The sequence below is a fragment of the Nelumbo nucifera genome, chromosome 3 (genome assembly GCF_055504915.1).
Source record: "Nelumbo nucifera cultivar China Antique chromosome 3, China Antique-T2T, whole genome shotgun sequence".
Taxonomy (NCBI): Eukaryota; Viridiplantae; Streptophyta; class Magnoliopsida; order Proteales; family Nelumbonaceae; genus Nelumbo; species Nelumbo nucifera.
In genome coordinates, this window is record NC_142651.1 from 10,086,671 (window position 1) to 10,214,829 (window position 128,159).

General features: G+C 36.4%; 4 protein-coding genes and 1 long non-coding RNA gene across 11 annotated transcripts; 3 read left to right on the plus strand and 2 right to left on the minus strand.

Moving 5' to 3' along the window:
- Positions 1–19,767: 19,767 nt before the first annotated feature.
- Positions 19,768–27,049, plus strand: LOC104593236 (spermidine synthase 1). The gene is made up of 9 exons (XM_010253003.2): positions 19,768–20,284; positions 23,836–23,912; positions 24,024–24,146; positions 25,475–25,579; positions 25,869–25,941; positions 26,037–26,108; positions 26,201–26,396; positions 26,552–26,681; positions 26,767–27,049. The coding sequence occupies exons 1-9, from the start codon at positions 20,098–20,100 to the stop codon at positions 26,827–26,829; spliced, it is 1,026 nt and encodes a 341-aa protein (XP_010251305.1). The 5' UTR covers positions 19,768–20,097; the 3' UTR covers positions 26,830–27,049.
- Positions 27,050–28,871: 1,822 nt separating this feature from the next.
- On the minus strand, positions 28,872–30,295 carry LOC104593237 (uncharacterized). The gene is made up of 2 exons (XR_016084424.1): positions 29,543–30,295; positions 28,872–29,430 (listed from the first exon to the last, which is right to left on the minus strand). It is a non-coding gene; the product is annotated as an uncharacterized LOC104593237 (long non-coding RNA).
- A 2,594-nt stretch (positions 30,296–32,889) lies between these two features.
- Positions 32,890–55,534, minus strand: LOC104593238 (serine/arginine-rich splicing factor RSZ22A-like). The gene is made up of 6 exons (XM_010253006.3): positions 55,395–55,534; positions 55,122–55,233; positions 45,297–45,385; positions 35,087–35,318; positions 33,572–33,691; positions 32,890–33,069 (listed from the first exon to the last, which is right to left on the minus strand). The coding sequence occupies exons 2-6, from the start codon at positions 55,208–55,210 to the stop codon at positions 33,045–33,047; spliced, it is 555 nt and encodes a 184-aa protein (XP_010251308.1). The 5' UTR covers positions 55,211–55,233; positions 55,395–55,534; the 3' UTR covers positions 32,890–33,044.
- Positions 55,535–72,314: 16,780 nt separating this feature from the next.
- LOC104593240 (putative potassium transporter 12) lies at positions 72,315–98,938 on the plus strand. 4 transcript variants are annotated; one of them, XM_010253008.3, is made up of 10 exons: positions 72,326–72,716; positions 72,791–73,043; positions 81,303–81,531; positions 81,673–81,921; positions 94,871–94,921; positions 95,367–95,627; positions 96,845–96,897; positions 97,021–97,135; positions 97,276–97,530; positions 97,668–98,938. In XM_010253008.3, exons 2-10 carry the CDS (start codon positions 72,816–72,818, stop codon positions 98,714–98,716), a joined length of 2,490 nt encoding a protein of 829 aa, XP_010251310.1. In that variant the 5' UTR covers positions 72,326–72,716; positions 72,791–72,815; the 3' UTR covers positions 98,717–98,938. The 4 variants fall into 4 exon arrangements, with proteins under 4 accessions (XP_010251309.1, XP_010251311.1, XP_010251310.1 ...); XM_010253007.3 differs by having other exon boundaries at positions 72,315–73,043; XM_010253009.3 differs by having other exon boundaries at positions 72,315–73,043; positions 97,306–97,530.
- A 13,610-nt stretch (positions 98,939–112,548) lies between these two features.
- LOC104593241 (potassium transporter 6-like) lies at positions 112,549–126,112 on the plus strand. Of its 4 annotated transcripts, XM_010253012.3 has the most exons (11): positions 112,549–112,838; positions 113,152–113,337; positions 113,501–113,628; positions 116,586–117,117; positions 117,220–117,706; positions 117,789–117,842; positions 121,864–122,124; positions 122,211–122,263; positions 124,091–124,214; positions 124,299–124,553; positions 124,926–126,112. In XM_010253012.3, exons 4-11 carry the CDS (start codon positions 117,079–117,081, stop codon positions 125,978–125,980), a joined length of 2,328 nt encoding a protein of 775 aa, XP_010251314.1. In that variant the 5' UTR covers positions 112,549–112,838; positions 113,152–113,337; positions 113,501–113,628; positions 116,586–117,078; the 3' UTR covers positions 125,981–126,112. The 4 variants fall into 4 exon arrangements, with proteins under 4 accessions (XP_010251314.1, XP_019052551.1, XP_019052553.1 ...); XM_019197006.2 differs by having other exon boundaries at positions 112,549–113,337; XM_019197008.2 differs by lacking the exons at positions 112,549–112,838; positions 113,152–113,337; positions 113,501–113,628 and adding an exon at positions 116,344–116,497.
- Positions 126,113–128,159: the final 2,047 nt, after the last annotated feature.

The following is a 128,159-nucleotide window of genomic DNA, read 5'->3' on the forward strand; positions in this document are numbered from 1 at the left end:
CATCTACATTCAAATTTAAGAAATTAAATGCGATCCTACACCCAGTTTGAACGTTGCATTTACATTCAAATCTAAGAAATTAAGGTTCAGTTTGGAAGGAATATAAATGCAAATATATAAAATGTAAAACCTTATATTTTGTATGTATTTACACCGTACATATTTGCATTTCTGTCAATCCAAGAGCCAATGGTGTAGAAGATGGAAAACTCATGGGTTCTGAAAGACTCAAGCACCAAGCAATTTCAGCCTAAGCCTTGCATATGACTACAACGAATCAAAAGGTGTGCCAAATATGTTTCATGATATTTCCACCTCGGATAAATATCCATCTGCCAAAGAATTGAATTGAAATCTCGCTGCCACTAAAAATAGAGAAGTGCCTAAATGTCTGTAAATTGAAAAATATTTGGTCTGAAATTCATGCATGATCCAAGCCAAAATAGTTTGAACTGAATGACAAAAAAAATAATAAAGAATGCATTTTAGTATCTTGTGTATTATGACCGAACAGACATCTTGTATCAGTATGGATATTGTGTTTCCATAACAGCTCAACCATTGACAGTATATTACGTGCACAACGCCATAAAATAGCTTGATTGATAGAGATAAAAGCTTTTATGACCAAGGTGATTCTATTGCAAATCATGTAAGATAATAAAGCTGCATTTGGAAAGGATGCAAATGAAGTGTAAATCTCGGTTTAGGGTAAATTTGTATTGTGGTTCACTTTTGTCTACATTTGGTAACATTGTATTTATGCATTGACAAATGACAGAAAATATATTTTTCAATGCATATTCACGTCGATAATGAGATGTAAAAAGTACATCAATAAAAAAAGAAGTAAATTTGCATTCAAGTGAACTTTTGATAAAAAAAAAGCCATATGCTTTATTGGAATTCGTGTTTGCATCCATTATAACTAAAAGACTATTTGGTAAGAAGATAAATTTATCGGTGCAAAACTAACCCAATTTTGCAATTTATGTGGACCGTTTTATACTCTACATATTTGCATTCACACTTATTTGCATCACTCCCAAATGAAGCCTAAAGGATGTGGAGGAACTAGGCAGGATTGCTTCAATTATCTTCAATGCAAATGAAACTGTAAAGTTGCCATGAAGTGTTTTGCACCGAGCCAATGTATTTATTGTATCAATGGTAGGGGAGCATATTGAATTAATGACACAATCTCCTAATGTTGCCACATTTCTAAACTTAGCTGCTTATAAGAGTGATTGAAAAACTCTACTACTCTTGGAGTTTCTGTCGATGCCAACTTTTGGTATATATACTAGTGCGACAGGATATAAAAAATAAAAGGAGAAAATTACAATAGTACCTCTGTGGTACTATACTTAGAGGATTAATAGTCTTTTAACACTCCCCCTCAAGTTGGGACATAAATGTCAGTCATGCCAATTTGTCACATAAATCATTATGTCGCGAGTGGTGTAACCCTTTTATAAAGATGTTTGCAAGTTGATCTTTAGAACTAACATAAGGAGTACAAACTTCCCCTATGACAATATTTTCTCTAATAAAGTGTTTGTCGACTTTGATGTGTTTAGTTCTATCATACAACACTGAATTAGCAGCAATGTTTATGGCCACTTTGTTATCACAAAATAAAGTCATAAGGCTGACAACTAGAAAACCCAACTCACTCAACAAATTTTTTAGCCACATAATTTCAGCCACTCCATGAGACATTGCCCGATATTCAGCTTTAGCACTAGATCTAGCTACCACATCTTGCTTTTTGCTTGTCCAAGTAATTAGATTACCTCTTATAAAGGTACAGTAGCCACTAGTTGACTTTTTGTCACTCAAGGATCCTGCCTAATCTACATCAGTATACACTTCAATGTTCAGATGCCCATGCTTTTAAAACAACAAGCCTGCACCTAGGAACTTCTTAAGATATATGAGAACTCTTTCTGTTGCTTCTTTTTTTTTTTGTAAACTTTCTGCTGCTTCAAGATGGATAGTTTTAGGGGCATGCATGAACTGACTAAGAACACCCACTGCATAAGCTATGTTTGGTCGAGTCATAGAAAGATATAACAATTTTCCCTACAAGTCTCTAGAACTATTTCACATCCTTGATGAGTTCACATTGACAGTCGCTTAGTTTGTGGTTATGATCAATAGGGGAATCAACTAGCTTCACTCCCAATTTTCCTATATCTTGGAGTAGATTTAGGACATACTTTCTTTGGGAAATGAAGATACCCTTTTGTAAGTGGGTCACTTCAATCCTAATAAAGTATCTTAGAGGACCTAGATCATTCACTTCAATCTCATTTGCTGTTTTAGCCCACATAAAATTCCTTCTTATTTAAGGTTGCATAGACACTAAAAGTAGAGACATGACCATGCTGTTTTCCTAATTCCATTTGTCATATTTAACACTCCCAGAATTGGGTTCTTTGATTCTCTCATTTACGTAACCTATCTTTCCCCTTCCAGTGATGTACATCTTGATCCCTCTTAACCACTCTAAATAATTTAAGCCATCAAGAGGAATAACAACCATGGGAAAGGATAGGTCCACACCCCCACTCATTCCATTTTGCATTGTGGAAACACTGGATGTAACAAAATCTTCACCACTCATTATTACAGATTAAAAAACTCTTAAAGTGGGCACAAAACCTTAAAAAAAAGTTTAACACCAAGGGAGAAAGGGAACCCCTTTTTTTCTTCGGAAACACAACCCTTTTCTGTAAAACACAGGTGTTGTTATAGCACTAACAGGTCATCCCTTGACCTACAGAATCAAACATAGGTGTTGTCACAGTGCGTACAGGTCATCTCTTGACCTACGCATCAACAGAAATGTTGTTACAACAAGTATAGGTTACTTTCTAACCTTCAGTGCACCATAAAAGTTGTTGCAACACACAAAAGGTCTTCACGACCTACAATTTATACAGGGGTTAGTCGACCACACAAAAAAGGAAAGAAAGAGGTGTTGATCACCTCACATCCAACCAGCAAACCTAGTACAGGTTATACCCTGGCACACGACCATAAAAGAAAAAGGGGAGAAGGAGAGAAGTTACTTCAATGCGTGAGAAAACCTTGATCTTCAATCAGTCGAATAGTAGATGTGGGTAGTGGATCTGGAAATCTTGTGCGAAGGAAACTATTCACTCGACCTCTCCTTTCAGATCTAATAATCCCGCTTTGATACCATGTTATGTAGGAGAGAAGAAGAGAGAAGAAGAGAGAAGAGAGATCTGAGAGCCAAATGTATTATTGGCAGCGCTAGATTTTGGTATATATATTAGGGCGACAGGATATAAAAAATAAAAGGAGAAAATTACAATAGTACCCCTATGGTACTATACATAGAGAATTAACAGCCTTTTAACATTCCAATGCATATTCACATCGATGATGAGATGTAAAAGTACATCAATAAAAAAGAAATAAATTTGCATTCAAGTGAAATTTTGATAAAAAAAAACATATGCTTTATTGGAATTCGTATTTGCATCCATTAAAGCTAAAAGTCTATTTGGTAAGAAGATAAATTCATCGATGCAAAACTAACCCAATTTTACAATTTATATGAACAGTTTTACACTCTACATATTTACATTCACATTTATTTGCATCATTCCCAAATAAAACCTAAAGGATGTGGAGGAGCTAGGCATGATTGCTTCAATTATCGTCAATGCAAATGAAACTATAAAGTTGCCATGAAGTGTTTTGCACCAAGCCAATGTATAGTCTATTGTATCAATGGTAGGGGAACATATTGAATTAATGACACAATCTCCTGATGTTGCCACCTCTCTAAACTCAGTTGCTTATAAGAGTGATTGAAAAACTCTGCTACTCTTGGAGTTTCTGGAATCAGGTTTGCATATTCATGAAGAAAAGTATTAGACCCACACCACAGATCATGAAAGAAATCAATTGACCATCCATCCCCAATTACCCATAGCGTAGCTTGTTTAAGTATATCCTTCATAGAGTTCAGACTTTGCCATGTGTGAGAAACTCGTGTAGATGCATTAACTTGATATAAGTTTTTACCATGTAAAAACTTTGCTTTCAAGATCTAGACTCGCAAACAAAACTGTCGAATCAAAAAACGCCAGCCCATTTTAGCTAGCAAAGCTCTATTCTGATATTCCGCTACCACTAAGCACGACGTGTATTCTTTTTTATCTTCCAAATCACCCCACCAGAAGTTTCTAGTTTCTACATAGAACATCAAGTTTATGGCAAAATTTTGTAGGCATGAGCTAAGAATGCATTTGATATAAAGGGACAACCTCCAAAATGGATTGATTAAAACAATCCTTCTCGCTTGAGATAATAAAGGGATCTTCCAATTTAAAAGGGGCATCTCTAAATACGTACCACCTTGACACATGTGTCATACATTCAGGGGGTGTTCTATTTTTAGATTTTGAAAGGAAGAAAGTTAGTCAATGGAAAGAATCCCATGTTCATTTTTCAGATTAATGTGGGGATCAAGGAAAGTTTATTTCCTGGATAAATGATTCCATCTCCTAGGTGGGTAAATAACTTTCCCACCTAGGAGGAAAGTTGCTAACACTTGAATGGGACAAAAATGCCCTTTTTAATAACGGATTGATCGATAAATCATGCAATTTATCACTTTTAGGATGTCAGTTGATTGGCTACAAGTTTTACCAGTATGATAGTTGAACCCAATGCTTTACATAGAAGAGCATCCATTATACATCATTAGGACATCCAACGTTTAAAACAAAATTAGATTAGCCAAAGGCAATGGTTATTCAATAGGTTGTAGGATCAATGATATCATCCAATGTCAAATGTGGCCGGGAAGAAAAGTTAAATGGTTGTGGGTCTCATATATTTTATTAAGGGGGTTTTATTGTTCAATCTTCCCATAAACTTTAGTATAATTGGAATAGTAACAGGTGGGGGGAATGAATCAAAATTCAAAGGGGTAGTGAATGATAGATGGAGTTGCTGGTAAATAAAACTCAAAAACCTAATAAAAATCCCTGAATTGGACTAAAGTCTAAATTTCCCTGACATGGAGCACTATCACTAGTCTCATAGCCCTTGGAACAACTATTGCATTCAACTAATCCTTTTCTTAGTAAAAATACCCCTCTCTTGGGGGAACAACTATTTGAAACTTCATCCAACACCTTTATGGCTCTATGCACATGATTTTATGCAAGTGGTTGTATAAACTAGTGTTTTTGAACTGTCATTGACCTGGACGGTCGGACCATTCGACATGGGAATCGTGTAGGCAGCCGGATCTGCTTTCACACTTAGCTTATTCCTTGGCCAAAAAACCGTTGACTTGGTTAGTGACCTGTTGACTCGGGTGGCTGAACTGCCAATCCAAACAATGGTTTTGACCATTTATTTATTTATTTATTTGGAATGGACCTTCTGTTTGAACCGAATGGACAAACCATTGACCTAAAAATTGATGGCCACAACAGTTCCAATTCTGAGTCATTTTTTTAAACATTGATACAAACATTTGTACTTATTTAACCAATCAAATAATTTTTTTCTGAATGTAAAGCCAAAACATCCATGTGACACATATGGACATCAAGTACCCATTTCAAACAAACACCACCTCAATCCTTTAAGCTATGTTTGGTATCATTAATGTTTCCACATAAAACATTTTCTGGTGATTAATACAAATTGGTGAGAGATGTGTATTGTCACATCACATGTGAGAGTTTAAATAGAATGATTCAACTTCACCCCATGGAGCAAAAAATACCAATTTGTTGTTTCTAAAAATATTCTCTCACACATGCATTATAATATACCTCTATTTCAACCATAAATAATTTCAAATAACAATTATATGTCAATTTATATTAATTAACCCAAAACGTTTCAGGTAGAAACAGTAGCACCAAACACAACCTCAAAATACCCATATATATAGTTTTTTTAATGAGCATAATCAGAGCATGTAACCAGTTATTAGTTAATAATTCCACTTTGTTTTGAAATTTTTGTCACTTCATATTTTGCTGAGCAGTTAATTATGACATTTGTAACCGTGTAATGACAGGAGATTTAAATTGCAAACTATCAAAATTACACTCCGACTTGGGTCTCCCTTACTGTGATCAAATTTTTGCATATTAAAGCCTCGGCAATGGATGAAAATAATAAGTTTATATAAATCGAAATAATTAAAAGTTTAGTGGCGATTATAACAATCTCTCAAGATCTGTCGTTTGGAATTGAACGAGCTAGGTTTTGGACTTGAGCATTGGTTTGTGGCCCATTTATTAGATGGGCTGGACCAGGAACTGACTTCACTGAAGACATATCCTAAATTCTTTGTCAATTAAACATCCATTATGTGGCATCTTTATATCATCCCCTGTACTGATCCACGGAAAAAATGAAACAACAGACAAATTCAAAGGGGGTGTTTGGAACTGTGGCCGTTTTTCAAAAAAATGGTGTTACATCAGATTCATATAGGTGTTTCAATAAATGCCTATGTATCTCATTATTTGATTCAGCCAATTATTAAAAAATCAGGCATACCTTGAAAATCGGGACCCCACCGATGCATAAAATATCAAATTTGGCGTTTCATGCATCGGTGAACCATTTTCCCCAATGGTTGACTGATGTGTATCCTATGTGGTGCTTACCTGTCAGTACATACATGAAAAACGATGATGAAAATCAGGTTAACTTTGTCTGTTGGGACCCAACAGCATAAGTTGTTGAGATAATTTCTGAGCAGTTTACCTATTCACGCCCATGCTTTGGTTTTTAGTAAAAATAAATTAATATGTAATTACTAATTTACCCATTCTCATAGTAATGTGGCATTCTCATAAATTCTCTCAACAACATAAGCTATTGGCCCCCAACAGCTAAAGTTTTTCCATGAAAATCACCTTACCAAACAGCATATTGTTGCTTACTGCCTATGTGGTAGAAGCGTTTTTTTTTTTATGAAAAACAGATCTTGAAAGCATGGACATTTTTTCTTGAAAATCGGTCCCAAAAAAGTGCACACGCTTCCAAACACCATGAAAATCAACCATTTTCTGTAGATTTATCATAATTATAAGCTCCTCTCCACCTAGTCATTGTTTTAGTATTTGTAATCACTCAGCATTTACGTTTGATATTTATTTCATTATCAAATCCCATTTGGGCTATATTTGGAAAACAAGTATTTCTTCGAATAGTTTTTTTTTTCAATTGCTAATTCTTAAAAATAAGCATTTATATATTTGTATTGAAGTATTTGATGAACTGCTATTTTCATAAATCCTTATTTTGTAAAAATGACATCAGTTACTCAAAATAAGCATTCGTGTAGATAGTTCCAATTACTGAGTATTAGGTTGCTTGGGTGTTTGATCTGCAAAAAACAATGTTTTCTGAAATCGAACTAGACGGGGAACTGTTCTGGGTCTGGTACATGGGTCGAACGATTTGATTGTTCGGTCTAAATGGATGACCCATTCTGATAAAAAAAATAAAAAACAAAAAAACACCCCAAAACCATTCCTGGGCCAAACAGTTTGATGGTTCGTTGGTCAAATTAATGGTTTTTGGCCAAATAGCAGTTTTGGAGTAAAATGGATGACTGGTTCAAATATGAAAAACAGAAAAAAAATGGAGAAAATGGAATGAGAACAAACCTATAATAATTAAGCTCTCCTATACATGGAATTATTATATGTTTTTTTTTTCTTTTTTATGCCTATTATATTTTTAAGTTGTTGCCTGTCAAAATCCTTAAGCCTTCATAAGAACCTTTCCCGTCAAGATAGAGAAAATAAAAGTGAGGTGAACATTGTTTTATGAATATAAGGTGGAAAATATTATCCCCAAAAAAGAATGTAGGGTGGAAAAAATAAAGAACATCAGATGTGTTTTGAGCTCCAATCCTCCAATTAATTTGTCACATGGAAGACATGACTAAGCATCTATACTCGTTTTCTTTTTTCGTTTTTCTGTACCATTTATTTTGCCACTTAAAAGGTTTAGGTGAACAGTCTACCATAGACATTTGGGCCGAGGCCATGAGCAGTCCTCAAGTCCCCGATAAATTGGGAATTGATTCTTTACTTTGTTACGATCCAGTTTGCAAGTCGTTTCATCTGGGTTTGGATCCACATGGAAATTCATAAGAATGCAAATCTCCAGATAGGTTTAAATTGCATTTTGTTATAGAATTTGCTAAATTTGCTGAGAATAAAAAAAAAAGTTTATGATATACATTGACTGTATTTGTAATTTTTCAAATTTCATTAACTAACAAAAATACTACAAAAAAAAGAGGTTTGAATTCGAACCACACGGGCAGCGAATTCCACTAATAATTAACACCAGCATGGTTGTGGAAACCGGATCAGACCAGACGGTAGGACTGATTTATTCAGTAACTGGTCAGTTAACCGGTTCCATTTCACTCTAAAACCGCTTTTTGGCCAAAACCCGTTGATTTGGTTAATGATTCATTAGCCCGGGCAGTTGAATTGTTAATCCAAATAATGGTTTTTGGTTGTTCTTATTTTATTTTTTAAAATCAGAACATGCCATTCATTCAAACCGGATGGTCGGACTGTTCAACCCAGAAACTAGGGGTGTTCACATTAAATATCAAACTTACCAAACCGGTCCAGCCCAACCCGAGTTGGTCGGTTTCGGTTTGTAAGAAAAAATAAACCGACAACTCGGTTCGGTTTTGGTTTTCATGTATGAAAACCGAAGCTAAACCAAACCGAATCAATCATATATTTTTCAGTAATTATTAATTAGTCCCTACCCTATATGTTAAGTGTTGATATATTTTATTTGTATTTTGTTTGAACTTAAAAAAAAAAAGTGGCTATTTATGATAAAAACTAAAAACGTAAAACCAATACAAATGTAATACAATGGTACAATATTTAATTCAATTTTGTATAAATTTAAATATATATTGACAAAAAAAACAGTTTTGCATACAAAAAATTAATCGATTTAAATATATATATATTGGTTTTTCATAAAAACTAAAAAGAAATAAACTTAAATATAAATAGATATTTAGATACAGATATTTTAGTTTAAAATATATATAAAAACCAACTAAACCGATAAACCGACCCAAACCAGCCCTTCATGTTTGGATCGGTTTTGCTTCAGGGTCAGTCGGTTTCGGTTTAGTCAATGAGTAAACCAACTAGGTCGGGTTGGTTGAAAAAAAAAATGACTCAAACCGATCCAACCCAACTTGTGAACACCCCTACTAGAAACTAGTCCCAAAATGGTTCCAATCCGATTTTTTAAAACCTTGAACATCACCAAACAGTTTAGGAGCTAACATGTGCATTTCTCTAGTAAATCTTCTATAGCTTAATAAACAAATTTAACAATCCTAAAACACCCAACCAAAGAGAGGTTTTACCAATCCTAAAACTTCCATTACGACATTACTTTTTTTTTTTCGAGGGGGGGGGGGTTAGAGCGGCATTACAACTAGGGGTGGCCATGAGCCGAGCTTGAGCCAAATTTACAGACTCGTTTATTAATCTAGCCGAAGCTCGAATATATAATTATAGAAAATAATATATATAATAAAAATATTATAATTCTTAATTTTTTAAGTATCAAATAAAAATATTTTTTATTTTTATAAAACATTTTTTCTCAAATTAAGCTTGAGCTCAAGGTTCTAGCTCGAATCGAGCTCGAGCCTTGTAATTCCTTGGCAAGCTGAGCTCGAACCTCGTACTATTCGACTTGGTTCGGCTAGAATCCACTCCTATTACAACCATCTATAATCTGCTCCAAATTTGGGTTCAATTGGGTCTTTAATCCTCCATAGTTGTTCCCCCGCCTCCACAAACTACTTTGAGTGAGAACATAGTGTTGTAATAAATAAGAAAGAGGTAGAATGGAACTTGTCAATAATCGCTTTCCAAACCGAAGTTGTAGTGATGTGATGTTGCAAAATCTTAAAACTAGGAATTGCAAGGAGAATGAGGGCTGAGTCGTGCCACTTGGTCACTCTCCCTAAAACCGCATTTGCCCCCTACGGTGCAGTTATGTGATCGCAAATCGGTCGCCAAGATAAAACAGCCCACAGGCTTCTGGTAGGTGTGCACTCGCTTACCATACCTCCGCGAATCATAGGAAGATGATGCTCAGATTTCACAGAGAGGAAAGAGAATAAAACTGTCGAAACTCGAAAATGTTGTGTGTTGACTGGGTCAGCCAACACTCTTCTTATAGAGTGTTCTCTTAGACCCGAAGGGACACAGATGTGCCCTTTCAGATAGGAGCCTCTTCAGAACAATGTACCTGTTCGAAGAGGCACAAGGAGGAAGAAGAGACACAAAAAAGAAAACACTTTAATTTAAAATTAAATTCGAAATTAAAGAAACACATTTTAAATTAAAAATGTGTAATTCGGTTAAAACAAAATGATCTACTGTATTGTGTGTACACGTACACGTACGTACATGCCGCACCTACACCCCTGGCTTGGCTCGGCACGCGTGTGTGAAAAGCACCCCCCCCCCCATGCATGGAATATCTATAGTGCTCTCCTCCTATGAATCCCTACCCATAGAGAGAGCAAAACTACAAATATGCTCAACTTCTTCTTCTTTTCTAAGCAATGTGTGACAAGGAGTCTTCCCATGCATTCAAGGGTGGAAAGAGAAAGGACAAAAGACAAGAAAATGAGGAGAGAGATTCTTGAAAATTTTAATCTCCATACAACACATAAGTTGTGTTTGGCTGTTTACATTTGGCCTTCAAATTAGAAAGCCCTTGTGAAAGCACCTCCAAATGGAACTATATATATGGAAGGGATTTTAGGTCTGCGTGATATTTTGCCAAACTGAAGAGCACTGGGATTCCCTGCAAAAAAAAACTCTGCACACATTCTATATGCACAGGAATTCGGTCTTACATTGAGATATCTCCCCATTAATTTAGCATATATGTGTGGAGATGTTCCCAATATGGTGGACTCTATCTGTACTATTATAAAGCAGATACTTGCTTTATATTTGATAACATATTGTTAACGAATTGGATTTACTCCTCCCAACTGATTTTCTACTCATTTTCTCTACCCTCAGTACATTACAGTCGCACATCTCACAACACAAGATGGCACAAGCAGAGTAGTGGGCAGGAAATCCGATTTGCCACCCCACAGCCCTTGCATTGTGCACTGAAAACATCAGTCCATAAATAAAAGCATTCAAGAAAACTTTTTTCTCAATGAAGGTAATATTGGAATAAGCCGGCCCCAGTGATTTACATGCTCTATTATTCTATAGGTCTGTAAAAGGTAAATTACTTGGGGCCCAATGTTCTCGTATTTAAAGGGTTAGCCGGTTAGGACCCACCGCTGAATAAAGTGGGTTATATCATAGACACTAGAGATCAGTTTGGTCAATATTCATTTTGAAGCTAGCTTTGAGGGCAAGTGGTCATTTCCTTATTTTTCTCCTTTCCACAGACAATTAAATGCTATTATTTGTTATAGCTTAAAGTTGGTCCATCCAAATAGATAGGCTACTGATTCTCTGGACGTGCATCCAATGGTAGGTTAATCATAGTGGTCCAGAATGGCCACTCCCGCCTGCAGCTCTACGGTCCACAGTTTATACAAAGGGACTGTGAGCTACTGAAACAAAAGCTAACGCATCATTTCAGAGAAAAATAATCAAGAGATGATAAGAGTTGATGAAGATCATCATCAAGCTTCTAGTTCTAGAGCAAATTTCACTTTCGCATCAGATGATGCCAAATAATAATAAAGCTGGTAGTGTCTGTCTGTGGCCTGTAGTAAAACAAGTTGCGTAGTGTCTTTTTTAGTCTTTAATGGGGAACCTCCCCCTTAGTCGTGCTTTTTGGTCACATCGTTCATCAAAATAAAAAGGGAGAAAGATGTGGCACGATCTTTCCGTCCTTTTCTCTTTTCTTTAGTAAAGTAGCAGTAAAATGAGAATGGGGTTCTGAGAAATCAGGGAGATGACTCGTACACCGTCGACAACAGTCTCAAAGGAAGGATCATCAATAATAAAACTATCTGGTAGGCTGAGCTGCTGCTGCTCTCTTGTCCCCAGTCCCCACCATAGCCGAGTCTCTGTCCACACAACGTGAGGGCATCCGATTCTATGCATATTTTCGTGCATCTCAAATTGCCCTTATTTTCTCCGGTAAACAACAATTTGAACCCCTCGACATTGAAGGAACGCAGCCGTGAAAAGCAAAGGAGAAAAATAAAAAAGCAAGGGAGGATATAAATGTTAGGGTTTAGGCCTGTTTAACATGCAATTGAGCAGCAGCACGGCGGTGATAGGGGCGGCGCCCTCCAACTTTGACTAAGAGTCCCTCGCACTCGCAGTAGTAAGAAGACAAAATTGTCCAATGCCTCCTTTCTAGTCATGTGAAATATTTAAACTACTCTGATTCTATTAATGACCAGAATAGAGTGTCGTTCCATCAAAATGGGCATTTGGGGTAATTCTTTTTGTAGGCACAGGGTCAGATTAGGGTCAGAATTTGTAGTCCCAAAGTATTGTTGGGATATTGTCAATTCAGAATTAGTGTTAATTCACAGGCAGGCATTGATGCATAGAGTGTGGATTGTTGATATTTTGAATGTTTACAGTTTTATAGTAAAAATTAGAAATATATATTGGGCCTATCCGTATTTTTCTGTTTCCTTTTCTATGAAAATTTAGGCCCATGGGAAAGCTGATCTCACAGCATGTTTTAGCCATATATTGAGAATATTATTAATCATGGAAGATGTTCCCAACAGACGATGGAATGTGACAGTGAGGAGAGTTCTATGATAGCATATCCCAATTAGTACTATGTACAGTAGAGGCTCTGGGTTGTAGACTTGTAGGCTGTGTTTGATTTGGATGAATATATTCAAATTGCACAATTTAGTCAATGGGAGGGGTCAGAACATTATTAGAATAACGAATGAATGAATGAGAGAATTATGAATGAATGAATAAACGAAGGAACTACAGAGAGTTATGAAATGCAATGGTAGCTGACTCAACATCCCTCCAACTACGGATGCATAACTATAGGCTCTTCATTGTAAGATCTTCGGAACTCACATACATTCTGCATAAGAAAATAGCAGAATGACATGAAAAAATAAGTATTATGATATAAAGCATTTATAATAAATTTGGGTGTTTTTTACTATTAAATATGTACGTTTTTTGTATGTGGTAATTTTAAATGATGATAATGATAGTAATAATGTATCTAAAAATTTTTATAAATATATTTTTATTTTTTTTATATGATTTTTGTTTTTTATTATTAATCGGATTCATATTGCAAAATTTAAATTTGATTACATAAACACATCATCTAAATATGTGATAACAAGCATTATTTATATTTCAAGTATCATTGATAGATCTACCTACTTGATTAGATTCTTCTTTTTATAATATTTTATCTTTTTGGTGTTTTTTTTGTTCATTTATCAAAAAAATGTAAGATTTAAATAGAGGGAATTGAATGAGGTGAAAAATAGTAGTTCAATTTATAATTTAAACCTCACAATTAAGTAGAGACTAAATTAAAAAATGGGTATTTTAGTCAAAAGAAAGTTCCATGATCTTATTTATATTTTTAATAGCAATGTAAATATAGAATTATAAATGTGTTCAATTTTTCTATATTTTTATATATTTGTGTAAAAATAATTCCAATATGACACACTTACTTTTTTCTTTAATATAATAAATAATTAATATTATACACTTGCTTGAATGTTTTTTGCAACATTTATGTATTTTTATATTTTATTACTTTTGATCTTTTCCAAATAGTAAGAGAATTTCATTTTTGCTCAATTATAAAGTATGTATTTCATTCTGATTATCAATAAAAATAATTATTTTTATTACACTTTTTTTTAATTTGATTAATAACAGTATCATAAATGTGTCTAATTTTTTCTACATTTTTTATTTGTATATATTTATTTCTATTTAAAAATTTTTACCTAACTATGACTTCATAGGTTTATCAATTTTATTTGAACGGTTGAATTGCTTATCCATTACTTGCATAAAGAATGTTTTTGTTTTTTAGCCAGTTTTAAAATATATGGGTTTATATTGTTAAAAATATTAACATAGATCTATTTAGTACCATTTACTATTGAAAAATAACTTAAATATATGATTTAATAAGAGAAAATGAGAGTCAATACCTTTAAATATAAGACTTGATGAAAGAGGATTAAATGAGGTGGAAAGTAATAATTGAAGTTACATTGTCAACGCTTACAATTATAGATGTAATAAATAGACAAATATGAGCATTTTAGTAGCCATCAAAAGTTGGCATTAAAGCTGTAATAAAATGACTTTCATACCCCTTAACAAATAAAGCAATAGAGGGTAATTTACCAAAAAGAACTTTCACTGCACTTTTATATATAGTATAGATCTTTTTTTTATTTAACATAAAATGTAAGATTTAAATAAATAAAATTGAATGAGGTGAAAAGTAGTAGTTTAATTTACCATTATGGCCAAGGAATTGGTGGTCACCGATTTTGTTTTGGCCCTGAACCACTGTTTTACACAAAAAAAAAATTGTTGAAATGGTTAGGGAATTGCTGATCAGGACAGTTTAATTGTTAAAATGTTCAACCCAGTTAACGGTTCTTGGGTTGCTTTCAAACTAATTTCAACTTTCATATTCCAAAATCTTGTTCGATTACTCCCATGGCCAAAATTAATTAGGATTTTAAGCTTTTCCATTTTTATTTTGAGTTTTCTCGTTCCTGTGATTCTTTTTAAGTTATAACAAAAAAAAATGTAACTCCAATGATGAAGTTGAAAAATTTGTGCAAGAGATGAGAGATCAAACACCAATCTTATATTAAAATCTGAGATACACCAATAAATCAAATGATGTGGGATTTGGGGAATATTTAGAGAGATGAAAGAGATGTAAGAAGAGGGTAAACGGTGTTGTAGCAATGGTTGAACCATTGACTCGAAAACCGTAAGTCAAAGCGGTTCCGATTTTTGGGTCGGTTTTTAAAACATTGATTTTAACCAAAATAAAGTTTCACAATCTTATTTATATTTTTAATAGTAGTGTAAATATAGAATTATAGATGTGTTCAATTTTTACTATATATGTTTATATTTCTGTGTACAAATAATTTCGATATGTCACATTTACTTTTTGTTTAATATGATAATTAATTAATATTATACATGTGCTTTAATTTTCTTTTGCAACATTTATGTATTTTTTAATGTATGTATTCTTATATTTTATTATTTATTTATTACATTAAATGTTGATACATTTGACCCAAAAGTTGAACTATTGATCTTTGCCAAATAGTAAAAGATTTTCATTTTTGGTCAGTTCTAAAGTATGTATTTCATTTTCATTATCAGTAAAAATAATTATTTTTATTACACTTTTTTTAACTTGATTAATAAAAGTTTCATAAATGTGTCTATTTTTTTCTACATTTTTGTAATTTTATATATTTATTTATATTTTAAAATTTTAATACCGAAATATGACTTCATAGGTTTATCAATTTGATTCTAATGGCTGAATTGCTTAGTTATCACTTGGATAAAGAATGTTTTTTATTTTTTTGCTAGTTTTAAAATATATGAGTTTATATTGTTAAAAATACTGACATAGATCTAATTAGTACCATTTATCGGTGAAAAATAACTTAAATATAGGATTTAATAAGAGAAAATGGGAGTTAATACCTTTAAGTATAAGACCTAATGGGAGTGGATTAAATAAGGTAGAAAGTAATAAGTGAAGTTATATTTTCAACCATTAAAGTTGACATTAAAGCTACAATAAAATGACTTTTATACTCTTTATCAAATAAAAAAATAATTTTAGCCCAAGAAAAGGTTTACACTACATTCACACTTTTATATATAGTATAGATATAGACGTATTACACATTAAAGGGGATTAAATGGGTGGGGGATATAGCAAGATGCATACAACCACCGGTCTTACTATGGAGAGCAAGGTTTTTAAAACTAGATCGGTCAAGAACCGTTATGGGACCGATTCCTGGGTTGAATGGTTTGACCATCTGATCCAAATGGATGGACTGTTATGACAACAAAATTAAAAATAATAAGAAAACAAAAAAACGGTTTTGGGGTGAATTGGTTGTTTGAGTTGACAATTCAATGGTTCGACCACTGGGGTAGTGTTTTACTAACCAAATCAACATTTTTTGGTCAAAAAACGGTTTTGGGGTGAAACAGAACCAGTCAGGTCCCAATTCTCATTTTTCTGATCCAACCGTCTGGTCTGATTAGGTTTTGAAAACGAGCTTGTTGTTAGATAATTGTCATCCCATGCCTCTAAGAGCCTAAAAGGGATATCGGTATTTTTAAACCGTTTATTTGCGGTACATATTTATGTTTGCATTTCTTTTTCTAAAACCATCCATTATATAGCCCGAACCACCAAAAACAATCCATGATGACTCCTTTTAACTATGGTAGCACCAGCAAAGGTTCCATTAGTAGCTTCATCAAGGTTGAATTTGAAATGGTGCATGGCTTAATAGTCACAACCAATGGATAGTAGTCCCACTTACATCATGGAGATTTAGATGAACAGGGGAAGCATGGGACCATGGGTATTATGAAGAGGGTTGCATGTCCTAGAAATGCCATTGATTTGAGCATGAATAACATTGGCCACCCCATAAAGATTAAAAGGAGTATTATATATGGCAAGTTTGCACTTTAATATATTTTGGCAGTGGGAGTGGGATACACAATAGGGTAGCCAAACCTCCTATCTTAGGATGGACTCAATCCTCCGTTACAACCGGCTAGAGACCTTTATAGGGTATAGGGGTGGATTTGAGCTGAGCCGAATAGTACGAGGCTCGAGCTTGGCTCGCCAAAGTACTACAAGGAGCTTGAGCTCAGTTCGAGCTAGAACCTTGAGTTCAAGTTCGGCTCGAGTCAAAAATTCGTAAGCTCCAGCTCGGTTCGATTTGAGCTCAATTTGAAAAAAAATGTTTTATAAAAATAAAAAATTATATGTAAAAATACTTTTTATTTGATATTTAAAAAATTAAGAATTATAATATTTTTATTATATGTATCATTTTCTACAATATATATATATATATATATATATATATATATATATATATATATATTTGAGCTCAGCTCGCGAGCCTCACGAGCCGATCTTTTCACGAGCTGAGCTCGAGTAGCTCGTGAAGAGCTCGGCTCATGGCCGTCCCTAATAGGGTGTAAATGAGTCGAGTCAACTCCCGAGCTACTTGGGCTTAGCTTCAACTTGTTAAATATTCGAATTTGGCCAGATGAAGATTATCGAGTTAAGTTGAGTAATTAGTCAAACCAAGTTCGAGCTTCGTAATATCTCATTTAGTAGCTCATGAGCCTAATCAAGCTTCTAATAAAATATTATTTTTAATGTATATTTGTTTATAATATAAATAAATATTATTTTTTATATTAATATTATAAATAACTTTATAATCAAGTTTAAATTGGATTGATCCAAGCTGAACTTGAATAATTCATGAGTATCGACTATAGTCAATTTCAAATATGAAACTCAAAACTCGACCCTATAATTGAATTTCAAACTTCAATTTTTTGAATCAAACTTGAGACAAACCATCCAAAACTCAACTAGATTCATTTGGATTACACCCATAAACCTTTTTTTGATATCCTACAAAGGGACACAATGGGAATAACTCATCCCCCAAACCAAATGCAGGTGGGATTATATCATAGTCTCCCCACTACGACGCAGGAGACCTTACCAACTAGCTGATTGGCACCTTGTTAACCCATAAGCCTCTAAAAGTAAGCTATTTGCCACTTAGAGGTTGCTTGGGACCAGCACATTTCATGACCTTTCTTTTTCTATTGATGTGTCATGCGTGCCACATCAGCAAATAAATGGAATCGGTAAAAAAATGGTAATTAGTAGTCATGTTTTAAAAAAATTGTTTTTGTAATTATTAGCTTTGGGATTTGGGAAAGGAAGGGTTTCTTGAAATACTAAATTTTAGTTTCTTGAATCGCCTTAATGATTCTGGATCACTTTTGTGACATAGCATATTGTAATTTGAAAAAGCTAACCACTTTTTGAGATGTCAAATAATTGTCATTATAAATTGGGGCCACTTATAAAACGGAAAGATTGTGAAACACATTTCAACGGTCCCAAACAACCTCTTAGATATCCATATATTTGCCTTGGCATTTCATAAAAGTTTAATCGAAATAAGGAATATTTGTTTGGTAGACGGAGAGAATATTGCAACTTAGCACAGAAAAACATAATAATTGACGCTAATTGCCCAAAAATATTAATAAAAGAGGCAAAGCAAAGGAGGTATCTTTAATAGAAAAATCCCAAAATTACAAGCATACCCCTTGCAAAAAAGTAGTGGCAATTGTGTAAAATGGCTCCTATTTTGTGTTCCTTGCGCCCAAATTCCGAGGCGATATTCTAGCAACGAGAGGACCAGAAAAGGTCTTGAGTCTTTGTCTCACCCAAAATTATTACCCTTGGCTAAGTGGTCGTTGAAGCGTAGTTTTAGGTGTCGAATCCATAGAGAAGCTGATTAAACCAACAAAAGGAGTTATCGCTAAGAGTGAATAATGTATAAAAAATTATTTTCTAAAAATAAAAAGAAGAGCAAAAATATTTGAATAAAAGTAACGATGATTAAATGATGAAACTTCGAGATTCACTTGATCGATTTGCTTAACTGGTATTGACTTTGATTCTTATTTATTACTCAATTGCAAGTTTCACATCCCAAACAAACAATTTGAAAATATAACATTGAAACAAACGACAAGAACAAAAGTATCTGTTTTGAGAGAATTAATTTTCGATGAATAACAGAATGATCTATTATTACAACATATCATATTGACAGCATTGTAGTCAATGATCAACTCATAAAATAAATATACCCAATCAATTATTTTCTAACAAATTGTACATAAAAAGAGCATGACTAATCTTATATGGAAATTGAAGAATATAGCTTAAGGGTTTATCAAAATAATAAAAGAAATATCTCAAAAACAAAATTAAACATTGAAATCTTTCAAGGAATCAAAGTAAAATAACAAGTAAAACTCATTGATCAAGATTTTCCTTAGCCTTGTTGAAGTTTTAGCCGCGCTTGGACATCATTCTCCCATATTCTCTTCTGTGAAAGATTGAGAAAATAATGCCAAAATAACCTCTGCCAGTCATCTCCCTTTTAAGTTAGATTTTTCTTTTTTATTGTGCTGCCAGCCTCCTCAATCTACTCAATTCGGATCCACGTTTTATCCCCTAATTTTTGCCTAGATAGAAATTGATTTAAAGGAAATTATCAACAGATGAATTATAGCCGTATCTCTTAACTGTCCATAGCCTCAAGAATCACTGAATTTTGACATCGAAAGATATGCCCAAAATACTGGATTATATTCAAAATAAAACGGGAAACAAATCAATACTCATACTTGGTTCATGGAACTTGGCTTGTATTTCTTTGACATATGTTTGGCTTTATTCCATTCAATTATTAATTTTTTTAACATAAAAATTGTACAAATAATAAAATTAATATTTATAAAATTATTATTAAAAAATATTAATTTTAACTTCTTTATTGTACAAATATCAATGCACACTATGCATTTTCATACTTTCGTCAATCTCAACCCTAATTGAGGACTCTATCATTTTATATTGTACTTTGGAACAATTATTTGTTTTGGGATTGTGCTCTTTTTTCTTTGCTTTCTTAGGTTACAGCGCTAGCAAGGAGTCTGGGAGACCGGGAGAGTGAAGAGTGAAAGAAAGAGAGTGTTCCCTAATAGCTTGTTGTGTGCAAGTCTGCAAGATATTATCTTTTCTTCCCATTCCCACTGTTAGCAGGCTCAGGTTTTGGCTTCGATTTCCATTACCAGATAGAGCTTTACCGGTTCTTGTTTCCTTTAGAGTTTTCCAGACGATACGAGGGGATAGAAGAAATCCATGGAGAGTGTAGCAGAGTCTGCTGCATTTTCTACTGATTTACCTGCTAAGAGACAGAGGGAAGATGAAGCTGCGGCCGAGAACAAACAGAATGGTATTTCCGTTGAGATGGAGGTCGTGAAAGAGCCTGATTCTATCTCCTCTGTCATTCCCGGGTGGTTTTCCGAGATTAGCCCAATGTGGCCTGGTGGGTTTATCTTAAATTATTTGCCCTTTAATCTGTTTGGGCTCTTCTCATCTATATTTCGATTTTGATTAATGTTTTATTATTCTTTTTCAGACTGGGGTTGGCTATTATTTTTTGTTCTCTTTGTATGTTCCTTATCTATCTCAGATATTATACTTCATTAGCGTATTTCTGCTTGACTGTTTTGAGTTGAAAAATATGGGTAGTATTTCTACTATTAGCTGGTTATGAAAGAAAAATAGACCAACTTGACCATGTTGTATTCGGAGACTAGTACAGTTCAGTCAGATTACTTATTTATTTATTCCTTATTGTATGTTAATCCTTTATTTTTGGGTTTATGGATTTTTCTTTTCCCTGTTCTTTTCATCACTAATCCGATTGATTTATCATCTCCGTTTTGCTATTAAAAGATTTTCTTTCTCTTCATTTTTGCGCTAACATTCTTCTTGTTTGCTTCTATTTACGGGTTCAAATTGAAATCATGGTCTCTCTTGCTGTGTTATGTCTTTATGGAGATTTTTCCTTTTTTTTTTTCTTTGGAGCGACATATATGGCATCCTAGGATACTATTCTAATCAGCTAGTTCTTCTCTAGGTATTTTGAAGATGCGTGCTGCTCTTTTTTCTGATTTATGCTGCTACTTTTGGTTTTGAAAGAGATGGATTTAATTTTTCATGGACTCTAGGAGGGTCTCTGATTTGAAGCTAAGTTCTGGTCAACAGGTTACTATACTGTAATACGTTTCCTGTGTTTTTTTCTCCAACCGTGCCTTTGTGTGTTTGGATGCTGAATAAAGCACTGTGTAGGGCATACTTTCTGTTCGGCGCTTCTCTAACTAAAGAATGATTTTTTTACAAGGACCGAAGAGCTAAGATTTAAGAATAGTGGACGATCATCTCTGCATGTTGATGTATTGAACTCGCAGCCTGAAAGTTGGCTAGTTTTACCCCATTTTTCTGGGCTGTGATTTGGCTATTTAAGGGTCAGGTTTTATGCCCTCCCTCTTCCCCTCTTCTGATGTTTAATTAATTTTCAATTTTGTTAAATTTTGAGATTGTTGGGAAAAGGTGGGTAGGATTAGGAAATGTCCTTTCCTCAGGAAGGGCGCATGTGAAGCCCGACCTAGCTGCTGGTTTTGGAGGGAGAAAGTAGAGAAGGTTCTAGCGTCCAAGGAGCAAGCCTTAGTTAGCCTTTGTATTTTACTTTGGGTGTCCTCTTCTTTTGATGTTTTTTTGTCATCATTTTCCTTTTGATGTTTTTTTTTTTATGAATATTTTCTTTTGATGTTTTACCCTTATTTTCTAACATTATATGCCATGCTTTTTCATGTTCACACTTGGATCAGCCAGGGCATTTTTGGATGTTGATTATTTAGAAGTTTATTTACTTTTCAACAATTTTTAGTAGTCTTTGGGAGATGTTGCCATTGGATAGGGATTGCTCAATTGTTTTCCTTTTTATTGGCAATAGAACTATACATTCATCCAAAAAGTTCCATTTCTTCCTTTCTTTTCACTTCAGTTTGTGCTTTTTTTAAAATCACTACGACCCCCTAAATTTTCTCCTCTACCATAGCAAGCTTTCTATTTTTTCTATTCTATTTTACTCAGTGATTTAAAATACATTCCTGAGGTGTGCCTAGGCACACAGGCAAGGTGCATTTTAAGGTATGTGCCCCGTCTAGGCCCCAGGCACAGCACTCTCAACAGGTGTGTGCCTGGTGTGCACTTCAGCCCAGGTGTGTGCCTTTTCAATCAAAATTTTCTCTTCTTTTGCTATTTTAAGCCTAGCGGTTGGGATTTTTATCATCACATTAGTTATTTGAAGTAATGCGATTGGGAAAGAAGTAAAGAAATTAAAAGTTTCACATGCTTGAATATTTTTTGTATGCTATTTTTATTTTATTTTTGCATTTTCACTTTGAATATGCTTTATTTATTTTGGTTTGCGTTTGTAGGCTTTTTAAAACATTTGGTTTAAAATTAAAATTCATTTTTTTAATATGTTATGTACTGCTTTGTGCCTCGGGCACAAAATGGCCGTTGAACTTTTTTTTTTGCACCTTGCACTTTTAAAACACTGATCTTAACTCTTATTTTAATTTTTTTTTCTGGTGATTACTTTATTCTATCTCTTTCATTGCAATTAACCTTAACAGAAGCATGAATCCTGGTGCTTATTGGTACCATTTAATTATAAAGCTTCTTGTACTATTTTTTTTTCTTGTTAGTCCTTTCTTACAATTTAGTTCCTTGAATAGGTTAAATTGATATCTAGGAGGGAGGGAGCACAGTGAGTGAATTAGTAACAGTCTTGGATTTTTTATGTGCATACATCTCTGGAATGTAATTATGATTACTGATTTTTGCACTGTCCAACTGCTTAAAACTTCCATTCATTCACTATAAAAAGTTAAAGAAAACAATATTATCAAGGAAGAGTTTATTATGTCTATCCAGGCCCTGGTATTGTTACGATTTTCTCGTTGTGATTATTTGTGACAACCATTAAAATGCTTTCTTTTCTCAAGAAAACTTACTATATTGCCCCTAACCTTAGTTAGGAGATTTGGAATTTCTCCTAGATGCATCCATGGGAATGCTTCAGCACCCCACTAAAAAATAAATAAATGAATAAATAAAATACAAGAATGGACGCAATAAGAAAGTCACTCTGCATGTCTATGTGCATGGGAATCTCTGCTATCAATGTCTTCAAATTTATAAAGAGAAAAACTCCTTTTAGTGGCAGATCAATGAAGAGGCAGATGATTTAGTTTTGTATGGTGTCGAGAGGTCTGTTTGACTGTATCTCTTGGTCATTCCAGCACTCTGTGTTCTCTTCATTCTTTTTAATAAATCTTGCTATCTACTAACAATTCTCATGCTATGGAAATGATATTTTATTTACTGTGGCTTATATTTTCCTGCCCATTAGTCTGTGACTCTGTTCAGGTACTACATTCTTGGTAGTGTCTAGATTACATTGTTGGTATGATTCCAAATTTTCCTGAAATGTGGCTAAGCTTCCTTATTTCCCCAAAGTGGAGACTTAAACCTCCTGGGATTAAAACACTTGAAGCTTCTCTTTGTATTTCCATAACATTTGGAAATTTTGATTTACCAGCAAAGTTTTTATTTGTAACATGTAAAAATTTGAGATCTTGGTGAAATGTTGGAGAAACCTGATTTTATCAATCTCCAGAAACTGGTTGTGATTATGTGGTGTTGTGTGCAATTCCTTTTCCGTTAGTACAAATTTCTTGTTTACTTATGGAAGCAACAGACATGTGGTTTTGTCAGAGGTTTACTATTCCAAGCCTCCTTTTCTGATCATGTATCTATGTGCATAACATGTTTGTTTGTAATGCAAATATTATATAAAATTTTAATGTTGGAACTTCTTTTTGTAATTCAAGTTGGAACTTAAGGTATTATAATAACTGCACATTTTCTTGTAATGCAGCTTTTAATATTATTCTTCACCTTAATAAGAGGATGTACAAGGTGGCATGCATAAATAACAGGACTTTATTTTTTCTTCTGTAGGAGAGGCACACTCCTTGAAGGTAGAAAAGATCTTGTTCCAGGGAAAATCTGAATACCAAAATGTTATGATATTCCAGGTAGCGTTCAAGTAAACAAATACAAGTTCTCTTGCTTGCTAATTATTTTTCTCAACATATTACATATAATTTTATATTACTTAAAATGCACTCCTGTATTTCTTGTTTTAGTCATCAACATATGGGAAGGTTCTTGTCTTGGATGGGGTGATTCAGCTCACAGAGAGGGACGAATGTGCATACCAAGAAATGATTACTCACCTTCCCCTTTGTTCTATTTCAAACCCCAAGAAGGTAGTTTCATACTTTATACAGAACTAATCAATATTCATACTGTCATTATTTATTAATATAGAAAAATAAAAATTATATTAGTTATATATTTACCTTTGCTGCTAAGATTTTGCTGCTGCATACTTAGTATAAGCATAGAACCAAATACTTGTGTCTACTTTGTGCAGTTTGAGTAGTATCATACTATTATGTCTTTTATCTTTAAATTTTGAGATGCCTCAGCCTAACCATGTTTCTTGACAGAAAGGCTTTTATCTCACTTGCATATATTTTACTGTACTCTAACTGCTATAATACATGTTTGTCGTGTATAATCTTTCACACATAATGGTGATGCTGTCATGCATACTTATTATATCTGAACAAGACTGAGTTGCCTGTTTCCATGAATTTTAATTGGGTAGGGAGGTTTCTTTGTATTAGTTTAGCAGGTGTTACCACCTGTGCAAAGTGCCTTGGGTTGCCTGAAGTGTCCATCCAAGCCCAACCCAACCCATTATTAGGTCAGGGAAGGTCTAAAATGCTAGTCTGGAAATGTGATGTTTGGGTTGAGCCTGGTGGAATCTGACTTAGTTTACTTAATATTTTTGTGATCTATTCCAATTGCCATTCCATTGTTTCTTTTCTTAAGCACATGTGAGCATGGAAACAAGCAGTTAATGGAGTTAGAACAGATAGGGGAGCGTTTTAAAAAAGAGAACTTTGAGATCTCAAAAGTGGGGTACAGATAAAACAAGTTACCTACAACTGTGATAAAGGAAGGGTTATTTAAACTTCAAGACAAGAATCTGGACCCCCTTCCCAACCAACACATATAGAAAGTGAAAAGGAGAAATATTTATTACCCCTTGTTTGGATGGAAGTCTATTGACAATTTTTTAGAACAATGGGATATCAAGCGTGGGTTTTGCATACAAAACATAGGTAATGGCTTATGAGAACATGCTTAAAAAGAGGAAAAAATTTGGAGTTATTGAAAATAGGTAAAACATGAGAAGGGCTATTTAAGTTTGACTCAAGAGTCCAGAGTCCTGACCCTCTCCCCCTCTCTATCTCAAAAAGAAGTAAAAAAGGGCTTTTTGTGCATGTTTGAGGGTTTCTCGGCCTCGTTGTAGTTCATACTTAATTCAATTTTTTTATTATCTCTCAAAATAAAAAAGAGGAAATTTACCATTGGAAAAAATGGGATATCAAGCATGAGTGGAATAATTTGGAAAAATTTCAACTCATTGGAAGGTCATTTGTCACAAGTATGCAGCAAAACTTTCACAGAGAATAATTGGCACTTAACACTTTTTTTCTAATTGAGTCAATATTTTGTTTCTTAGGTGTTGGTGATTGGAGGAGGAGATGGTGGTGTTCTGCGGGAAGTGTCTCGCCATTCTTCAGTTGAACAGATAGATATATGTGAAATTGATCAAATGGTTGTTGATGTAAGTAAACTGTAAATTATATAGATGTTCTAATTTATTAAATCACATGGATGGAAAATTTTATTGCCTAAAGCATGTGACTAAATGTTGATCTCATGCATTAGGGAAGCTTCTTTGAAAATTTGATCTTTTATATCTTTTAGATGCCAAAAGAATATAGTTTTCCATTGTTCACTTATGGAGCTAAAAAGAAAAAAAACTAAGCAACTATTTTTCCCACTACAATTTCATTGTTCAACTGTTTTTTATCAGCCTGGTTACAGTTCTTGATTTTATTCTCTTCTGTTAGGTTTCCAAGCAATTTTTTCCAGATTTGGCAGTTGGATATGAGGATCCTCGTGTAACCCTACACATTGGCGATGGCAAGTTCTACCTTTATGAAACAGTTTGTTAATTTTTTTTTTCCTCCTTTCATTCCAGTGTTTTATTTTCTTATTGGCTTTGTTTAATCTTGCAGGAGTTGCATTTTTGAATGCTGTTCCTGAAGGTACTTATGATGCAATTATAGTGGATTCGTCAGACCCAATTGGTAAATGCCATTTGCAACCTGTCACTTTGAGCTTAAATGGGTACTTGAGTTTTGTTTGTTTTGGATCCTTAAATCATTACTTCACTATTCAGGGCCTGCACAAGAGCTTTTTGAGAAGCCGTTCTTTGAGTCAGTGGCAAGGGCTCTCCGCCCAGGAGGAGTTGTCTGCACCCAGGCGGAAAGCATATGGCTTCACATGCACATCATTGAAGATATTGTTGCTAACTGCCGTCAAGTATTCAAAGGCTCGGTTAATTATGCATGGACGACAGTTCCTACATATCCAAGGCATGCGCTATCTGGGATCTACCCCTGCTTTACACACACACACACACACATGGAGCACAGCTTGCGTATAATTAACTATACATGTATTTCAGCCATTGCATTTACTATCAATTACAAAACGACTCTACTAATGTTATTGATCAATCTTGCTGCAGTGGGGTGATAGGTTTCATGCTTTGCTCCACTGAAGGGCCAGCAGTTGATTTCAGGCATCCAGTGAACCCAATAGATGTGTGTGGAGATCATGTAAAAACCAAGGGACCCTTGAAGTTTTACAACTCGGAGGTCATCCTTCCTTTCCTTCTCTGCTTCCATCTTGAAACCTCTGTTCATGTCTTATCGTTACTTACAAGAATTTATTCCTTTTCAGATCCACTCGGCAGCTTTCTGCTTGCCATCTTTCGCAAGGAAGGTGATTGATTCCAAGACTTAGATAACTGAGGATCAGAATTTGGATATTGCAGTTTAACAAGGCAGCCATGATCGTTGAATAAAAGCGGGGTTTTAATTTTATTTGGTAGCCTTAGCAGGAGGAGAGTATGTTAAATCAAAGAAAGCTGTGGTGGGAATATTGAGAAATTAAGAATTTATTGTCATCTATCATGTTGTGACTCCTTCAGTTATTCATATGCGAGAGGCACCTTCATAATTCATTCCCAGGAGTTTCTAGCATGAATTATTGTTTTCCTAATTCCCCCTCGTTTCATTGTTGGGATACGAGGAACTGTTTGCTGACGTTGGTATACACACGTATTGTGTAGCATGAATCGTATGTATATGGTTATGATCGACCTGCTTATTGGAGAACCTTGAAGAGGAAAGACCAATGATGAAGATGCAATGAGACCATATTTGGATCGGAAGAAGTGCTTTTTAGTCTAAATGGTTTTTTAAAAAAAAAATCACTTTTAACTGGTGGTCTTTCTACGTTCTAGTTAAAAGATGGTTTTGGCGGGTTGGACCGGCGAACTGCCCGGTTAACCCGTAAAACTAGGACCTGGAGAGCATTTCGGTTTTCGCTTTGGCATGAAAAATATATTTTTTTAGCTTTTCCAATTTGAAAAGCACAAAATATCCGATGAAGCACTCCCAATTCACGAACACGGACTGGAACTGTGGATGTAGCTTTTTGTTTGCTCATTTCAAATAGGATGCATGCCAACACAAAACACAAATTGTTCTCATTTCACCCTAAAAATTTCATCTTTAATACCGGTTACGCGTCCATCAACAGGGTGCTTGCAAGGATTTCAATTTCATTGAGGGAGACTTTTTTTGGGTTTTTTTTTAAATCCACAGCCAAGAAAGGCAACCTGAACGACTTCGGCAGTGCGCAATCACGAATACACAGGGCGCCTCACACCGACCTCATCATGCATGTAAAATCGGTTGCAGATCCGATCCCCCCAATCACTGTTTTGAAAAACTCAAAGAAAGATATTATAGAAATAGAAGCAAGTCCAGCTCAATCCATTCGGTGATCGGAAGCGCTACCCACAAAGCTTCGATTCGAACATGGTTTGTAGCCACAAATGTCAAATAGGACCCATTAATAACAACATACAAATATACAAATCTGAAACGTGTTTGAGATGTGCAATTATAAATCAATAAATTGTTGGTGGAAGTTTTGTAGGTAGCAGATCCCGTATCCCTACCATGTGTTGGGTTGGGATTTGAACATACCGTTACTTCATAAATGGTGCGTTTGTTTTTCAAGAATCTACTTATTTGGGTAAGGGAAAATCTATGATACGAAAAAGATATGATATGGAAAGAATTTTGATCAATCAAAATCCATCCATGAATTTTGATACATAATACGGTTATGATTCCAGTTTGTTGGTCAGTTGCTTTTTCGGATATCATATCTTTTCCATGGTAAGTATATATGTCTATGTTATTTTAATTCCTAGGAGATAAGTATTACTTATATTGTTGTATATCTGAGAAAACTATATTTACCATGATACCTATAGCTTATTGAACAAAGAATACAGTAAAATTGGTCAATGAGAATTACTTTCATGTTGACCAACTTTCCTCCTATTTCCTCAAAAAACAAACAGGGCCAGAGTTAAAAAAAAAAAGGTTTTTAAAATCAAACTGGACAATGAATCATTTAGGAGTTTAGCTCCCAGGTCAAATGGTCCGACTGTTTGAACTGAATGGATAGCCCATTTTGACAAAATAAAAAATAGCCAAAAACCGTTGTTCGAGTCGACAGTTCAAATGATTTGGCCACCCAGATAAACATTGACCAAATCAACGATCTTTTCCCAAAAGACGGTTCTAAGGTGAAATGGAAGTGACCGATTCCCAATTTTTGTGATCCGACTGTAAACATTGAAAAAAAAAAAAAACTAGGGATGATCATGATGGGACCGGGCAGAAATGATCAACCTAAGTAGTAAATTATATTTGTTTATTTTTTGGGTGGGCAAGTGTAGATAGTAGTCGGGAGAAACCACATAATTGCTAATCGACGGCCTGAGTCCGGGCATTTGGGCTTATTTCCCTTTTTGTTAGTCTTTATTGAGAAAATTACACAGTAAATACTTGCCTCCACGCCCTTTCAGTTAAACACATACACTGTCGTGTGATATTAACTAATTTGTCTCAACTTCTCTACCTTCCTCCACATCAATCTTCTTCTCTAAAATGCGTTTTTTGCAATCATAGTAATAGACCATGCAAACAATCCACTTCACCGTATTAACTAAACATCCCAAGCTAACAAGCATCGATGTGCTTAGGATTCCACCCAATTTTCCGTGGCCTGCCATATATTGACCTGAAACCATGATACAAAACGACCAGACGAAGAAGACAGTGGTCAAAAGAAGTCCACGTTGCCTGCTTCCTCTGCTAAAATAGACAGAGGCTTCCAGTGTTTCAATCCCTCGTCTCTCCTCCAGAATTGAGATTACGATGCTCATATTCCATATGGTAGTCCAATCCAACCATTTCACAAACAGGGCGATGGAAAAAACCCCACCTAACAATTTGAAGAAAATATCACATATGACACTTTCTGCTGCGAAAAAGAAGTAATAGGTCACAAGCCAAATCAGTGCCAGAAAAGTTAAAGAAGACATCAGAAACACATAGATAGATGTGATCAGAGGCCCTCTCATCAGTCTCACCCCTGCTCGGGCTGTTGGGTATCTGCAACATCTCCTTAAGACTCACTGGTGTCTCTCCTGTATAGATCAGAGATGCTGAATGAACCACAGCGATTGTGTTGAGGAGGTAGAAAAGATGGAGAGGAACCAAACGAAGGAGACCCAGTTGAATAATTCTATGGGACATAGACCGAGCCAATCTCCCTGCAGTCTCAAGTGGTGAACTCCAGTCATAGAAATAGACGGAGCTAGGAAAGTGGAACTGGATGGTATAACCGAAGGAAAGTGATCTCATAGCTGCTGATGCTTCAATGAGGGACCGTTGTACAATAATGTCATGGAGTAGCAGTGTGAAAAACAGAGGGAGGGAAGTAGTGAAGGCGAAGATGAGGAAGCTGGGACTCTTGTAAGGAATCGTCAGGGCTGATTTGAGTATCCCAGAGAACCCTAATTTCTCTCTCATCATGATCCGATTGCTCTGCGTCTCCATGATTTGGGTTTCTGAATTAAGGGTTTATTTAAATGTTGTAAGAAGACCGACGAAGTCTTCGCGGTGGTTGTGGTTGTGGATCACTGAAGGACGAACTCGCAGTTGTTGCCATAGACCAAGGCGTATGTTATCCGGGGAAGAAAATTGAAATCCTTTTCACTTTGTTGACCGGTTGACCCTCTAAAATCTAAATTCATTCACTTTTGGAAGTTGTCACTCTCCTCTCTCTCCAGGGAGGGGGATGACCTACAAAAACGATGGCGTATGCGTATACAAGCGGGCTATGCAAATGCAACCAATCTTGGGTAAACACGCCCTTGAATTGAACTTTTGATGCAAATGCAACCAATTTTGTTCAGTCCACCTAGGTATTTTTATTAGTTTTTTTTGGGTTTTATTTACCTTGGAAAATTCACAGCCCACTTATGAGCAGTGCTTTCAACCGGCCGGTTGAATTGTTCAAACGGCCATCCTATCAAGATTCTGGGTTTGGTTTTAGTCATAGTTTTTAAAACCGAATCGGTCAGGGTCCGGTTACCAGTTTGAATGGTTAACCGGCCGGTTCAGCGGTTTGCTGACCAAAATCAACGGTTTTGAGGGAAAAAGTGGTTTTGGGGAAAAACGAAACCGATCAGGTGACCGGTTCCTAGTTTTTCCGGTCCGATTTTGAAAACTATGGTTTTAGTAATACTCAGAGAATAGTCAAAAAAATGTGGAGTCATATGGTTGGACCATTGACCTGTTAAATCCAATAACGGGATCACAGATTGTATACTAAAATGCACGTATATATAGATTTCAGGAATCTATAACTATGCACTCTAATATTCAATTAGAGCGATTTTTCTTTTATTTTGGGTAATTTTTCAAAATCTATGCGTCACAAGGGCCATAGGCACCTTGGCCTGCTATTTTTGTCCTAAAAAGCCTTTAGCTCCATTTGGCCCGCTACACACATGCACACATATATATGTATGAATTTACATATTGTTGATGTGGTATGGTCAGACCCATTCTACCAAATAATCAGACCAGTGACCCACGACTTGAGATAAAAATGATACGACCTATAGGTTGGTTTTTAAAGCATTGCTTGTGAGTGGACTGAAGTTACTGAACAATAAAAAATTTAAAACCCCTTAACTTTTCCTCATGCTCATTAAGTGACCCTCAAACTTTTTCCTTATGCTCAGTTTGGAAGGAATACAAATACAAATATATACAAAATATAAGGTCTTACACTCTACATATTTATATTTGTATTTTGTATGTATGCAATGTATATATTTGCATTTTTACTCCTTCCAAACTAAATACAAATACAAATTTATAAATTACAAAATCTTGTATTTTATATTATTTTGTATGTATTTAGATTGTACTTATTTGTATTTGTATTTAGATTGTACTTATTTGTATTTGTACTCTTTTCAAATAAGCCATAATTGAAACAAACTATACAATCTACAAATCCCAAGTGGTCAATCGGACCCCTTAGTCCTAATGAATTAATTTGGCAGAAAATCTAGTAGCTCGTTGTACATGATTTTATTTGTAGCTCACTCGAAGATTCTGCCAAGTGCCAAGTCGTTAAAAGAGAATAATCCTTACGTCACCAAGGGATTCCAGTGTTGACATGAAATCAAATTTCTCAACCATAACTTTTGAGGAAAAAGGGGTCAGGGAAGTTATTAATGATGCCTGCACCAATACCAAAAAAAAGAAAAATAACACCCCATTCGTGAAGCTCAGCGGCTTCTGAGATGATAGGAAACTCTGAATAGACCAGATCGGCTGTCACTCTGTCAGCAGGCCATTTTTTGGGTGTCCCTTCAACCAGTTAAGAATTTAAGATCGCATGCCCTAAAGCAGCTGAACCTAATACTCAGCTTATCTCTCCCAAACGAGTGCCAGATCGACGCACTTAACGCCAGGTGCGTACGCTCGCCTATGAAAAATTGAAAAGTAATCAATAAGTCAATATTCACAAGGTTGGCTTTGATTGGTCAAGCTTTCAAACGTGAGATATGGACTCCATGACTTCACTTCCGGCCAGTAGTGTGTGGTTTCTTTTTATGTTGACGAATCAAGAACTGAAGATAAGAGTTTCGGAGCAATAAAAGGCTGGAGTGGATCTTAACGCCACTTTTTTTGTTGAAATGATGTTTTTATTGTTCAATTCGCCCATAAATTTAAGGCCCATATCCACACTCCTTTATAGATAGTTGGCTACCCCCTGTGTGAATTGTGATTATTGTTTTAAAAGGCATCCAAGATGTTGCAGGGCGGTATGCCTCTGTTCTCCAGGCGTAGGTGGAATAATTGAGGCAGTAGCCTAAAAAACCTGGAACGGGATCTGCTCCTTATACAGGGCGCCTCACACCGACCTCACATGCGCATCTTATCATTCATGTTATTATTCATGAAAGATGTTTTCAATGCAGAATGGATGTGCCTGTGAGACACCCATGTGTGAGGAGCAGATCCCGTTTCAAAGACCTGAGTTTAAAGGTTTCTAATAGGGTAAAATATGTAAAAAGATGAAAGAGCATTAGGGAATAGGGACTTGGGGTGGGACCGTGGGAGTCAGAGTAGAGGGTTTCCCTCTTTTCTTATTCGTGGTTCAAACGAAGTGAAAACTACAAATGAATCGTGCTCTCCTCAGCGGCTCAACTTCCATTGAAACGGCTATTAAGGTGATTTTTCCCCTTTTTTTTCTTCTTTCTTTCTTTCATCTTCTGACGCTGCACAAGGGTTTCTCCCTTCTTCTATTCTTCTTTTTTTTGGCAGCTTAACCTCTCCAAGTTTCAGTATGCTGAAGAGAACATGTCCGAGCAAATTTGAGGAGTCAAAGCACCTCTTTTTGGCAGCTAAGAAATATATAGAAGCCATTTACTCAGGCGAAAAGAATTCCAAACAAACCCAAGATAAATATTTTTCTAATTTGTCAACCAGTCATTTTTCTATCAATTTTAACGACCATTCCTACTAATACTACAGAATTGCCAAGATTGAGTTGTGAGACAACATACTTCAGCTCCGACTCCGGCGTTGATCTCTGAAAACATAGATCAGACATTAGGATATATTGGATTCCATTGTCTAGAGAGAAGAATCATGAAAAAATTGGGGAATTTAACCATTTTATTGTTGGTAGAACAAAATTTCAACCTATACTGCAACTTCAGTCACCCACTAAATGGGCAAAATTACACTGAGCACTAAAATCATACCACAATTCTTTCCTTATTATTTCCTTTCTGTTTTTTCTTTTTTTTTTTTTTCTGGGGGGGAGGGTTTACCGTCTATTTCCTAATGACAAATCTAATACAAAGTGAGACCTATCCAAATACAAAGTGAGCAGGTTAGGCCATGACTACCATCAAGACTTTGGATGTGATCATCCACATTGAGGTGCTATGAGACAATCAATTGCTGTACCAGTTTGAAGGCTTAACTGCAAAGCAGGCCATTTACTAAATGGCTTCATACTCTCAACAGTCTTGGCCTTAGGGATTATGCATGTAAGAGAATCACAGATGAATAGAATAGTGGCATACCCATTAGCATAAGGCGAATCACGAGCATGGCGATATGGTGGGGACCTGCTGTAGCTGCGGCCACGGCGTGGTGTTATGCTGCGACGTCGTGGAGATCTTTTTCCTCGAGGGCTATAACTCCTGTAGCATAAAAAATGCCCTTTTTTGATATTGGCAAAATCAATAAACTGAAATATCCATGCAGTATGACACCGCACAGAAATCCTTTCAACTTTAATCAGTAGCATTTACACTTCACACTTTACAGGAAACTTCACAAACAAGATGATTAACCTGTATAAAGGACAGCCTGTCTACCTAGGGCATACACATTAAAGGAGATCAACAGTCAATCCTCATAATTAATGGTTCCCGTCAAGGTTTAAAAAAAGATATTACCCAATGCTAGTCCTGGATACCCAGGGTCATGGGAGGGGTGGACCACACACGGTCACATGGACCTATCCTCCAGCATTTTAAAACAAAGTGACCACTCTAAGAAATGAAGATCTTTCTCACACTTGTCAGCCAAAGGTTTTACCAATTCAAGTAATGGCCCACCCTTCTTTTATCTAATAGAAATTTCTTTTGTAAAAAATAGCCCCTATTCCACCAAGATTAAATTATATTACCTCACTCGTGGGATTCAAACTTCTAATCCTTTTACAAATCTTCCTAATTCTATTGAATTACCTTTTTTGAGAAAGTATCGTATTAAAGAAATCAAAAAATTACATCAGCCCATGACCCGTGTACATTGGAAATGTATAAGTATTGTACTACTATCTTATCCTTTTTATCTCATCTAAATATCTTTTTTCTTTTTTCCCCTTAAAAAAGATACCCCCAAAATTTAGGAATTTATATGAAAATTAAATTCCTACATAACATAAATGAGAAATTGGTACACATGAGCCAAAAATTAACCAGATCAGGAATTCTTTGGGGGTGGGGGGAGAAGAAGAAGAGGGAGCTGAATCCACATATCCACATATCCCATACCAGTATCCATATCTCAACATCATAGAATGCAAGGAGGTTAACGTCTCAGTCTTACAAAAAGCATTCTAAACTGAAGATTTCTTAACTACATAAAGTCTCCTAGGCTGAATCACTATGAACCATATGAACTTTCCTAAGAGAACCATTTTAACATCAACACTTGAATTCTATAAGCAACTTACTAAGAAATCCTAATTCCTAATAACCTTGCTTACTTTCACATGACAATAACTAAAATTTCCTTTGAGTTAAAAATTACATAATACAAGCAGCTAATATGTAAAATAAATACTTTGAACCAAGGTTCAAAATATCGGACTGTATCAAGGCTCACTTCCTTTTTTTTAGTTTTTTTTCAACCTGGTTCAGAGGGGTCGGTTTAAGGCCCATCTACCCCCTGAACCAGGTCAGACCCCAAAAACACCCACTGTAGGGGTGTATTGGGAGGTCACTGATTATCAGCCGATATGACCTGATACGCATCGAAATCCTTGCTTTGAACAACATATATTATGGAGAAAACTTGAAACATACCTACGACCATAACTTGGGCTCCTACGGTATCGTGGACTGGGGCTTCGACGCCGCCCACTTCCAAGGCCTCGTGACCCAATTCGTAAGCGACACTCTCGAGCAAAATGACCTGGTTCACCACATTCATAGCACTTCAAATCTTCACCTCCACCACGGCCACGTCCACCACCACCACGGCCTCCACCACCTCCCTTAGAATTATGAGAAAGCTCCACACGCCAGCCATTCTTCCCTGTTAAAATACTATATTAATAACTAAAAGCATCCAGTAAGCAGTAGCCAAAACACGAGTGAAAAAATAGAAAAAACAATTCCAGCCCAGCCAAATAAACACAATATATGCATTTATGCTGATGTTATTTTGGAAAGAAAATACTTATTTAACAGTTCATGACAGGACACCAGGTGAAAACAAGGTTCAATTGTTATATAAGAATAAATTAAACACCTAGAGGTGTATACCTCATCTGTTTGCATATGTATGCCAATATCAGCCCCAGCCATAGTTTTCAAGGCACCAAGGTGAAGTTAGCCAACATGGGAAACACCTAGTCACGTAGGCAGCCACCTAGGCATCAATTAGGCGATGGATCTTTTCTTTTTAAATAAAACCCTAAATCCTAGGGTAGTTCCCCAAGTTTCATAGCAACCAGGAATCATCTTTCACTAATAATTATAAACTTCAAACCAAAACATAGAAAAATCAACATATTCATGAGCAGGAAGAATCATGTATGTTGATTGGATGAAATGTTCAAGTTCTCCCTTGCTTCTTAGTTCAGGCTTTGAGGTCTTCAAGAGTTCAAGAGGCATCCACTACTTGTGTGTCAATTGAATCCAAATGAAAAGGAACATAAAAGAGAAGCTAGTATATGAATTATGATCATAAACTTAAAATATGAATATATTTAGTTTAATAATGTCTATTGTAATATTATATGACTAAAATATCATAAAAATATTTTATGGTGCCTTGTACAAAAATAGCTAGGTGCTTTGGTGAAGCGACCTTCCATGGGTGCCTTGTCACCTAGGTGTCACCTTGACAACTATGGTCCCAGCTAACCAAGGTCTTGGGTGGGTGCACCAGATAAGGTACTAACCCTTGGCATTTTGTTGCACGGAGTGGATACTCTCAAACCTGAACCTGCATTCTCAACAGGCAGTACATACAGGCAAACATAAACATAAAAAATAAATATTGATAGAAATGCAGGCAACAATATCAACCAGTTCATCTGTACAACTTTTGATAGATCAGAAATTCCTACTGCAACATATCAACTGTTAAAAGAATGAAATTAGAACATCCAAAACTCACATTACATAAAATATGCCTGTAGACATTAACTTGAACAAAAGCTTTTCTCAAAGTGTAGAGAGAAACATATGAAGCAGTTTTCAGCGACCAATTTCAGCAGAGTAGGCAGAATGCCACTTCAGGGGAAGTAGATTTATTATGATAGATATCAAGAAGGTTTTTTTGAAGGAAGCAATTTACAAACCCAGTCTACAAAAATCTACAATTGTAGGTCTATGAGGGCATATTTGGAGGATTATCAGGTCCTGCATGAGAACCCTACATCTCATTATTGGTTTCAGGGTCCTTGGACATCTTTCTCTTAGGGTCTGTTTGATTGCTGAGAAAGGTATGAGAAAGGGATGAGAAAAGGGAATATTCCCGAATGATTCTCTCTTTCTTGTGTTTGCTTACTGGTAAACAGTGTTTTGGGATGAGGAACTAGAGGGACGCGGGATCCCAAAATTTAGTGAGCGGGATCGCACCATTTTGGTGCGACCCCGGTGAGAAAAGAAAAGGCTAAGAAAATCTATCAGGTTTGTTAGAGCAAGAAGTCGACAAGCTCGTCTCCCCTTCGAAGCCGTTGTTCCAACTGCCATATCTCCGGTAGCTTCTCCGGCTATATCTGTGGAAGGTAACACAAGATCCATGAATCCCTCTCTCTAGCGGTCCTGTTCTACCCTTTTTTTGTTGTTTTTCGTTCCATTATTCCATACCTCCGCGAGTCGATCTTTTGGTGCTGAAGGCTTGTTCCACCCAAAGATGCTCAAAGAGTATTGAGCTTGATAATCTGAAAACCTATAAGTCTTTTTTTCTTTTTTCCTTTCTTTTATTCACGATTTTTTTTCTATCGTTCCAATTAATTTTGGTGAAAACATTCTAAGCTAGTATAATGTAATAAAAGTTATGTTTTCGTTCTTGCATTAAAGTTTCCTTTGTGCCTCCAACCTCGAACAACCTTCTAAGCAGAGGCCCAGAAGGCCAGAACCCAAGAAACTTAGTTGTCTTCGTCTTTCCTTTTTTTTCGCTTTTTTATTCATCAAATCTTGTTGGTTGTTTAGTTGTTTGTGGTCATCGTATAGAGTTCTTGGGTTTGGAGACAAGAATCTAAGATCTGGAGGAAACGTCTATATGGATTTCCAATAGGTTTTCAATTCCAAAGTAGATTTCAAGCGGACAAAGACATTGCTGCAGAGGCTTAGCAACAGACGCGGCGCTCTCGTTGAGTTAAATTTCAATTTGGCTTTCAGATTCAGATATTTAGTCTCACCATAACGTATGAAATTCTGTAAGAAAATTAATATTAGATATTGAGTTTTGGAGATGCAAAGATTCATTGGTCTTGATGGGGCTTTTCTTTCAGACAAGTGACGAGTAGATAGAAAATAGCAATTTGATGCTTGTATTTATGATTCTGATATTCATATCCAATGATATTATTAGTTTTGAGATTTATTTTGTAGTTGGCTACTTTTGTCTGAGACTCTAAGTTAAGATATAATCAATGCTTTGATTGGTGTTTAGCAGTAGCTGGTAAGGAATGAGTTATAACAAAGGATTTATAGAGAATTGAACTGCCAAAGTGGGTTTAGAGATTGGAAAAATTTGTTGGTTGTTCTATTTGTTTTTTTTTTCGAGTGTGTTGTCTGTTTCAAAATGAGAAATGGGAAGTGTTGACTTTTTATGCTGCTCCCAATTGTTGCCAGTGCACGAGGCTATTTCCAAGATTTGAACCAGGGTCACCCAAGTCCCAACGAAGCAACCCAACCATTGCACCAACACCCAGCCTCGTTAACATAAAAGGTACTATATTTATATTATTTAAACAATTTCTCCAATTGCAACCTCTTACTCAAAGAGAGAATCTGTGATCATATGAGTCTTCCTCTGCTCCTTTCTCATCTCTTCTTCTTTGCAATTGATTTTCTACCAAAATCTCAATTTAATGTAGTGTGATTTGATGTAGCAAGGATTTAGGTTCTTGCATCAAGATTTCTTTTGTACTTCCAAGCTTAAAAGACAGGCTGGTAGTCATTTTTTTTATGTTATAACTTTTATACAAGAGTTTCTTAGTATTGACTTGCCTAATAATTTATTTCTTTCTATTAGATTTTTTTTATAGGTCACCTCAATTCATTTCATTAGTGTAAGCAAATATGTACAATAGGGATCCAAGAACAGGGGTAAACTAAACCCCTAGGAAAAAGCAATTACAAACTGAGCCCAATACAATTGCTCCCTATATTCCCCTTGCTTAGCTAAAGAATCAGCCAGCTCATTTGCATCCTTTGGAACCCACTGAAATAGTAGTCATTTTTTTTTGCTAGGTAACACTAGAGAAATTTTATCATGAAACAGAGAATATATATATATATATAAGCTTCCAAAAGAGATACACAACTAAACAGAGAATATATATACACATCCCACCTTGAATGGAATTTAGATAGTGGGATCTCATAAATATCCATTTTTTTTTCTTTTCCTCTATACTTCGATTGGATCATGGTGGCATTATTGGTAATGCTTTTACTTGACTAATTTTTCTGGACTAACCTTATTTTTTTCTGGATCAACCTATTGATGCCCTGATACAAACAACCGAGACAGATAAAGGAAATGGAGATAGGACTTCATTTCCTAAAATTCCAGCTGCATATATGGGTATTGATTTCAGGTTATATGCTTATATCATGGTTCTATATCTAGTTTTGGAAGTTAAATATCATTTCTCAAGACTTATTTCTTGCTAAATTTAATTAAATATCTTAAATGTACAGTTCTTTTGTAGTACAATCTGTTAAAACTTACCATTTTGTATGTTTTAAAAGTTTTAATTATAGAGTACATCTAGAAAGAGTCCAGTTTTAGTGCTTTTGAACTTGAAGGGGTTTTGCTTTGATCCCAAATGATTTGATGACATGTAAAATGTAAGAACCACTTGACCAGATGCTGAGATGCTTTTCCATTTCACTTAAAAGATTTTTATCTTTTAAAAATTAAAAAGTATATCATTTCTTCTTTTTAAGATGGGACTTAACTGAAATCTGAAATGTAAAACCTTCACTACCCTCTTTTGGAAACAATACCCAAAATAGAGCCAATGATGGCAAGTTCACACCAAACTAATAACCAGAGCCAACAAACCAAAACTAATTTCCTCTTGGTTAACAGTGGAGTTAAAACTTCTTAGGTGGGTTTCAGTGAGGTTTTCCTTGATTTTAACACCTCAGACAGAAACCGATCAAGTTATCTTGAATTGTTGTTCTCATCAAAGACTGTAAGCCTGTAGCTCCTGAAGAATTTTAAATTCCATTACCACACAAATACAACATCATCAACCGAAGCCATGGTAAAAGTTCATTAATGGAAATTCCACGAGTTCATGTAGAATTTCAGAAAAAGGATAGCCATTTCTCCTACATAGCGCAGGCATTTACTTGCAAGCGTTTTTTCCTTTGTTGCTTACATGTTTTTTTTTATGCTTTTCCATTCCTTCACAATTTGTCATTATCTTTGGTTCTGTTTTACTAGTTTTCGTAGCAAAGGTTTCAATACAGTCATTTTGAAAAGGAGATATGTGGGAATGGGGAGAATACTTCAACAAGGTGGGAGCTACCACAAAAGTTTTTTCTCTGTTTTTCTATTCCATTATCACAAATCTCATTGGTCCCCTCTAGAGTTTCTCCTCTGCATTGCTTGTATTCTCTTGTCCTTAATGAGTATATCTCTTCCAAGTGACAAACTTTCCTGAGTTCTCTTCTATTGTCTCCTTACCCTAGGAAGTTTGAAGGAGTTGATTTGAGCTACAATTGGCTCTTGATTAGAAATCCTGACACTCGTTGAAATAGATGATGGTGATGGTGGTTTGGAGAATATGGAGGGAAATTTAAGGGTTCTAAAAAGAGTTAGAACTGGTTATCTGACTTTATTTTCTGTTTTAAACAGCAGAAAGTAAAATAGAAAAGATAAACAAGAAGCATAGAAGAGAAGGTTGCTTGTTAATCAGTTTTAACATGGCAGCATTTGAACTGGACTTGAAGAAAAATCACTTATTCAAATGCACTGGACTCGGGAGTGATGTATAAGTGATCATGCAATACATGTTGTTGAATCTTAGTATTTTGTTTGACATTGGTATGATAGGCATATACTAGGGGTGCAACTTCGGTACCCAAACTGCTGATTTTACATTGCCTTGGGCTTAGGTCCATTCAAAATGTAACTTAGCATATATTGCATGGTCACTTATACAAGTTTCAAACTTAGCATATACAAATGTGAGAGTATATACTAGATTTCAGCAACAAATAATCATATATACTTCCAAAAAACAGCTTTAGCATAAAAGAAAAGACAAGACAAGAGAAAGACGAACCAGAAGAGAGGGGCTGCACACATAAGTAGTGCTGTCACACTAAATATCTAGCTCCATGGTAGCTTCCTACAATCAGTCACTTGTTTGTCTATAAAAATTACTATTTGTTACACTTGTTTTTGTTGTATATGGTGAATATATGATATTAGAGATGTGTCCAAATGTTTTCTACAAATTATTTTGTATTTCTTATACTTTTGTGTGTTTTATTGCTTCATTTCTTTTAGAACACTAGAAAGAAGGGAGTGGAGTTATAATCTTTGTTTGAGGGTGTATTCTTCATATTCATACTTTCATATGCCAAAAATATTGATAATTGTTTATTTTTAGATATAATTTTTTTCCTGAAAGGAAGTGATATAGGAGATGACATGTCAGATTTGAGATTTTCTAAATATATATTGATGGGTAGTGTGATTATTGTTGTAAAATTTTGAAGCTTTTTTTGAGTCATTAGATTTCCTAACTGATATTTGAGTCATTAAAGAGAGTATTTACTTTTCCAGCATGTAAATTATATAGGCATTCTAGAATGAATTCCCCAATTTATTTATTTATTTGTTTGTTTATTTATTTTCTATGAATAGATGGAGCAAAATTTGCTTTATGCAATTGTTGGGGCTGCAACTGCTACGGTTGCAATTACATTTTCATTGTTGCAAGAATATGTGGATTATATTGATAGGGAACCATCCGTGAACCGGGATTTTGAACGAAGGGATTTATTTGATAGATTATATGGGCAAAAAGAAATAGATTGTTATAACCAATTGAGAATGGGGAAAGCAGCCTTTGCAAGGCTATGCAAGATTATTCGTGAGACAGGAAGAATACATGATACAATGATGTGCACGGTAGAAAAACAAGTGACACGCTTCCTACACATATTGGCACACAACGTTAGGAATAGAACAATGGGCTTTCATTTCAGTTGGTCTGGTGAGACTGTGAGCCGTCATTTCAACAACGTATTGAATGCTTTGTTGAGCTTGGAGGATAGGTACTTGATTCAACCAAGTGGTACTGAAACACCTCCAGAAATTAGAAACCGACATGATTTTTGGCCATATTTCAAGGTAATTAAGTGATAAAGTCTTTTTTATGACGTATACACCCAAAAAAATGAAGAATAAAAAACTTAAATCTATTGGCAGAATTGTGTTGGGGCAATCGATGGCTCACACCTCCCTGTGAAAGTCCCTTCTACTGATGTTGCTAGGTTTCGAGGTCGTAAATCTTATCCCACACAAAACATCCTTGTTGCATGCACTTTCAATTTGTTGTTCACATATGTATTACCTGGTTGGGATGGTGTCGCATCGGATTCTCACATGCTGAACAATGCTCTGAGGAGAGAGCATAAATTAGAAGTCCCTCAAGGTAGTAATAAACTCTCACAAGAGACATTTTTATTTAATAGGTAAGTATGTACGTGTTTTCTAACTTTTTATATTTTAAATAGGTAAATATTATCTTGTAGACGCAGGATTTTCATTAAAGACGGGGTTCATTACTCCATATCGAAACACACGATACCATCTAAAGGAATGGGGTGCACATCAACCCGAGAACCCAAAAGAACTGTTCAACCTTCGACACTCATCACTTAGAAATGCCGTTGAACGGATCTTTGGGGTATTGAAGAAACGCTTTCCAATCTTTGGTATCTCAGCAACATTACCCTTTTAAGTCACAGGTGAATATTGTGTCTGCATGCCGCATCTTACACAACCATGTCATGGGTGTGGATCCGTATGATTTCATCATGCGTCAGTATGATCGAGAAGCAATTGATACTGAGATGATGCAGGAATTGATGATTTAAATGAAGATAGAGCAAACAATACACTCCCAACTATCTCAACGAGCTAGTAGAAATGAACAATCAAGGGAATGAATTCGTCTCAGAGAAGAAATAGCTACCCAAATGTGGGCTGATTATGTCTTGTATCGATCTAGGGCTCGACATTAATTTCTTCCTGTTGTTTAACTCTTTCTTTCTAATATAACTTTTGTTGTATAACCTTTTTTCTGTGTGCACTCACTTCTTTAACTGATTAGGATGTTTGATTTTATTAATTGCCTATTGCTATTTATACAAAAATACCTTGTATTAATTGATGTTATGGATATATATTGTCGATTTGCATTGTTCATTTGATTGGCATGAAACAGAAATGGACTCTTCTAGCTCTCAGCCTGAAAACAAGACTAGAAAAACAAATATGAGTTGGACAAGGGACATGGATAATTTACTCATTGACACACTTGCTGAGCAGGTCAACCTTGGAAACATCCAATGTTGACAAAAGTTTCAAATCACCGGCTTACACTGCAGCGGCACGTGCTATTAGCACTAAGTTTTCAGTTGAATGTACTCAATGACACATACGAAATAGGCTGAAAACAATCAAGCGGAATTTTGTAATATTACCTTTTGAATCAAAGTGGCTTTGCGTAGAATGATTCAACCAAGACAATAGATGCAACACCTGATGTTTGGGCTACATATATTGAGGTAAAATAGATTAACAACACTTATACTTTAAACACTTGGTTTACAAATTATATGAAAGATGACTTATTAGTACGAAAGGTGACTTATTATGGAACTCCCATGGTAAATGAGCAGGCACATCTAGAGGCAAAGCAGTTTAGACGAAAAAGCATTCCAAACTATGACCAATTGGCATTGGTATGTGGAAATGATCAAGTGACTGGAAATGGTGCCTTTACAGCCAAGGAGCTAAACAAGCAAGATGCAATGTCTGCAACTACCACTAGTGCAACACCGAATGTTGAGCATGTGTTTGATGACATTGATGAGGCTGAGAATTCTGGAGATCCAAACCTTCAAGCAAAGCTGGTGGAGGGAAGTAGTTTTGCAGAAGGAAGAATTTTAGGAAAACGGAAGTCATATGCTGCAATTGTTGTTGAACAAGTGCAAGACATTGCTACACATCTCGGGAAACTTGCATCTGCAGTTGAGAGAGGGTTTGGTTTATTTAGCAAGGAAAAGGTGTATGCCGATGTTTTGTGCCTAGAAGGATGTTCAGTGGCATTTTTTATGAAAGCATGGGACTTCTTAGTTGAGTCTGAAAGTTGAGTTATGACATTTTACAGAGTGGAGCCAAATTTGAGGAAGGCATGGCTTCAAATGAAGTTAGGGCCTCCATATTGAAGGGATGGATAAAAAACTTAAACTATTATAACTCACATTTATTAACAAACTAGGTACTAATTATATATGACAAAAACTTATTTTGATGGTTGAGCCTTTGCGTCCATTTTGTATATTTTTTGGGGATGCATTGGCAATTTGATTGTTGTCCCTTTTTTTTGCAATGGTCAATCTACTTGTATTAGGTGGAATGAATGGTTATATTTTACCACAAATGGATTTATTGGTATATGGATGATTATGACTACATGGAATGAATAGGTTGAACTATTAGCATTGATGAACTAATTACAGGTTAAAGACAAATTCAAATGATTTATTGATGTATGTATGACTTTTTGAATGAAATATGTTATTGAATGCAACTTCTTTGATGTACCAACAGGTCCAAATAATAGAGCAATTTTAGTTCCTAGTAATTTCTTTTATGAATGCATGCACAGGTTTTTTATGGATGAGTACATTGAGTTGACCTATGAACAAATTCTATGATAAATGAGCAGGTCCAAATAATTAAGCATTTCTTACTCTTTTTAAGTAAAATTTTTGAATGAGCAAGTTTAATAACACTATCATGCCATGTGGCAAGTTCAATCATATGTGTCATACATTTGGGGGGTGCAAGTTGTCATAAAAGTAAATTACATGCAATTTTTTAGTTGAAAAAATTTCTCAGCAAACAAACACTAGAAAGTGGATTTTCTCACAAAAATTTTCTCAGCAAACAAACACATTATAACTAACTGAGAAAATAAATTTTCCTTTTCTCATCCCATCCTTTCTCAGTCCAATTTTCTCAGCAATCAAACAGACCCTTAGTGACAATAACTATAATCCAAGTTGTTCTTGATCTCTTCATGATTTGTTGGACCATGTTTCTGTATCAACTTAACTTATTTAGTTAAGTGTTTATTTTATTTAGTTAAAGCAATCCATGTGTTTATCTCAGTCTTGAATATAGAATCCAACATAGGTTTCTTTATCTTTTTGTATAAAAAGAGTGCTTGGGTCCCAAAAAGGTTTTAAGATGCATGATTGCTTTTACAGCAAGCATGAGGGGGAAAAGTCTTTGACTCTCAAATTTGCATTTTGGCCATCAGCACTGACATCAAAAACCATCTTTAAAGGTAAATCTCCCAGATGAACAATGAGAATGTTGACCATGAGCAGCAAATAAATCAAGTTATATAAGGATTGGAGTCAAAACTACAGAATCATCTAATGAAAGTTAGCTGGCAAAAATATTACACTAAATAAAATCAAAATGAAAACATGAACTAATAGACATATTTATTGTGGGCAAAGCACCAAGATAAACAACTTAACTAGAAAAATTATAATTTCTACTTACCATCCAATGCACGAATTGCATCCAAAGCATCTCTACGATCATCAAACTCAACAAATGCATAACCCGGTGGCTTTCTAGCCACCCAGACACTGCATTAATTTCAGCGAAGATAGATAGAGGTGAAAACAAAAATGATGTATCATTTGAAATCAATATTAACACACAACTAAAAAGATTCTGTTGATATGCTCAATCAGACAAAATATAAAACCAACAAAAAACACCAAGTACAGAAATAGACTTCAGAAACATAAATTCGAATGTTGAGGAAAACCAATGAAAACAAGGCTGTCCTCCATGGGGTAGGCCCAAGAAATAAAATTGCAACACAGTGTGTCAAGAATGAACAGCAATGCCTTGGCCAAAAGTTGTCTTTTTTCTTGCTTTTTTCTTCCCAAACTCTGCAGGTCTCAATCTATGTTTGTGAACTTGTTAGAAGATTGCCAAAAGTTGATATCTCTTCCCTTGTGGATTTCATCAAAGGATTTGCAACCCTCCTTTGAAGATCATAAAGACATTGCAAGGAAGATATCTGAATTTCAATTAGATGTTTAGGGAAAAAGCTGCATGTTTCACATTGTCATGCAGAGAGAAATGATTGGACTGGGGACTTACTAATGGTTACATATTAGTTCTACATACGCTTTCTCACTGTTCACCTCTTTTAACAATCACGTAAGAAAGAGAGCCTTAATAACTGATCCTTAGCATAAGCCTATAGTTTTCATTTTAACTTTGATTTCAAACGTTGGACCATGCTCAATCATTTTTATGAAGCTTCATACACAAGCTTGAATTCACAATAGCTAGTATAGCTCTATAATGATTGTATTGTCACTTCATATAAACAACATGTTGTGTTTCCCCCAACAGACATTTCATTTCTCCTTGTCTGCTTTTTTCTCTCTTTATATGACCTGTGTCTTTCTTTAATGTTATGTCATAAAACTACCATTAATCACTATGACTATAAAAGCCATTATTAGCATGTTATTTAGGATTGTTTTTTTCCTTTACAGTAACAACAGAGATATATCGAGATATTAATATAAAAAGGTGGGAAATGGGGGAGAATGGAGGACAAAAACCTAGAGCTTTACATAGGAAGAAAAGGAAATTTCAACATCAATGAAGTAGAATTGTAAATGCCCATAAGGAAACCAAGGTCCATCTATGCATGGCCGAATACCAATATACTTCCTCCATTTAACACCAACTCTATCCAAACAGTCTACCAAAGAATTGGTAGTTCATTGGACAGATCTGAAAAAGATGTTCACTCTAGAAGCCAAATATCTAGTCATATATTCTTGTAGTGATGACTCTCCAGTTTAGGACTATCTTATCATTACAACAATAACATAAAGTATTTTATAGAAGTTCATGTGAAACACTGTATGTTATATTAAAACAACAAAAAAGAAGAAGAAAATTTAAGGCAGTGCCATGCAGCCCTTCTAGAAGTACAAAGCAAGGGTGCCAAATATTAATCTCTCCAGAAATGGTAAATAATATTAAATTAATAGATAGTTTTCCAAAGCAGGAAAGAAAAAGAAAGTCAAAGTGGAAACTCCTTATAAGGTGTATCCTTTCTTCTGGTATCTTGTTTATGAGGGTTAACTAGCAAGTTTTTTGCTTTCTTCAGCTTGGATCAATTGAGCCCCATCCAGGTGGTACAAGAACTGTCATGCTAAGTGCCCAGTGTCAGCACGGCTATAGCCTTTACTTTCAAGGTGTGCTGATAACACCACTAACAAGCAATTTTGATTTTCCTTTTATTATTAACCCAGAAGGGCATAAGAGTCACTCAAGCTTAATTCTTTTTTTTTATCAGTGAAAATGATTTTATTAAAAAAGAGAATATTAGTACAGAGAATGGGTAGCCTCGGCTACCCCAATGTCCAAAGACATTCCACCTAAAATTTGCTTTGTAGACTTACAACAGAGCCCAAAAACAATGTTCCCTGTTAGCCCCTTGCTTTGCTAGCTGATCCACAAACCCATTTGCTGCTCTTGGAGTCCACTGAAATAAAACCTGCATATCCTTTGTGGAGTGATTAATTTTCTTAACCTCATTTCTGAATACCCATGGAGCCTTTCCATCCTGCTTCAGCCAGCTTATCACCACTTTGGAGTCGCCTTCTACAACCAACTTCCTTACACCTATTTCCGAGGCCTTTTGTATACCGAAACCAGAGCTTTTAGTTCAGCTGTAATGGAGTCTCCCCACCCAATAGGGCCGGAAAACAGCCCCACTGCATTCCCCCTGTCATCTCTAATGACCCCACCAATACCAGCCATGCCTGGGTTGCCAAAACTGCTCCCATCAAAGTTTAATTCGAGGAATCCCGCTTCAGGAGGATTGCAGCTTCTTACTACCTTCTTTTTAGCAGATGACGAGGAAGCTACAGTCCTCCAGTTCCTGATTATATCATTCACAGTAAAGTCTAAGAATGACTCCATTGATTTTACCCATGAAGTCACTTTTAACATAATCCCCTCTATCAGTAATTCCTTACACCTTTTCTTCCCTTCAAAAATCCTAGATTTCTTTCTTCCCATAACATCAAAGTACTGCTGCCCGTGTGCATCTCCATAAGGTTTTCCCCCTTCTCTATGGCCACCTGAAAGTGGAGGCTTCAAACAAATTCCCCAGGCTCACCGGGGTATCCCACCTGCAACCAAAGAGAGAAAAGAACCACTCCCCTATGCTGCTAGCTATAGGACAGGAAACAAAAATATGAAGAGCAGTTTCACCATTAGATTCACACAAACAACACCAATTAGGTGAAAGGCACCAGCCAGGCCTCCTCTGCATCAGATCACAGGTGTAAATTGCACCATGGTAAACTTCCAACAAAAGGCACCCACTTTAGGGGGAATAGGGCGACACCAGACTTCACGGAATGGAAAATGGACCCCAGGTTGAAAAGAAGTCAAAGCTTTGAAGAAGGACGCACAACTGAACTCACCAAGGGGGTTAGGAATCCAAATTCTAGTGTCTTGCTTGGTAGAATCTATACAAATCCCATCAAGCAACTAAATAATAGCAGACACCAAATCCAACTCCGAGCCACGCACATTTCTGCGGAGACCCAGGTTCCAAGCATACCCAGATTGCGAGGGAGAGGGGGACAGGAAATCAGCAACCGGTTTTCCTTTAAAGTGGGACAGAGCAAAAACTGAAGGGAATAAAGTCTTTAAAGAAGAGTCACCCACCCAAACATCTTCCCAAAATTTGACTTTGTTACCTGAGTTGAGATCAAACCTGACATGATCGAGGAACAATGGGAGGAGTTTGTGAATCGCTTTCCACGGTGAAGCACTAGAAACCTTATAAGACACTCCAGCACCCCAACCATTTTCAGAGAGCCCATGAATACTAGTCACAATTTTGTGCCACAACCTATCTGTTTCTTGTGGGAACCTCCATAACCACTTTCCTAGTAGAGACTCATTCTTTTCCTTCAACCTTCCTAACCCCAATCCTCCAAATTCTTTCCTCCTAGTTACAAGATCCCATCTTACTAAATGATCCATCTTCTTCTCGCCCGGTTCCCACAAGAAATCCCTCATTATTCTCTCTAATTTCTTTCTCACAGCTTGAGGCAAACTAAACACCGAGAGGTAGTAAACTAGAAGGTTTGCTAGGGTAGACTTGATAAGAGTAATCCTTCCCCCCAAAGAGATATAATTCCTCTTCCACACCGCAAGTTTCTTTTCAAACCTTTCCACAACCGGATTCCAAAAATCTATGCTTCTAAGATTTGCACCAAGGGGGAGCCCTAAATACTTGAGTGGCCACTCACTGCTTAAACATCCTTGTTCCTCGGCCCAGACATTAAGCTCTTCTGGTGCTAAATTGATCCCTACCACCTGGCTCTTGTGGAGATTCACTCTTAGATTTGTCACTTTTTCAAAGAGTTTTACCAACATTCTCAGATTTTTTGCCCCTAACTCATCACCAGCCTCACAGAAGATAATGATGTCATCCGCGAATTGTAGATGAGTTAGCACCACCCTCTCCTTTCCTACTTTCCAACCCCTTAACAATCCTACCTTGCCTTCGAGATCAATCTGCTAAAGACCTCAGCTAAAATGGTGAAGAGGAAAGGGGACAAAGGGTCCCCTTGTCTCACACCTCTTAGTGCACCAAAGAAGTCTTTAACTACACCACTCACCAACACCGAAAAATGGGAAGATTGAAGACATCCTTTAATCCATATACACCATCTTGCCCCAAAACCACACTTCCTCAAAGCTTAAACTAAGAACTCCCAATCCACCAAGTCATAGGCTTTCTCTAGATCTAATTTACACACAATGCCCTTCCTTCGCTACCTTGAAATCCTCCACACACTCATTGGCAATGAGTATTTGATCTGAAATTTGTCTATCTTGGATGAAGGCCCCTTGAAAATGAGATATGATTGACGAGAGGGCCTTTTTTAACCGAATAGAGAGGACTTTTGCAAGGATTTTATACTGACTTGTCACCAGGCTGATTGGCCTAAAATCCTTAGGGTGGCAGGCACCAGATTTCTTGGGAACCAACGCAATGAAAGTGGCATTTACCCCTTTACTGACAATCCCCCTATCACAAAACTCCACAAAGACTCGCATCAAATCATCCTTTAGCCATTCCCAACAATCCTGGTAGAAAGCAATAGTGAATCCATCGGGCCCGGGAGCTTTAGAGCGGTCCATGGAAAAAACTGCTTCCTTCACCTCATCTAATTCAAAATTTCTCTCCAGACTCCTACTAACGGCAGCTTCTAGGACTGGCCAATCAAAACCTCCCAACTTCCATCTTTCTGAGATAGGCCTTCTTAAGATTGATTTAAAATGATCCACCAAAGACTCTGCAATCTCGTCATGATTAGTTAAAGTGCGACCCTCCAATTCTAACATAGAGATCAAATTCTTCCTTTTTCTCCCATTCGCAACCATGTGAAAATATTTTGCATTCCCATCCCCTTCTTTGATCCAGCGCACTCTTGATTTCCACCTCCAAGTCATTTCTCCTCTAAGGAGTGTAGAATCCAGCTCTTTTCTTAAATTAAATCTCTCCTCTCTTTCTCCTACACCCAATGAGCCAGATACCTCCTTTTTATTTAATTCTTCAATCCTGTTTATAAGAGAAGCCTTCCTCTCTTCTATCCTCCTGAACTTATTCAGATTCCACTCCTTGATTTATGCTTTTAAATTCCGAAGCTTCCTTCGAAATCTAATCCCTTCCCACACAACTTGGGGGTTATCTTCCTTCCACCACTCCTCAACCTTACACATAAACTCCAGGACCGTTAACCACATGTTCTCAAATCTAAAAGGCATCAGCCCTTCGTCGTTCAACCCTTGTCCAATACATATCGGCCAGTGATCTGAGGTGACCCTAGGCAGCGTCCTGCCCACCATGTTACTCCAATGTTGCTCCCAGTCCAAAGACACAAGAAACCTATCCAACTTTGAGCACATCGGGTTCTCCTGACAGTTAGTCTAGGTATATCTATATTGTCCAGTCCCGATTTCCTTCAGTTCAAATGTGTCTATAAAATTATTATATCTTTCCATACTAGTGGTTATCCTTTGTCTTAGATTGTTCGATTCGGCAGTATGTCTGATCACATTAAAATCCCCCCAAGCACCACGGGCCTTGCCACAAACCTCTCACATCTGCCAATTTTTCCCACATCTCATTCCTTTCCCTATACGAATTAGGCCCATAAACATTCGTCAACACCCAGTTAAAATTATCATCCAAATTCTGCAATTTTAGCGACACTAAGAGCCAACCTATTTGTTCCTCCAAACATTCCACCGTATTCTCATTCCACATAGTGACTATTCCTCCTAATGCACCACACGACAGAGCCATTGTCCAACCTATGTCTCTACCTCCCCAAACACTTCTTACCCACCTTCTATCAATCTCTTGTGCCTTAGACTCTTGGAACATCACCACATCTGGTTTTTCTCTACTTAACACTTCCTTTACGATTCTTCTTTTTGCTACCCTCCCCAACCCTCTAACATTCCAGCTTAAGATCTTCATATCATCATCACAGCATTTACCCCAATTTGTCTTTAATCTTCATCATGTCCTTCCACCTATCCCACCACCCCTCACCCTCTTACCACACCCTCCTCTCTGTTTTTTCAGATCCCTTACCCGCCTCTTGTCTAGTTTTTCCTTCTCAATCAGCCCCTTCTTCTGAGACTTGTCTGGGCCTAAATGCGAAAGTTTCAGCCCCAACTTCTCAGCCCACTTCCTTAGCGTTAACTCCTCATCAGATTCACCCTCCCCCTAATCCTCAACTTCCTTCTCTCTATCTTCTACCATCCTTGTTTTCCTGCCATCATCCTCTCTGCTATCCCCCACAACATCAGTTGTTGCAACCTCCCCCACCACATCCCTAGCTCCCCCGACAGTCTGGGCACCTACAATATTTTGAGGCTCTCTGTGAAAATGGTTCTCGGTTGTAGTGTCTGCAAGGATAGCACAATCACCATTAGTAACCTTCACACAGTTACCTTGGATACCTGGTAAACCTAGAATGAAAATAGGATGACTCAGTGAGGGCATACAGATGGCATCCCCAGATCCTGACTTAGTGAGTGTTGCTGGTTGGTCAATTTCTTTCTGAATCAAATGGCCATGGCCTGGATCTGGCACTTTAACCTTGATTGGTGCATTAGCGTTTATCTCCTGGCTCACCTCACTCAATCCTAAAGATGCTCCCTGACATTATCTATAGCTTTGGTTTGGTTCCTCCTCCTTTGACGGCAAGTTTTCTACAGCACCTGAAGACCTTATGGCTGTCAGAAGTTCCAGACTAGACTAAATCTGACCAGCTTGATCGTCTAGATTAAGCTTAAAAAAAGCTTCCATGTCGCCCAGCTCCAATTCCAAACCTTGGTCGCAACTAGCTAAGGAGTTTTCACCCGAACTAGAAAACTCTAATTCTTCCTCCGTGTCACACCAATCTAACTCGCTAACTATCTGTGTATTAGTTCTCCGCCGAGAAAATCTTGGATTAGGGTGCTCTGTCACCCTCTTTGGCCATGGGTTCCATCTCAAATCGCCCCCATTCTGCCTCCTGTTCGAAGTCAGAGAAGAAGACGATGATAGACCCTTGGTTCTGTTTATCAAAGGTCCCACGGGTTGCCTCACGTGATGACTTAAAGCATCATGTGACACCTTTGTCCTATTTTCTGTTCAGTGGGCCGAGTTGAACAGGTTTGAGCCGACTCGGACCACTGGCTCGTCTAAGGTCTGGTCGATTAATTTACTCCCTAGTGGGCCCACCCCATTCTCTACTCCAGCCCCATTCATTAATATCTCTTTAAAAGAGAAATCTCCCACTTCCCTAACCCCATTTTTTGAATACATTTCTTTTTCTAGAATCCGACCCTTCCAGACTATTGGCTTTTCAACTTCCTTAGCAGTACATAAATTACCATGTTTCTTACGCAACTGTCTTGCGCCTTCTCTGTCGCCACCACGTGTCACCCAACAAGCCACGTCACCATCTTCTTCAACCTTCGAACTCCCATTCCACAATGCTGCTTCCAACTCCGACGCTACCCATATCTTGCTCCATGAGCCCTTAACTAACAGTTCGAACGACCGAGGTACTGTGTCAGGCTTCACTCCTGCAATTCACAATCCAGCAGCCTTCAGATCTGTTTTCTTGTAGGAGATGAAAACACCACCCAACGCAGCTGCAATTTTCTCCAGCAGGCACTTTCGCCATTGATTGAAAGGTAGGCCAACCAGCTTCAACCAAAAGTCACCATTGTTGAAAGTCTTCAAGTTACAGCAAGGACACCAGTTCTCCACCATTATAATGCCCTCCTTGGTTTGAACTGTGGTGAAACCTACCTTCTCCAACCCCACATCCAGTATCGCCTTGTTCTCTTCAAATGGTATGAGGATGATCGTTTGCTTCAACCCCAACTTCTTGGAAATTTCTTCCTGGGCATGTTTCCAATCTCCCGCTTTGTTCTTCGCAGAGAGGACTAGTTTCCTCCTCCAGTCTTCACTTTCTCCTTCCAACAATATCTTGGGAACAGGAGTGGAGAGGGAGACCAATGTGTTCTCATTTTCCTCTGTATCAATTTCTAACCCCAACTTCTCCAGTCTTTTCCTTCTCTCCTTCATTTCCTCCTTCGGCCCCACCTTTCTCTCCATCATTCTATCTTCTTCTTGCTTTTGCTTCTCCACCTACCCTTGAAACTCTATTCTTCGAACGCTAGTGACAAATCGATGCAATTCATTAGCAAACCCGATCCAACCCCCCATATTTTTGCCTTCAAGTATAATAATCATCTGTTTTCTCCCCTTTTCAAATCTCTCTTCCAAGGTCACAAACCAGCCTCTTGAGTTCCTTCTTCTACTTGCCAAATATTCTTTGCTAGGTGTTTTGAAGTTATCCCTCCAGTTCGAGCACCAACTGACATTCACTGCTCCATCGGGGAAGGTTTGGAACCAAAATATCGCCTCCCCCACCAGAAAAATTGTCCCTCTTCTACCTTCCCTAATCTTCAATGCGAAAACCTTATGATGAAGCATCTCCTCCACCAGCAGTTCTTTGGATTCCACCTTTAAGAGCCTTCTCCTTTTCCTTACTGGTGAAAACTCTCCTTCTCCAGCACGAACCATCTTCCTCGTTGGGAGAGATTCTTTTGCCTTGGCCTAGGAGAGGAAAAATCCTCAAGCTTAATTCTTTCAAACCACTAACCACTAAAAGAAGAAGAGAAAAAAGGACATCAAGGATAACAATAACAGAAAGCAAGCTCTAGGATATACATGCTTCTCTCTTCTGTCTGATTTTAGGACTCGCTATTTTTATTTTTTGTTGATTGGTAACTTTGGACTCACTATTTTATTGATAATCACTGTTGCACCTTGACAATCGAGCACATTAATTAACTAGGCTTGATGACATCTATTGCTTAACCTATAACACAAATAGATACACACAAAATGCCATAATAACAAAGAGAAGTCTTCCAAAAAACAGTTACTTTAACCAAGAAGAGAGAGAATATCCCACAAATAGATGCACAACATTTTAACCCCCACAAAACAACTTGGACAATAAAATGACGCCAAATCCGTGAAGGGTTTTATGATAGATAAATAGGTGGCAAGTTGTTGCGGTACCTGTTCTTTCTTGGAGCATGGAAAATATATAAACCTTATTGATCAAAAAAAATATAGAAACCTTTTAAAGAGCAACCTCCGAAGCAAATGTTTAGTCTTTAGGAGAAGTGACCAGGTCCAGTGAGCGAAGGCTTTAAATGGTGGTTGGAGGTGTTGGATTTAGCATTAGCAAAGGTGCCCATTGAAGCCAAAAACGTTAGAAGCTTCAATAATTTCTGCCTAAAGACATCCATGGAAGGGGAGAGAGATTGAAACCACAAAGGTTGTGAGCTTCCAATGTTCTCGTCCTTAACAATGAAAAATAACGTGCTCAATATAATCAAAGCAGCTGTGGAAACTGAGTTACAAGTCCCCCTTTAGATAACACCTTTCATCAAAGAGAAATCCCATATATACAACGAAATATGCTTTCCTCGAATTCGTGATACGGTTATCAGGAAAGAAAATAAATTAATAAATAAACAACGCGCACCAAATATAATAAGAAATTGAAACAATGACAAAAATTTTAAGTCATTATCTACATTCCAATTTTTTTTAGATAAAATCAGCACCATTATCATGGTATACAGAGACCTAAAACAAATAAAGACGAACAAATTCTGCCTTTCGTCTATCAAAGTAGAAAATTGAAGGAATAAAAAATAGAAAAAGATTACCTCCGAAGAACACCATAAACTCGAAATTCATCTTCGAGTTCTCTTTCTGTAACTCTCGGATCCAAGTTCCCAACATATACTCGAGACATTATTATGCCAGACCAACTGTAGCCTAACGATCGAAGAAAAAGGGCATGAAATTTACACAAGCCTCGCAAGATAACAGTAACCCTCTCTGACGAGGACGAAAGAGCTAGGGTTTTCTTGATTGTTTACATGCAAGCCCGCAAAAGAAATGCAATTCAAATCACATACAAGAAATTCCGAGCTTACCACGAAAGAAAACAATAGGGTTTTAGTTTCAATCAACAAGAATACGCGCGAAGGACTCTGAAAATGGTAATTTTGAGACGGAGCTACTGAAAATCTGAAATACGAATAACTTCCAAGTTGTACGGATTTTTTAAAGCTGCTAATGGGTTGAATGATCCGCTTTCGCTCCCGGCTCCCGTTTAAAAGGAAAAGGAGAAAAGGCTCTTTTGACGGTGGATAATATCACCATGCTACCCATAAAGACGCTACCACACGTACTCACATTACCCGTACATTGGGCTTTAGTTTGGAAGAATATAAATTCAAATATGTATTTTTATTATTTTATATGTATTTATATTTGTATTCTTTCTAAACCGAGCCTTCAAAACATTTTTACATGAATGACGTATGAGATGTTCTCGTTGTACGGCGGTAATATCTTGTCTAGCTTGTGGGCACAGTTGTTATTTGTTAAGACTTAAGAGCAGATCCGGATACCGGATTCGTCCATGTATCGAAATTGCGTTTGGCGCGTTTAAACCTTAAATTGTAGATACTCTACTTAAAAATGTATTACTTAACCCGTACTAAGTACAGGGCCAATAATATGAAGTATTTCAAATTTTCATTTTTTAAATCATTTATATTAAAAACTTAATTTTTTATTTGACGTAAGAGAGTTACCATATTTTATCTAAGAAATGACCATGTACTAAATACAAAGCAATCACACATGTATCATTTTGATTTTTACTTTTTTTATTTATTATAATAATATTATTTTATTTGAATTTCACTATATTATAAATAAAATAATATTACTATAAATAGTATTAGGTACTATAAATAATCTTAGCTAAGCTACTCGAGAAGCCACCAAATGAACTTCAACAAAGAACTGCTTGAATGACTATAGAATTAATTGCAATTTTGGGCTTTGTGTTTTTTCCAAGCATTTTTTTTCTAGAGAAATTATATTATGTCTTTATCTTTCAAATCTTCCCACCAACTACCGATATGAGATATCTAGGGCTGTTCATGGGTCAGTTTATTGAGATTTTTTCAACCGACCCGACCTGGTCGGGTTACCTAAAATTGAAATTGAAACCGACCCTGTGTTAAGTAAAATCGACCTGGTCGGTTTGAGTCAGTTTGGGTCGATTTCAACTCTAAGTTCAACCATGGTAATAAATTGATAAATTGGGTGTCAGAAAAGTAGCTAACAACATCATCCATCAAGGAAAGCACATAAATTAAGAGAAAACAGGCCAATAACTTTGTGAAGCAAGAATACCCCCCATGTGCCTGTGTGGTACAAGTTTGGGTTGTAACTAGGAATTAACTATTAAGTTGGTTCGGTTTGGGTCGGTTTTGATTTTGACATATAAAAACCGAAACCGACCGGTGCTAAAGAAAACCCAACCGACTTGAATTGGGTCGGACCGGATTGATCGGGTTGGGTCTTCTTATGAACAGCCCTAGAGATATCAATTAATCTGCTCTCCTCATTGCTCAAATGAGCAGCAACACCTAACCACCAATAAATGGCGCATAATCTAAATACATTTCTATTTTTAAACCATTTTTCATCTGATAGGATAGGAATTTCACGGTGTTAGATGAATTCTGAATAACCTTGGAAAGAACCTTGTTGAGTTTGATAGTAGCAAGTTTTAGAAACCTATAGACTGGGTGTTTGAGTGCAACGGTTGTTCAAATCTAAGTCGGGAATTAGAACCCCTTGTTTGTACGGTCAAAGTGGAAAAATAAAAACATAAAAAGATAATTCAACTAATAACTAACAAAAGAAATAGGGAAAATTAAAATAAAGATGAGAATAATAACATGGAAAAAAATTTAACATCTGGTGTGAAAAATATATAGTTGGTAATGAATCCAATATGATAAGATCATAAAACAATACACACATCTGAGTGATTAGTAGTAAGTAATTTTAAAAAGTAATATACATGCGCATGTTCTACGATTGGATTGGATTAAAAACCAAACAGAGAAATAATGCATTTCACATCACAACCTAGACAACAAAACCAATGTTCAGAAACAATTGAAGAAAAACCAACGTTTGAAACAAATCCATCAAAGAAAAAAAAAAGGTTTCTCAAAAGCAGTAGAAAGAGAGAGGAGAAATGATGCCTGTTTATTTGCCATCCTTTGACAAAGCATCACACAACAATAAATGGGCGATATCCCCACCACTTTCCAAATTTAAAGTGACCCATAAAATGAGCTAATTCATGTCAACTTCTTCTGTCAAAAGAAAAGTCACACTTGAGGCTAATGGTAATACTCTTCAGGTAAAATGTCTTTGAGCCAAGACAAAGATGACCTCCATAACCTAGATTTCAAAACCCTCTTTTAATTTTTAGAGAATCTACCCATGAGGTTTTACGGTCACAAAATTCACTTATGGGATCTTTTTGCTAAAAATTTATACCATTTAAGATATCACATGCCTCATGTTCAAATGATAGAATCACAATTCCAAAAGAAGCATGCGAAAAAAGCTTGGTTGATTGCCTAAAATTCTACAGTTTCTGCGTTGGACTCTCTCACCAAAATCAACCTTAAGGCAAAATGCAGAAACTTGTGGGATTTGATTAAAAGTCAATTTAAAGTGGAATTGATGAATTCAGAGTCAAGTCTACATCTGTCTAATGCTTACCTTTCCAGTTCATTTGGACATCAACCAAAGACATCCAAGTAAAACGTAGAGATGTAGATTTAAATGGCGGAGATCTGAGGTTGAATTTCTGGTTTTCTCCTCTTTTTGATATTCTCTATTTCTTCTGCATTTATAGGAGAAGTAGGGTCATTACATTATTTCAGTTTCTGAGTTGACTTCATTGAAAAGAGTGAACTATTTATTGTAATCCAAATTTTTTATGTTTTCTTACAATTCTTTTCTAAAGAAACAATCAATTTCGGAATTCATTCAAAAGACTGAACTGGTACTACATTTTATATTTTCTCTTAATCATGGCGACCACTTTTACGTACTCATATTCATTGTAATCCTTTTGCAAAGAAGCAGAATTTGAGTTCTCACTCTATGCAGTCCAACGAAAATGAAGAAAGAAAAATGTGAACACCTTTTTAAAGCACGAAAGTAAAAATGTATGTTTCTTCCTTAAGCAAATCTTTTTGACAACAAGACAGCAAGATGGATTGGATTCATTGTAAATTGGAATGGATTCCTGAGCAGACCCTTAGCTATGTTTGGTTTGAAGGAAAAAGTAGGAAAGAGAAGGGAAAGGCAGAGAAACTTTTACAAACTTTGTATAAATTTTCATACATTTCCCTTTCTTTCTCTACCTTTTTCTTCAAATCAAACATAACCTAATGATTAAGATTGAAAAGAGGGAAAATTCGATTTCGTGAGAATGAGTAGAAAGTAGGGAAAATATAGTTAGATTTTGGAAAAATGAAAGCTTGAGAACTGAAGATAGATGATTTCTAGAGATTAAAAGAGAGAATATAATGGAGAAAACATAAATTATTTTGAGTAAAATTCAATTACAAATGGACGTGGGTTTGTGGGTGGAAACGTGTCCAAACCAAAGAGTATCTACTTTTTTAATGTTGCCCCTATTAGATGCTACATGGCTTACTACCCACTCTCACGTTCTAAGATACTAACCACTTTAAATCTTTTTGAGGAGTGGATCGACTTCTCTTTTTGAGGAGTAGCTCGCTTAAGGGGGAAGTCACTCGGTAAGTCAGGTAAGTCACTAATCAAAAACAGGTCAAATCGGTGGAAGCAGGTTACCTCTTACTTCGATTTGAGTTATTGCCTAGTTGTTCGCAGTTCAGTTTACCAGGGTGGTGTCGAGGTCATTGATGCAGTTGTGAAATGTCCGAAGTGCTCATAGGGTCTATTTACGTGATGCCGTGTAGGGGTGTCCATGAAAAACCGAAAAATCGAACCGCAAAATGCGATTAATCGAATCGATCGGTTTTGTTTTCGGTTAACCTACAAAAAAACCGATGGTTAACCGAACCGACCGGTATATATATTTATATGTATATTTTATATATTTTTTTAATATATGTCACATATTTTCTACGCATTATATATATATATATACTTATATTATATTTATAATTATCTATTTATAAATATATTATATATTTTTAAAATAGTTATAATATATTATATATCATTTATTATTTATAATATAATATTATACATATATTTTTATAATATATATTATAAATATAAAAAACCAAAAAATCGAAGAAGTAAACCGGTCAAAAACTAAAATTGGCAGACCGGTTAACCGGTGGTACCGGTTTGGTTTCGGTTTGGCAAAATGGAAAAACCAGTACCATCGGTTTGGTTTACAAAAAAGGGCCATGGTTCGATTAACCAAACCGTGGACACCCCTAGTGTTGTGGTGTCATTCCATTTTTTTCTTTTTTTTTTTAGATAAATGGTGTCATTCTATTATTCTATAATATTACGTGTTGTTATATCATTGGAGGGCCAAATTATCTCTCATAAGTATTTATTTTATATAACCTTAGAAGTTTACACATAAGTTGAGGTTTTATAAAATAGAACATAAAAACAAACTTTTATTTTAGGGGGCGTTCTTTTTTCAGATTTTGAGAGGTGGGTGGGGGGGGGGAGTTGGTATCCCATTGACCAAGAATCTCATGTTCTTTTTTCATATTTATGTGGGGATCAGGGAAAGTTAATTTTCCTTTCCCACCTAGGGGGAAAGTTGCCAACACTTGAATGAGACAAAAATGCCCTTTTAATAATGGACTTTTATGGCTAAAATAGCCATTGCCTTATTTACATGATAAATAAAAAGAACATGGGTAAATGCACTTACCTGGGTAAATGTTTCCTAGGAAAAACTTACCCAGGTAACTGCATTTACCCGGGTAACTAACATACCGAAAAACAAACGAGACCTTAGAACTAGGATTTATTGGTATTAAATGGTCTACATCCATATTTACTAGTATGCAATGCACTAAATTATATCTTTATATTGCCATGTAGGATGACTACTAAAATCAGGTGAGTGGACTTTTTTTTTTAAATGGGCAGCCATAGACAGCCAATGGAATAATAGTAAACATTGATTTGATATTTCCCCAACACCCCTAGTTTATGTTTCTTGAAAAACGTTTTATAATCGTTTGATAGATGCAACTATGGTTATTGCATCCTCTTGATCATAATCTATCTCAAAAGGCTGGATTATATTTGCACCATGGATGTGTGGATCGAGTCACCCCATTATGTTCGGTGATTATTTATTTCTTACCAAAAAAAACCATCTTTAAGATGAAAACCCACAATTTTATCAATGACTCTAACTAAAACAATTCAGCCGTTGAAGAGGGACAAATCACTTTATGTGATAAAGGGTTTTATCCCCTTTATGAATTATGAATTTTGATGATGAAAACCCATGTGATTGATTTCTTACTTTTATGATACTTGCTAATTGGTTATAAGGGTCCTTTTGATTTGCAAGAATAGGGGTATGGAATCAGAATCGGAATGGGCTATTCCGATTCCAATTGTTTGGTTGGGCGGAATCGGAATCCCATTCCCATTCTTGTTGGAATGGCATTCCTCCATTTGAGGGAATGGACATTACCTATCCCTCCCTTGGGAATAAAATCTCATTCCTGTTGATTTTAATTCCTATTCCCATTCCTGTTTGAACCAAACAGACTATGGGAATGGACCATTCTGATTCCAACTACGAACCAAATGGACCCTAAATTTTTTCCGTATCATGTCTTTCGGCATAATTGAACCTGTAAAGTAATTCAAGGTGTTGCATGTTGTTCACTTAAATCACTTATATTTTTTAATGCACTAGAAAAGCTTTATACAAATTGATATCATAATCCCTTAAACCATCTCATACGATGTGACTCGACTTGGCTAATCACTTCAAATGTTATATTTAAATGTCACTAATTGACCCTAGAACCACATTTTGGTAGTGGCGAACTGGAGAATAATTTTCTTAGGTTGTGTTGGGTTGTTGAAAAAGTTATTGAATTTGAAACGTTTTAAAGAAGTCCTTAGGACTTAAGGCATTTCACCCATTGAGGACTTTCCCTCAATTTTCTCGACCTTATGAAATCATAAAACATAGTTCTATCGATATTGGAGTCCAACCTGATAATGATTTTCTTTATTTATTAGATGATGTATGTTTATAATTAATTTTTACTTTTATGTGAAATGCGTTTTTAATTAATTTGTAATTAATTAATTTTATTTTTTTATAAAATAAAATGATCTCATTGATTCGCATAAACAAATGATAATGATGGCCTATGAGCCAAAGTTAATTTATAAAGTCTAATGGCCACATGTTCTATGACCCAAGTTGAATTCATATATTGAATAATTCTGAATTCAAACATACTCAAATGAAAACTGTCCAAGAGCTATTTTAACTTTCTCATGATTTTTTGTACATTAAGTTATACATTAATGCATCTTTAAATGAGGTAAAGGATACTTCAGCTTATGGATATGTTGTTCATACACAATAAATTTTTCATTCATATCTATACTATATATAAAAGTGTGAATGTAATGTAAAACATTTTTTGGATTAAAATTATCCTCTACTTCTTTGTTTAATAAATGATATAAAAGTCATTTTATTATAGCTTAATAACAGCTTTAATGGCTACTATAATGGCCATATTTGTGTATTTATCCATCTCTAATTGTAAGGGTTGAAAATTTAACTTCAATTATTACTTTCCACCTCATTTAATACCCTCCCATTAAGTCTTATACTTAAGGTATTAAATCCCATTTTATCTTATTAAATCCTATATTTCAAAGTAATTTTTCACTAAAAAATGCTACTAATTATATTTATGTCAATATTTTTAACAATATAAACCTTATTCAAGTGATGGTTAAGCAATTCAACCATTCTAATCAAATTGGTCAACCTATGAAGTCATAGTTAGGTAATAAAATCATTTAAATATAAAAATGTAAAAAAACAAGCACATTAATGATATTTTTATTAATCAAATTAAGAAATAAGTGTAATAAACAATAATTATTTTTCTTGATAATGAAAATGAAATACATAATTTATAAATAATCAAAACTGAAATATAAACAATTAATAATAAATAGCTAAACTTTTGGGTTAAATGTGTTAACCTTTAATGTCATAAATAAATAATAAAATATAAAAATACATAAGTTTTGCAAAAAAAATATTTAGGCACCATGTATAATATCATGTATTTAATTATCATATTGAACAAAAATTAAGTGTGGCATATTAGAATTATTTTTCCACACAAAAATGCAATAAAAATTATAGAAACTTTTTAACACATATATAATTTTATATTTACACCACTATTAAAAATATAAATAAAATTGTGGAACTCTCTTTTGATTAAAATCAATGTTTTAAAAATCGATTTAGAAATGGAACTGCTTTTGGCTTTTGTTTTCCAAGTCAACAATTCAACTATTCAGTTTGAGCGGGTTAAACCGATAAAATGTAAAATACAATGTAACATTTTATTTTGACCCTTATGTTAGGATTAGATTAAAGTCCACCATATATATATACATTATTAAGAGAGGGGAGTGTAAGACTTTGACAAAGAGACAACTGGTTAAAGTTGATAAGTGAGAAGAAAAATAATAAGAAAGATGAGAGAATGAAGCATTGTTGGAGATAGTTGTCACCATGTTCACCGAGAATTATTGCATAATTGTTTGCCGGAATCATCGGTAGTGGTCTCCTTGTTCATCATCATGCTGCTACAACACCGCTTGCTGTCTTCTTATATCTCTAAATCTCTCACAAATCCCATGCCATCTGGTGTGTCTCATATTTTAATATAAGATCAATGTTTAATCTATCATTTCTTGCATCGATTTTTTAATTTAATTATTGGAGTTGCAATTTTTTCTTGTTACAACTTAAAAAGAATCACATAAATGAGAAAATTCAAAATTAAAATGGAATAACTAAAACCCTAACTAATTTTGGCCATTGGGAATAATCAAACAATATTTTGAGATCTGAAAGTTTGTTTTTTGTAATTTTTTATTTACTAATTTATATTTTTAAAATAAATAAATAATTAAATTAGTTTGAAAGCATTTCGAGAACTGTTAATTGGGTCAAACATTTTAACAGTTAAACCATTCAGATCAATGGTTCTCTAACCATTTCAACGATTTTTTTTTTTTTTTGTAAAATAGCGGTTCAGGGCAAAAACAGAACTGATGCTTAATCTCTCATCTCTTGCATCGATTTTTTTTTTGTTTTTTAATTTATTTATTGAAGTACCAATTTTTTGTTATTACAACTTAAAATAAAGAAAAAATTTTGAATTAGTTTAAAGGCAAGGTTTAGATTGTCTCATTTTTTTGTAAAATAATGATTCGATCGTCTCATTTTTTTAATTTAGTCCCTATTTAATTGTAAGGTTTAGATCGCCAATTAAACTACTAATTTTAACCTAATTCAATCCCCTTTATTTAAATCTTATATTTTTTTGATAAATGAGTAATATATATATAATATAAGTGCAGATGCATAGTAAAATTTTTTTGGACTACAATTATCCTCTTTTTCTTTGTTCGATAAAGTGTATGAATGCCATTTTATTACAAATTTAATGCCAACTTTTGATGACTACTAAAATGTCATCTTTGTCTATTTATTACATCTATAATTGTAATGGTTGAAAATGCAAATTCAATTATTTATTTTCCATCTCATTTAATCCCCTTATATTTAAAGGTATTAACTCTTATTTTCTTTTATTAAATTCTATATTTAAGTTATATCAATATTTTTAATAATATAAGCTCATATATTTTAAAACTGACTAAAAAACAAAACCATTCTTTATCCAAGTGGTGGCTAAACAGTTCAACCATTTGAATCAAATTGATAAACCTATGAAGTCATAGTTATGCAATAAAACTTTTAAAACAGAAAATTAGAAAAATGTAGAAAAGTACACATTTATGATATTTTTACTAATCAAATTAAACAAAATAAGTGTAATTAAAATAATTATTTTTATTAATAATGAAAATGAAATGCATACTTTACAACTAACCAAAAATGAAATTATTGTACCATTTGGAAAATATCAATAGTTCAACTTTTGGGTGGTCAAATGTGTTAATATTTAATGTGATAAATAAAAAATAAAATATAAAAATACAAATAAATGAAAAATACATGAATGCTGCAAAAAAAACAAACACATTGATAATATTAATTAATTATCATATTAAACAAAAAGTAAGTGTGACATATCATAATTATTTTTACATTAAAATATGAAATAATATAGAAAAAAATGAGCACATCTATAATTTTATATTTACACTACTTTTAAAGATATAAATAAGATTATGGAACTTTATTTTGATTAAAATTTAATTTAGTCCCTATTTAATTGTGATGTTTAGATTGTAAATTGAACTACTACTTTTTACTTCATTCAGTTCCCTCTATTTAAATCTTACATTTCTTTAATAAATGAATAGAATAAAAAAACACAAAAAAGATGAAATATTTTATAAAGAATGATCTAGCCAAGTAGATAGACCTGACAATGATACTTGAAATTTCACAACTCGATCTGATTATCACATATTTATATGGGATGTTTATGTAATCATATTCAGATTTTGTAATATGCATCCGATTAATAATAAACAACAAAAAAAGCATATAAAAACAACAAAAACAAAAAATACCTATTTATAAAAATAATTGGATACATTACTACTATCATTATCATCATGTAGAATTACCCCACATACACGCTTATTAGTTGCAGTCAATGATTTAAATATGGGGCGTATTGGTGTCGGTATTGCATTATATCGATCGATACACATTGCGTCTATCAACTTTATCAAAAAATGTGAATGAGGTGATTCAAACACAAATCACTTAACAACCACTAAGCCACACTCCATTTCATGATATAAAGTGAAATAAAATAAATTTTATTAACTTGTTGTGCTCACATGCAATTTAAATAAAAAGCACATATATGTATTTAACAATTATAACTAAAAATTAAAAAATATATATTATTTAAAAATAGTATTTTATAAACTAATAGAATAAATAATGTATTAAATCCACATTTATATAAAAAAATATAATTTTTAATATCAAGAAATTTGTACAAATAGAATATCAATAATAGAATAATTATTTTAATACTTAAAATTTATAAATTTGTGCATGATATAAATCTTAAAATGTTTATATTCTTTTACTAGTTATTAACTAATATTTTAATTTATATTAATAAGTAATAACAACATATTTATTGATTACAAAAAAATAAAAATATTATATACAAAGTATTTAAGAATATAATATTTAATTGAATCTATCAAATCCATTAATCTACATTTATTTCAAAAAATGATTTTTTATTTCATAAAATTTATATAAATAAATATATTAATAATAGAATAATTATTTTAGTAATTAAAAACTATGAATTTGTATATGATATGTATTTTATAAATTGCAACAAATTTGATATACTTTTAAGTTAATATTATATTATTATAAATTATTAATTTATATTTTAATTTGCACTTTAAATTTTATTTTTTGTTGACTTTTTTTTAATGTTAAAATTTTAAAATATTAAAATAAAAAATAATTGTCATAATAATTAAAATATAATCGATGCATATGTTTAGTGTCTTGGACTCTTGATTGATACACTGTAAATAAAATTATGCATCCTAGTACACTAATTGTAATATATTTCTTCATATATAATATTTACATTTGCAATGTATTTATATACTATTTTGTGATCATTTTTATCTTAAATTTAGTGCTATTAATGTATTTGTGAAATTTGTATGTGTTTCCCTAGTGTATCCATATGTTTCCATCTTTTTCGTTCATATCCATGCGTTTCCAAACTGTATCCGTATCCATATCCTACTTGTTCGATATGATACCCGATACTGATACTTTAATCATTGGTTGCAGTAAATAGATGTATCGTCTTTAGACCTGTTCCTGGATCGGGCTTTGGGCTTGACTTTACATTGTTTTGGACTTGGGCTTCGATCCGTTCAGGCCAATAAACAAGTTTAATTGTCACCAATGGTCAATAATGACTTTAAAAGGTTGGGGATACAATATAGAAAATTACATATCTAATAAAATAGTATGATTGATCGACTGCATATGGCAAATTTAATGATGATAGCATGTGAAATGGAGGATGTTAACTATTTGTATATAAGATAGGAGTAAAATATGTTAGCTCATACTTTACCATACAAATACATTAAAAGAATACTTATGCATAAAAAGATTGTTATGATCATACCTATACAATGCAAAACCTTGTATATGATATTTCTAAACCTTTTGAAATGTACATATTAATATTTTCCACTCTTTCCAAAATGATTCTAAATGATATGGTTTGTACACTCATAAACTATTGCACTGATGTAATAAGCAATGAATTACTTTTTCTTTTGCTAAAAAAAATTGATTTGATTGATATCATATCATATGCAACATTTAATGATAAAGCCCATGTTAATGAATCATGATCATTAAAACCTTACCTCGTTGTCCCAACTATATGGGGCCAGTTACATAATCTTGTTTGGCTTAGGGGTGATTATGGGTTGGGCCACACTTTGGGCCTAAACTACTAATTAAATCATACAAAATTTAAGGATCTATATAATATCACATATATATGTATGAAATACATGGTATAATTTATATAATATAAAATATATGTATAATATATATTATATATAATGGGTTACCCAATATTGCCTTAGACATTTGGGGCCTTAGGAGGGGTAGACCAAATAAGGGAATATCTAAATCATATCCGATACTGTTAATTGAAGATTCGATCGGATCTAATAAACACAGATTTGAATTCAAATCCAATGATGAAGCAGGATTTTTTTATTTGATCCAATTCGATTTGATTTTTTGTAATTAATAAACTATTAAAGTAAAAAATGAAACATAATAATTTAAATAAAGAACAATAAAAATTGCAAGTATCTTTTCAACTATTTCCTTCATATAAATACATTTTTTTATAAAAAAATAATACAACCAATAAAAAAATATATTTATAAACAAATAAATAACATATATATGTATGTGTGTTATATATTTATATAAATAAGTAACATATATATCAGATCAGATAGGGGGTGATTCAAATCTAATCCGATCCAAAGATCCAAGATGGGGCTATTTGAATCCGAGAATATAGGATTGGACTTCAAATCAAATCAGATCATTTGCATCCCTAAATCCGTGTTCTCATGTTTGCAAATTTTATATTTTACCAACAGGGAAAGTAATAATTCCTATGCATACATAATACATACATATATATTATTGTAGATACATTGAGCCCAATCTAGTAGTAAAACTTTTGGGCCTAGGTATGAACACAAGGCCTAGGCCTAGCTTGGAAATTTCTTGGCTTGTCCCCTCATCTCAACTATAAATTATCATCCCTACTTTTGTATTATGTTCCGTTGGGTGCAATGTACGAAAGGCTAATCTTGACCCATAATTTCAACTCCTTGAACTAGGTTCATATATGAAACTGATGTAGCATATTATTATTATTGCTACGATATTATTCCCTAAAAAACTATATTATTGTTTTTCTTGTGGGTTACAAGTATGTACATGTATTTTATATTATATTTATACAAAATATTTTAAATATTTTAAACAATTATTTTATTTAATTTTAGCATACTTTATTGTACATAACAAGTTAGTGCCAACAAAGTTTACTTCATGGAATAATCTCGTGGATGCTATTGATTTATGTATTCCAAAAGTAAAAGAAGATTACAAATGAAAAGTTAATTTCTATCTTTATTAATTTATATAAATAACATTATTGGTTATGCATGATAATCATCATAACATGGCAACTTATTTTTACTATTGTCAATAACGCAAAGTTGTTTTCTAAATAATTTTATTATAGAAGAAAATGATATTTAAACATGTTAACTAAATTAAAACTATATCCATATAAATTTTAATTCATGTAACTAAGTTGATTTCACATCTGCCCCCACAGAACATGCCCCAAAAATGTCCCACATGCACATCTAATCATGCTTTGTGAATATCTCTAGTATTTGTCGGTGGGAAGTGTTCCCAATAACGATTGGGATATGTTGTGGGACATTTTTCGGGTGTTTTTTGTGGGGGGCAGATGTGACAAACTAAATTATATTGATGATTATAATAATATAAATAGGTTGAGGTTAAACAATAAAAAAAATAAAAAATCCACTTATTTTTCACTTAAAATAAATATTAACAAAGCTTAATAATATTAAAAATGTGTTTCAATTTCACTTAAAATTCAAACTTAATAAATGCTAATAAAAATAAGAAATTTAAATATAAAAATTTAATTAATAGTTTTAATAATATTATTAGATAACTTGGTATTAATGCACTTTAATTAATTAATAAATTTTATGAGTTGAGACCTTTATTGTGCACAGTGGACTCATTAAAAATGATAAAAATTAACAAAAATTTAAAATGTAGAACCCGTTTTATTAACAATATTTGATTGCAAAAATTATTGAATAATAATGAAATAATACCAACAATTAATTAAAAATCCAGAAAATTCTGAAAACCTAAACGTAATTAAAATAATGAAAATAATTAAAAATATTGAAAAATAATAGTATTTTATATTAAAAAGGTTGTTTATTGAAAAAAACAAAAAAGTACAATTAATAGTGTTTTATTATTAAGAAATACCAAAAAATTATTAAAAATACCCAAGCCATAAATTATTGAAAAATATTGAAAATCAACAATAATTATTTTTAAAACTATAATTAACAGTAATTATAATTTAAGTTATAATTAGCACAAAATTACATTTAATTACCAAAAAATTATATTTAATTACCAGAAAATTATATTTAATTAGTTTTATCCAATAAAATACCAATATTTCTGAAAATATGACAATTTTAAGAAAATTAATGTATTTTAAATAAATATAGTAATTTAACAATTACAATATTTTAATAACCATAGTATTTTTTAATAATTAATATTATTTAAAATTTTTAATAAATTAAATTCTTATTAAAATTAGTATTAATAATTACATTAATAAATAATGAATTTATTAATTAATCATTAGTATTTATTAATGAACAGTAAATAAATAATTACATTACTTTTAATAATTAACTATATTTTAACAAATACAGTATTTAATAATTAAAAGTATTTAGTTAATTACAGTATTTATTAATTAATAGTACTTAATTAATTATTGTATTTATTAGTTAATATTATTTAATAAATTAGCCATATATTCAATAAATACAGGGTTTTAATAATTACAATATTTTTAATACTTATAATTTTTTAATAAAGACATTATTTATTCAATATAGTATTTTATTTTAGTGATAATAATTATTATATTTTTAAATAATTCACTGTATTTATTAATAAATACAATGTTAAAACGGTTCCAGTTCATCTAGAAACCTATAACGTGCAATGTATATATAATTTGAAGCCTAATAACTATAATTAATAAAATCACTAAAGTTAACAAAAATATTAAAATTTAGCAAGTTTTTATCTAGCAATTATTAAAAGGGAAAATTCCCGATCAATCAATACTCTATACTTTAGCTCGAGTGACAATTTGGTCCTCAAACTTTAAAATGGGATAATCCAGTACCAAACGTTAAAAATGTGACAATCCTTGTACCCGAACTTTAAAAATGTGACAATCTAGTACCTGCCGTTAACAAGTCCGCTAATCATCCATTAAGTGACATTTGAAAAGTCAAAATTTTTTACACTAATTATTATAATTTAATAATTTTTCATTAAATTTTTACAACAATTATTTATTCATAAACGATATTACTAATTGATATAATTTACTAATCTCTATAAAATCAATAATTATCGTTAATGATTATCAAATAATTCAAGGAAACTCTTTAACTAATAATCCATAAATTTTTAAATAAATAATAATTTAAAAAATAGGAAATTAATATACAAAAAAATTATCCAAAACTATTTAAATAGTAGTCTATTATTATTATTATTATTCAAGTAAATAATTATTAAAAATTTCAGGAAAACTAAATTAAGAAATTAATCTATCATAAGTTGTTTCATATATATTTAAATAACAATCTATTATTATTATTTTAATAGATAATTATGAAATAGTTTAGGAAAATTATTAAACCTGTCCACACTGGTCTAGACCACTTGGTTGACTTCAACCATAGTTGGTTTAATATTAATTAATAACAAATGATTTACTTTTAATTAAACTTAATGTAATTTACCATAATTACATTAATTTACTATAATTACATCACTTTGATTAATAGTAAATAATTTAGGCTTAAAAAGTAAATAATTTACATTAATTTATTGATATTATAAATAACTAACTTACTATACACTTTTTTTCTAATCAATAATAATATCAATAATTTTTGGAAGTTGCCATCAAATATTATAATCTATTGTTATTTAATTTACTATTAGTTAATTGGTCATAGAAAATTATTAAAATTGTAGGGATGCAGTTTTTCCTATAAAACTAGGGCCCTACCTTGCCCCACCTCGAATGTGGCAAGTTATCTCGAATTTTAAATAGGGATGGGGAAGAGATAGGGAAGGGACGTGGAAAATATTTATGCTACAAATCAGGGACGGGGAAGGGATTAAGTTTGCATATAATTCCCCAAACCCAATGGTAAATTTATAAAATATTAGTAGATTTAATATTGATTTTTTATAATATTTATAAGTTTTCCTCATATTCTTATAATCATAGGATCCCATAATTCCATATATAAAACACTCCCAAATTGTCATAATCCAATTTCTAAAATACCTCAAATTTCTCATAATCCTATTTGTAAAGTATCTACAAATTATATTATTTTTAGGTAATTGTTTGAGGTGAAAAAATTTTAGGATTCCCCATAGAATGAGTTCTTGGCCTTGAACCCATCCCAGCACAAAAAACGAGATAGGGATGGATAAAATATCCTGACTACGGGGGCAAGTGACAGGGAGGAGTTCCCCATCCCGTGCATGGCATAGTAAATTAAATTGTTGTGACTCCATCTCGAATCGGATGAAATGAAGTAAAATGGGGCCACAACAATGCATAAAAAAAGATCCGCTCCTCACGCAGGGCGCTTCACACCGACCTTACATGCACATCCTACCATGCTGCACATTTTACCACGCATTGGAACATCTCCCGTACTTAAAAGTTAGGGTGAGATTTTTCAATGGATTACCACGCATTGGAACATCTCCCGTACTTATAAGTTAGGTGAGATTTTCCAATGGACGGTAGATGTACCTGTGAGGCGCCCATTGAAGCCGTACATCAGATGTACGGGTGCAATAGCTGTTGCCTGTTGGACCATATCCGGACACTCACCTCTCATCTATAAAAAAAGCCACTTAATCTGTAATAAACCGCGAGTTAATTTGGAATAGGAAGTCGGGACAAGGAGGTTTTATTTTTAATCCACATGGAGGTTATTTTTGATAATTCGTATGAAAGTTGGAGGGCAATGATACGAAGCATGAGCTTAATACATCCAATCCGAGTAACGAGGAAGCATCGCAATTGGTCCCATCACCGTATAGTGTTCCGTTAAGGGTACCAGAATTTTCACGTCTTATTCGTGGAAATTCCAGATTGGTTAACAGGCTAACCATCGTGGCATATTATGTCAAATGAACTCGTCTGGATTGAGGGTGTTTTGGTAAATTAAACCTAACCTCAGCTGCAAAGTTGCATTTGAGTTCTTCTCCCACAGATGTCCAAAGACTTGGTAACGTTTCCAGCCATGGAGGAATGCAGGAAGAAGAATCAAACCTGGTCCCTATGATTTATTGCCTCTCGGACATGTTCCTGTAGCTTGTGTATTTTGATGCGTATTTTGAGAATACGAGCGGGAACCACAGGAAAAATCTTAGCTTTTGACCCTTTTAATCTGAAATTCCGAAGAAAACAGAGCAAAAAAGAGGGACTTGTTATGGATTCCTGTTCATATGGATGCGTATCTGCAACTGGGCACTGGTTGGTCCTCGAAGAGATGAATAGAAACTTCAAAAAGATGAAAGCTCTCTGATTCGTGCCTACGTGACCTGCAGGAAAAAAATACAGAAGATGGATGCTAATTTTCTTCCCGGTGACTTCCCGGACAAGTATCTCTAACAGGTTTTTAATGATCAAAACTCAAAAGTATTGAGAGAATCCGAGATTTTTTTTTATTTTTTATTTTTTGTTCATAGTTGCTGAAGCAGCCAAAAAAAGAGAATGGAAGGAGGAATTGAAGAGAGTGTTAGGTTGCTCAGTTCGGAGTCCAGATGGGTTGACGGAAGCGAAGTGGATTCAGAGTCACCTCCACTGTCCTTGCACGAAGAGGAAATCAGTAGGGAAGGGTATGGGTCTATTAGGAGAAGGCTTGTGAAGAAGCCCCAGAGACTGGATTCTTTTGACGTCGAAGCAATGGGCATATCTAATTCTCATGACCACCACTCGAAGGTAGAACCTTTAGTTCGTTTTTTTTTCATATATTTTTCTTTACGATTCTCACCTTTTGGTGTTGGATTTATCTTTACCATCTTTTCAATATACCATCAAGTTGATTTTAAAGTTTCTGTATTTATTTGGCTCTTTTGAATCTGATACGCTGATTCATGCTAAGAAACACACGAACTAGTATGGAAGAAAAACAGAGAACTCTGCTGATTGAAGTAATAATAGTGCTTTTAACTTTCCACATTCTTTTCTTTCTACAATGCCGGACTTTGACTCTTCGAGGTGTGCGTTTTATCCTGAACTTGAAACTTTACTTAAATGATGTTCAAAAAATGGCTTATAACATCTAGTTACTCCAAATAGGTGTTTCTCCATGAATCATAAGAGGCTTAGAGCAGTATCGAAAATCGTGGAAAGTCTAGAATAATCCTTGGAATTCGTACTTTGTAACGGGCTATCCAATTCAAGCAAGGCATGGTCTGCCTCTTGCTTGCACCGCATATCAATTTAGGAAAACCTCTGGAAGCATGGGATCTAATCAAATATAGGAGGTTGTCAAAAGTCCAAGTTTAGAAATATCTAAAACGAATCTGGAAGTGCATATGGTTCAGAAATTAGATGTTGTTCATTGACCTTGAATCTAAATTAAGCTACATAGAATATTGAGTTGTGAGGATGTCCCTTAAAACAGATAAATCTCTTTTCAGTAATTTCACAAAGATAAAGCTTTTCCACCATTGACAAATGCCACCTTCTCCCATTTTTTCTATTAAGAAGATGCAAATCTTTTACCCCTCCACATTCTAGAAATGAAAGGGAGTAAAAACCCTATGTGAAGTTGAAATCTCAAAGTTAATCTGAAAACAAGATTAGACACATTATACTTCCATGCTACAACCACACAATATGGCCTTCCAATGTCAAAAACTAAATGAGCGATATGATGGTCCTTGCACAGTGTTTGCTTGACCACTTAAATAACCAAGAGATCAATAAAGTTGGTCCATTTTCTTTCATGAATGTTAGTATTTTCCCCAACCAATCCCATACCTGTTGCACTCTTTGGACAAGTTAAGCCCTTTGATGAGTTCATGGGATGCTACCTTTTTCCCTTGGTATAAATTGTTGTAGGACTACTTATTATTTTTGAATAATTTTTTTATGCATGACAAAATTTTACTGAAAAGGTTAAGTGAAGAAATACAGAAGGGCTAATCTCCAAAGAAAAAACAAATCAGATGAGGAAAACAAAAGGTAAAAGCAGAAAATAATGTTAATGCAGAAGATCATTTCCTAGATTTCTTCTGAAACAATATAAGAGTCCCCATATTGTGTTTCTTTTCTGGTACAGATGCTGTTTATTTATTTATTAAATTGATTATTGGGGCCTTCATTTCTTGGGCCCTCTTCCTTCCCTGGGGTTACAACTTTTAGAGGTTTTAAATGTTGTTCTTATTGCTTCATCTTTTAATGAAAATTATTATTTGACAATGAAAAAAAGGACTTTGCATGTTGCCAATGCAGAAGTTTCTGGTCAGTAAGTACATGGTTTGGACTACGGGTTGAGACCTCCACTGGTAGAGAATTCTTGCCATGGTGAATGCTGTCATGCCTACACACATATATTTGTGGTTGAATGAATGGGATGGTTTTTGGTCTAAGGTCTATGGCTGTCGTTGTTACCATTTATAAGACTTATGGTCCATCTTTGTTATTGATAGGCCATTTATATGATGTACTGGAAATGCATTTTCTAGCAAAGACATCACTTTCTAAGAGAATGTCTCAGTTACATTTCGCCTATGCTGGACAGAACTGATAAGTGTTCAACACACATTGGCCTGCTTAGTATGATAAAATTCATGAATTATGTTTCTCTTGTCTTTTCAGGTTTCAATTACGTAAAATTTATGCAGTACCAGTTTCAATCTGTTATGCAATTACATTTTTTCTTATTTCCATGTTTGTTATTCATTAAGGATGTTTTTTTTATATGCATAAATTAAATGTTGTCATTTAACATCTAAAGTGAAGTGCCTATACCTGCTTGTTTGAAAGTTAAAGAAATATTAGAAAACTTTGCTAAAGCTTCAGGCGAATGCCCAAGCTTTAGCAAATCTGCCTCGTCTTTTTCTCAAGATATCCCTCCTAGGCTTTAGAAGATTTTATCTAGAATGATGAGAATTCCTAGGGAGAAAAAAATCTGATTCCTACCTTGGGGCTCTGATTCAAAATGGCCGAGTTTCTAAGAAAATTTTCAGTGACCTTAGAGAAAGAATAAATAATAAATTGGCGGGTTGGAAAAAGAGAACCCTCTCCTTCGCAGGCAGAATCACTCTCCTAAATTCGACTATCAGTTCAATGCCTCAGTTCATCATGAGATCTTTCAAGATCCCGGATAATGTGATTAAGGATATAAATAAAAGTCAGAATTTCCTGTGGTCAAAGAATAATGGTAAAAAACCATTCCATTTGATGAGTTGGGATAATGTGTGTCTACCCAAGAGATGGGGTGGGCTTGGCCTTAAGAACCTATTCTGGGTTAATGAAGCTTGCCTTGCAAAGCTTGGATGGAAAATTTTTAAAGAAAAGCAAAACATTTGGGTGAAAGTTGTGACCCATAAGTATATAAGGAATGAAAATCTATGGAATGCCCTTACAAAAAGAGGGATTTCTTGGGCTCGGAGAGGAATTCTTAACTCTAGTCCTCTTCTCAAGAGAGGGATTGGATGGAATATTGGCAATGGTAAAAATATCTACTTCTGGAAAGATAAATGGATTGACTCGGGAGCCATTGAGGATTTAGTTAATAGAGATCCCTCTAGTGTTTGATAGTGAGATGCGAGTTTTGGATTTCATTGACCATGAAAGAAAAGTGTGGAAGGAAGACAAGATTCATAGAACTGTTCCAAATCATGTTTGAAATAACATTAGGCCCATCTGGAATAGGGGGTGTGTTTAGAGATGTGGAAGGAAAAATCCTATCTCTGTATTCTGGCCCAATAGGTGTGGGGGACTCGCTTAGAGCTGAAGTTTTGGCGCTCCTCCAGGGGCTCAGATGGGCCAAGCAATTGGGTTTCCAACAGTTGGAAGTGGAGGGGGATTCAAAATTAGTAGTAGGATGGCTGCAATCAAACAGTTTGGGAACGTGGTTCCTTAGACAACAGGTAAGGGAATTATTGAGCCTCACAAGGGAGCTGGATGCAAAAGTGTATTGGTCTAGGAGGTCAGCAAATGGTTTAGCTGACTACCTAGCAAAACAGGGGGTGAATCAGGAGTTTTTGTTGTGCAGTGTTGTAAGATTTTTGTTATTCAGGGGTCACCTTTTACTTTGGAAGGTGACAGTTGTTTCTTATGGTTTTATCTAATGAAAGTTACCGTTTCCTATAAAAAAAAAAGGCCCATCTTAATCCCTTCGGATTCTAGCGGAGATAACCTAATATGGAGGTTTGACTCAAAAGGGAATTTCACCATTAAATCTGCTTATAAAGAAGTTAGTACTATGTCGAGAGGACTGGGGGGCACCAATTTGATACTTAGTAAGATTTGGGGAATTAAGGTACCCCAAAGTTAAAAACTTTCCTGTTTCTGGTTTTTAATAACCATCTAGCTACTAAAGCCCTGCTCATCTCTAGGAGGATTCCCATTGATGGCTCTTGTTGCTTCTGTGGTGAAAAAGAGAATAGTGAACACATCTTTCTTAAATGCTCCTTTGCAAAACAAGTCTGGAGTACCATTGAGCCTCGTGTAGTTGATCAGAGCTTTGGAGGCTCTTCAATCCAGGATTGGTGGTCAAATCTTCACAATAGAGATAAATTGCTTTATGAGAAATACAGCTCTTCATTCCATGGTATCTCTAGAAAAGTAGAAATGATAAAGTTTTTAACAATAGGTCTGTCCCCCCTTCGAGTATCATTGATAGAGCCCTTATCTCTTATAGGGATTCTTGTTTGGGACTGCATACCAGTAACAAACCAATGGGCTCAAAATCTTGGAGAACCATCATTTGGAAATTGCCAAGAGAGGATACTATTAAAATAAATTTTGATGCCTTGAGAAAAGAGGATGGGGCCTGCTCCTTTGCTTGTATAGCCAGAAACCATTGTGGGGAATATTGGATGTTAAAGTGTCCTTTGTTGGGTTCACAACGATTAATGTTGCTGAAGCTTGGGCTGCTTGGGAAGCCCATAATATGGCTCAAAATTTCAAAATTTTCCCATCTGTTTTGAAGGTGACACGCTCGTAGTGATTTCGTGCCTAAAGAAGCGGATTGGTTGGCTGAAAAGATGGATTGTGGTGTCTTGTACGTTCATTCCTACAGGGAAGTGAACCAAGCTGTGGATTGGTTGGAGCATCAAGCTCTATCATCTTTTGACCCTTTTCCTTTTGTATTTCTTCTCTCCCTAGGGATTTGTTCTTTATCTGCAGAGACAATTCATGGGGCCGAGCTACCCTCCGTCTTGTGTAAAGTGCCTATTTGTCACGGGGGTAGTCGTTGGGACCCCGTGCGGCACTTGAATGTGACGAGTAAGCCTAAGAAACAAGCAACAACACAAGAAAAGGCAACAAAGATGGCACACGAATTAGAAAAAGGCTACTTGTATTGCATTAATGGATGGCAAGCATAAGCACACAGTTCAGTGTCGAGGAGATCTCATGCTTAACCTTTACATGCTCATGACTCACTCGACTACCTACCTACCCTCAAAGAGTACGTTAAGCTTTTGGGGGAGTGACAATAGGAAACATCAAAAGGACGAAAAATCATACTAAGTAATTACAATAACGCCATTGGCGGTCCCCCTTACAAAATACATGCAAAGCCCACCCATGACACACATGTTGATACCATGAAGGCACGCGGTTGGCACTCTGATGGCTCATTGTAGGTGCTTGATGGTGCGACGAAGGAGTCACCTGTGACATTCTCCCCCACTCAATTCGATCTACGTCCTCGGAGATCGGCTTCGGTTGGTTCCTTAGAGTCACTGTTGCGGAAGGAAGGTTCTTCTGTTGCTCCCCGAACCGGCTGTCGTCCAAGGCCGAGGTGTATATTTTGGTGGCATGGTTGGGTTGGCTCATTCTGTTGGGGTTTCCTATGGCTAAGTCCTTTCCTGGCAGCCTCAAGGTATGTTAGTGGCTGGTTCAGTTTGGCTAAGGGGTAGGCTTGGGCCAGGTAAGGATCAAAATGGTGTTTTGGATTATTAAGGTGTGGGTTCCCATGAATTTTTCCCCAAGGGTAACTCACAGGGCTACTACGGGAACTAGCCTTAGGGATGATGTGAATATGGTCCCTAGATGGCTTGGGTGGCACTCGCTCTCCCCGATGGTTGTGGTAGTAGATGTGGGCAAGGTTTGACACGGCCTTGGGTCTTCTTCTGTTGGGCCCACCAATTGCGGGCGCTTGCGGCTTCTGCTGCGAAGTCGACTTCTGCTGATGTGGTTGGTGTTGAAGCTGATGCTGATGCTGATGTTGACTTGGGCGTTGGCATTGGCGTTGGCGCTGGAAATGGAACTGTCTTGGGGGTGACTTCTTCCTGGTGACGACTTCCCAACCAGTTCCAGTGTTGATGTGAGGTACTTGACAGGGGTTCTTCCTTGTTGATGCAGTGCTGTCTTCATGGTTGCTGGTTTCTTGGTACAACTGCAAGGCTGAAAGCTGCTTCCCAAGTATCTACAAGGCTGATGAGACAGGAACCATGCAAGGGGAGTGTTCGTCCAGAATAAGCAAACTGTTGATGTGTGGCATAAGTGCTGCTTCCGCCTGCGTGAGGAACTTCACTCCAAGAACAACCTAAAAATCATCCAAGGGAACCACAGATAGATTGATGGGTCCTTTCCATGGTCCAACTCGGAGTTCTACTCCATGGGCCGTGCCCTCTACTGCTTTGGCCCTGGAGTTGACAGCCTTGACCCACCCAGTTTGTTTGGTGGTGGTCAAGCCGAGTCGCTTTGCCTCCGCAAGCGAAATGAAGTTGTGGGTGGCCTCAGTGTCCACCAAGGCTTGGGTCGGCCTCCCGCCGAGGGTGATGTCTACATAATTCAGCCCCTTGTGGGCTTTGGTGGGCCGCTTGGATGTGGCCTCTTTCTTGACCATGGCGTTGATGAGTTGGAGGGCCCCTACTCTTGGCGCCGCTGTGGGTTTCTCCTCATCGCTCTCTTCACTATCGCTGAGTTTGGCGATGAGGGCAGTTATTTTCTTTCGGGTTGGACAGTCACTCATCCAATGCTTCTCGTTGCAAAGGTAACAAGGCGCAGGAGGAGGTCTCCTAGTGGATTGGTGGCCCTGATAGCTTGGGCCTCCTTGTGGCTTCTTCCTGTGTTGGTAATTGTAGGGCTTGTCCGCGGGCACTGGCTTCTCCTTTGTAGAGGTTGATTGTTGATCTCCCCCACTCAAACTCATGGTACGTGGGCTGGATAGTTTTTGCACATCTTCCTTAGGTGTTCTCAAATTAACAAGCTACTCAGCTACGACCATGGCGGTGGCGAGGTCCTCAACCCCGCGTCGCTGGAGTTCGAGCTCGGCCCATGGCTTGAGACCGTCCATAAAATTGAACAGAAGATCCTTGTCTGACATGTCAGTGATCTCCAGCATCAAGGCCGAAAACTCCTTGACATAGTCATGTAGTGATTCTTGATGTCTGAGATTCTTCATTCTTCGGCACGCCAGGTACTCCACATTTTCTGGGTAGAACTACCGCTTGATCTCACGCTTGAATCCAACCCAGGTGTTGATGGTGCGGGTTCCACGTTCAATGTCTTGGCAACACCTACGCCACCATAACATTGCGATATCAGTCAAATACATAGCAGCTGTACGTACCTGAGTTTGGTTGTCAATGATGCCAGTGGCGGAGAAATATTGCTCCAATTGCCACAAGAAGTTGTCAAGCTCCCTAGCATCCCGAGCACCCGAGTAAGGTGTTGGCTCTCGGATCTTGATGTTCATGGAAGCTAGGGTGGAGGGAATGCTAGGTGCGTTGGCCACTGCCCTCTTTAGGAGAGTCATCTCATCTCTCATCTCATCCAATTGCGCTTGAAATCTGTCTAGCAAGCCCTGTAGGCTGCTTTGGGAAGGCCCAACTCCCGAATTCTGTATGGTGGTGTGCATGTCTCTGAAGGCGCCATTGAAACGTCCTTCTAGTTCCACCACTGCATTCTCAACCGTCTCTAGGTTGAGGTGGAGTTCATCAACCCGATCTCGGGTTTCTCCCACTGTCACCTCGCAACGTAGGAGGCGCATGTCCACGGTAGCTAGTTGGTTGACTGATTTGTCGTGCTTGCTAGCTTTAGTTGTACGGCCCTTTGGGGCTTGTGTCTTGGTAGGTTCATCAGTGTCGTGGGCTTGAAGCCGCCCATGTGGTGTGTCATCGGCAATGCCACGGTTGCTCTTCATTGTGTTGATGTAGGGACGAAGACAAGGTCCAGAATGTGTGTAGGAGCTCCTGCTCTGATACCAACTATCACGGGGGTAGTCGTTGGGACCCCGTGCGGCACTCAAGTGCGACGAGTAAGCCTAAGAAACAAGCAACAACACAAGAAAAGGCAACAAAGATGGCACACGAATTAGAAAAAGGCTACTTGTATTGCATTAATGGATGGCAAGCATAAGCACACAGTTCAGTGTCGAGGGGATCTCATGCTTAACCTTTACATGCTCATGACTCACTCGACTACCTACCTCCCCTCAAAGAGTACGTTAAGCTTTTGGGGGAGTGACAATAGGAAACATCAAAAGGATGAAAAATTATACTATGTAATTACAATAACGCCATTGGCGGTCCCCCTTACAAAATACATGCAAAGCCCACCCATGACACACATGTTGACACCATGAAGGCACGCGGTTGGCACTCTGATGGCTCATTGTAGGTGCTTGATGGCGCGACGAAGGAGTCACCTGTGACATATTGGCAATCAGGTATGCCCAGGTCATAATGCCTCATCTCTCCTGGATTTGGAACTGCCACATTTTCTTTAGATGTGTAATATTACAAGAAAAAGGAAAAAAATGAAGTAGAAAATGCTTAGCATGAGGTTTCACTGATTTGTGCTGAATGTGACAAATAAATGCATATTCTTTTTTGGTTTCACTGTATAAATTGGAATCAACAGAATACTGAAAACTCTATCATCTGCAATTAATATTGGAAAGACCTTCTCTTCCACTAACACTCCATCTCAAATACATCAGTCATACAAAAAGAGTTAATTTTTGCGGAGAACTCTCCACTCATGCAAAATTTACATTCCATGACTCAGGATTTGTCCATTTGGCCCACACTTGCAATGGCATTCCAAACACTTGGTGTAGTATATGGTGACTTGGGCACAAGTCCTTTATATGTCTTCAGTGATGTTTTCAGCAAGGTGCCTATAAAGTCTGATGCTGATGTCTTGGGAGCTTTGTCGCTAGTGATGTACACTATTGCTCTCCTTCCTCTTGCAAAATATGTTTTTATAGTTCTCAAAGCCAATGATAATGGGGAAGGTACAATTTTTTTAACTTGATTTAGATCTTACCCTTGTATTAATGACCTTTATGTTTTTATAAACAACGAAAGAATAAAGAAAAGAACATGTTAGAACATATCTTTGTCAATCAACAGATGACTGCAGACTGTTATTGCAGGAGGCACATTTGCACTATATTCATTGATTTGTAGGTATGCAAATGTTAGTTTGCTTCCAAACAGGCAGCAGGCCGATGAACGTATCTCTAGTTTTAAGCTTAAACTGCCTACTCCGGAGTTGGAAAGGGCATTAAATATAAAGGAGGGCTTGGAAAGAAGATCTTCCTTGAAGACCCTTCTACTGCTTTTGGTTCTGATGGGAACTTCTATGATAATAGGGGATGGTATCCTAACCCCAGCAATGTCAGGTACATTTGGTGCTTCTTTATATTTTTTAGCATTTTATGCAATGTTGATATTGTACATTTTTCTACTAAGAACATAAACTTTAAGTTTCATAAACCACAAGAGACATGATGTCTTACCTGTTAAGTTCAAATTCACATGATTTCTTACCTGTTAAGTTCAAATTTACATGTAGAAATGCTACCCCACATGTCAATTGTGCTGCTAACATCACATGTATTTTTCTGGTTTTGTTTACAACTCAACTCAACACTAAGCCTTGGCCCAACACTATGGGATTTGGCTACATGGACCCTATTCCGCAATTCTACTCTGTAAATTACATTCTCCTTGTGCTTTACCAAGTGATGCTGCTAATATCACATGCATTTTGTTGTTTCAACATCCAGAATGCATGTGCAAGAGCAATGTTTGTCATTTTTCATTTGACATGCAAAAGATGAGCCAGTAATAGCTTCTTTTGAGAGCACCAAAGGCAACTATTCTAGGGATAAAACTTTGATAGCTGTAAAAAAGATGTCTAATGGTCAGGAAAAGCTAAAAGGCAGTATGTTGTGTGCTATCACTTTTACAAATGCTTAGGATACTGCCACTGATTCAATGATGAGGATCAAGGAACAGATCAACAACAAGTATGATGAAAATTAGTTTACTAGATTCAAAAGTTCAAGCCTACAGTTGAAGAGATGTTATCATCACCCTTTATGTGCATATGGTATTGATAGTGATGTAATAATCTGGATAAGGAATAAATCAACAACATGTATGATGAAAACCAGTCCAACGGGCCCAAAATCCAAGCCTGCAGTTGAAGAGATGCATGCACTGCCCCTTTCAAGAGCTTTGCCATGCCTGTAAGATATTTGTTATGGGATTTTTTTGATAGATAAAAGCAGTGGTTTTATTTATTTATATTCCTTACTACCTAAAGAAACTGGATAACAGGGGATAAGATAAACAGCCAGCCTTGGCTAAAACAAAGAAAATAAAAAACTTTACAGATTGGTTTCTGGCCCTGGATAGTCCCTATTACAAAGATCTCCCTAGTCACCTTGCAGTCCTAGGGACCTACCTGAACAATCTGTTCAGAATTTCCTAGTGCCTATGACTGTCTAAGGATCTATATGTGGGCATCAGAAAGTGACTCACTTCATGGCTGAGTTATTGGAGTCGCCACCCATCATGGTAGAGAAAAGGGAGTGATAGGACTCCCAGTGTTCAAATTAAATGGTTTTTGATTTATGGTGACTCTGTCATCAGGATAAGGCAATCCAGGTAGTTGGGGAGGAGAGAGGGAAGGTGTTAGGCACCGCTCTCCCCTGTCAATGTGAATGCCATTCCCCAAGAGTGTGGCAGACCCCTCGGTGCAACAAAAGACTCACTTCCTGTGGGTACAAACCGAGTCCGAGAAGTCTCTTGGACTCTGGAGAGCTTCCTAAATGTGTGAAAACAAGTATATTCGATATGCAATCATCAGATTCTTCTTACATTGTTAATTCTTTTATTTTCTCCCTTTATATATATATTTATTTTATTTTATTTGGACAGGTCTAGCACCAAACTATTTGGCCTACTACTTCCTATAGACACTAAGTTCTACTGGGGATTCGGTTTGGTCACAGAACCACCCATGGATTCACGCTTCCTTGTTCACAGCCTAGGTTTCGGACTAGAATCCAATGAATGGGGCATTACTGAGATTCTCCTTCTTCATGCTTTTCTTTGGAACCAGCCATTACTTCGAGAAGGTCCAAGTTAGATTGGTTCTGAACAGATGTAAGCCTGGACCAGGGAATGCAAGGGTCTGAAGCTAAAATGGTCTGAGGCAAGGATGCGAGGGGTGGATTGTAGTCATTTGAGTCCAGTCCCTTCAGGTCGAAATCCAATGAATGGGGTGATACTAGGGTTCCACTCTTCACACCTTTTTCGGAATCGGTTCCTACGTTGGAGGGAAAATGGGCATCGTTGCCTACGACAATCTCCCTCTTATCCTTCTGTTTCGAGCTTCCACTGTTGCAATGGGGGAAAAAAGAAGCTAACAATAACAATAATGCAAGAAACTGCAAGGGGAAAAAGTCTACTTTTGCATTTGGTGGATTTGTTTGGAGTTCCAGAGGGTGGCAACTGCACAGCCTAGGGGGTTCCCACGCGCTGAATTTAATTTATGAGAAAAAGGGGGTGATGAGAATGGTTTTCTTCTTCAAACACTCGAGCTCCTCTGCGTTTGGAACGATTTGGAAGCATTTGCTTGTCTCTGCGTTTGATGGGTTCGTTTGGGGGTTCCAAAAGGCGACAATTGCACATCCTGTGGCGCTTCTCCCACGCCTTTGAGTTCTGTGTTGGATTCGGGCAGAGGGAGGGTCTTGATTCTTTGCAACCTCGAGCCTAGAACGATCTGGGGTGACTATACTGGAAGAACTCACTATGTATTCAAATGATTTGGAGGCAGCCCAACTGAAGAACTCAGAAGGAAACCCTCGTGCATGCCAAGGATTTTGAGGAGTCTTTCAGCCCTTGGAAACCAAGCCCTGAAGCCATTGGCCTTGGAACTTTCAGTACTTGGGGGAGCGGTGACTAGGAGTTGTCGTGGAGAGCTAGTGGCAAGAAATGTAAAGGTTTGGGTTTGGAGGAAAACGATTTAGAGTCGCCAGAATCCGCCTATGGCGGCCTCTCCTCTTGCTGGCGAGCTTTGGTTTTATTCCCTGTTTGAGTAAGGAAGGTGGAGGGAAGATGAAGGACTTGAAGCCAAGTACCTCCCTTCTGACCCTTTTTGGTAAAAAAAAAGAAACTAAAAAAAAGAAAATAAAATGTGGGAGGAAGCCAGATAGGAGGGGAACTTGGGTGATGTGGCAAGAATGTTAAGTGAGAGGCTGGGCCCGTTTCCCTAGGCTGATTCGATGCCTTGGGTCCCCCACCAACCCCTATTTATAGTGCTCAAGTTGGGGTAGTTTAGGTATTTTTGGTGTTTGTGGGGGGGGGGGCAAAATGGTCCAAAAGATGTGAATTTCAAGGTATTTTAGGTACCGGGAAGGAGGGTATTTTGAAGGCGTTCAAGGGTAAAATGGTCCAAATGAGGTAAACTTAGGGGTATTTTGGGAAGGATGATGGGTGTTTTGGGTATTTTGAGGGTTTTAGGGGTAAAATGGTCTAAACACGGTAGATTTGGGGGTATTCTAGGAAGGATGAAGGGTGAGGGGTGTTTTGGACATTTTGAGGTTCTTGAGGGGGGGGGTCCAACATAAGTTGTAACAAGGGAATATTCTGATCCAAAAGTAAGCAACTTTTGGGTGGCCATAATTTACTCAGGAATGACTACTGTGTTGATGTTATATCACAAGAGAGTTGTGCAAACAAATGACAACTTGTTGAATAAAATCTCACTTGGTTTGAAGGCTAGGGATGGAGTTTTTAGGTGAAATTTGGTAGGGTAGGGTTTTTGAGGGTCCCAGATTTGTTGGCGGGGTCAAATGGGTCTAAAGAGATCTGCATCTAGGGGATTTATGTGATCATGGTTCTTAAACAATGAAAAGGGCTGAAAAGGAATCTTGCTTCGATCAAGGGGCAAATGATGGAGCATTGAGATGAAATTTGACAGGCAAGGGTTTTAGGGTACCTGGAGTCTTTAGGGGGTGCTGGATTAGTCATGTGAAGTGTCTAAAGGGGGGCTTGCAATTTAAGGAGATTAGTATCCACTTTTTGGGTGTTGACATTATATATCAATGATATTTTGCCTTTTGCCTCACATCCAACCAATAAGTACTTGGCAGTCTCCTTCAACAATTAAATCTGTCCATCCTTGCATCTTTACCAACCTCAAACCTTGGATAAGTGCTAGCAATTCAGCCTTTAAGGAGTTGCCTTGCCCAATTGGTCTTGAAATCTTGAGTAGAATGCCTTTATTTTTTAATAGTTAACAGGTATCATTTCATTAATATAAACAAGGATGTACAATGAGGAACAAACCGGGTATGAATACCCATAAAAAGCAGTCAATACAAATGATCCCAAAATAATTGCTCCCTAAAAATCCCTTTCCTTGTTAAGGAATCTGTCAACCCATTAGCATCCCTTGAGTAGAATGTTGCTGTTGTTGTCTCTCACAACTCCACCTAATCCTGAAACCCCCGGGTTGCCTAAGCTACAACCATCAAAGTTTAATTTTAAAGTGCCTACTTCAGGGGCTATTCATTCTTCTTGTCTTTTCTGATTCTGACTTGAAAGACATCCACTGTTTGCCATCCCATTAGGTATTTTCTTATAACCTTAAATTCATCACAAGTCAAAGCCCAGGTAGTTATTTGTTTTAACCATAGAGACCAACCAGAGAGTAATCATCTAATTCTTTGTTTTCAAACATCTTGGCATTCTTGATTCTTCTCACCCCAAATTTTTTGCCTCTTTGTGCGTCAAGACGTTAACTTTGTAGAGAAGAGGTCTATGACATTCATTATGGTTGTTAGAATGCTCGAGTCAGGGGTATTTTGGTCATTCTGGTGTATCTTATTGAAAGTGAAATGTCTATTGTATCTGAGTTTAAGTTATGTGTCCCATCTTCTATGAGGGACAAAATTGTCTTTCTTGTAACTCAAGTTTTTCATGAATAAAAGTCAAGTGGGTCGGCTAGGAGAGGTACTTTTGTACATCCTCTCTTCTAGTCTGGCCGAATACTTTTCTCCTCTCCTTCTTCTTCTTTCTCTTTTCTTTCTTCTTTCTTCTTCTCTACTTTGACCTAGAAACAACTAGGGTTTATTCACATGGTATCAGAGCATTAAGGTCTGGTGTTCGTTTTTTTTTTTCTTGCTGCTGTCTTCTTCCTGGGTTCGCTGCCAGCTTCACAGTAGGTTTCTTCATCCTACAGCTGATCTGATTGAAGACTCGATAAAGGGCTGAAAAGGAGTTGTCGTTTTGAGGGCCTGGAGGTGAGAATGCCTCTGGCCGGTGCTGTGGTGGTTGTTGAAGTGGTATACTAGACCCTTTATTCAGTGTACGAAGAGGTTTGGTCGTATACAGGTATGGACACTGCTGTCGTGTGTTCAGAAATGGACTGTGAATGCTGATTTTTTTTGTTTGCATCGAAAGTTAGTTGTTGTGGTGCTGGGTGAAACTGATACACATATGAATCATGTTTTTTTTTTTGTGTTTTCTTGCTCACATGTGTGCTGAAAGAAGAGTGGTAGACTGTTGATGTCAACGACAGCAGTGGTGTGGTGTTGATTGTGTTGTGGTGGCTGGCATATCTATGTTTTTAAATGCTTAAAAGTGAACCCCTAGATCTTGTGTGTAATCAGTTCTGCAGTTTGCAGAACAAGTGTTCGATGAAATGACTGAGTAATTTCAGTAGTGGTGTGTTGGTGGTAAATGGTCCTGCAGTGTGCAGTCCAAGTGTTTGATGTGTTGACTGAATGATTTCAGCTTTAGAGTGTAGTGTGTAATGTGCAGTTGAAGAAAGTGGGTTGGTGGTATTGTAAGTGAGATAAGTCTTGTGACAAGTGTGAGATTGTGGTGTATATTCAGAGGAGACATAATTGAGATGGCTTCAACTGTAGTTGGGAATGACAACAAAACAGGCATCATGCTCTCTTCAGATTACCTAAGTGTTCAAATGACATCCATCAAGTTGAATGGTGAGAACTATATACCATGGGCAAAATCTGTGGAGGTGTTCTTGAAGGCCAAGAGGAAAGTAAAACATGTGAGGGAAGAGAAACCTTCCTCTGATTCTCCTGGGTTCAGTGATTGGGAACAAGATGATGCACAGATAATGACATGGCTTTGGAACAGCATGGAACCAAAGATTAGTGTGAACTTCATGTTCCTAGATACAACCAAAGAGATCTGGGATCATGCTAAAAAGTTGTACTCTGGACAAGACAACACAACTAGGGTATATCAGTTATACCAAGAGTACTTCAATTTGAAGCAAGAAAGTCAAAGCTTAGAAGAGTATTATGCAAATTTGAGAAACATCCGCAATGAGCTAAATGTGTATCACCCTCTCACATCAGATGTCCAGATCCAACAACAGCAACGCGAACAACTTGATGTGACTAGGTTTCTTGTGGGCTTGAAGACTGAGTATGAGCCTGTCAGAGCACAGATATTGGGGGGATCAGCTCTCCCCTCACTTGAAGAAGTTTTTGCCCGTCTTAAGAGGACATCCATTGAGCCAGTGGAACATTCTTCCTTCTCTGATAGATCTGGTTTGGTAGTGACTAAAGGGAGTAGTCGTGGAAGTAGAAGTGGTGGTGGCAGCAGTGGCCCTCAAAGCAACCGTGGTGGACACATGTTTAACCGGGCCAGTGGCCGGACTGGAGGCCGTGGAAAAGGAAGGGGTAATGCTCAGAGAAAATGTACACATTGTGGCTTAGAGGGGCACACAGTTAATTTCTGCTATGATTTGCGTGGTCCACCCAACACTTGGGCTAACCATGTTACATCTAAAAGTAGTAGCACAATTACTGAAAGCCAGCAAACTGCACCAACCCCCTCCACACCCACTTGTGCTTCCGGGCAGGAAATGGTGAGTGTACCACGGGCAATATATGAGCAGTTCCTTCAAACATCTCAGCAGAACACAACTACACTTGCCCATTCAGGTATGACTTGTTTAGCTTCCAAAGCCTTACCCTGGATCATTGATTATGGCGCCTCGGACCATATGTCTGGGACTCCTGATGTATTTTCTTCCCTTTCTCGCACCTCCACATCTCAGACAGTTACACTTGCTAATGGTTCTACATCTCCTATTTGTGGTGTTGGTGATGTTGATCTCTCCTCATTGTCTTTAGCGTCTGTTTTATATGTTCCTAAGTTCCCTTTTAACCTTATGTCTGTTAGTAGATTAACCAAGTCCCTTAATTGTTCTGTAACCTTCTATCCTTCTTCTTGTGTGTTTCGGGATCTCAAGATGGGGACGAAGATTGGTGGAGGGCATGAAGCTGGTGGTTTGTATTACCTTGATGGTGGTGGCCCTTCAATGGCTTTTCAGTCGTCTCTTACTCCTCTCCAATGGCACTGCAGACTTGGTCATCCCTCTCTCAAGGCTTTGAAGCTGCTAATTCCTTCCTTGAGTCATCTTTCATCATTAGATTGTGAGTCATGTCAGTTGGGAAAACATCATCGAGTCTCATTTAGTCCAAGAATTGATAGTCGTGTCTCAAGTCCTTTTGCTTTAGTTCATTCTGATGTATGGGGTCCTGTTAAAGTGGTGTCATACAATGGGTTTAAGTATTTTGTAATCTTTGTTGATGACTTTTCAAGGATGACATGGATCTATCTTAAGAAAGACCGTAGTGAATTGTTCTCTATTTTTCAGAAATTTCATGCTGAAATACGCACTCAGTTTGGTGTTAATATGAAAATACTTCGCTCCGATAATGCCAAAGAATACATCTCCTCATCATTTCAGCAATACCTAGAACATCATGGAATAATTCATCAAACTTCTTGTGCCTACACCCCACAACAAAATGGTGTAGCTAAACGGAAAAATAGACATCTTCTTGAAACTGCTCGGTCCTTGATGATCAATATGCATGTCCCAAAGCACTTTTGGAGTGATGCTGTTCTTACATCCTGTTTTTTGATAAATCGGATGCCCATGTCAATCCTTGGAAGTCAATCCCCTTTCTCCGTGTTGTTCCCCACTTTGTCTCCCTTTCCTCTCACCCCAAGAGTCTTTGGTTGTGTTTGTTTTGTTCAGCACTTGGGGCCTGGAGTAGACAAGCTAGATGCTCGGGCTACGAAGTGTATTTTTCTTGGCTACTCAAGGACTTAGAAAGGGTACAAGTGTTATAACCCTAAGTTTCATAAATCGTTTGTGTGCCCGAATGTCACCTTCTTTGAATCAGTTCATTTTTTCTCCAATGCCGGGGTCTCTTCTTCTCCCTCTGTGGTTCCTCTTCCTGTTCCAGTTGTGGACCCCCTTCCCGTAGCTCCCACTCCTACTGCAGATGCACATCATATGCTGGTTACTACAGTGAGGCTGCCAATTACTCAAGTGTATACTCGCAGAAGTGCTTCGGCTCCTCCTCCACTTCAGCACCCGTCGACAGATCCTGCTACTGCTCCTTCTCCCTCAGATCTTCATCTCCCTATTGCTTTGCAGAAAGGTAAACGTACTTGTACTTCTCATCCCATTTTAGACTATGTTTCCACTGCTCATCTTTCTACTTCCCATTGCAAGTTTATATCATTACTCTCTTCGGTTCCCATTCCCAAGACTGTACAGGAAGCCCTTTCCTCTCCAGGGTGGCGGCAAGCCATGGAAGAAGAACTCTCTACTCTACAACATAATCATATGTGGGAACTCACCATCCTTCCTCCTGGTAAGCACACTGTTGGGTGTAAATGGGTCTATACAGTGAAGCATCATTCTGATGGCAGTGTGGAACGATTGAAGGCACGGTTAGTGGCCAAGGGCTATTCTCAGTTATATGGTGTGGACTATATGGAGACATTCTTTCCTGTGGCTAAAATTGGTTCAGTTCGGGTGTTGATCTCATTGGCTACTATGTATGATTGGCCTCTTCTACAACTTGACATAAAAAATGCCTTCCCACATGGTGATTTTGTTGAGGAGGTGTATATGGAGCAACCACTAGGGTTTGTTGCTCAGGGGGAGACTGGTAAGGTGTGCAGGCTCAAAAAGGCAATCTATGGACTGAAACAATCTCCTCGTGCATGGTTCGGCAGGTTTAGTGAAGTGGTGAAGGCCTTTGGGATGAAACAATGTCAGGTTGATCATTCCGTGTTTAGCTATAACTCGAAAGATGGAAAAATCTTGCTAGTCGTGTATGTGGATGATATTGTCATAACTGGAAGTGACAGTAATGGAATTGACGGGGTGAAAAAATTCTTACAGGACCACTTCAATACGAAAGATCTGGGGAAGCTAAAGTATTTCTTAGGAGTAGAAGTTGCGAGGTCAAAACAGGGGATCAACCTATGTCAGAGGAAATATGTTCTTGATCTACTTGAAGAAACAGGGTTGTTAGGTGCTAAACCAGCAGAGACTCCTATGAAACTCAATGCCAAGTTAAGTGTGGATGCAGGTGATGAGTTTGATGATCCTGGAAGATACAGAAGGTTGGTGGGAAAGTTGAACTACCTGACCATTACCCGACCAGATATATCATTTGCTGTGAGTGTGGTGAGTTAGTTTATGCAATATCCCCGGGTTCCTCACTGGGAAGTTGTTATGAGAATTGTTAGGTACCTAAAGGGTGCTCTAGGTCGTGGTTTGTTATACCAAAAAGGAGGACCTCTTGAGATAGTAGGATACACAGATGCTGATTGGGCTGGCTCTATATCAGACAGGAGGTCAACCACAGGGTATTGTACCTTCCTGGGTGGCAATCTTGTAACTTGGAAGAGCAAGAAGCAAACAATGGTGGCAAGAAGTAGTGCGGAAGCAGAGTACAGGGCTATTGCCTATACCACATGTGAACTAGTATGGCTGAAGAACCTACTATAGGAGATGGGTTCTCAATTGACAAACCCATGAAACTATACTGTGATAACCAAGCTGCTGTTCACATCTCATCCAATCCTGTCTTCCATGAAAGAACTAAACATATTGAGGTGGATTGTCACTTTGTGAGAGAGAAAGTGATAAGTGGGGTAATAACTACATCTCTTGTGAGCTCAGGAAATCAGTGGGCAGATATCTTCACAAAAGGATTGTCTCGGGGAAGAATAGATTACATTTGTAACAAGCTGGGACTATATGATATATACTCTCCAGCTTGAGGGGGAGTGTTAGAATGCTCGAGTCAGGGGTATTTTGGTCATTCTGGTGTATCTTATTGAAAGTGAAATGTCTATTGTATCTGAGTTTAAGTTATGTGTCCCATCTTCTATGAGGGACAAAATTGTCTTTCTTGTAACTCAAGTTTTTCATGAATAAAAGTCTAGTGGGTCGGCTAGGAGAGGTACTTTTGTACATCCTCTCTTCTAGTCTGGCCGAATACTTCTCTCCTTCTTCTTCTTCTTTCTCTTTTCTTTCTTCTTTCTTCTTCTCTACTTTGACCTAGAAACAACTAGGGTTTGTTCACAATGGGCATAGCACTTCTTTCTTGGATTTTTTTTTTTAAATTTTATATTTTTTAGAATATCTTGGAGAACTTCTTGGATGGGCTTGCCTTACAGCTTGTAGAATCTTCCCACGGTTCCCATTTGCTAGATTTTACAAGTTCTAATTTGTTTACTTGGCTTATTCTAGAAATTAGGAGATCTTTGTGTCGAAGTTTTCATTTTTTTTTTGGGTATTACATAGAACAAATTAGTGGTGACAGAGTAGGGTGCACATGAGGCCCACTTTCTATGAGTTTGATCCTGTACCTCCTTTTTTGATGTGATACGAGTGACCATATCAGCTACTGGATCATCAGCTGGTTTTTGATTTTATTAGAAATGCAAGTTTTTTTTTTTAATAAGTGGTCCCTGTTTCTTTCTCAATTTGAAAAGATAAATGCATTCTGTATATCATGTTTGACCAATTCCTTTTCTCTATATAGATGGGTATAAAGTGTGGCACATGATATGATGGAATTTGGAATTAAAGAGTTTTATTTGATGCTTGTAGACTTCTTGTGTATTGCTGATTGAATTCATGATACAATGCAGACTCTCATGTTTATTGTTTGTGCCAATTCTATCCTAGAGTTGATTATTATTTCTAAGGGTTTAACCCTTGAGTGTTAAGCCAATTCTTGAGTCTCAAATGTAGACTTAAAGTTCCCTGACACACATAAAGTGATGCTTCCAAAAGCTCAAATACTTCCCCCATCTAAATCCACACTGTAGGAATCTTTTGCCCAAAAAACAACCTTGATTTTCTAAAGTTATTCTCTTAAACTTGTCATATATTTTTTAGGGTGAAGGAAGCATGCATGTTGCTGTCAATTGTGCATGTTTACATGTTGGTGAGGCTTGGGATTTTGATATTGTTGAAAATACCATCCTGTGGAAATAGGATATTTTATAAATGAATTGAGATTTGTAAATTTTGAGAAATTGAGGATAGATTTGGAAAACTTATAAATTTTAAATATACCTTCAGGCCATCTTTTGTAAGAAAAGAAAAAGCAAAATTGAGGATCCATAGCACAGGGAACTCAAGAACATCCACTTATGAGTTATGACATGAAGAAATTATTTTGTCATATGTATATCTATTATCTATAACAAACCATTCCCTGATTAGGCTTTCTTTCGGAGGGATTTGGCCATATCCATAATTTGTAAGAGATAATTGATTGACTGTATACATCTTTTACTAATGAGTACAACATAAACATGGTTGACGTACAACCTTAATCAGCTACATAATGTAAATATGTGTATGTATAATGTATGTATACAAAACAATTATTTTTTCCTGTTGAAGGAAAAAGCATGTCTAAATATCCACCAAATATTCCAAGGTGCAAATATTGTCTTATGAATTATCCCAATCTAGTTAAAATTTTAATTCAGAGACACTATTTGATTTCTTTTATAAAATAATGAAATTAATAACTTTAAACTATTACATTTTTTCCCAATTATTTTTTCCCGAAATGGTTAATTTATTATTTAGGGGTGAGCAAAAAAAAAACCGAATCGACCAAAACTGAACTGAAAAATTGGTTAAGCGAACCAATCGGTTCGGTTTGGTGTTTTCAAAAAACCGAAGGTACCAGTTCCGTTTCGGTTAACCAATATAGAAAACCGGCAGTTAGCCGAACCGACCGGTATACATATATTTCTATATATTTTCTATATATTTGTGCATATTATATTTTTTATATATTATAAATTAATAAATATGCATTATATATAAATATATATTTATAATATATGATATATTTTTTATTATTTAAAATGTAATATTTTATATATTTAGAATTTTTTATTATATATTTATATATATCTTTATAATTTATATTGTAAAAAATAAAAAACCGAAAAATTGACGGTTAACTGAACCGGTCAACCGGTTAACCGATAGGTTTCGGTTACCGGTTTTCCAAAAACCGGTACTACCGGTTCGGTTACAAAAAGTGCCCCACGGTTCGGTTAACCGAACCGTGAGCACCCCTATTATTATTATTATTAAGAAATTAATTGGCTTTTCCAATTAATTTTCTATGATATATTATTAATGGCTTACCTAACTTTTCTGTAACGCCGGTTTGCAGTTTCTTTTTCTTTTACAAAATTGGGTTAGTTCTCTATAACTTAATTATTTGTAAATAAAGACAACGGTTACTTGTTAAGATTAATTATTCCAATAATTAATTTATCAAGATAAGCATCTTCACAGCATTTTGAATATATGAAGATGTTGAGATAAATAATAGTGGAAAAGACAAAAGAGGGAGATAGCAGTATGTATACCTTAGAAGCTAATTTTATAAACAAATTTATGGATTTGATGATGATTATAACAAAAACAATTTTTTAGTTTAGAATTACTATATATAATCAAATTGTAAAAAAAGATTAATGACATATTCAGCTGTAAGAAATTGTACTTGGGAAAAACATGTCATGTTGGAAGTAAAATCCAGCCTACTGGCCTATTATGCTGATGAAAATTCTTTAAAATAAGAGTCTGATCACCAAGGAAGCAAGTTATATTGGAATAAATCCTGTCCAAAGGATGGAACTAGCCACATAAATTCATTTGTTCCATTGCTGTTACAGACCCCAAACCATAAAAAACCGACTTCCACAAAATCTAACTGACATAATTTTTGTTGAAACAACAAACTAACAGAGGGCAGATAAATCAAAAGAAAATTCTTACAACAAAATAAATAATCCTTCTAAATTTGTCTTACTTCTCATAATAGTTTAAGTAGGTCATACCATGGTTGGGTTGCATCAGTTTTATTAACATTGTTGCAAGATAACTTGCTTAGGATCTTGCTAATACATCTTGTTTTGTTCGTTTTTATGTCACAGTAATGTCTGCTGTCAGTGGCCTGCAAGGTGAAATTCCGGGAGTTGATACAAGTGGGTAAATTTATTCTAGAAAGTTGACTCTTAAGAGTTAATTTTATGGAACTTGTAGCTTTTGGCCTTGAATTTTTCAAATTAATCTTTTCTTTTCACTTTTCTCAATGAAATATAGCATGAGTAATGGTGAACCCTTCCTATCTACTATAAAATGTTGCACATTTCTGTTGATAAATTGACTTATTTTAAAAAGTCAAGGCAATTACACTATCCTAGCTTTTTGATCAATCACTTTCTTCTGGAGGGTCTATGTAGATGCATTTTTCCATGAGAAAATTCCACAATTAAACGGGTAGTACTATCTAATTGATACAATTTTGGTCATTCACCATCAATTTGATTTCTATTGTAACATGTTGTGTCTGAGAAGCCAAGGGTTATGAGCTAGTGGTAGTGAGATACAAAACTGAATTTTGACTGATTTGAGTTGTATTACTTACAGATTCTGTGGTTATCCTTTCTATTGTGATCCTTGTGGGATTGTTCAGCATACAGAGGTTTGGGACTAGCAAAGTAGGTTTCATGTTTGCACCTGCACTGGCTTTGTGGTTCTTCTGTCTGGGATCTATTGGAATGTACAACCTATTTAAGCATGATATCACAGTTCTAAAGGCAATCAATCCAGCTTATATTTATTACTTTTTCAAGAGGAACAGTGCAAAGGCATGGTCAGCTCTTGGTGGCTGTGTTTTGTGTATTACTGGTATGTCTCACTTTATATAGCTACTCAAATACTTTATATGCTTGTTTCTTTGAAAATATCCCATTGAACTGGTTTCTGATTTTATCTTCCTATCCTTCTCTATTTGGTATAGTCAACATGTTATGGTTGTGCCTTGAATTATTTGTTGTGGCTCACTCCATGAACCCGCCGAATTAAGTAGAGAAAAACCTGAAGGCAAAATTTCATAGTGGTTTGTGGTGGAAGCACAGGGCTTGGAATGGACCCGATCCATATTCAGTTTATGGTTCAAACCGAATACGAAGAGTTATGTGGGGGGGGGGTGTCTCTCTTGTATACTTGGTCTTTGCCTTGTGAGAGAAGAGCGAGACTTTGGGTGTATTTGGAGTTTACTTGTTTAGGGTTTCCTGTGAATGAGGTTGTGAATGCACAGCTCTGTATTCCTCTCCAATTCTCCATTACAGATTACATCATGGATTTTTGCTCCTCCTTCGCCTGTGGACATAGGCTATAAGCCAAACCACGTAAATCTGTGTGTCCTCTTTGTGTGCTTCTTTTTATCTCTGTTTTTCTTTCGTTTTTGGGTGCCATTTGAATCTGCATTTTTGGGTTTTGCGCAACACAACATTTGAATGATATTTTATTTTTTATCTAGTTCCTTGCACTTACTGCTCCCAGTTCTTCATTTTAATTACTTTGTTATATTTGCAAATCTCTCCTCCATAGCTTTCTGTTTCATCTTATTTAATAAAACCTTAAATAATTAAAATTGTTTTAATTTTCAATAAACTGTTTAGAGTTTCTTTCTTCTCACGTTAAAGAACATAGCAATTCCAATCAAGTTGATTCTGGTAAAATATTCTTCTCTGTGAGACCTACTAAATGGTGCTTCCAACTTCCCCATGTTTGCAGTGTGTGTAAAGCTGCTTCTGGTGTATTATAATGGCCATCTTCTTAAAGACTATGTTTAAGAACAAGATTCATCTTGATAGATACTATAATTATTCTTAGTGAATCAAGAAACAGTATCTCCTTTCCAACTACCTTTTCCAAAAGGAATGCACGTGTCTTCCCTAGGGCATAAGTTTGTCAAAGCTATCAGTACCATTACATGTATAAAGGACTGGAATTATCATCTTTATATAATCATAGAAACATAATATCATATATAGCATCACCACATCATGGAATACTTATCACTTCTCAATATACATTTGCTTGTTTGGATGTGGTTGCAGGATCTGAAGCAATGTTTGCTGATCTTGGTCATTTCTCTGTTTTATCTATACAGGTATCTGTGTACTTCTCAGTTATTAATAAATGACCTGTTTGGTATCATTATTTCATGGAACCCACAGACTTCAATGATGATACCTTCTTATCTTGTAATTTCAAATATCTTTGGTGCTTACAGATTGCTTTCTCCTTTGTGGTGTTTCCCTGCCTTATGTTGGCCTACATGGGCCAAGCTGCATATCTAATAAGATACCCTTCTTCCGCAGAACGGATATTCTATGACTCTGTGCCAGGTATGCACTGTAAGAAATTGTCACAACTCAAGTTTATTCAGCTTGGTTCTAAATGCCTTCAGATAAACTCTCTTGGAAAATGCATGTCATGTGTTCATTTACATTAACCATTCTAATATCTAAATGTCGTAAATGAACAGAAGCTCTTTTCTGGCCTGTTTTTGTCATAGCCACACTTGCTGCCATGATTGCCAGTCAAGCCATGATTTCTGCTACATTTTCATGTATCAAACAATCTATGGCCCTTGGTTGCTGCCCGAGGATGAAGATAGTTCACACCTCTAGGAAGTTCATGGGTCAGATCTACATTCCCGTCATCAATTGGTTCTTGATGATCATGTGCATAATAGTTGTTGCCACTTTCAGGAGTACCACTGATATAGCAAATGCATATGGTTAAGTATTCTTAATGCCAAGTTTGTGAAATCCTCCATTTCAGTTCATTCTTTGTTACTTTTAGTGTAAGCAGGAAAATGGTATGTTTAATAATATCCAGAATGATCTGTACTGATGCAAATTGGTTTCTTGCTAGGCATTGCGGAGGTAGGTGTCATGATGGTAAGCACAACTTTAGTGACACTTGTGATGCTTCTTATATGGCAGACCAACTTGTTTCTGGCCTTGTGTTTCCCACTTGTCTTTGGGACAGTGGAGCTCATCTACTTGTCTTCAGTTCTAACAAAGATCAAGGAGGGAGGTTGGTTGCCACTTGCATTTGCTTCTTGCTTTCTCTGTATTATGTATACCTGGAGCTACGGGAGTGTATTGAAGTACCAGAGTGAGGTTAGGGAAAAGATCTCCATGGATTTCTTACTAGAATTGGGGTCTACACTAGGGACCGTCAGAGTCCCAGGGATTGGATTGCTGTACAACGAGCTGGTCCAAGGCATTCCCTCCATTTTCGGCCAGTTCCTGCTCACCCTTCCAGCAATTCATTCTACACTTGTGTTTGTCTGCATCAAGTACATTCCTGTCCCGGTAGTACCTCAAGAGGAAAGGTTTCTATTCAGAAGGGTGTGCCCAAAGGACTATCATATGTTCCGATGCATCGCCCGTTATGGGTATAAAGATATAAGGAAGGAAGATCATAATGCCTTTGAGCAGCTTTTGGTTGAGAGCCTTGAGAAGTTTTTGAGAAGAGAGGCCCAGGAGATGGCATTGGAGAATAGCATAGCTGATATGGAGCTTGATAGTATTTCAGTGAGGTCAAGGGACTCCGATTTCCCGGTTGATGGGGTTGAGGAACTTCAGATTCCACTGATGCATGATCAGAGAATGGAAGAGGCAAGCACTTCCACTTTAGAAGAACCTGTGACCATTTTGCCATCAAGTGTCATGTCATCGGATGAAGACCCAAGTCTAGAGTATGAGCTTTCAGCCCTTCGGGAGGCCATTAATTCAGGATTTACGTATCTTCTTGCACATGGAGATGTCAGGGCACGGAAGGATTCTTGGTTCATCAAGAAGCTGGTGATAAACTATTTCTATTCTTTCCTAAGGAGGAATTGTAGAGCGGGAGCAGCAAATATGAGTGTTCCCCACATGAATATAATGGAAGTCAGTATGACATATATGGTGTGACCCACAGCCCATGTTTAGTAACTAAACACTAGAAGTATCAGCCTCTTAGAAATAATGTTGTATTACGTTTATATCCATCCATTGCATCATTAGTTAACTGGATCCACATCAAAAGGATCACTTTCTGTGCTCCATGCTTTACAGTTTACACATGTGATATGGAGGACAGCTTGTTGTAAGATAGACTATTGCAGTTACCAAACTACACAGTTTTCTTCTCTCTGTCTATGTGCATCTCATTTGTTCTCCACTTCTCTTTTCTGTATATATCTTGTAGCCTGAGAGCTGAGAGGGAAAAAATAACTTTGAAACGATCCTTTTTATTGATTTATTCTTCTGGTCAATTAATCACCAATATGAATAAGGAATTGCCCAAGATGTGGATAAACCAATGTTTTGGAAACTGATTGAGAAACCGCTTTTCCCTCTGGGTGGTGGGTGAGCCGTTCAATCTTCAATCATCTGGGCCAAATGGATTATTAACCTGTGACATCATTAGTTATATAATAAAAGCAGTAAAAAACATAAAAATAAATAAGATGAAAAATACAGAAACTACAAAAAAATCCAGAGAAATTTGGACATGTAACATTATGTATTCAGTAACAAGTGTAAAAAATAAGAATTATTGTAATGACAGAAATAGTTAAAAATACAGAAAATGCAAACAAACTAAAGCACTTAGGGCATGGTTGGGAGTGCTTATTTTTAACTTAAGCATTCCCAAACATGGCGTTAGAAGGTTTCCATCATAATGATGGGTTGATCAGTCCAAGTGACTAGGTCAACAACTTGTTGAGACTTGAAAAGCTTAGTACAAACCAGTCCAGTGCAACAGTTGACATTAGGGTCACCAGGGTGCAAGTGGGATGGGCTGAGCCTCGTTTAAGGTTAATCCAGACTCAATCCTACAAATTGGGCTTAAGGCCCAAGCCCCGGCTAAGCCTAAGGTCATGACCAATCTGTCCAACCTGGCCCAGCCCAAATTAACATTTGGCATTCTTAGATTGGCACGTATGAATTGCACCCCATTTGGTTTGTGGGAATAAGGGTCTGGAATGGTAATTCTGATTCCAATTATTTGGTTGGGGGAGTCAGAATCCCATTTTCTTCCTAGTGGAATGGTATTCCCCCATTTGAGTAGGGATGCACCAATACAGTGTAGATATGATCTGATTTGATTTAATTTTTAAAAAGTTAAGAAATTATCTAAAGAAAAAGAAAATATAACAATTTAAATAAAGAAAAACACAAATTACAAAATAGGATTGGATCATGATCTGATCCATTTGCACCCTTACATTTGAGGGAATGACCATTCCCTCCCCCTCCCTAACGAATGAAATCCCATTCCATCTCCCGTCTGAACCAAACAGATTATTGTTTTATGGGCATAGATCATTCCGATTCTGATTCCTATTCTGAAGGATTTCAATTCCGAATTCAACTGTGAACCAAACGATCCTAACTATGTGAAAGGCTACGTATTGGGAGCATGACGGATTGCTTTTTGGTCATGTGCGTGAACCATGAACGAATGGAAATTTAATCCTGGATTCTCAGCTTGATATCTACACTAGACCTGTTTATGGGCCGAGCTTGCCTTTGACTTTTGCCAAATTTTGAATGGGGCCCAGCCCAAAGCCCAAACCTGATACAGTGTAAATCAGGCCCGAAGCCCGGCCCATGAACAGGTCTAATCTACACCCCTCTAACCCTGCGAGTGACTGTAACAGCTACATTGACTAATTAAATGCAGAATAGTAACCCAAGGTAAGAGGTAAACAGAGCAATCATTGCTCTTTGTCCTGTAACTCTCTGTAAGAAATAAGAATCTGACTCCATGTCTCCTCCTCCTCTCTCGCATTCATTCTTTAGTTGATTAGAAGTTTCATGGGGCCGGGGGGAAGATCATGGTCATTAGTTCATTACTCAATAGTCTGGCCTTTGATTGATAAAATAAAAAAAAATCCATTCTCTTCCTTTGTATTACAATCAATTTATCTCTGCCCTTTTAAAGTACAAAACAAAAGGAAGAATAAAACAAAAAAAGTAAGTAGAGAAGAAGGAAGAGGTGGTGAACGTGGGCCCTAAATTGCCGATTATATATGCTTCAATTGGCAAAAACGCCTTCAACGCATGTTTGATATTAGTCCTCAATGAATGGTCGCAAACGCCTCCAACTCCCAATACGTTTTAATGAGTTGATCCTTGAAGTAACGCACACACACACGAACACGACGTGCCCAATTGATGTATCCTAATTCCAGATAGGCTGAAACCACTCCTGACTCAAACACTCCCACAGGTTACAAATGAGTAGCCACACGTTCAGAAAGAAAGGGGAGGGAGGAATATGAGAATATCTTTCCAAGCATCTTTTTCTTTTGAAACTCGTGTCCATCCAGTAGGGGGTCGTCTATCAGAAGCAAGGTCTCGATTCCCATTGAGCCACAACCCACAATACCCTATCTGTCTATCTATCCACTCCATGTCCATCCATCCAAAAACGTGAGATTATTGTAAGTTGGTGCATTATTGTTTCGACGTAGAACAAAGGAATAAGCTTTGGGTCTAGTTGGGGGCCAATGCAAAGAGAAAATTTTATATAAAGAAAGATGGATAGATCCAAGTATCCATTCCAACAACCGTTACAATCGTCCCTCGGGTTTAATAAAGGAAGAGGCGTTGACCTACCACCTACAGTCCCTCTTCTCGTGAGGTGAGGAACGTCCAACGTTGGATCCCCACTCCCCAGCCCACACCACACGTTTGCAGTGAGCAGGCAAATTAGCGGCAGACCACCAAATAATACACGTCAAAAAAGAATAAAAAAGAAAGAAAGGCTGCTGCTCTACGGAACAAACATTTATTTATTAGTGGAGGCAAGCAAGCAACTGGCATCGGCCAAAGCAGGCCCAACACATTTTGATTTTGCAGGTTATAATCACAAATACAACCCCTCAATATATGAATTTCGTATTCTTCTTTATTGACTGTTGATGGAATCAATTCTCAGAGGATTGAAGAATAGAAGCGGATCGCAAACCCGATTGAATATTTGAATTGGTCCACTGAACGTCGGATCTCAGATAGCCATATGTTTATTATTATGTATGGTAGATCAGCTTTGGTGTATGAAGTGACTCATCATCAGAATTCAGAGGGTGGGTTTTAATTAGATACACAGAAGAAAAAGAAAAGCGTGGTGGTAGATAAGTGTGGTGTCGGAGGACGGAGGTTGGAGAAATGGTCACTCAGCACTCAAAGCGTCTTCAATATTATTAATTGCGTGGGATCCGATTGTCCACCCGCCATTCGCCAAGCCAATCTGAATACATGCCATTGCCATGAGAATTTGATCTACATCCCTTTAATTAATAGTTTTCTGAGAGTAATCCAAGCTGATAACAATACTAATGCCATCCGCGCAATAAAAGAACAAATAAATATTGCCGTCTATCAGAATATTTTATTGGCTAAAATATTAATATTTTATCTGGACTCTGGAGACATCCGATACATACATGATACATGGTCCGCCAAAGTACTACGTTAAAAAAAATTAGAAAGTCATTAGAGGACGTGGCTATTTTGTATAACATGTAGGGTATAAGAGAAATTGTCCTCGGCATTCCTTTGATGAAAACGACAGATAGGGGGCTGAATGGGTTAGCGTGTCATATCCTATCAATGTTTCTAACAGGCAAAATGGGGCGGGTTGAGTGGGGATGGGATCATATTCTCTATTTTTGACTCCAATTTTAAAATAGATTCCCATTTCCAATTCTGATCCCCTTCAGGATAAAAGTTTTACTCTCCATCCCTGATCTCTTACAAAGACAGATTTCATGTGGGGTCTAAATCTTTGAATTTTTTAATTAAAAATATTAAAAAAATTATTTAAATTAAAAGAAAATTTTAAATATATTTTCATATATAATATTTAATATATATAATCAGGATCAGAATAGAGTGAAAACTTCATTCCCCATCCTCTACGATTTCCATATCCCAACTTGATGGAGTTGAGGTTAAATATGTTTCGCTGGCATCCTTGCATGATATTGCATGATAGGAATGATATTCTACTTGGGGCAAATCCATCTAAGATACAATGTTTTATTTAAATCCTATACTCGACTAAGATTTTAATAATATCTGATGAGGTTAAATACTTAAATATGTGTCGGATCCGAATGTATATAGACCATTCAAATCCAATATAATCAGATTGGATGCTGGATCGGGTTTTGATAGTACTACACCCCTATCTGTCAACATGACGGACAATGTTTGATACGATGATAATACATTCTCGTTTTGATTCCTGACTGTCACAAACTTATCTGGTTGGTTAGATCTAGCCCTCTTACATTGTTTGGTTTGAAGGAAAAAGTAAGAAAATGTAGGAAAATTTTTATAAATCAGGTTTTTTTTTATTTTTTCCTTCCTTTTCCTATCTTTTCCTCCAAACCAAACATAGCCTTAAGTCTTAACTTCACATGGCCAAACCACTTTTACACCGGATCATGTGCATGAAAGTGTTGGAAGAAACCTCAAAAGGACATTTCTAGTGTTTAACTGCATTGGCTAAGAGTATAAATGCAAATATACATTCGTACAAGTTCGGTTTAGTTTGATAAATTTGGTTTTATCTGTGGTTGTGATGGATACAAATACCAATTTCAAGATTAGAATATACCTTGTTTACATTGACCAACTTGAATGGAAGCAGGTTTCGTCGGCAGGAGGAGAAGGTTTCCTTCTCAGAGATGCCAGGGGAGATTTTTGCTATGCTAGATCAGTGAAGCTGCCATTTGGTGATCCTTTACAACTGGAAGCACAGGCAGCACTTCTAGCTCTCAGTTTTATTCAAGAACTGGGAGTTTCTTCATTAATTCTTGAGGGAGACTCTCTTACAGTGATCCAGAGTTTGTTGTACCCTGATTCTCCACCTCCTTGGAAAATCAGACACTTCATAGAAGATTGCAAACTCGATCCTTATTTCAACATTCCCTCACTGCTCGGTTCGTTGACTACTCGAGACTGTAATCATGCTGCTCACAAGTTGGTCAAACATGCTTTAACTATCATTAATCCTTTTACATGGTCTCTACCCTTGATACTCTCTCTTTGGATTTGTAATTCAGAGCAGATTGTCAATGAAATTTAGGCAAACGCCACTCTGGTGTTATAAAAATGTTAGAAATTAAGTGGTTGAAATCAAAATATATTCTTACTCAATGCCTGCAAATTTGAAGTGGAGTATAAATTTGGTTCAATATTTGCACTCCTACCCAATGCACACATTCCCATTAGGTTGCCAATTTGTCATTAGGGGCGGAGCCAAGCAAGGTTTTTAAAACTAGATCGGACAAGGAATTGTTCTGGGGTCTGGTTCTTGGGTCGAATGGTCCAATCGTTTGGACTAAATGGATGACTCGCTTTGACAAAAAAACAAAAACCAAAAAATGGCCAAAAATCAATTTTCGGGTCGATGGTTCGACTTTCCAGGTCAATGATTCGCTGACCAAATCATCGATTTTTGGCCAAAAAACAATTTTGGAGTGAAACAGAACCAATTAAGTGACTAGTTCCCAATTTTTCCGGTCCAACTATCTAATACGGTCCAATTTTAATAACACTAGAGCCAAATATATTGGTAAGGGTTTTTGGCCCACGAAGATTTTTGTTAAAATCACTATTATTTATATAGTTAGTGGTCCTACCTATTATATATATAAAATGGGTCCTCGACTCCCCCCCACCCACAAACATTAAAGTCCCATTAAATGTTAAAGACCACCCTCTAACTCTCTAACACCTCTCCTTACTTTTCAAAACTAAAAACAATTGTTTGTTTTTTCTTTAAAAAGGCCATAATAGGCTTAAATTTCTCTTCAAACCCCTACTTCTTCCCTATCTCATATTCAAAAAAAAAAACCCGTATTATCAAGCATCTAATTTGTCATGAATTTAGATAAAATTTGTAGCAAAGGCTGTGTAATGCAAATTTTGGTTTAAATTTATTTCGGTTTTAACTTATTTTGCTTCAAGTCTTGATTTATTTCATTTATATTGCAATCAAACAAAATAAGGTAAAATTTGAAATAAAAATAAATTATAATTAAAACCAAAATGACTGAATTGTCCTATTCGTTTTTTATTTTCTGTACGAAATTCTAATGAATAAATAAAGGAATAATGCGCTGCAGCCCTCAAGCATCCTCCAACTAAATCCTAGCATGTAGCAGTTTAGATGAAAAAATGACTCCCTCCATTTGTATTCTCCAACTACATAACCTACATTGGATTTGCAATAAAGGCCACCGCTTAATGGTCCTCTCTCGGATATGTTTAAATTTATACCCTTGATAATGTTCTTATACTTGTCCCACTTACAGTTGAAGATAAGTTTTGAATCTAGTCACCATGTATAATGACAGAAATATGCGTGTTGATTTTTTTCCTAAATAAATATTAATAAAACAATAACATTTTACCATTTATATTAAATTAATGATTTGACAACCCATTTAAACAGAAAACAGAGTTACACACTTACACTGAGAAATCACAATTATTGTGCAACATCTTTTCAGCCAGAAATATCTGCTACGCGTGTTGGCATAACTTGGGTTAAAATTGTGAATCATGGATAAAAGGTAAAGGTAGGTGTAGGGGTGGATTCGAGTCGAGGTGAACTAAATAGTATTAAATTTGAACTCGGTTTGATTGCCAAAGTATTTTAAGGTTCGAGTTTGAGTTTGAACCTTGAGTTTGAGTTGAATAAAAAATTCATAAGCTTGAGTTCAATTCAGCTCAAACTCGATTTGAAAAAAAAAGTTTTATAAAAATAGAAAATTATATATAAAAATATTTTTTATTTGATATTTAAAAAATTAAGGATTATAATATTTTTATTATATATATTATTTTCTATAATAATATATATAAAAACATTTATTTTCTATAATAATATAAAACATTTATATTAAGAATTATAACATTTATTATATACATGGGTTAGATTCTGTGCCTTTATATTCCAGGGATGTTCAATGACCAATTCAACTATGGGGTGTTTGGTATATTGGCATTATATTACTATTGCTTTTTGGGTTGATTTAACTAATTAAACTTGTTAGAAAAATGTATTGCCATGTCAAAAATGAGTATTTTCGATTAAAAATGTATGTAATTATATATATAACACACATCAAATTCGATGTTTTGGGTAGAAGTAATAATTTGTATTAATCAATTCAAAACATCTACCTCTTAAAATTCAAGTATTCTTATGGAGATGTATCACTAACTCTTTGCCAATTAACGTGAATTAAGTTGAGCAATAATAGGGTGTGCACTGTTTGTTCCTTAGAAGCTGAGACGATGGAGCATAGGTTCTTCTATTATTGTCCAGGTATGCGAGCTGTGTGGTTTGTTTCCATGATTTCATTCTATTGATATTGATAATTACCCAAAATGATCTTCAGGCTGCGTTTGGTTTGAAAAAAAAATGTAAGTAAAGAAAGAAAAAATTAGGAAAACTTATACAAGACTTGTTAAGATTCCCTGACTTTCCTTATCATTTCTTTCAAACCAAACAGTCTTAAGGATTGGCTAGCCTTCTGTGGTCCATAAATAATGGAGAATTGTTTCCTTGTGGTACATCTGGAAGGTACGGTGCAAGAAGGTAATGCAAGGAGAGGACTTTATCCCAACTCGAGTTATTACCAGTGTTTCAACACATTTTTTGGAATTCATTTCAAGATTGGCTAGTACTAGAATCATAAATGAACATGAACATACCATACATACGAGTTCACAGCGTTTGCATCCATGATGTAGAAACTTTCTGCATCCACCAATTAAAATTTAACACGTCATTTATATAATTTTAAGACTAACAGACTCCAATAAGTTAAAAGTTAACACCGTCAGGACTCCAAAATATTTGTCAAAAATTAAAAACCTGCCCAATCTTCCATTTTGTTTGGACTCGAAAGGCCTCTTCAGTCTTCCGATTTCTTTCTTTCTCCTCTATGTCACGAGCTACCACTGTCCACCGGTGATGGTAGAGTCGCCGGTACTCTCTCTCTCTCTCTCTCCCTCTCCCTCCATGTACCCTTTGTTTCTCTTTCTCTCTCCCCTCCCTCTCCCTCTTTCATGTTTCTTCTTCTTTCTTCCTCCAAATCGGCAACCCAATACTCCGACCGGCGCCGCCACTATAACCTCTGGTGCCTCTGCAACCACCAGCCAGTAGGGTTTTCAATTTCTAATCAGAAACGTACAACCTCCGACGCCCCTGCAACCACCACTGAATCTTACTACCTGATAAGAAGTTAAGAACTCAGGCTGGGTTTGTCATCTTGGATTTTAAATCTGACAACAGACTCTACTCATGTAAACTCTAGCCTGATAAAAGGAGTTTTCTTCTTTAAATAAAAAAACCATCACTTGGCCCAATAAAGTGGAAACAAGTCAAACAACAAGAAAGATACTTGACGGAACTTATGGTTGCGCTTGGTTTCGTAGGGAATAAGAGAAAAAAAAAAGTTAAGAAGTTCTTAAAACAATTTTGTTAATAGAAAGCATGAAGGAAACAGTTAGATCTGGTCTTGATAGGCATTCAACCACCAAATGAATAAGCATTCTAAATCTTTCTTCTTGTGTGAAACTTCAAAGTATAAAGAGCCGTAACATCTGCTGTGGATTCACGCGTGAAGACCAGGGTACACCATACAGTGCAGTCCAAGTTAAAAAGACGAAAGCTCTTTGACGCCTGAGTGCTTCCTGGAGACTGGCACCTCTATCATAAGTTAGTATGAAAATATCATAAGCAATTTTTGGATCGCCCATATCATTGGTAATGTTTAGTTTCTTTGTCCTCGTGCAAAAGAATAATAGGAAAGAGAAAGAACGATCGAAGGGAGAAAGAGAGAGAGATAGAAAGTACAGGTCGAGAGAGAGAGAGTATCGGCGACGCAACCGTCACTGGTGGATGGTGGTAGCTCGTGACAGGGGACAGTGGAGGAAGGGAGAGAACGAGGGAAAGGGAAAAAGAGGTCTCTAGAGTCCAGACAAAATAGGGGATTGAGAGGGTTTTAATTTTTCACAAATATTAAAATCATTTGGAGATTTGGAGTCTAATGCCCGTTTTTTTGGGGTTTTTACCGTTCAGTCCACCCCTAGGTGGAGCTAGGATTCCTATCAAAAGAAAAGCAGCCAACGCTTCATTAAGGTATCGATAACTGTACATTTGTAGATAATGCTGGGTTGTAGGATATTTTAACCTGCCCCTTGCATGCTAAGTAAGCTAACGTATGAGCTACCATGTTATATGTTTTATTTATGTGTACAAAATCAAGTGTCTCAAAAGTGGATAGGAGCTTTGTTAGTTGAGCTCTATGTAGATGTTCGATCCACTTCATTGGTTGGCATCTATCCTGCAAAGTTCGATCAGCTGCAAAGAGTCACAGTGCAGCTTTAACTTTGATATTCTCATCTGTTTGGCTTTTTTTAGCCCTTGAATTATGGCTCTGAATTTTGCATCATAGCTGTTGATGGCCCAACGTGGCTCTCCTCCAACAAGAGCATTTGATGATGAAAGCTCGTCCTGCAAGACCCAATTGTAAATCAAAGGACCCATCATGGAATGGCTCCTGGTTATATTTGTTGGATATATGTGCCTTGCTATTGATGTCCTTTGTTCCTGATGTGGAAGATAACTTCTCAGTCGAAGTAAGATATCACAAGGAGTGATGTTTGCATGTTCAAAAATGATTTCATTCCTAGCCCGCCATAAGATGTATAGTATTATGCAACCTTTCCCAATGAGCTGGTTGGCCTCATGCGAAGGTAGGTGTCTTTTCACTTTGTCCCACCAATTTTTAATAGAGATAAAAAAGTCTTCCTCGTCTCGGATGTCATTTGGGTTTTGACCAACTTGTGCTTCACACCAAACGGCTCTTGTGAATTGGCATGTAAAGAAAGTATGTTGAGCCGTTTCAGTACTAGATGTACAAAAGGGACAGTTTATCTCAGATGGGGGAAGCCACTTCTTACATTTGTACCGGGTGAGAAGTCCATTCCATAACATTTTCCAGACTGATATTATGCATCTGTATGGGACGTTCAATTTCCATAGTTTCATCCAAGGGAAGTATGTTTGGGAGGATGATGGTTGTTGAGATTCAAAAGATTTGTATGCTGATTTCACTGTGTAGATCCCCAAGGAATTACGTTTCCACAATATACTATCTTGCAAGGAATCTGTGTTGGGAGTGATTTGGAGAATGTGTGAACATGTTGGTTCATCGAAGGAGCTGAGACAAGATAGATTGGTTCCAACTCCGATCTGGGTTTAGTAATGATGACACATAATGGGAGCTGCTGGTCTCAATGGTGTTGTCTTTTGGCTTTGGAATACCCCCTGTCATGGTTGGAATCCATGGGTCAGAAAAGACTGAAATATCCCTTCCCGTGCAGACTTGCCATATTACATTTGGCTTTAACTCTTTGAGAGTTTTGTGTGGTGAAAGCCACCATGTAGATGACTTTTGAGCGATTTTGGCTTGGAAGGGGCTTTGATTTGGGAAGTATTTTTATTTGATTATTCGACTCCAGAGAGAATTGGGAGAGGAAATGAGTCTCCATACTTGTTTCCCGAAAACCGTCTTGTTCATATCCTTGCTTTTTCGGAAACCTAGTCCACCAGTTTGCTTGGATTGACATGCTTTACTCTAAGAGATCGTATGTGTTGTTTTTTTGTTTCCCGCATACCACCAAAAATCCTTCATTAAGTTGTCTAGTTGTAGGAGCATACCTTGCGGGAGGATGGTAGACTGCATGGATTAAATCGTGATGGCTTGTAGAACTAATTGAATTAAAGTTGTACGACCTGTTTGAGATAAGACCCTAAAATTCCAGGCAGTGATTTTGAGCATCATCCAATCCACTAGGGATTGGTGTGTTGTGATTCTGTTATCTTGTACCCCTAGTCGAGCACCCAGGTACCTTGCAGTTGTTTTCTCATCTTCAAAATATGAGTGAAAAACTTGCAGAGTTGCGGTGACGCCTTGATATGGGAAGTATTTCTCATAATTAACCTTTTGTCTAGAGAATTGTTCAAAAGTGGTTAGGATTTGGCTCAGAACTCTCACTTGCATTAGATTTGCCTTGCAAAATATGATACAATCATATGCAAATAACAAGTGGGTGACACTTATGCCATTCCTACAGATCCTAACACCTTTAATGAAGCTTTCGTTTTCAGCACACACTAACATTTGTGTTAGTATTTCCATGCCAATGATAAAAAGATTAGGGGAGAGAGGATCACCTTGTTTCAAGCCTCGATTCAATTTGAAATGCCCGTAACATTTACCTCCTAATTTAACAGAGAAAGTTGGAGTGGAGATACATTGATAGATGAGTTGGATCCATTGGACAGGAAGGCCTATTTTGTTAAGTGTTTCCTTATTGAAAAGCCAACCCATTATGTCAAAAGCTTTGGACATGTCTAGGTTCAGAACTATGAGATCTTTCCCTTTTTTGATGTTTCGTGAAGTTCAATATCTCTTTGGTTAGTATAATGTTGTCTGTAATTTGCATGTTCTTGAGGAACCCAGATTGGAAAGGAGAGATGATCTCCTCAAGGAGAGGCTGCATTCTGGATACTAACCATTTGGAGATAATTTTGTAAAGTATATTACAGAGATTGATGGATCTGAAATGTGAGATTTTCATGGGATCGTGGGTAGGAATGAAAGCGAAGTTTGTGTTGTTAATTTCCTTGGGAAGATACCTCGAAGAAAAGAAGTGCAACACCAAATGCCCATAATTTTTTAGCTCATTGGAGTCTGTTGGTCATAAAATTATATAAGTGACATGTTGAATTCCCTAATACGGACGACGTGAGCTCCATACATACACTGAGTTGTGTATGGGTTTGAAGTCCTCTTGCACCATTGATGCTAAAAGTAAATGTGGGTGGCAATGTTTTCCAACCGTAATTGACCTGGATGGTTGGACAATTAGGCCCGAAAACCGTTCAATTGGTAAATGACTTGTTGACTCAGGAGGTCAAACCATCGACATATTCAATGGTATTGGACATTTTTTATTTTATTTTATTTTTTGTTGAAATGGGACATCCATGAAAATGGGGTCATTGTAACTTTGGAGGAGAAGCTTTGAGGTGCGTCTGAAGATACTGTCTTTAGAACGTTATTTGCCCCCACTCAGTTTTACTGGGTTTGCTGTTGGGTTACAGGCAAATTCGTTCACAGGATACAACAGAGCCTTGGGCGAGAATCTACAACTAGCAAAGTTGAAGAGTCTCCAAAGAAACCTTCTGTGAGACTGTAGCAGACCGGACTAAGAGAGAGAGTGAATTTCGAAATTGTGTTCTGGAGTCTGATTCATGCTCCTTAAATAATTTGTGAAGAGGTATGAAGAAAAATGTAGGTGTTGGTTTAGAGAAGGCACCTTAAACAGTCACAATTTCAAACATTGTGACTGTTTAAAAAGTAGTTAACAGTTAGCGACTGATAACTTTGAATTGTGCCTCTTGATCACACTTGATCGAATCGTGACCGTTGATCTCATCAACAGTGATCAATGGTCAGCAACGCACCAAAACCAAAGTGCGCCTCTAAAGCGCCTCATTGCGCTGCACACGCGCGCGCGTTGCGCGGTATCGAATCCCCATACTCTCCTCTACTAATTCTAAGGAGTGTAAATCAACTCCTATTTAAATACTGAAAATAAAACTTATAATTTTCTAATGTGGGACAAGTTCAAAACTGAGTTTTGTAAGAAAAAAACTCATTTTTCAATCAAGTGTGCAGGTGCAATTTCTCATATAATTGACCAATCAAACCCATTGGATTTAATCTCTTATGAGATTAAAATCCAACACATTCAATCCGGATGAGGCCAGAACGATTCCAGTGGTAGGTTTTTAAAACCCTGGTGGGATGGTGCCTCCTACCGGATGGGCTGCGGCATTGAAATGATAATACAAAAATTATTGGGGTCTATTGTACATGGGATGTGCTCGTAATGTTGCACCAAGCCAATCAGAAGGAATTGAAGCTTTGGCTTTCAAAGGAAGAGCTTCTTTTTGCTAAGCAATTGGGTCTAAATTCCATTTCTCTAGGAGACATGCCAAAGTGAGTTAACATCTTGTTAAACCCTACTCTAGAGGTTCCATGACATATTCATCATATTGTTGTTAGTGTAGGAGCTTCCTCATGATTTTAAGCTCTATTTCTTTCATTCATCATACAGGCAATGTTGTTGTCGACCATTTAGCCAAGCATGATGTCTTTATTTCTAGACAAAAAAAAAAAATCAACTCAAGACGCTTGAAATAGAAAAATCTCTCTCATACAAATTTGTATTGATGAATCCGAAATACAACACCACCCTCTTCATTGGATCCTACAGGTCTAACGTACGCATTACCCTGCATCTCCGGTCTAATAAACTCTAAGGCTGTATTTGGTGTCATAGAAAATAAGAAAGAAAGATGGAAGGAGAAAGCTGAGGGATTCGTTAACTTTTTTTTTTCAACTCTATTCTACCTCTTATTTTCTATCAAACCAAACATAGCCTAATTATAATGCCATAATGTTCGGTCAAGGAATGAAGGATTGAAAAGAGCTATTCAAGTGTGGCCCAGGGCTCGGTGGATATTCAGGTTTAGGCAGGGCCACTTGGACGAGAAACGCCAAAAGTACGATCATATCCATATTCCATGCTTATCACTCTTCTCTAGTCTACAGTCTACAGTTTATAGGGTTGTTGAGTTCCCACTTCCCCGGAAAAAGCCCACAGTTCAAGCAGACGGAGGATCACAGCACCCGAATGTTCGGTGCCGGGCCCCTAATTTATAATTTGTATAAACTGAATTACCAGCTGATTCCAACGATTAATGCTGTTACAGTGTTTCGATCGTTTAACAAATACTGAAATCGGATTTCTTTGAAGTTTCAAGAGCTGATTTTCTTAAGGATGGCGTTGCAGATCTAGATCTATCTATTCGTTTCTTTTTCACATTCTCTCTATCTCTCTCTCTATCCATGGATCAAAGACTGAATTGAAGTTGAAGGTTTTAAATTTTGATTCCATAGCTCTTTTTCCGTCACTGTTCTTGCGGCCGAATTTCAAAAATAGATTAATCGTAAAGTCTATATAGCCGATCTTGTTTGAAAACTGAACTCATAATCGAATCAGCCTGCTTAGTTATACCTACTTCATACACCAAAACCAGTAGAAAATAAACGATTGAAGTTTAGAATCTTTTCTTCTTTTCCTTTTATTTAATTCTTTTCTCGTTCACCATGACATGAAAGATTGATCGAGTTACATAGGTTGTCTATCCATCTTTACTTTATTGTCTTTTTTTTCCAACAAAAAATCAGATCCAGATCGGAATCGTGGATTATGTTTCCAACGATTCTCTAATCTCATCGAAGACCAAACCACAGCTGAAGGCTGAAGAGAGTTAGACAGGAGAGGCGGCAAAAGACCGAGAGAAGTGGAAGCGACTTGCCACAAATCACTGGAAATCCACTCAGAAAAGGCAATATGGCCGAACAATTGCATACGTAAGTCTCTCTCTCTCTCCTCTTTCTTTTTTAAAGGTGATAGGTTTACTCTGTGTCATGTTTTGTTTGTTTGTAGGCGCTTATGCTTTTAAATTAGTTATATTCGAAACAAAATATGAAATAATAGGACTAGCTTATCTGCTCTGTTTCCTTCTCTTTCCAGAGATTTCTTTGATGCACGATCCCGCTATCTCCCTCTCCACAAATTCTCCTTTTGAATCGAAAACAACAGGGAAAAGGACTTCTCAATTTTTCATCTACTCGTAACATACCACACTGTATATACGCAAGGTACGATGAATTGACTTCATTGAACTAGATTAACTCGTTCATAGTTCCAGCAAACTCGAAACTCCACTTTTTATGTAGAAAAAAAGAAGCTACTTTTGTAAAATCATCACAGTTTCAGACTTTTATTAGACTAAAAACTGCAACTGCAAGTTGATTGCATATCATCATCTGTAAAGGGCAGTTAGCGAAGTAGCTGGTCTATATTCTTTCTGTTTCCTTTTTACCTCAATGGGGTCCATAGAACATGGGCTTCCATTTGATTTGTTTATTATACTCTTTAAACCAATGCTGTTAGAGACCCTGAACAGTCCCACGTGTCAAGCAATTGTAAATTAAGGGACAAGCACGTGTGGACTGGAACTGGATTCCATTCACTTTGAGAGGTTCAGGTTTGAGACCCACACATATTCATTGAATTTTTGAATAATTTTGATCCCTAATCACATGAACGTCCATGTGCTGGGCAGGCAATGGGTTGTGAGGTCTTGAATTCAATTTCTTTTAATTATCCTTTTCTTGATCACTTACTTTCAGATTCCTGGGTATTACTGGTACTTGTAAAGGAGCTGCCTTTATTGTATAATTCTTTTAGTTTGCTTAGTTGCACCATGTTTGGACACCAGGACTAGGCCATGTGAGTGGAAATGATTTTATAGTGGAATTTTAATGCACGATGTCTTAATCTACAGTAGTGTCGTTTATGACTATATTAAGACAAAATGGAATTAAGTTCATTTCTTCAAAACCTGCCCAAGTTAACACTAGCTAAGAATGGAGAATAACAATATAAGCTAGCATGGCATTGCATTGCAAGCATGCTGTTGTTGTAGCTGCTTGATAATGACTGAATTCGTTGAACTGATTGACTTATTGGTTGTGACTGAGGACTTCTTAGAGCGGGATGAGTAGAAGAAATTAGATTGGAGGGTCTTGGTGCCGAATGATATATATGACATGTGAAGATGACAGTCATACAAAGTCAGGTTTTGCTTCTACAATCCTAGAATCGGTTACTTAGGAATTTTACTATTATTTATAAGTCTTTAAATAAGTCCTTTTCGGTCTTTTTTTTTTAACTTTGGGTAAGATCTATTATGTTTAGTAATTTTGCTATTTAAAAAAAAAAATTGAAGTTTGAATTAAGATCCATAATTAGGTTTATAATAATTGAGTTGGGTTAACTTACTAAGGCCCTATTTGCTTCTTAGGAATAGAGATCTGGAATCGGAATCAGAATGGGCTATTCCGATTCCAGCTGTTTGGTTGGGCCGAATCAGAATCTCATTTCCATTCCTGATATTTTCCTATTTGAGGGAATGATCATTACTTGCCCCTCTCTTGGGAATGAAATATCATTTCTACTAATTGTAATTCTCATTCCTAGTTCTGTCTGGATCAAACAGACTATGGGAATAGCCTACTCCAATTCCAATTCTGGTTTTAACTGCGAACCAAATGGATCCTAAATAATTCAGTTTGCTACTGAGATTTCTCTCAAAGATATTGTATTCCGATTCCATTCCTGCTACTTCATTTATTAAAAGGAATTGTATCGTTTACCTATTAAAACACGTCCTTTTGTGTCTTGACTCTTCTTTTGTTTTAATTTAATAAATTAATATCAATGATTAAAATATTGATATGATAGGTCCTTATTGATACATCTAGACACGAATGGATAGGTCAATACATGCACATTTTCAAAGGTTTAAAACTTTAGGATGATAGATCTCATCCCTATAAAGGTTTAAAACTTCAGGTTGACAGATCTCATCCCTATAATTCTTATAAATGGAAAAAAAAACATACAGTATCAATTATATTGACTAATATAGTGGCATGTATCATTTACAAATACAAGTAAAAATAAAAGGGTAAAAAGATGATAAATGCATTTAAATTTTGAAAATTTCTATTTTTTTAAACATCTTGACTCGATGATTTTATGAAAAAAAGTCTATGATGCAGAAAAGATATGGTATGAAGAGAAACTTTTACTAATCAAAATTCATCATAATACCAGTTGATTTAGTCAAAAATATTTTAGATATCATATCTTTTCCATATCATAGACCTCAAAACTTGAAAATTTTCGACAATCTCCACCTGTGACCACACTATGAATTTGTAATACCATTAAGATATTCTGAACGGGAAATAAGTATCGGCATTATATATAGTAAAGATGAAGAGGTTGATCAAATCCTAAAACCAATATCAGTTTCAACAAAATACACATAAATAATTGGTGGAAGCATGCAAATCCCTATGGCTGAGACTTGTCCACGTCCCCCAAGTGGGGTCGTATTTAAACCGGGCTGACACCCTGAACCAAGGTTGACATTATACCCTTAGGTGGTGCGCCTGCAAAATTTAGGATTCTTGCAATCATTTGTCCAGATTTCAAAGATTCGGAACTTAATTCGGGACTCCTCAGAGGTGCAACTGCAGCTGTACCCAATATATCATTGGTGGAGGCTCCATCCGAAAAGTCTAAATTGGTTTGGTCGATTAGGAATCATGTCAATCTCAGGGGCAATTTTACTCAACTCAGTAAACCACCAAGGCCTACCGACGTACCCTTGCTGATCTGAGCCCACCCGTTCGAGTCATCAAATTATTTGTTTCTCATGATTTCTTCTGCAATACACAAGTAATCTGGTCAATAATACCAAGTGTTCTGTTCAACTTCAAAAAAATAAAAAAGAAGGGGGTTTTTACCGTTCAGTCCACCTCTGAAATACTAGCTCCCGTTTTGCCTACTCGTTTTCAGAGCACTTGGCTAACCGTTTCAAAGTTAAAACACTTCAAAAAAAGAAAAGGGAAGTGTTCTGCTCAACTACTGAGGTGTCAGCGTTAGACGTTAAAGGTTAAAACAATTAAACAAAGCTCCCGTTTTGCCTACTCGTTTTCAGAGCACTTGGCTAACCTTTTCAGTTTTTCCTTCTTTCTCGCAGAGCCAAGTGGAGAAAGAAAAGGCCGACGAGAGAAGAAAAGCTAAAAAAAGGGAGAGAGAAAAGAGAACCAAACAACTGAACAAGTGACGAAGGACCGAGGACCGGGCAGCTGAAACAAGAATTGGCGAACGCACAAACCCAACAACTACAAAACAAACTTTCTCACCCTACCGCACGCGCGCTCTTCCACGCAACCAAAAAATACTTTCTTAGAATCGTCTTCTTTTAATCCAACCACCCTCGACGTTTCAAAGCTCGCTTTCTGTATTTGCTTGTGGAGTTTCGTGTTTGCTATTCAGATGTCGCCATTGATGGTTGTTCAACTGCAATTTATAATCCTAAACAATAATCCGGTTGCTCTGTATTCATTTTAAAACTTCCTTTTTTTTTGCATTTTCAAAGTGTTCTTATTAGGAAGGTCTTTTCTTTAATCTTCGTGCTCTTCAAGTTTGAAGTAGAAAATGGATTTGTTTGGAGTTTGAGTTTGCCCGCCATGGATTTGGAAAGTGGGGTTTATGGGAACCCTGTCAAGGTGAGATTGGTTTTTGCTAATATGCGCCAGTGCGGTGTTTTAGAGCGTCGTGTAGTCCCACTTTTCTGATCGGAGTAATTTTGTTGTTTGTTGTGATTGCAGAAACAATCGTGGAGGACTATTTTGACCCTGGCTTATCAGAGCTTGGGCGTTGTTTATGGGGATTTGAGCACTTCTCCTCTCTACGTTTACAAGAGTACATTTGCGGAGGACATTCAGCACTCAGAGACAAACGAGGAGATTTATGGGGTATTGTCTTTCGTGTTCTGGACTCTTACTTTGGTACCGCTGCTCAAATATGTATTCATCGTGCTCCGAGCAGACGATAACGGCGAAGGTGGGACTTTTGCGCTGTATTCATTGCTGTGCCGGCACGCCAGAGTCAGCTTCTTGCCCAGTGGCCAGGTCGCAGATGAGGAGCTATCAACGTACAAGAAGGATGGCATTGGTCCGCCGGACACGAGTTACGGTTCGAAGTTAAAATCGACGCTAGAGAAGCACAAGGTGTTGCAGAGAGTGTTGCTTATTCTGGCTTTGATTGGAACATGCATGGTCATTGGTGACGGGGTCCTCACTCCTGCAATTTCTGGTACTTTGAGTTTCTTTTTCTATTTCTGTTTGAAAATTCGGGATCTCTGTTCATGGAATTTTTTTAATGCTCTTGCTTGCAGTTTTTTCTGCGGTGTCCGGCCTTGAGCTTTCGATGTCTAAGGAGCATCACAAATGTAAGATCATTGAACTACCTTATATTTAAGATCTCTGCAATCACCTTTAAAAACGGCAGGCTACAGGTCCAACTTTGGCTGGAGTAGGCTTAGGGGATTGGTGTCCCTGCGTGAGAAATTGAGCTTCTTTTCTCTATTACAAGACGCTCAGTAAGGTTTTAATCTTTGAATAAGATCTGAAGATGACAACAATTTCCCCCTTCTAATAATTAATTTTTAACGTAGGGGAAGTTTATCCCTAAGCTAGACTGCCAGGGATCATTTACAGACGTCTATCTACATGTAAAAAAAAAAAAAGTCTATACCAATCTCCAGAAACTAAAAACACTCCAAAAATCTTATCTGTCCTCTGCTAAGTAGATTCCTTTCCGAAGTTACAAAATTTACCGCTGATTAACTTAATTTATCTTTGATGTGACCAATAGATCAGCAGGCGGAAGATTTGTATGTAATGTAGCAAAAACGTACTTTTTCTCTTATTGGTTAGCAAAAGCAATTTTTCAATCAATCTAGTTTAGTAAGGTCAAAGATCACTATCATCTTCCACAAAGTGGTTTATTGTGTGCCTTCACCCTTCTAGCCAATTAACATTGCAAAATCCATGGATTATAATTAAGGGATGCATGCTACAACAGACATTCCATCACAAAGGTGGGGTTGTGGAATTGACGAATTGAGTTTTGAGTTTATTAAATAGAACATCATGATTGATTGAGGACTGGAGACAACTTAGACACTTTTAACTTATATTGCATAGATAATTATTCATATCCAGCCTCTTTTGCTTGCCTGAAGCATTCGGAGATAATTTAGGACTGTTTTTTAGGATTGGGTGGGTAGAAATGGAAAAGCCAGATGGAAATGAAAGATCACCCCCACCCTGGATTTCTCTTTCTGCCTAAACGAAGGAAGTGTGGTAAATTTTTGCCACTATCTGGATTCTGTGGCATTATTTTTTCAGAGCCAAATTGTGGCTTCAACAAAGTAGTGAATCCACTTTCTGTTTTTACCCCCTTCTTCCTTTTTTCTGCTCCAATCTAGGAAATGTCAGAGTTCAATTTCTTGTTCCCACTTTTTATTTGTTTATTATTTATTATTTATCATTGAGAATAAATAAAGAGCAATCACTGTTGGTTGCCAATATAGAGTGCTCCCTTAATAAAAGTGGAATGTATTAGATTGTTATAAATGGACATCTTTCTTGATTGTCTCTCTAAAGGGAAGTGCTTTTATCCAAGTTCAACTTATTGTTCCCACTTTTTGTTTGTTTATTATTTATTATTGAGAATAAACAAAGAGTAATAACTTTGTTGATTGCCAATAAAGAGTGCTCCCTTACCAAAAATGGAACGTATCAGGTTCTTATAAATGGACATCTTTCTTGATTGTCTCTCTAAAGAGAAGTGCTTTTATCCAAGCCCAAGTGACTTATTCTACATGTCATAATCCTACTGTACTTATAGATGTGTATGTATTACATCAAATTTTGTACACAACATATCATAAGAAGGATATTCATTAGCCTCTGCCTACATAACGGTCTTGACCTTTGCAATCACATTCTTGAGAGGGCAGAGAGAGACTGTTGCCTTTTCACCATCTTATTCATTATGTTGTTCATTTTCCCTCTGATCATCATCATTATAACTCCTGTCATTTTAGTGATCAACTTATTTGTTGTAGTTTTCATCTTTTACTCCTTGTGAGCATCATAATGCTTCCTCTTCTGGATTATTTCTATATTGGCTTGTTTCAATGCAACTCCCTTCTCCAACCATTCTGTTACAATTCAAAAAAAAAAAGTTCATGTCACTTTGACCTATCTGTTACCTTTTGATGTCACATTTTTGGCTCAAACCTGTGGTATACAAACATGGACTATCTAACATTAGATGCCACAAGTTGATTTTTTTTCCTTCTTATGTATGCATGCAAATGTACTCAAGTTTTCAACATCCAAACAACAAACATATTTTTTTGCTTAATAAATGTAGTATTTATCCAGTTTCACCTGGATGAGTCATCCCACATATCTGTTACATTCTCAGTTGTTAATATTTCAGCTATCATGGTATTAAGATTTTGAAAACTTTTATTTTTATTTTCTATCACCAAAAGCAACATTTGGTAGACATATTCTGGGACAGATTAGAAATCAAACTTATTGGTGCCTGTAAACATTTTAAAAACCACTTCAGTTTAATTAGCGGCACAAATTTGATAAATGTAAAGGTATGAATATAATGATATGCATACCTTTTCATGGAGAGTTAATGGAGCAGACTCCTGTCAAATATGTATTACCTTTTGAGTTCTTTTGCAGCATTGCTATAACTTGTTTTAGTCTCAAAGTTCTTTGAACGGTTACAATTTCTTTGATGTTAGCATTCCTCTCAAGAGCTCATGCATGGTAGGTTTGGCCTATTCTAGAGTCATGCCCATTAGACTAAGAAATGCTGAAAATGACCATATCTATTGCCTTTCCATCTAAACCTCATCAAAGTCATGCTTTTTCTTTTTTCTTATTTTTATTTTTAGCAACACTAAACCCTTTTTTTTTTGCATGGTATGGTCCCCACTTATGTTGAACATTCATTTTTGTCTTAATTTGTACTCCTTGTTATTCCTTAGCCTTTTCAACTGTCTCAATATAGCTGGTACTTTAGTATTTTCTATCCTTTTATTTGCTACAGGTGGCAACTCCAACCTGTTTAACTACTATCAGATTTGGGTTCTAAACTAGACTTTAGAGAAATGTTCTATTAAGAAATGCAAATTTGTAGAGGGAAAGAAACTGTTGTTATATTCAAAGATGCATATTCTTTTGGAGTGCCAGATTGTTCAAAAGATCCTTGAGCTTGAAAATAATGATGGGGCCAAGAGATTCAAGGATACTACTAGCTAACTGCTTACTTTTTCCTACCAGCAATTGGCTTCACCAATGGAAAAATTAGAAAACAGAGAAGAAAGAAGAAAAATGTAAAGATTCTCTCTGTTAAGGATTTTCTGATATTTTCCTTAATCAAGTTTGCCAGATTTGTTGGTTTCCCAAGATTTAGAGCTTGGGAAAAGATTGTAAAGCCTGTTATGGTCTTTTAGTGGTCCTTGTCTTGAGAAAGGACTGGCTGCATTATTAAGGACAAGGACCTCTTGGACCATAGGTACAAACTCCTTGTCCTGTTCCTGATGAAATGATGTAGCTCCTGCTTGAACATCAAATTTCAATTGACAGTTCTGGAACCACAAATCAGATTTTCATGAGACCTGGGGCGCTTCCTATCTGTTTTTAGACTTTATTTACCAAGACATAGTTTGAAGGGAATTGTGCGGAGTCAGTGGATATCTTTTTGCTTTGTTTTCTGTGTATATTATGTCTGCCTATGTGCCAGGAGTGGGGCATAATCCCTAATGAATTCGGGTTGAGTTTTCAAAATGTAGCAGCTCATTATGCATTGTCATTTGTGTAATCTCAGTTTGTCTGGAAATTACTTTGGTCCTCATTTTGGGAATGTTGGCTATTGTTACCGTTTTTTCCCTTGCTGACCATATATATAGAACAATCTATATAGAATGATGCATTGGGAAATAAACATGTAAAACACCTCATACATTATTGCTAATATTTTCTTAAGGATAATATTGAATAAAATGTAGTGTACTTATTTATGTCATCTATAATAGACATACATATTTACCTGTAAGCAAGGAATTACCTACATGTTAACACCATACACTGGTCCTTCTGAAAAGCTGGAACTTGCCATAATTTTTATTGAAATTAATTACTTCTTTGTCTCTTGAAAGCATATGCTAAAATTAGATATTGAATATATGACAGTAATGCCTATTGACTTTTAACCTGCACAATGAAAGTCAGGAATGTTATTGTAAATTTATCCATAGGCCTATAATCTGTTCATTCCATAATCTTTTTCACTGAATGTTGTATATTTAAACTAAATAATATATTTCATGGTTCTATTTTAATTTTCCTTTGTGTTCAATTTTTATAAAATTTCAGATGTAGAGGTTCCAATTGCCTGTGTCATATTGGTATGTTTATTTGCCCTCCAGCATTATGGCACCCACCGAGTAGGATTCATGTTCGCACCAATTGTTATAACATGGCTTTTATGCATCAGTGTGATTGGTGTATATAATATTTTCCACTGGAACCCCCATGTGTATCAAGCACTCTCTCCTTACTACATGTACAAGTTTTTGAAGAAAACACAAAGAGGAGGTTGGATGTCCTTAGGTGGGATCCTATTGTGCATTACAGGTAAATAAATATTACTAATTACCATCAGTTGTCGTGCAGTTTACCCCAAAAGCTTTTCCCCCTTAATACTTATTCCCCATTTGCAGGTTCAGAAGCTATGTTTGCTGATCTTGGACACTTCTCCCAGCTGTCAATCCAGGTATAAATAACAATTAAACCTCTGTAGATTAATGGAAGTTGTTTTTATGAGTAATTTGGTGATTGCTTGTTATCCATCAAAATGACATTATAATTTCATTAAAATTTTTTGCTGTGATTGAATCAGTCTGCTCACTGCTGACTTTTGTATTATTTCTATTTAGTCATGACATTTGATGCTCCTCTCTTATTTAACCTTCTTGCTGTTACAATATCATCATGTGCCTGCAGATCTATTAATTTGCTGCTGTTCAGACTGGAAACCATCACCATTAGTAACATCCAAGTCACTGCTCCTTTGATGTAACTATAAACCAACTCAGCAGCCCCCTTCAATAGAAAAGAGACACCTGCAGGATATATAGTTTTTTGTGTCAGGGTTCACCTAATTGCTGAGTTTATAAAAGATATGAGAAAGAACAGGAAGAAGAAGATTACAATAGTCACCTAATTCTTTCCAAAAGAAGTGCATCAATCTAAAAAGAAACTGATTTAATGTGTGTGTGTGTGTGTGTGCATGCCTTGGGATCAAATTTGAAATTTCTTTGCCTATTACCTACACAACCAATTGTGACAATTACATGGTCATCAGACTACAGAAGGGCTGAATGAAAATCCTTCTCTGCTCTCCTCTCTTTTCTGCAATTCCTTGGGTTTATCTCTGCAAATTCATTCATGCATCCCTACCCTCAAAAATTACTTCATCACTTTATTTGCCCTTTTTGAGTTGATGTAAGCTATTTTTCACATTTAAACTTAGCATATTAATGATTTGCAAGGAACCAACTTCAAGTAGTTAATATTATAGAATCCTCAACTGGAGTCACAGTCAGAAATTTGGAAGACAAAGTTGAGCTGCAGTTTGTAGAAAAAGATGGGGGGTGTGCTGAAAGAGAGTGGCGAGGCAGTGGCTGATCATCTCTTTGAGAAGAATGTGTTTTTAGATTAGAAAAAATTAATGTTAACACCAAGGCTTCAAAGGATGCTGAGGTCATACCTAATGCAGTTAGAAGATTCAGAAATCAGAAAAGTACCCGGACTGTTCATGTTTCGAAAGTATTTGCCAGATTGAAAGGGGAATTATTTAGGGTTGGACCCAATAGTAGGGTAATAAAGACAAAGAGGGTGAGTAAAAGGACCAAAGAGGTTCTTGAGGCAGTTGTTGAACCTAGTGAATAACGCATCTGATTGGGCATTTATTTGAAAGGAGTGATGATCATCAAGGGGAGGACTATTGTCATTGTTCAAAGGGTTTGATGTTTTAAGGGTCAGTCAGTTAGATTGTTTCAGGTAAATTGGGGGTCTAAGCTTCTTTGTTTGTTCCCTATTGGTTTTTGTATTTTCAGGTTTGGATGTCTGGGCTCTGGGTTGGGGAGCTAAAATTGGAGAGCTGGAAGGGAAATTTGAGGGTTTTGGGGGTTTTGTGTTTTTTATTTTTCCTTGATATGTGGGTGAATCCTTATCACCCTTTTGTAATTCTTCTTCTTCTCTATCTTAATGAATTTTCATTTTTATTTGTTACCAAAAATTCCTCAACTTGCAAAGGGAAATTTTTCTCTGCAACACTTCTAGTGGAATTCTAAATGTTCAAAACTTTCTCTGATTTAGGTAACTAAAAAATGCACTCTCCCATTAGCTGTTCTGCTTAAGACGGATATAACTTGTTAATTATTTATTGCATCAATTTCCATGGTGCAGTACAACTAATGATTTTGATCTTTGTGTCTTGTTTCTTTATGTTGACCATAAATGATTCCATAAAACTTCTTTATTTTACTCAGAATTTGAGATGTTTAGGTTCTGCATAATGGACTTGCTTTTTCCACAGATTGCTTTCACCTTAGTGGTTTATCCATCTTTGATACTTGCGTATATGGGACAAGCAGCTTATCTGTCCAAGCATCACATGATTGAAAGTGACTACAGGATTGGATTCTATGTATCAGTACCAGGTAATAACCGTGCCTTTTCTTTTAGGCATTAAGAGTTTAAATGAACCTCCTGAGTTTCATCTGGTTGAAATTTTTAATGGTCAGAGGAAATAAGATGGCCAGTTCTGGCAATAGCTATACTTGCAGCGGTAGTGGGAAGTCAAGCCATCATCACAGGGACTTTCTCCATAATCAAACAGTGCTCTGCCTTGGGTTGCTTTCCAAGAGTCAAAATAGTTCACACTTCATCTAAAATACATGGTCAGATATACATCCCCGAAATCAACTGGATTTTAATGCTGCTATGTTTGGCAGTTACCATTGGATTCAGAGATACGAAGCGGATGGGTAATGCATCAGGTATGTCAATGATTTGGAAAATAAAATAGTATTTTAATCTTTATGTGCACAGAGCACAGCCATAATCTTTGATACCATTTGGGGGAAGCATGACCACACATATTGATGGCAGTGTAGAAAATAGAAGAAGAAAATGAAATAGAAAAGAACCACAACACAAGGACTCACATTGTTCAAATGAATACATCACCAATCAATCTAAAGTAATTACTTCCTTTAATGGAGTCCATTTGAGAACTAAAAATTTAAACTTGGTGCATGACATTAAATGGAAGTGGTTTAAGGTAGTCTGCATATCAAACCAAGTTTCCCTGAATTACCTTATTCTCGTGCTTATTGCTGTTCTACTTATTTTTATTCCCTTTGTAACAGGTTTGGCGGTTATAACTGTCATGCTGGTCACCACCTGCTTGATGTCCCTAGTGATAGTCCTCTGCTGGCATCAAAGTGTCTTCCTAGCTGTTTGCTTCATATTCTTCTTCGGCACCATCGAGGCACTCTACTTCTCAGCCTCCCTTATCAAGTTCCTTGAAGGTGCATGGGTCCCGATTGCCCTTGCCTTCATCTTTCTGATTGTCATGTACGTGTGGCACTACGGCACACTCAAGAAGTACGAATATGATGTCCAGAACAAGGTTTCTATAAATTGGATCCTCAGCCTGGGTCCCAGCCTGGGCATTGTTCGTGTACGAGGCATTGGGCTTATTGACACTGGTCTTGTCTCTGGGATCCCTGCAATCTTTTCTCACTTTGTCACCAATCTCCCAGCCTTCCACCAGGTTTTGGTTTTCCTCTGCATCAAGTCGGTCCCTGTCCCATATGTTCGGCCCGAGGAACGATTCCTTGTGGGTCGTATTGGCCCAAAGCAGTACAGGCTGTATAGGTGCATTGTACGTTATGGATATCGTGATGTCCACAAGGATGACTTGGACTTCGAGAAGGATCTTGTTTGTAGTATAGCAGAGTTTGTCAGGTCAGAGAAAACAGAACCCAATGTAGGATCAGTGGACTTGGACAAGGATGACGAGAAAATGACAGTTGTTGGGACGTCTTCAACTCATTTAGAAGGGATACAGGTGTATGAAGATGATGAGAATCCTGCTAAAATGGCAGGCCCATCAGAGCTGAGGGAGATACAGTCACCAGTGAAGCCCAAGAAAAGAGTGAGGTTCGTGGTGCCCGAGAGCCCACGGATGGATCCGAGTACACGAGATGAGCTGCGGGAACTCATGGAGGCAAGAGAAGCAGGGATGGCATTCATTCTCGGACATTCCTACATGAGGGCGAAACGGGGGTCAAGCCTAATAAAGAAACTGGTAATAAATGCTGGCTACGATTTCCTTAGGAGAAACTGCAGAGGACCTACATACGCACTTAACATCCCCCATGCCTCTACTCTGGAGGTGGGGATGATGTATTATGTTTAGTTTTGATTATCCATGTAGTCTCTTTGTATTTTTTTTTTCTTTTCTTCCCCTTTTTGTAGCTTGTAATTTGTAAATGATAGATAAAAGCTTTTCACAGTTCATACAAGGTCATCTATTTTTTTCTCCCTACCATTTGATAGGCTTTTCACATATATCACAGAATGTTGTGATGCTAACAAACCCAGGAACAAAATATATCATTGACAAGTAGATAAATAAGAACAAAATGTACATAGATTTACATGGTTTGGCATATTAGGCTACGTCCACAAGCAACCGAAGGAGAAGAAATTCACTATCAGAAAATGAAGATTACAATTACAGTATTTCACAGCCTTCTCGCCAAACCCTCAACTCCGAATACAGCCCAAGTTTCCTCTTGTATCTCATACACTCTTATTTTCTTTTCTTGGTAATCAAGATATAAGATGGCTTTTTGTGCAAGGTACAAGGCTATTTATATGAAAAAACCCCTAATTCCGGTCAACCTCACAGAACTGCCAAGAAAGGATCTCAAGTTTAACCAAATCCTATGTCAGTCCGGAGTCCAGAGAGATTGGGACCTAATCTCAACTTTATCAGATGGGATCATGAAACTGATTTACAAGTGGATTTCAAGGCACCAATACAACACAGAATAGATGGGGAAAAACTTCAAACTGGACTGGTAATGACTAATGACAACTAACGAGATTTGGTAGAGGTGGGTTCAGCCCGGGTAATTGAACTTGGTAAGTCAAATTCTAAATTCTAATGGTGTGGAATCTGGATACCAAGGCCTCAGCTGGGCACCCGAAAGGACATATCTAGCAGCTGGCTACCCACCGGAAGGAAGAGTTGTAATACAGTGGGCCGTTCCTGCTTCATGCTTCAACTTTCAGCTCTCCGGGTCAATTCGGAATGGAGTTACAACTTACAACCTACGAAACAAGCAAGAGACTAATTTTATTGTTGACCTGCTAACTCCGGAGTTAACTCGACCAGAACAGACCTCCGAGTCGAGTCAAGTTCTGGGATTTCTAGAGTAGAAACTAGAAAGCTGGGTAATTACGCGCCAAACATAAAAACCAAGGTTTTTAAAATCAAACCGGACAACGAACCGGTTAAGGGTCCGGTTCCCGGGTTGAATCGAATAGACAGCTAGTTCTGACAAAAAAAAATAAAAATCAGCCAAACTGTTGAATGGTTCGAATGGTTCAACTGCCTGGGTCAACGGTTTCCTGACCAAATCAATGGGTTTGGGTAAAGGTATAAAGTGGGTCGTGTTGGGCCAGAACAGCACGGTCCGTGAGTGGCCCGTGCAAAGTGCGGGCCTTCCGCCCTCCCCAATGAAAGTTTGGGGGTCGGCTCGGCACGGTCCACGGCCCAAGCCTGTGCGGACCGGGCTGACCTGTGGGCCAAGCCGGGCCAAAGCTATTTTTGCCTATTTATTTAAAAAATTGAAAAAAAAATAAAATTTTAATTTTATGAATTTTGATGTATACAATTGCTTATATATACAATAATTAAATAAATTAGTATAATAAAATTGAAAACAATTATTTATTTTATTAGTATATTATATACGATTTATTATTATATAATTATAATTTGTATAATATAATATTATATATATATAAATATAAAATATATATATATGGGCCATGTCGGGCCGGGCCGTGGACGGCAAGGCCTGCTTGGTCATGCCGTGCCGTGCCAACCTGTGAACCTAAAACCCTAGGCCCAGCACGACATGGATCATCGTGTCAGGCCTGACACGACCCACATGCCATCGTGCCTAGCCATGTCAGGCTGGCCGTCCCAGACCACGGGTGACACGGCCCGATTTATACCTCTAGTTTTTGGGGAAATAACGGTTCTCGGATAAAACGAAACCGACCGATTTCCAGTTTTTCCGGTCCGGTTTTGAAAAGTATGATAAAAACAAAAACGGTATGGGAGTTGGCCAATAGCGTCATCCATTATAGGCAAGGGCAATCGGAATTCGGGAGTACCTTCTACGCTTAGCCAATAGCGTCATCTCAAGTCTCAACACTTTTTCTTATGTTTTTATTTTCTATAATTTTAATGCATGGAAATAAAGACAGAATTTACCCAATTTATACAAGAGCTCTAGAAGAAACCTGAGAAAATAAAACACATCAACTTCACAAACTTGTTTCTCATTCCCAAAAAGATT

Bases quoted from the DNA above. Each gene is read 5' to 3' on its own strand.
- LOC104593236 (XM_010253003.2), top strand. From the start codon at position 20,098: ATGGAGAGTGTAGCAGAGTCTGCTGCATTTTCTACTGATTTACCTGCT. The intron at 26,397-26,551 runs GCATGCGCTATC...ATCTTGCTGCAG, and splicing joins ACAGTTCCTACATATCCAAG to TGGGGTGATAGGTTTCATGC. The intron at 26,682-26,766 runs GTCATCCTTCCT...ATTCCTTTTCAG, and splicing joins TGAAGTTTTACAACTCGGAG to ATCCACTCGGCAGCTTTCTG.
- LOC104593238 (XM_010253006.3), bottom strand. From the start codon at position 55,210: ATGTCTCGAGTATATGTTGGGAACTTGGATCCGAGAGTTACAGAAAGA. The intron at 35,319-45,296 runs GTAAGTAGAAAT...GTATTTTAACAG, and splicing joins TGCAATTCGTGCATTGGATG to GGAAGAATGGCTGGCGTGTG. The intron at 33,692-35,086 runs GTATGTTTCAAG...TTTATGCTACAG, and splicing joins AGCCCAAGTTATGGTCGTAG to GAGTTATAGCCCTCGAGGAA.
- LOC104593240 (XM_010253007.3), top strand. From the start codon at position 72,816: ATGGAAGGAGGAATTGAAGAGAGTGTTAGGTTGCTCAGTTCGGAGTCC. The intron at 81,532-81,672 runs GTACAATTTTTT...CTGTTATTGCAG, and splicing joins AGCCAATGATAATGGGGAAG to GAGGCACATTTGCACTATAT. The intron at 95,628-96,844 runs GTATGTCTCACT...ATGTGGTTGCAG, and splicing joins CTGTGTTTTGTGTATTACTG to GATCTGAAGCAATGTTTGCT.
- LOC104593241 (XM_019197006.2), top strand. From the start codon at position 117,079: ATGGATTTGGAAAGTGGGGTTTATGGGAACCCTGTCAAG. The intron at 117,843-121,863 runs GTAAGATCATTG...ATAAAATTTCAG, and splicing joins GTCTAAGGAGCATCACAAAT to ATGTAGAGGTTCCAATTGCC. The intron at 122,264-124,090 runs GTATAAATAACA...CTTTTTCCACAG, and splicing joins TCTCCCAGCTGTCAATCCAG to ATTGCTTTCACCTTAGTGGT.